The sequence below is a fragment of the Megascapheus bottae genome, chromosome 4 (assembly GCF_031878675.1).
Source record: "Megascapheus bottae isolate mThoBot1 chromosome 4, mThoBot2.hap1, whole genome shotgun sequence".
NCBI classification, from domain to species: Eukaryota; Metazoa; Chordata; class Mammalia; order Rodentia; family Geomyidae; genus Megascapheus; species Megascapheus bottae.
The window spans coordinates 85,361,569-85,492,749 of record NC_143512.1 but is presented as its reverse complement, the minus strand read 5'-3'; the positions used below and the strand labels follow the sequence as shown (position 1 = coordinate 85,492,749).

Genomic DNA, 131,181 nt, shown 5'->3' with positions numbered 1-131,181 from the left:
GGGGGGGTCGAGGGGAGACGGGACGGGCGCCCGAGAGGCTGGGCGGGCAGCGGCCCGGCGCCTCCCGGCAACCCTGCGGCCGGAGCCCCGGAGGACGCGGTGGGCGGGGCGGGGTCTGGAGGAGTCCAGGAGGACGCGGTGGGCGGGGTCTAGAGGAGTCCAGGAGGACGCGGTGGGGTGGGGGTCTGGAGGAGCCCAGGAGGACGCGGTGGGCGGGGGTCTGGAGGAGTCCAGGAGGACGCGGTGGGCGGGGGTCTGGAGGAGCCCAGGAGGACGCGGTGGGCGGGGGTCTGGAGGAGTCCAGGAGGACGCGGTGGGCGGGGGTCTGGAGGAGTCCAGGAGGACGCGGTGGGGTGGGGCGGGGGTCTGGAGGAGTCCAGGAGGACGCGGTGGGGTGGGGCGGGGGTCTGGAGGAGTCCAGGAGGACGCGGTGGGGTGGGGCGGGGGTCTGGAGGAGCCCAGGAGGACGCGGTGGGGTGGGGCGGGGGTCTGGAGGAGTCCAGGAGGACGCGGTGGGGTGGGGCGGGGGTCTGGAGGAGCCCAGGAGGACGCGGTGGGCGGGGTCTGGAGGAGTCCAGGAGGACGCGGTGGGGTGGGGGTCTGGAGGAGCCCAGGAGGACGCGGTGGGGTGGGGCGGGGGTCTGGAGGAGTCCAGGAGGACGCGGTGGGGTGGGGCGGGGGTCTGGAGGAGCCCAGGAGGACGCGGTGGGCGGGGGTCTGGAGGAGTCCAGGAGGACGCGGTGGGCGGGGGTCTGGAGGAGTCCAGGAGGACGCGGTGGGCGGGGCGGGGGTCTGGAGGAGTCCAGGAGGACGCGGTGGGCGGGGGTCTGGAGGAGTCCAGGAGGACGCGGTGGGCGGGGGTCTGGAGGAGTCCAGGAGGACGCGGTGGGCGGGGTCTGGAGGAGTCCAGGAGGACGCGGTGGGCGGGGCGGGGGTCTGGAGGAGTCCAGGAGGACGCGGTGGGCGGGGGTCTGGAGGAGTCCAGGAGGACGCGGTGGGCGGGGTCTGGAGGAGCCCAGGAGGACGCGGTGGGCGGGGCGGGGGTCTGGAGGAGTCCAGGAGGACGCGGTGTGTGGGGCGGGGTCTGGAGGAGCCCAGGAGGACGCGGTGGGCGGGGCGGGGGTGTGGAGGAGTCCAGGAGGACGCGGTGGGCGGGGGTCTGGAGGAGCCCAGGAGGACGCGGTGGGCGGGGCGGGGGTCTGGAGGAGTCCAGGAGGACGCGGTGGGCGGGGCGGGGGTCTGGAGGAGTCCAGGAGGACGCGGTGGGCGGGGGTCTGGAGGAGTCCAGGAGGACGCGGTGGGCGGGGGTCTGGAGGAGTCCAGGAGGACGCGGTGGGCGGGGTCTGGAGGAGTCCAGGAGGACGCGGTGGGCGGGGCGGGGGTCTGGAGGAGTCCAGGAGGACGCGGTGGGCGGGGGTCTGGAGGAGTCCAGGAGGACGCGGTGGGCGGGGTCTGGAGGAGCCCAGGAGGACGCGGTGGGCGGGGCGGGGGTCTGGAGGAGTCCAGGAGGACGCGGTGTGTGGGGCGGGGTCTGGAGGAGCCCAGGAGGACGCGGTGGGCGGGGCGGGGGTGTGGAGGAGTCCAGGAGGACGCGGTGGGCGGGGGTCTGGAGGAGCCCAGGAGGACGCGGTGGGCGGGGCGGGGGTCTGGAGGAGTCCAGGAGGACGCGGTGGGCGGGGGTCTGGAGGAGTCCAGGAGGACGCGGTGGGCGGGGGTCTGGAGGAGTCCAGGAGGACGCGGTGGGCGGGGTCTGGAGGAGCCCAGGAGGACGCGGTGGGCGGGGCGGGGGTCTGGAGGAGCCCAGGAGGACGCGGTGGGCGGGGCGGGGGTGTGGAGGAGTCCAGGAGGACGCGGTGGGCGGGGGTCTGGAGGAGCCCAGGAGGACGCGGTGGGGTGGGGCGGGGGTCTGGAGGAGTCCAGGAGGACGCGGTGGGCGGGGGTCTGGAGGAGTCCAGGAGGACGCGGTGGGCGGGGGTCTGGAGGAGTCCAGGAGGACGCGGTGGGCGGGGGTCTGGAGGAGTCCAGGAGGACGCGGTGGGCGGGGCGGGGGTCTGGAGGAGCCCAGGAGGACGCGGTGGGCGGGGGTCTGGAGGAGTCCAGGAGGACGCGGTGGGGCGGGGGTCTGGAGGAGTCCAGGAGGACGCGGTGGGCGGGGGTCTGGAGGAGTCCAGGAGGACGCGGTGGGCGGGGGTCTGGAGGAGTCCAGGAGGACGCGGTGGGCGGGGCGGGGGTCTGGAGGAGCCCAGGAGGACGCGGTGGGCGGGGGTCTGGAGGAGTCCAGGAGGACGCGGTGGGGCGGGGGTCTGGAGGAGTCCAGGAGGACGCGGTGGGCGGGGGTCTGGAGGAGTCCAGGAGGACGCGGTGGGCGGGGGTCTGGAGGAGCCCAGGAGGACGCGGTGGGCGGGGGTCTGGAGGAGTCCAGGAGGACGCGGTGGGCGGGGGTCTGGAGGAGTCCAGGAGGACGCGGTGGGTGGGGGTCTGGAGGAGTCCAGGAGGACGCGGTGGGGCGGGGCGGGGGTCTGGAGGAGTCCAGGAGGACGCGGTGGGCGGGGCGGGGGTCTGGAGGAGCCCAGGAGGACGCGGTGGGCGGGGGTCTGGAGGAGTCCAGGAGGACGCGGTGGGGCGGGGGTCTGGAGGAGTCCAGGAGGACGCGGTGGGCGGGGGTCTGGAGGAGTCCAGGAGGACGCGGTGGGCGGGGGTCTGGAGGAGTCCAGGAGGACGCGGTGGGCGGGGGTCTGGAGGAGTCCAGGAGGACGCGGTGGGTGGGGGTCTGGAGGAGTCCAGGAGGACGCGGTGGGGCGGGGCGGGGGTCTGGAGGAGTCCAGGAGGACGCGGTGGGTGGGGCGGGGCGGGGGTCTGGAGGAGTCCAGGAGGACGCGGTGGGTGGGGCGGGGGTCTGGAGGAGTCCAGGAGGACGCGGTGGGCGGGGGTCTGGAGGAGTCCAGGAGGACGCGGTGGGCGGGGCGGGGGTCTGGAGGAGTCCAGGAGGACGCGGTGGGTGGGGTAGGGGTCTGGAGGAGTCCAGGAGGACGCGGTGGATGGGGCGGGGGTCTGGAGGAGTCCAGGAGGACGCGGTGGGTGGGGCAGGGGTCTGGAGGAGTCCAGGAGGACGCGGTGGGTGGGGCGGGGGTCTGGAGGAGTCCAGGAGGACGCGGTGGGCGGGGGTCTGGAGGAGTCCAGGAGGACGCGGTGGGTGGGGTGGGGGTCTGGAGGAGTCCAGGAGGACGCGGTGGGCGGGGTGGGGGTCTGGAGGAGTCCAGGAGGACGCGGTGTGTGGGGCGGGGGTCTGGAGGAGTCCAGGAGGACGCGGTGGGTGGGGCGGGGGTCTGGAGCAGTCCAGGAGGACACGGTGGGTGGGGCGGGGGTCTGGAGGAGTCCAGGAGGACGCGGTGGGGCGGGGCGGGGGTCTGGAGGAGTCCAGGAGGACGCGGTGGGCGGGGGTCTGGAGGAGTCCAGGAGGACGCGGTGGGGTGGGGGTCTGGAGGAGTCCAGGAGGACGCGGTGGGGCGGGGGACTGGAGGAGCCCAGGAGGACGGTGGGGCGCGGGTCTGGAGGAGCACAGGAGGACGCGGTGGGCGGGGCGGGGGTCTGGAGGAGCCCAGGAGGACGCGGTGGGATGGGGCGGGGGTCTGGAGGAGCCCAGGAGGACGCGGTGGGATGGGGCGGGGGTCTGGAGGAGCCCAGGAGGCCGCGGTGGGCCGGGGCGGGGGTCCAGTGGGCCTCCTTCCTCCCCCCCCTCCGAGCCCAGGAGTGAGCCCAGAAGTTTGAAGAGGAGCCTGTGGACTCACATAGTCCTGGGGCGGATGTCCTGGGCCCTGGGGCTTCGCTAGAGTACTGGCGGCAGTGAGAATGGACCCCGGACACCTCCCCGTTGACATGTAGGCTACCACACCAGGTGCCCAAAGGGAGCCGTGTTCCCGAAGCTAAGAATACTGGGCAGGCTTGAGCAGTACCAGGGACCAAGACATCCGAATGGATTCGGAAACTGTTGAGCCACCATGGTTTGCGTGTGGCTCACCACCGAACTTAGTGTGGATTTCGCTGACTTTGTCCAAGAAGTTGTGGTTTCTGCCCAGAGCTGGGCTCTGTCTCGTGCTCCCTGTATTTGACCGCTCTGCACTCAGAAGTCCTGCCAGAACCCAGAGCCGCGGTGGCCAGGTCTGGGGAAGGGAAGGCTGTTGACACTTGAGGTCTTTCAGTGATAGGCACCAGCTAGCCCACTCCCTAAGGCTGCACCCTTGATTTGTTAGAGCTGCTGTGACTGCTTCACAACTTTCTCTGTTACAGGAACACACAAAAAGAGTCACGTGTAAGTGGTGCAAGTGCTATTAACTTGTAGCAGCTATTCCAAGATGGGGCAGCTGCTTCAACATGAGGGGTTTGGGGATAACAGAGCAGCTCTGGTGTTCTCTGAGCGGATGGGGGGTGGGGGCGGGTTGCTAGGGTAAGGGGCACAGGGCAGGTCTTGGATATGCACTTGCTTCTGGACCCTCTGAGCCTCCCCACTGTCTCTGTACTATCACCCAGTGACTGCTCACATGGTTTAGTCATGGCCCTGTTTGTGGTAGCTTTGTAGTGGTCTCTGGTTGGACCCAGGCCTTGACCCTCCCGTCTGTCTGTCTGGCAGACCCATGCTGCACCCAGCCCCCTAGGCCCCCGAGCTCCCCGCACGGTGCCCCGCTCATGCCTGCAGGCCTGGCTTTTGCCTGAATCATGTCTGTCCCTGCTCTCGTGGCAAGGTCGTATGTCTGTCCCCGCTCTCGTGGCAAGGTCGTATGTCGTCCGTCCCTCACAGCGGTCACCTCCTGCTCCCATTAGCCTGTGGACGATGCTGTGGCCTGTGGTATGCAAAAGACCAAGATGTGCTCCTGCTGCAGTGCCCACGGGGTTAGCGAGCCGTTGTGGGCAAGGTCTCCTGACACCTAATGGTCTGATGTGGCAGCACTGGAATGAAATCCCTTGAAACCCATCAGAAGCTGATGCTGGTATGGTCCCCGGAAGAACTCCTTGAATTCTGGTACCTTTAACACTCAGCATGGTAGTGTCTGTTCACTCATTCCCCAGAGGCCTGTGGTCTTAGCTGGACTGTGTTCTGTGCTGAACAGCTGGGTGCAGTTCAAGGTCAGATAACCTGTGACTTCTCAGGCAGCAAGAATTGTTTGTCCCTGTTCCCTGTATGGGCTTCACCGGCCTCACTCCAGCCACCCACAGGGAGCCACGGATTGCTGTTCTCTTAACATCACCGCTAATAGTCCCTCTAGGCTTGTCTAAAACAGAGATAATTAGATTTCCAAACGCCTATCCATTCCATCACGTGAGGGTCCTCAGGCCGAGGAGACCATTTGCCTGTGGAATACCCAGAACATTGTAGAAAGCAGGAGAAACAGCTAGGCCGTGCTGTCTTTGTGCACCGTGCATTCAGAATGGCAGCCGTAGGCATGGTTACTGGCATGGGAGGTCTGCCTGATGCATTGTCAGAGCATGACGAGGGTGAGAGGGGCTCCTCCAACCCCAACTTGCCCCTGCAGCCAGGGGATGGGACAGGAGATGAGGAGGTGGGCAGGAGAGGGCATCCACAGTGTCTGCAGCTCCATGTGAGGCCAGGCACCAACCTGCTGTGGCCTTAGCTGGCTGGGGCTGCACCACTGGCTTTCCAGGAGGAAAGGGTGGGCTCTGCCCTCACCCACTTAAACCCAGTTTTAAGTGGCTGGGGGTAGAGTCTCGAGACTCTGGTCTGTTGACATGGTAGCCACATTCCATTGTCTTTAGCTTTTTCCTGTTTGGGGCTCTGGGCCCATCCACTCCTCTGATGTCCCCTTGAAGGTGGCGCTTACCAGGCCAGGATAGAGGCTGCCATCTGCATCCTAACCAGAGAGTTGCTGTCAGATGGGGAAGGTAAGTGAGGTGGTAAGCACTGAAGTCCGCAAAGCTCTCCAGATACCCTGGTTTTGATTTCTGGGGTCCACTGGTGCAAGCAGTGCAGTGAGTGCCGTGATTCAGCAGGGCCAGAATCCCCCTCAGTGGCTAGCCCTCCAGCTCCGCAGAAAGAAGATGGATGAGATTGTGGGTTTCAGCAGTAGAACACAGCCTTGTTATTATCTTACAAAAGAGCCAGGCCAGCCCTCCACAGAGCTAGCAGTCTAACTGCTGGGGCCTTTATCATTACCTCAAGAAACCTTTAAAAAGAAATGATCGATGATCTCTAGGCCACATGGGTCACACCTGGAGCATCAGGGTCATTGCACGTGGGACACTCAGTGGTGTCCGTGGAGAACTGGAGATTTGCTTAGGTGGTAAACACACATAGAGGAACAGCTTTTTTTGTTTGTTTGTTGTTGTCCAGTCCTGAGACTTGAACTCAGGGCCTGCGCATTGCCCTTGAGCTTTCTCAAGGCTAGCACTCTAGCACTTGAGCCACTGCACCACTCCTGGTTTTTCTATGTATGTGGAACTGAGGAATCGAACCCAGAGCTTCACGCATGCTACGCGAGCACGCTACCACTAGGCCACAAAAGAGATGATCTCTCTTCGTGGTTCCCGGTGAGCTGCTCCAGTTTCCTTGGTAGCACAGGTCTTGCCGCTGTGTGAGACGGTGTGCTGCGGGACAGGCTCTTCCCTGCGGCCTCTCTGAGGCTCTGTGCTGGTTACAACAGCTACATCGTTCCTGCACCTCCGGATGCCATGGAAGTTGTGGCTGAGCCTGGCTCTGCAGGGTCAAATGAAAACAGAAACAGTGTGTCAGTCGACAGAATCTTGGGGACCACTGGGCTTCTTCCGCCACACCTCCACTGAGTTCCATGTCTCCGAGCCACTGCGTGAGGGGCTGCCTGGGAAATGACCGCTCATCCCATGACCAGGCCACCAGTGCTAGTAGATGCTGGGTGTCCTGAGCTATGTGTAGAGGATGCGTTTCTACACACGCCCGAGGCCTTACCAGACACAGCAAAAAAGAAGTTGGAACCTAACGCACATGCATATAATGTCCATATTTTTTGTATGATTTTACTACGTTCTAACCTTTCTAGGAATTTGAAAATAACATACATTGAGGATAACTGGTGTTTTGCGTTGTCCAGAATACCCGAGTAGTCACTGAGTTTTACTGGATTAACTGCTACCAACGCCCAGCGGCTTCCAAGGCAAGGGCAGGTGGTGTCATGTCATTCATCAAAAGCAGATTTCAACATAAGAGATATTAACATTCCCACCAACTCGCGTCGGAGTTCACATTAGCCAGGTGCCCATGACTATACAGGAAGCCAACCCAAACAAAAAAGTCCTGGACTCTTATCCCTAACTCATCAACAAAGAGCCAGAAGTGAAGATGTGGCTGAGTGGTAAGACACCAGCCTTGAAGGGAAAGAGAGGGCAGCACACGGGCTCTGAGTTTTGCGTTCTCATATTGACACGCGAGTGTATGCGCACACATGCACACACAATAGTGAAACTACCACAGTTTTATGACTGTTTACTTATTTTTTTTGGCCGATCGTGGGGCTTAAACTCTAGGACTGGCCACTGTCCCTGAGCTGTTCAGCTCAAGGCCACCTCCCCACCACACTGAGCCATAGCCCCACTTCCAGTGTGTAATTGGAGATAAGAGTCTTATGGGCTTTCAAGCCTGGGCTGTTTTTGAACCATGATCCTCAGATCTCAGCCTCCTGAGTAGCTAGGGTTATAGGCAAGAGCCACTGGTGCCCAGCTACATCTATTTTTTTAAACTGGTTTGTAGAAGGAGCTGATACTTCTGAATTTCATTTCTGCAGACTAGGATGGTGCTGTAATCATTTGTTGTGAAAAGCGGGGCATCAGAGTGAGGACCCCATGACCTGGGACCCAGTTTCTGGCTCAGCTCCGGGCTCCGTCCCTGTTATTACTGAGGGAGACTAGAGGAGGAGCAGCTGGGTTCCAGACTGGCAGTGAGGAGTGACGCTGGAATGCTCACCTCCAGACCAGGCCTGCAGCGTCCCCTGGGCTACTCACATCTGGAGAGCAGAGGCAGGAGGACCAAATTCTAAGGCCAGCTCTGGCAAAATGTCAGTGCAAGGCCCTCTCTGAAGAACAAAGTGAAAACCAAGAGGACTGGCGGGGGGGGAGGGGTAGCCCAAGGAATGGAACCCTTGCCCAGCAATCAGTCAAATCAGTCTGTCATCTGTCATCTATTTCACCTCAAGTAGCTAAGTGTGCTTTTCTCTTAGAATGAAGGCAGAATGGATTCTGGAGCAGCCTGAGCTTTGGCTAGAGAGCGAAAGAACCATGTGTCCTGAAGTCAGATGAGTTTCAAGGGTGGGGTTTGAGGAGACATGCTTTGGCCACCATCATCAGACACGACAAATCAAAAACAATTACTTCAGAGAGGACCCTGGCTCTGTTAATGTCAAGTCCACCTCAGATAAGTGCTCAGTCGATTTCATTGATGAGACTCGCCGGCTGTGCTGGAAGCCTTCACAAAAATGGACTCAAAATAGATCGGAGACCTAAACACACACACACAAAAGTACCCCACTCTGGGAAGATAACGTGAAAGGGAGATAGAAATGGCTTTTTATATACATCTGCAGTCAGGAGAGAAAGAATTTTAAAAGTTGGGCTTTATTGAAATGGAAATGTTCTTCAGAAAATCCTGTTAAAGGAAGCAGAAGACAAGCCAGAGAGCAGAAGAAATTAAAGGAAAATACACATCTGATATTGAACCCACACACATAAAGAAGTCTTACCAGGTAAGACATGGTAGCTCATGTCTGTAATCCTAGATACTTGGAGGCTGGAATCTAGGGGTTCCGTTACCGGAAAAGACTGTGAGACTTGTCTCAACCAAAAAGAAACTTGAAGTGGAGCTGTGGCTCAAGTGGTAGAGTGCTAGCCTCGAGTAATAAGCCAAGGGACAGTGCCCAGGCCTTGAGTTTACGCCCCAGGACTGGCACAAAACATAGAAAGGTAGCCATGCAATCTCATTAAATACTGGTTAAAAACATGAATCACTGAAGATGCACAGGTGACGACCAAGAAGCCCTCCTTGCTGTGTCATCAGAGAACTGCAGCTGAAGGGCCCGGAAGAGGCCGCACCTCCGTGGGCCTGTGCCCTCGAGACAGCGCCCTTCTTGATGAAGGAGTCATCCCAGCCCAGCTTATCTAGCACCTCTGCCAAGATCTCATGTCCAAGCAGTGTTCTCTGAGGTTCCAGCACAGTGGAATGAATCAAGTTACGTGTGTGTGTGTGTGTGTGTGTGTGTGTGTGCTGACACTTGAATTCAGGCTCTGGACACTGACCCTTAGCTTGTTGTTGAAGGCTAGCACTCCACCACTTGAACTGTCGTTCCACTTCAAGCTTCTTTAGTGGTTCAGTTGCGATAAGTCGCAGTCTTTTCCTGTTCATCTAAATCCTCAGATCTCAGCCTCCAGGGTAGCTTGGACTGCGGGCGTGACCCGGCAGTGCCCAGCTGCATGTGCCCACTGTGAGGACGAGGCGGGGGGGCGGTGTCCTGCTGGAACTGCTTCACTTGAATGGATACCAGGCTTACAGGAACACTGAGTGCTGTACAAAGAACGGCAGTTCATTGGCCAAAGCCAACAGCTGACACAACACAATGCAGGGCTCAGAGTCAGGATGGCGCTGCTGACCACCCTGAGGGCGGAATCCGAATCCCTGGGTCCCTCCTGCAGCCGGCTGCTGCCCGAGGGTGGACACTGAGGGTGACGCCTCCTCCAACGAGCGCGAGGATAGCAGAGCCACGCCGAAAACCCAGGGCACAGGTGGGGCCTGTGGCTGCTTCAAGTGACCAGATTCTGGGGACAGGGAGCCAGCACCATGTGATCCTCCCTGGGGACAGGGAGCCCAGCCCAGAAGGGCCTCTCTGGGGACAGGCGGGCTTATGCCCTATCACTGACTGGATGTCTGGCACGGGGAAGGCCTCTCAGCCTCTTCATGGCTGCCATCTTCCTCTCATTGTCTTCTGTCCCACTTCCTATTGTGTGCGCGCGTGTGTGTACTGGGCTTTGAACTCGGGGTCTCGATTCTGTCCCCAAATTGTTATTACTGTGTGATTTGTCAAATAGCCATGCTTGGTTATCATCATCCATTTTGCACTTGTAATGGGACCTCTGCATTCACACGCTGCCCACCTACCTTCCTATCTACTTGTCTGTCTGTCTGTCTGTCTTATCCTCATTGTCTCTACCATCTATCAGTCACTTATCTACCTACCTTCTATAACCTATCCGTTCATCGTCGACCTCCACTTACCTAGCTCAGCGGGGGCCTTGCAGCTGTCTAGCTTTAGGAGATGGGTGTGCTCCACTGCTGTGCCATGTTCTTTTCCCTGTGGGTTCAGACCTCCAGGTATTTCATCCTGAGGAGCCACGAGGGGCTCCAGGGCCGGCAGCTGGGTCCGTGCTCTGGCTCCGACCCGGAGCTGTGAGGCCTCTGGCTGGAGGGTCATGTTGGAAGCCACCTCCTGAAAGGCGCATTGTACTCGTGAATACGATGTGTTGAATTGAGACCCCTGGGTACAACGAGTTAAAGACAGTAATAATTGACATGACAGCCATGATAAGAGGAGAAGCTACCGTCTGTGCTGGAGGCTACTGAAGTGCCCCCATTAGGGCCGGAGCCCAGCAGCAGAGCTCGCCCTGGGGCCGGCCCCAGGTCCAGCCCCTCCAGGCGCCTCACCCCCAGCACCCCCGACTGACACTCAGAAGGGTTTGTGCTGTGCCGCAGCTCCTCCTGGCACTCTTGATGAGTTTGAGCAAGGGCCCTGAGTTTCATTTTGCACTAGGCCCCACAAATTATGTAGCTGCTTCTGATTACCCATAATGTGTGTGTTTGCTTGTTCAGTTCTGGAACACACACAAAGTGGTTTCAGAATTGCTAACTTACTAACGGGCAGAGTCCATACCGTTCCTTCTGCTCCTGCTCTACAGCCCCAAGTGTGGCATGGACCTTCCTCCCCAGCCCTCAGTCCCGTTCTAGGGACCCTCCATGGGTGTGATTCTGTTCATTTTGGGGATGTGACGCATTCCCACGGTCCTCTGAGAGGGGCACAAAGAACCCCACAGAAAGCCAGACTCCTGCTGCTCCAAGGACAAGGCAGAGAACCCCATGTTGTTACCTCCCTGGCCCTCCCACCCCTGTGCCCCCACTCCTCTGCAAGGGCATTGTCTTGGTAAGGGGGGGGCGCAGGCCCAGGCTGCAGAGGGGTGGGGGCCCCTACAGGCCCTGCCGCTGAATGCCCTGTGGCTGGACGCACACATGAGTGAGCCCTGCACCCTGATACGGGGCCAGACCCCCTGTCCTGCCTCACCTAGAAAGCAGTACCCACGCCTGGAAAGGGGGTCCTGCGTCCCCGCCCCTGGTATGGCCACCACCACGCAGGAAACGGCTGCCTCACACAGCCCTTAGCATTTCTGAAGCCTCCACTGCCTGAGTTCACGCGTCGTACCTTTTACAAACTCACGCTTCATTGTATCTTGACTCTGAGGCCCCAAAGGCGGCAGAGAGGTGAGGTGCTGGGTGTCTCAGGGCTCAGTACTTAGAGGCTAGAGCAGGAGGGCGACTGAGTCATAAGTTTAAGGCACCCTGAGAAACAGCCAGACTTTGCCTCAAGAAAAGAAGGGTGAGGAGACACAGCTCAGTGGCCCTGGGCTTAATTCACGCGTGGTGTGAAGCCCTGGGTTCCATCCCCAGCACCACCCAGGGCCACGGCAATCCTTCACCAGACTCAAGATCTGGCAGTGCCCGGCTTGCCCGCTCTGGCATGGTGAGGCACGAGCCCACTCGGGGCACCGGTCAGAAGCCTGTGCAGCCGCAGAGCTCACACACCCCTGCTCCTGGGCCTATGACATGGCTTCCATGGATGCTGGAGGGGAGGGAGCCAAGAGCGGAGCCCAGGCTGTCCTGAATTGACTCTCCAGTCTGGCAGCCGTGGAAGACAAAGGCCAGTCTGCCATGGAGCTAGTCTGAGGCTCATTTCTTTCCATGCCTTCCCTCCCTGCCCCGGCCTCCAGCTACCCCACCTCGAGTACTCACGGACTCGAGGGTCATGCAGGCCTGGCCTCCTGTGCCCAGCTGCTCTTCAGACTCTACGTGGGAGTGATGGCGGTGCCGGCTGCTCAGCTGCCATCCTGCCCGGTATGTCCTCACCGTCATGTGTGGGAATGATAATGGGTACAGGAGGGAATTCTACACAACATATGCCCGTGTGTACACCCCTCACCCATGTACTCTCACATGCATCCATAAACGTGCACACAACACATAAGCCTATGCTCCCCACGAGTGCACACACACACTCCCCCATGCACATGCATGTGCACAAGCATGGCCCTAAAATAATACCCATGCACATGTGTACCCGCAGATGGACACAGAAGCACACCACTGAAACACACACACACATTCACATATGTGAACACTGGACCACAGGCACACGCATGCAGCCCACATCTGTGTGCACATGTATGCGTATGTGCTTGCATGTGAGTGTAGGAAAGCACACACCCCCTTTGGAGATTCACACAGTTATGCATGCCTGCACATGTGTGTGCACGCTCATGTGTGTACACACTTCCGAGTGCCCCCAGAGGGCGTGGCCCACGGCAGCCACGTCCTGCTGACCCTGGCCTGGTTTTACCAGGCTCCATTCCTGCACCTGCCCCATCACACTCATCCAGGCCGGGCTCCAGGCCTTTGTGGTCAGTTGGAGGCACAGCAGCCTCCTTCCCCGCTCTGCTCGCTGCCTTTCTCCTCTCTGACACACGAACCCGGGCGGCTAGGGGAGGAGTGGAGCCCCCAGAGGGAAATCCGGGGCCAGGACACCAGAATGTTTAGTGGCCAAGGGTCTAAACCAGTGCAAACCTCTGTGAGGGGCGGGCTGTGGGGGGCCGTGGACGGCGCAGGGGCAAGGTCAGCGCGGAGAGCTCTGATGCAGCCTCCAAGGTAAAGGACGCCCTTCCAAGAGGGAGAGGTGTACGAACACCGCCAGTGTAACCCGATGGAATGTTCTCTCTGACAGACCCTCATCCATGCAGAAAATAACTTTAAGGAAAAAGAGTTTAGCTCCCAGAATAAGTGAAATGGTTTAAATTGTAGAAAAATACTTACCGTGCTTGATGCCGTCAACATTGGCTTTGCTTATGAAACTGTTGTTCACGTAGAAAAGCCATGCTTTCGAGCAAACTATGGATTTTTCTTGTGTGAGGTCTGTGGACATCTGCATCCAGTCCAGGCAGAATGGGGGGGGTCTTTCCGGGGTGTCCTCTACCCATCCCAGGGGTGGAGGGGGGATAGGGCTAGGACAGGCTCTTCTGGAGTTATGAAGAGTTTATTTCATTTTTTATGTCTGAGGCCAGGACTCAGACTTGGTACCTGACCCTTCCACTCATTGCCTACACTGCACCAGCACAGCCAAGCCTCCAGTCTCAAGAGTTTATCTTTTTTACCTTAATAACCATTTTGTTTTTAACTGGCAAAAGTAATGACTTATGTACTTAGGAGATACAATGTAATATCTTGACTTCATTTGTGACAATATGTAGGAACCTAGAAGACATACTGAGGAATATAACTTTTTTTTTGGTGCTGGCCCTAGGACTTGAACTCAGGGCCTAGCCTTTTCACTTCAGTATGGTTCTCCACCCCTTGAGTAGCTCCTTTTCTGGCTTTTTGGTGGCTAGAGATAAGTTTCATGGACTTTCCTGCCCAAGCTGGCTTCAAACCAGGATTCTCAGAACTCAGCCTCCTGTAGTTGCTAGAATTGCAGATGTGAGCCACTGGCACCTTGATGAGAAATAATTTCTTTAATGGACATTTATTGCACTGACATTCAGTATTTATGGTTTTCTAACATATGGGTAAAGTTTGTGGCTAATGCATAAGCCACGATGGGTTGTAGCTGTGCACTACGGAAGGCACAAAGCACGTGGGTCAACCGAAGTCAGCTGTGCCATATTTCCCATGGGGTCCAGGAGCACAGGACCTGCTAATTACCTTCCTTTCAGAAGAAACGACCTTTCCCTATAGTCAGTAATAAGGAAACTGGCAGAGGCCATAACCTTTGGCCAGCCAGATGAATCTACAGAGATTAAAGGAGGATTGGGAGTGAAAAACAAGTCAAACAGAGGAATCCGTTTACCCTTTGGGTTGGGTATCTCACTGTTGCAGACAGAGGCTTTATTAAAACACTTCTCTCAGAGGAATCACGTGGCTTGTCTGGGCTTTAACACCCAGACTTGTATCTAAAGGTCACTCAGCGAACACAGAAAATCCAATGGTAAAGAGCAGAGTGGGGTGGCTTCTGAGGCACCGAGGAGCAGCACAAAGCAGGAGGCTGCCCCTCCTCAGGCTCAGCTGCAGCTCCAAAACCATGAGAGCAGAGAATTCTGCTTGGATGTTTCCCAGTCCAACAGGAGAGCCACCCCATACCTCGTCCTACAGACGGGCTTGCAGCTGAAACCTATCCATTTTCCCACCTATCCACCCCCCCATTCATTCATTCATTCATTCACCCATCCATCCACCCATCCACCTGCCCACCCACCCATCCATCCATCCATCCATCCACCCACCCACCCATCCACCATGCACCTACCCACTCACCTATCCACCACCCGCCCACCCCTCCACCACCCATCCATGCATGCATCCATCCACCAACCACACATCCATCCATCTATCTATCCACCAACTACTCATGTATCTACCCACCCATCCATCCACCCATCCACATATCCACCCACTCACCCACCCACCTATCCACCACCATCCATCCACCAACCACACATCCATCCATCCATCCACCCACCTATCCATCCATCCTTCCATCCACCCATCCATCCACTCACCTATCATCCATCTACCTCCCTATCTATCTATCCACCTACCCATCGATAGACTCATTTATTATCTAACTATGCAGTCATCTATCCATCATTCATTCATCTACCCTAACACACGCCCTTTCACTCATTTATCCACCCATCCCCCTGCCCACTGACCCACTCTTTCATCCACCGTGAATATGTAAGCAGATGAAGTGACACTGTCTACTGTGTGCCAGGCCTGGTCAAGAAACTACCGGAGCGAATGAGATCAAGATGGTCTCTGTGAGCAGCTGAGGTTGCAGATCAGTGGTACGGTCACCTCTTGGGAAGGGGACCGAGGGCAGAGGGTGGGGAGCTGGGCTCCTCTGCCTTCCAGGGTGCTGTGCTACACCCTGCTTTGATTGGTCAATATGATCTTGCTTTTTGCCTGGGCTGGCTTTGAACCCTGATCTTTCTCATCTCTTCCCTCCACAGAGCTGGGATGGCAGGTATGCCTGCACACTGCTCATCGGCTGGGCACATGGAGATGGGGTGGCAGGGTTTGGGGTGAGCATGGCTGGGACTGGGCCCTGTTTCCTTTGTGGTGTGGGGGATAAGACCAGGACTTTGTCCACAGGAGCTCAATGATCCTCCACTGAGCCCAGCTCCAGCCCATGTGCTGGGTCTCAAAACGAGAAGGATGTGAAGAGGACAGGACGGGCAAGGGAACGTGGGAGTGGTTGGTCAGGTGGACTCAGCCACCCCCCCGGGGAGCTCTGGTCACTGGCACCCGGCAGCCGGCTAGGCCTGGGTGCCCAGAGCAGCCCCTCTGGATAGGCCTTTGCGTGGGAGGCATCACCCGCTGGCAGGGGCCGTGCAGGCTGATGGGCGGGTGCAGGAAATGCCGTGAGCAGGCCAGAGTCCAGCAGCACCTGCCCCGGTCAGTTCAATCCCCACAGACCACACTTCACACCTTTCCCAAGCTATGTCCACGGCCTGTGGTGCCTAGAGCTCTCGATCCTCCACCTGCAGGGTCAGGCTTTGCCAGGGTCAGCCGTGATGGCTACCATGAGGGCTATTGGCCCTTCCTTGGTGACCGGTGGTGCCGGCACTTTGGTCTAGGTGTATTTGTGTGCTCTTCACACTGACAGCTCTGTGACACAGGTGCTAGAGTTTGTCCCTGAAGCCCCAGTGTGGGGGCCTGGCCCAGCCCGGGTCCTGACCTGGCATCATGGGAGATGCTAGAACCTTCAGGAGGTTAGTGGGGGGGTGGGCAGTGGGGGGCTGAGGACATGGGGTGTGGCCTCCAAGGGAAAGTGGGACCCCAGTTCCTTTCGCTTCCCCTGTGTCTCAGACACGAAGGGAAGGGTGTGGCCCTCTCCTGGCTGTCACCATGGCCTCCACACTGTTGGTTTGTAGACAACCAGTCGTGGACTGAAACCTCAACGCTTATCAACGTGTGACTTCAGCCTTCCTTACAGTAGCGGCAGGCAGCTAACAGCGTCCACCCTGAGTTTTGGCTTTCTTGCTGGATTGCGGTTTTCCTCTACACTTGGGGTGACGCTCACTTCCTGAGCGTCTTCTGACCATGGCTCGGCGGGAGCTGCAGCTCTGTGATGCCGCGTACAGCTCCTCTGCCTCGGTTGCTGTGCGCTCGGGCTGGACAGCGCTCTGGGGAATGGCCGCCCTGACTGCACGGTTATCCCTGCATCCAGGCCTCCGGTGCTCACCCAAGCCCTTCTGTCTAGAGAGTCGGCTCTGAAAGCTCCTTCTGCCTTCCTCCCCTTGTAAGACCTAGCTAAAAGAAAAAGGGAGGGAACAGCAGGAGGGCTGGTTTAACTCGTGGTTCAGTTATTTCCCTTGGCTGACAACTCTACCTACGTTGGTGGGACCCCTACTTATTCTTTTCTTAGTTCTTCCTATAGGCCCTTGTGTAATAAATAGGCTTCTAGCTTTTGTAAAAGATAGAATAAATACAGTTAATGATATTAAGAACTACCTGCCAATCCATTCCCAATGAGAACACCATGCACCTTCTCGGGCCGTGATTGGCCACAGGGTGTGTGATTGAAGTGGGGAATGAAGAGGGGTAGCTAAACTGAATGTAGCTAGACTGAATCCATCTTGTTAAAGCAGCCTCCATTCTGTAAGAGTTAAGTTCTGAGAAATCCCCTCACTGCCTCTTCTCAGGAGAACTGATGCTCCATCAGATGTTTACCCAGAGAGCTAGCAAGGACATTCGAAGGTCATCTCCAGGACTGCAGCTGTGTCCCACAGCCGGCAAGGACACCTAAGACTAAACTTCTGTGGGAAACCATAATGTGAGAACTGATAAGAAATTGAGGAATGTCCCTATGTAAAAGTTAACGAAAGCACGAGGCTGTGAGAATGAAAACTAAAACTTGTTTATTCTGCACTATAAAAGCTGTGCTAATTCTGTATTGGGGCCTCCAAGCCTCACTGGTTTCTAAGGCGCGGAGGGCCAGGCTCGAGCTTGCTCATAAACGGCTCTTTGCTGCTTGCGTTGGTCATGGACTCTGGTGGTCTTTCGGGGGGATTGTGAACTTTGGGCACAACACCCCATCCAGTGCCAGCTACTGCGCCTCTGGTTTCTCAGGGGGCGGGGGATGGGCACCTCAGTGGCCCCAGGCCTGGTGTGGCCTTTGAGCCATGGTTGTGCTGCAGGAATGGGCAGACCCTACCTACTGAGCCAGTGCAGCCATCTGGGGGTTGGACATGCGACGCTCTGCCACACAGAATGGTGGACGGTGCACGCTGGGCAGCCCCCAACTCCTCCACCACCAGGCTGACCTGTCAGACGGGAGCCACAGCGAAACACCCTCAGCAGCTGCGCCGGGAGCCCTGGAGGCTGCAGGCCTGGGCCCAGTGAGGATCACGCCAGGCACAGGTCTGGGGTGGGGGGACCCTGGCACCAAGCTATGGGCTGAGGCCTGAGGAAGCAGGGCTGTCCCCTGGGGGTCTGAGCAGTGGTCATCTGTGCACGGGGGACAGCGTTCCTCACACAGGCTGGGGGGAACCACTGTGCTCTCATGGCAGGCGTCGGTGACAGGCAGATGTCACAGGTCTTGTTAGGGCTGTGTTTAACCAGGCATAGGGACCTGGTTTCCTTCAGGTGTGTCCAGGTCCACTGAGAGGCCCTGAAGGGTCCCTATGGCCATAGAGTAGATAAGGGAGACTCAACCAGGGCCAGGGGCCTCAGGGAATCCTGGGAGATGTCCAATCCTGGACCTCTTCCCTGGGGGGTCAAGTCTGGCTGCAAGCAGAGTTCCCAGCTGCTGATGGATGTGAGAGGCTACAGGAAGGTGGAAAAGCAGAATGGCCAGCTCATATCACTTGGGTGACCTGTGGGGACAGGGGGCCCTCGGGGAGCTGGACATATGCTGGTGCAGACTCTGTGTGGACAGGGAGGGGACCCACGGGGAGGTGGAAGGGTGTGCTGGTGTAGACTCTTGGGCCCAGATGTGCAGCTCTTCTTGAGGTCTCCCAGTACAGGCGCAGATGGACCACCCCCCCCCCCACCACATGAGAGCTGAGGGCTGGGAAAACAAGGCTCCCATGAAAACATGGCCATGTGGCTGAAGTCATTTTCCAACACAGAGCTCTTTTATTGTTCACAGGACCCACACGAAGACTGAGAAGGAGACACAAGCATGCTGACGATGCCCGGACGTGGAGAGCTGGCTCCCAGAAGCAGGTGGCGGCCCGATCTCCGCAGGCCCATGGAAGCAGGCCGGGGTGTGCGCCCCGCAGCCTGAGGGCAGATCTCCACGTGCACTTCCTGGAGGGCACACCTTGACCATGTTCTTCAATTACTCTTGTAAACAAACCCCAAGACACCGGCAAACAGATTTTCAGAAAGTGCCCTTGTGTTTTGATAATTAGCTTTGGTTCACAAGTAAATGTGCTGCTTCACAAGCCGCCCTCCAGCAAGGAGAGGCTCCTGGGGTACTTGGGTGGCTCTGAGGACCATGGTGAACAGTGCGCTGGACACGAGCTGCCCGATCCACGCACGGCCAGAGCAGTGGCACCTCAAATTCCTTCCATGAGTTTTACTTCTCTCCACTACAAGGAAACAGAATCTCCCAGTCCCTCCAGAAGCTGCCTGTGCGGGTCAAGTACAGGGCGCCGTGCCTCAGCGCCTGCTCCCAGCCAAGCACCAGGAAAGGGCTCTGTGCACATTAGCAGTTTTTTCCAGTTAATCTTCTGCGCAATTAAACAAAACAGGAGAGTTGGCTTTTTAGATTGGAGCAGAATAAGTGATCCGGGAAGCACAGTGTATTTACAATCAATCAGCAAGGTCCTCACGGAGGGGGCACGAGAGACAGCCAGGCCTGTGCTCCGGGATGGCCCTGGGTGGGGGTAGCTTCTGCAGGGCCCAGCGTCCCCCCACCTGGGAGGGGTGGGACTGGTTTGTATTGTTCTTGGTGACACACACACAGTGCACCCGAGTCCTGTGGTGTGGAATGGGGGGCAGGGTTCTGAGGGTACGGCCTTAGGCCCAGGGTATCTTTCAGGGAAGCAGAAGGGAAGGGGAGGGAGCAGCCTTCTCTCCCTGGACACACAGGCCTCCAGTCTCCCTTTGCACCTCTGCTGTGGTGGGTGACCTGCCTGGCTGTCCTTCTCTCGGTCTACACCAGGAGCCAGTGGCGAAGCTGGAAGGAAACAAGTGTGTGTTCAGAAGGAAGAAGAAGCTGTGTGGATCAGGGAAGCTGTTGGACCAATGGCTTCCTGCTGAGCTCAGAACCTCCACCCAGGAATCACTCACCCGCAGAGGAGCCTGAGGAGGGCAGAGGGCTCTGGTGCTCTTGAGGGCATGAGGCCCAGTGCTTTTACTCTTACATAGGAGCCGTTTCTTGGAGAAGAGTCTTTGGGTGCCTCTGGGCAGGGCACTGGCCAGCGGTGGCCACAGGGAGGGCACCTCCAGGCAGGGTTCACTAAACACCAGCATGTAGCCTGGAGATCTTCAGGACTATGTAGATTCCAGGCTGGCTTACATCGGTAAAACCCATGTGACGGCTGCTGACTCCTGAGTGGCCTAGAAATGTCCCCATCCCCTCTGGGCCCTGACACTTTCCTGGGGCTCCAGTCCCATCTGGAGGACAGTCTGCTGTCTCCATGTGACCCCTGTGGGTCAGGAGCACTGGTGTCAGCGCTCTCGGACACAGGGCCAGCAGTGTGGCTACCAAATGGCACACTGGCTCCTGGACTCCACAGGAGGCCAACAACTGTGTTCTGACCTTCCACAACAAGAGTGCAGTGATGTGAGAGCTCCCATCTGTCCCGCCAGCTGGCGTGAGAGCCCCCATCTGTCCCGCCAGCTGGCGTGAGAGCCCCCATCTGTCCCGCCAGCTGGCGTGAGAGCCCCCATCTGTCCCGCCTGCTGGCGTGAGAGCCCCCATCTGTCCCGCCAGCTGGCGTGAGAGCCCCCATCTGTCCCACCAGCTGGCGTGACAGCTCCCATCTGTCCACCTGCTGGCGTGAGAGCCCCCATCTGTCCCACCTGCTGGCGTGAGAGCCCCCATCTGTCCCACCAGCTGGCGTGAGAGCTCCCATCTGTCCACCTGCTGGCGTGACAGCTCCCATCTGTCCACCTGCTGGCGTGAGAGCCCCCATCTGTCCCACCAGCTGGCGTGAGAGCTCCCATCTGTCCCACCAGCTGGCGTGAGAGCTCCCATCTGTCCACCTGCTGGCGTGAGAGCCCCCATCTCTCCCACCTGCTGGCGTGAGAGCCCCCATCTGTCCCACCAGCTGGCGTGAGAGCCCCCATCTGTCCACCTGCTGGCGTGACAGCTCCCATCTGTCCACCTGCTGGCGTGAGAGCCCCCATCTGTCCCACCAGCTGGTGTGAGAGCTCCCATCTGTCCCACTAGCTGGCGTGAGAGCCCCCATCTGTCCTACCAACTGCCCAGAAGCCTGGTGCTGGGAGAACCCTGCCCAAGGGTAGCCCAAGGGAAAAGTTCCTGAAACCCCATTTCAACCAGCAAAGCTCTGGTGCCGTGGCATAGGCCTGTCTTCTCATCATCAGAGAAAGCATAAGTAGGGGATCATGGCCCAGGTTAGCCCTGACAAAAAGCAACACCCTAACTGATGAATACCTAAAGTAAGAGCTGGAGGCATTACTCAAGAGGCAGCACCCCTCCCTAGCAGGCACAAAGTCATGAATTCAAACTCCACTACTGCCAAACAAACCCAATCAGCATTTTCCATGGCTTGTTTCTGACACTATGCTACCAGGATAAAGAAAGGCCTAGAGTACTGCCTGTCACAAGATACTTATTTACTATCCAACCGCATGCCTATCTGTTCTCTCTTTTCCTAGCATCTGTTATCTAAACCTATTGTCCAGTGATATGTGTATCCTCTTATTCTACCCCCCTCTCTTCCCCCCCCCCGCCCCGCTCATCTACCTACTCAAGACAGGTTGGGGGCTTGTCCACTCGGAGAATAGGAGATGGATGGACAGGAGATGACCTGGTAACTGTCAACATTCAGCTCTCCCATGCGGCAGCATGAGGGTTTATGTTGTCACATGTGCACCAGTGACCAGAGGGTGCTAGGCTCCTGGATCCCTGACACCCAAGTGAGGCTCCAGAGCCCCCACAGGGGAAACACAGGACAGGCAAAGACAAGATCATAACATGTAGCCACAGAACTCTAGAACTGACAAAAATCACAAATACACACCTGCTGCAAACACAGTGCGTCCTGAGATGACGCAAGGAAGACTGCCACGCCAGCTCCTCCTAGCAAAACAGTAACTCTGGATAAGATTACCCAGGCAGCCAGGCTATGCTGTGCTGTGGAGCTGCAGGCCTGGGTGGCAAAGACAAAGGCTGGCATCTTCAAGATGCTGAAAGACCCCCAGGGCAAGCCTGAGGCTGAGATGGGAAAGGAAGGTCAAGAGGTTTGAGGGCACCCCAAGTGTGGGGCTGTCTCAACGGTGTTGGGAAAACCAGGCACGACCCTAGAAGGAAGGATATGCATGCAAAAGTGTGGCCCCAGAGGGTGGGTCACACAGAGTGATCAGCCGTGAAGCCAACCACGCAATGTCTAACCGAGGGTTAAGAAGGAAAAATTGGATGAGTGGCTAATGACAGCACGTCAGTGGCCAGAGGAAGATTGTAGTCTGTGATATTCCTCATGGGGATGAGTTAATCAATACTGGTTAACTTCAGGTGAAATTGTAGACAACTTCAAGGACAACTATCAAAAGAACTGAATAAAGCGTATAAGTTCCAAGTAAGCAGAGAGCAGAGATGAAGAAAAACGAACAAAACCCTACAGGAGAAAAGGAAATGTAAAAATGGGACAAATGTAACTGAGCTACAGTGGAATAAAACTGGTGAATCAACAGCCAACAACAAACGTAAGCAGATTCGTCAGGGGAAGCTTCAGGGCTGCACGAGGTGCGTGATGACCCAAGTTTTCAAATCACAGGACAGCTGGAGGCGTGGCCCAAGTCACAAGTGCAAGGCTACCAGTTCAAGTCCAAGTCACATGCACACGCACATACACACAAATGCAAAATACGCCTGGTGCAGTAGAAGTCACCAGACAAATGGGTCTTAGGGGGATCACACAGAGAAGGTTCTGGAACACGAACAGACCTCACTTCCTCGATCTCCCCACCAGCCTGATGGACATCTGACAGGTTTGACTCTTCCCTTCCCTCCCTTCCCGTCTCCCCTCCCCTCCTGGTCTCCAGGGTCCCAGAGGTGCCCTGGTCAGCGTGTGGGGCCTGAAGGCATGACTGACAGCTGGTCTGGGTCTGCATCCTCCTGGCTTCTTGTGCTGAGGGAGGGGCGGCGGGTGAGGACGTGGCCCTTTAGAGTGCTCCTAGCTCCTCTGAGGGCTGCCTGCTTGGTACTCACTGTGAACTGGCGCACCTCCCCTCTGTCCACAAGCTGGCGGTCCTTCTCAGGCGTGATGGCGTAGGCCAGTTTCTAAGAGAGAGCGAGGCTGTTGGCTTTCATTCAGTGGGTATGCAGAAGGTGCTGCATCCATGAGGAGCAGGCAGCCAACCGGTGACCCACTGACCAACGGCAGACCTGGAGCTGAGGAGCCGTGTGTGGTCTAGAACAGACCTGGAGCTGAGGAGCCGTGTGTGGTCTAGAGCAGGCCTGGAGCTGAGGAGCCGTGTGTGCTCTAGAACAGACCTGGAGCTGAGGAGCCGTGTGTGGTCTAGAGCAGGCCTGGAGCTGAGGAGCCGTGTGTGGTCTAGAGCAGACCTGGAGCTGAGGAGCCGTGTGTGGTCTAGAACAGGCCTGGAGCTGAGGAGCCGTGTGTGGTCTAGAGCAGACCTGGAGCTGAGGAGCCGTGTGTGGTCCAGAGCAGACCTGGAGCTGAGGAGCCGTGTGTGGTCTAGAACAGACCTGGAGCTGAGGAGCCGTGTGTGGTCTAGAGCAGACCTGGAGCTGAGGAGCCGTGTGTGGTCTAGAACAGACCTGGAGCTGAGGAGCCGTGTGTGGTCTAGAGCAGACCTGGAGCTGAGGAGCCGTGTGTGGTCTGGAGCAGACCTGGAGCTGAGGAGCCGTGTGTGGTCTGGAACAGACCTGGAGCTGAGGAGCCGTGTGTGGTCTAGAACAGACCTGGAGCTGAGGAGCCCTGTGTGGTCTAGAACAGACCTGGAGCTGAGGAGCCGTGTGTGGTCTAGAACAGACCTGGAGCTGAGGAGCCCTGTGTGGTCTAGAACAGACCTGGAGCTGAGGAGCCGTGTGTGGTCTAGAGCAGACCTGGAGCTGAGGAGCTGTGTGTGCCCTCGGTGGATGTGGTCAGTGTGAGCAGGACCCTCATCCATGGGGTTGGGGAGCTGGCTTCTGTCCACACTGTACCATACCTGGTGACCTGTCAAGGTCACCTCTGGGACCTAGGGCTGCTCTGATTCTCAGAGGCCAGCTTCTGCCAGGGCCCTGGGCCCCTCCCATGGGTGTGAGGTTTAGCTCCAGAGGCAGAGCTGGCAGGGCTGGAGAGGGGCTCTTCTGAGAGCACGGCACTGAGCTGCCTGCCCTCCATCGACCCTGCAGGTGCCACCTCTCCAAGAGGGTCTGCCACCATCTGAGCTTGCTGGCAAGCCTGGCTGTGCCCTCCCCCTCACTGGACCCTGGGCATGTGGAGGAGATAGCTCAACTCTGTGCTGTGCTCTGAACCTTGTCTGAGGCCAGCAGCCCATGATCCTGCTCCCCTCCCCTCCATCCTGGTCCCCTCCATCCTGGTCCCCCCCTCCATACTGCTCCCCTCCATCCTGCTCCCCTCCCTTCCATCCTGCTCCCCTCCATCCTGGTCCCTTCCATCCTGGTCCTGTCCCCTCTATCTTGCTCCCCTCCTCTCCATCCTGCTCCCTTCCCCTCCATCCTGCTCCCCTCCCCTCCATCCTGGTCCTGTCCCCTCTATCCTGCTCCCCTCCTCTCCATCCTGCTCCCTTCCCCTCCATCCTGCTCCCCTCCCCTCCATCCTGGTCCTGTCCCCTCTATCCTGCTCCCCTCCCATCCATCCTGCTCCCCTCCCCTCCATCCTGCTCCCCTCCCCTCCATCCTGCTTCCCTCCCCTCCATCCTGCTCCCCTCCCCTCCATCCTGCTCCCCTCCCCTCCATCCTGGTCCTGTCCCCTCTATCCTGCTCCCCTCCCCTCCATCCTGCTCCCCTCCCCTCCATCCTGGTCCTGTCCCCTCCATCCTGCTCCCCTCCCCTCCATCCTGCTCCCCTCTCCTCCATCCTGGTCCTGTCCCCTCTATCCTGCTCCCCTCCCATCCATCCTGCTCCCCTCCCCTCCATGCTGCTCCCTTCCATCCTGGTCCTCTCCCTGCTCCTCCCACTCTGTCCTGCTGCCCTCCCTATCCATCCTGGTCACTCCCTCAGTCCCCAGCCTCCTCAGAGCTGTGCCACATCTGGTGGGGGCCGTGTGTGAGGGGGCCATGCAGACACCCACCTCTCGAAAGGAGCCTGGCAGGCTGCAGAGCTTGTAGGTGGCATAGAGGGGCACCGTGATCATGGAGGATGTGGCGATGGCCCACCCCAGCACGTTGGCCCAGTCTGGAAAGATGTAGGATCCATAGTGGGGTGGCCTGAAAGTCACAACGCTGACCACGACCACGAACTGAAACCAACAGCACAGGGTGAGAGGCGCTCGCAGCCAGGGCCCAGGACCAGAGGCAGGCGTCAAATTCCAGGCCGGGCCTCTGAGCCACACAGCACCCCAGGAGCTGGCCCTGGCCCTGGCCCTGAGAGAGGCAGCAGCCCACTGTTCGCTGGGTGCTATGTCCTGACCCACCCGAGCCTAGCCTTTCCTGGAACTCAGATCAAAGCACAACTGGCCCCCGCCCCAAGCCACTGGGAGAAGACCCAAAGAGCATGGCAGCCAGGGCTGTGGCCGAGAGAGGTTTGAGGAGCAGGGCGGCTGCCGGGCAACCCCAGACTCCACTCCTGACCCTGGGCTTCCAGCACTGGCCTCCCCCGTTCTGGCCTGGAAGGCAGCAGACCCTCCCAAGCCCTGCCAGTAAGAGTAGCTGGGATTACAGGCATGGGCAATGGGCCTGGCCTAGGGCCTGAATTCTAGCTCCATCATGGCAGCACAGGTGCACGGACGGCCTCTCGGGCCTCTCCAGCAACAGAAACGCCACATGGAGGCAGGACTCCCTTTGACCTCAGTGGGTCTAAAGCCACTGGGATCACATGTGAATTTCCCTCTGAGGCTGCAGGAGGACGGGGGAGCTGCCCTCAGGAGACCAGAGAGGGCAGGGGCAGTCAGCTCCTGAGACCTGCAGATGCCAGCTGGGACGGTCCTGGCCACAGGTGTTGGGATGGGCAGAGAGAGGATCAGGAACCAGGAGGGGGTGGGGGCAGGGACGGGGGCAGGAGCAGGGCAGAGGCAGAGGCCAGGCGCAGGGGCAGGGGCAGGGGTGTCCGGGACCCTTACCAGGAGGAAGCAGGGACTGACCAGCTTCCAGCACAGCCTCCAGTACAGGTTGGGCCTCTGCCCTGTCATCTGCCTGATGTCCTCACTGAACTGCTGCACACCTGTGGGCAGTGGGGGTCACGGGCCTGGCTCAACACATGTCCCGTTCCTCTCGGGCCCACAGAGGGGCCAGGCCCCAGCCCACACCCGCGGTGGGCTTGCTGGCTTCAGCTCCAGGGGTTCACAGTCCGAGCCGCGCTGGGGGCCAGTGACGCTGCCTGCCCAGCCTGGCTTCCCCTCTGCAACTGGTATTTCTAACCCACTGGAAAACAAGATCACGGGCATGCCAACGTAAGATTTACCAGGTCAGTGGCATTAAGTACATTGTCACTGCTGAGTGGCCACCACGACCACCCCCGGAACATTCTCCTGGTTCCAAGTGGAAACCATCTCAATTCGACTCCAACTCCCAAGCCTGGCCCTGAGCTTCTCACCCACAGTCCATGCCTGAGGATCTGGCTCTTCCTGGGACCCGTGTGGCTGTGTGGACGGACTTCATGTCCTTGGGCTCTATCCATGGTCTTTCTCTTCTTAAGACTTAAGAAACTCCAGCACTGCACACAGTCTTTGTGTGTGTGTGTGGATCTTGGGTCTTGAACCTGGCCTGGGTGCTGTCCCTGAGCTCTTCAGCTCAAGGCTATCGCCCCCTTCACACCCCAGCTCGTCAGAACCCAGGTGTAGGGAAATGGCCTAGGGGACAGGGGAGGGGCCCATGCCCCTCCACCACCAGCTGCAAAGCTCCGGGGCTGTTGGGGGGCGATGGGCTGGCAGGGGCAGCCTGGCGGTCCCACAGCTCTGATGCATGGCCTGGGGCCAGGACACGGGTGGTCTGGCACCTGGAAAGCAGGGTATCTGAAGGACTGACAGCCTGACCTCATTCACGAAGCTCCTCTCCAGGGGATGAGTAGAGAACGGAGCGGAGCTGCCCGAGGCCCTCATCTGCAGCAGCTGCTGGAGACCTGGATGGGGCATCTCCCTTGGCCAGCCTTTCCACCCCTAGAAGATTACTCTTCAGTCCAACCACAATGGCTACCTGGCCCAGCCAGGCTGAGCACGGAACACTGCCATCCAACTTCCTGGGCAGCTGGCCTGGAAGGACAGGCTTGAAAAGCACCCCTGAAACTAGGAGAGCCCCTCACAAGCCTCAGTGCCTAGAATCCCTCTTCCTAGGGCAGCTTTGTAAGAAGGGAAGCAAGAGACACCGACTTGACTGGCCACAGAGACAGCTCGCAGGTTCCCCACCTGCCTTACCATAGAACCAGGCCACCCCGACGGCCTCAATGAGGACACCGAAGAGAATGGACGTCCCAGCTGCAAAGTGGTCCAACAATGTGAAGACGTAGATGCCCCCCTGGAAGAGAGGAGGCAGCTGAGCCCGGGTGTCACTGTGGAGGGGAGGCCAAGTCCTGGACCCAGCTGTGGAGAGGAGGACGGCTGAGCCTGGGACCCAGCTGTGGAGACTCCCCTCTCACGTGCCTTACTCCCTGTGAAGCCAACTGGAGTGACTCAGATGGTTTTGTGGGACAAGGTCTATCGAAAGTGATAGAATCATTTCCTCTCCTCTCCTCTTCTGGCTCCAATGCACGAAGGCAGAAGCCCCAGAGCCGGTGTGGGGAAACCCACCCCAGCAAGCCAGGTCCACATCCCCAGTACAATGGCCACACTGCCCAGAACCAAAGGCAACGAGACATGCGCAGGAAACCGCACGTACATTGGTGACACAGAGGAGGGACAGCAGGAAGGTGGCCAGGACAATGCCCAGGGTGAAGATCTCCCGATGCCGGTGTAGCAGCGGGAACTCATCAATGAGCCCAGTGATTACCGACTCCATGCCGCCCATCTGAGGAGAGAGCACAGGGTTCCCTGAGCGACCTGGCCCACAGGGAGCAGGCCCGGGGGACCAGCTCGGTCACCGTGACCAGGAGCGGACCCGGGGGACCAGCTCGGTCACCGTGACCAGGAGCGGACCCGGGGGACCAGCTCGGTCACCGTGACCAGGAGCGGACATGGGGGACCAGCTCGGTCACCGTGACCAGGAGCGGACATGGGGGACCAGCTCGGTCACCGTGACCAGGAGCGGACCCGGGGGACCAGCTCGGTCACCGTGACCAGGAGCGGACATGGGGGACCAGCTCGGTCACCGTGACCAGGAGCGGACATGGGGGACCAGCTCGGTCACCGTGACCAGGAGCGGACCCGGGGGACCAGCTCGGTCACCGTGACCAGGAGCGGACCCGGGGGACCAGCTCGGTCACCGTGACCAGGAGCGGACCCGGGGGACCAGCTCGGTCACCGTGACCAGGAGCGGACATGGGGGACCAGCTCGGTCACCGTGACCAGGAGCGGACCCGGGGGACCAGCTCAGTCACCGTGACCAGGAGTGGACCCGGGGGACCAGCACGGTCATGGTGAAATCATGGGGGTGAAATGGTGCATGGCTAAAATGGAACCAAAGCACCGCTCTGTCAGGCTTCCCCAGCCGCCGAGGGGTGGACACAGCCAGTTGCTGGAATGTGCCCTGATTCCACACCCTTGAAGCTCCCAGGCAGCTTTGAGGCTGGTGTGCGCCCTGTGTCTGGCAATCACTGCCTGGGGCTGTTCCTCTAGCCGGAAGAACCAGGGGCTGTGACCACATGTGTGACAGACTCTCAGCTTGGGCTGGGCCCATGCGTGTGATGTTGTCTGTGGAGACAGACTCTCAGCTTGGGTTGGGATCACGCATGTGATGATGTCTGGAGACAGACTTGCAGCTCGAGATTTCTGGAAAGCACGCCTTGACCCCCAGCGGGGTCGGCCATGGCATGTGTCCACCCAAGTGCCCCAGCCTGTCCTATGCCCCAGGGCTCAGTGGGTGGGGAAGGAGCCCAATGACACGGGGACTGCACTTCTGCAGACTACACGTCTGGAGGCAGACCCAGGCAGCTCCAGGCAGAATGTCCAGGGTCACGAGTGGGCCGTGCTCGGCCTCCCTCCCTCCCACCGGCAGATAGGGAGGCCCTGCTGTTCCCTGAGGTCTGCCTCTGCCATCCTGAGCCAAGCCTCGAGCTTGAGCTCGAGCCTGAGCTGCTGGGTGTTGCTGCCTGCCTGTCTAGGCTCCGGGGAACCAGGGCAGGCCTGCTGGTGCCCTAAGTGGGCAGAAGGTGGGGGCGTAAGCTTGTCACTGCCCACCCCCAGCACATGAGGTTGGGGATCATCTGAGGGTCTTGCCAGGCCCTGGCAGGAGCAGACAGGCTGCCTGCTGGGCTCAGGGGAAGCACAAGGCCAGACTCACAGCACTGTCGATGCCCAGCGTGAGCAGCATGATGAAGAAGACCACAGCCCAGGCGGAGGACAGCGGGAGCGTGGCGATGGCCTCGGGGTAGATGATGAAGATCAGGCCAGGCCCTGCAATCACAACCCATCGGTGGCCATGGGGCCAGTGCCCGGGCCTGCTCAGCTGACCAATGCCATCCGTGGCCAGGCTGACCAGGAATCTCCACCCCACTCACTTTCCTGTGAGTGCTCCTTGCTGTGGGGTTAGCAGACACCTGGCCCAGGACTCTAGAAACTCATCGGTCACCGTGGTCAGGAACGGACATGGGGGGCCAGCTCGGTCACCGTGACCAGGAGCGGACCCGGGGGACCAGCTCAGTCACTGTGATCAGGAGCGGACCCAGGGGACCAGCTCGGTCACCGTGACTAGGGACGACCTGGGGGACCAGCTCGGTCACCGTGATCAGGAGCGGACATGGGGGACCAGCTCAGTCACCGTGACCAGGAGCAGACCCAGGGGACCAGCTCGGTCACCGTGACTAGGGACAACCTGGGGGACCAGCTCGGTCACCATGATCAGGAGTGGACATGGGGGACCAGCTCGGTCACTGTGATCAGGAGTGGACCCAGGGGACCAGCTCGGTCACCGTGACTAGGGACAACCTGGGGGACCAGCTCGGTCACCATGATCAGGAGCGGACATGGGGGACCAGCTCAGTCACCGTGACCAGGAGCGGACCCAGGGGACCAGCTCGGTCACCGTGACTAGGGACGACCTGGGGGACCAGCTCGGTCACCGTGACCAGGAGTGGACATGGGGGACCAGCTCGGTCACCGTGACCAGGAGTGGACATGGGGGACCATCTCGGTCACCGTGGTCAGGAGCGGACATGGGGGACCAGCTCGGTCACCGTGGTCAGGAGCGGACATGGGGGACCAGCTCGGTCACCGTGACCAGGTCTCCAATCACTCCCAGCCTGGCAACCTGTTTCCCAGCTCGCTGGGTCCCCATCAGGCTGAGAGGTCGGGCAGAGCAGACCTCAAAGCCAGAAACAGACAGGAACACACTAGCTTTATGAGGAGACCAGGCCCGATACTCTTCTGTCTTGGAGGCTCAGCCTGAGCTTCCAGCAGCCCATGGTACCTGGGGCACCGGGCAGTTTCCAATATGGGCTGGGCATGCAGGCTTGTCTGAGAATTTTTTTTCTGTCCAAGAGTGGGACAGTAAAGTCCCTTACCGACTGGCACTCTGCCACCTGAGCCACGCCTCCAAAGCCGGTCTAAGATTCAGTTCAGGTACACAGGCAGGAATGAGGTTACGACAGCCATGGCAGCCCAGGCTTTTGGTTCTCCCCAAAGCTGACATTCCATACTTCACTTTGCTTGTCTGAGGATGCATAGAACATTGAACTCTACACTCAGAGGTTCTCACAAACTACTGCTAGTTATCAAAATAAAGGGCAGGAAGTCGAGGGAAGATGCAAACCTGTATCAGTGAGTGAACTCCACAGCTCTGTGTTTATTTGCATTGCATTTCCTTCTCCCACGTTCACGCTCTCCCCCACCCTGGGCTCGGGGAGCTGCCCCACCGTCCCCAGCACCATCCTGCAGGTGTGGGGCGGTACTTGCAGCTCTCCAGCCCTTGGGCAGTGAACATCTGAATGCTCAGGAACCCAGAGACGCAAGGGTGTCCAAAATGGCCCTTTGCTCAGGATGTGGGTGTCCCCATGGCATCTCCTTCCTTGAACTTCAAGACCCAGGAAGAGATTGGGCAGTGCTGACATAGCCAGGACAGGGCACTCCTGGTCTTGGGGCAGCAGCTCTGCTCGGCAAGGCAGCCAACAGCGCTCAGGGCAGATGTGAGGGGGTGGGGGATGTGGCCCAGGGCCCAGGCTGGAGGAGCTGGGACTCCTCCTCTCCCAGCTGTGGAACTAGCCCGAAGCAGGGAAGTGTCCTGCTCTCAGAAGACCTGGGGTCCTGGCTGAGTCCATGACAAGCTGCCAGGCCCAGTGCTCCAGCACAGGCTCTGGGGCCTGCTTCAGGTGGGTCCCCACCCCTCTAGCAGAGATCCTCTGCTCTCTCTGGCCAGCACACTTCCCATTGAGTGGCCCGTCCTCCACGCGGGCCCAGAGTTTGGTGTGGTTTCACCCGCCACGCTTGTGAAGGTCGTGAGCGGCTGTGGGTTGCGAGGTGCACCCAGGCCAGCCATTCGTTCCTTCTCCAGCCCCTCGGGAGTGAGTTGGCTCTATGATGGCGCTGGCTTGTGGTTTGCACCTGGAATGCCCCAAGGGCTCTGGGGCTTCAGGCGTGGTCCCAAGGGGACTGAGAGGGCACTGGCCCCTGAGGGTGCCGACGCCCTCAGCGGACTGGGCCAGGGTCTGCTCACACACGAGTGGCCCGCTGCAGGAAGGACCTCCAGGGCCTGCGAAGGCGAAGGCGTGTCCGCCCCCAGGCTCCCTTGGCGGCCCTGCCATCCCGCCACAGGCCAGAGAGCTATGGAACCCTTCATGCTGGGAGCCAGAACTGGCCTTTCTTCCTTTACATTTACTCCACTGCTTTGTGACAGCAAGAGAAAGCTGCGTGGCACAGCCAGTTACCAAGCAGGCCCCGCCACATGGGAGGCCCAGCTGGGCTCAGCTTGGCACATTCTTTGCCAGTGGTGCTGAGGTTGAAGGAGGGGCTACAGCAAGGGGCAGGGAGGGGACAGGGAAGGAGGGAGGGAAGGAGGGAGGGAAGGGGGAGGGAAAGAGGGAGGGAAGGGGGAGGGAAAGAGGGAGGGAAGGGGGAGGGAAGGAGGGAGGGAAGGGGGAGGGAAGGAGGGAGGGAAGGGGGAGGGAAAGAGGGAGGGAAGGGGGAGGGAAGGAGGGAGGGAAGGGGGAGGGAAGGAGGGAGGGAAGGGGGAGGGAAGGAGGGAGGGAAGGGGGAGGGAAGGAGGGAGGGAAGGGGGAGGGAAAGAGGGAGGGAAGGAGGAGGGAAGGAGGGAGGGAAGGGGGAGGGAAGGAGGGAGGGAAGGGGGAGGGAAAGAGGGAGGGAAGGAGGAGGGAAGGAGGGAGGGAAGGGGGAGGGAAGGAGGGAGGGAAGGGGGAGGGAAGGAGGGAGGGAAGGGGGAGGGAAGGAGGGAGGGAAGGGGGAGGGAAAGAGGGAGGGAAGGGGGAGGGAAGGAGGGAGGGAAGGGGGAGGGAAGGAGGGAGGGAAGGGGGAGGGAAGGAGGGAGGGAAGGGGGAGGGAAGGAGGGAGGGAAGGGGGAGGGAAGGAGGGAGGGAAGGGGGAGGGAAGGAGGGAGGGAAGGGGGAGGGAAGGAGGGAGGGAAGGGGGAGGGAAGGAGGGAGGGAAGGGGGAGGGAAGGAGGGAGGGAAGGGGGAGGGAAGGAGGGAGGGAAGGGGGAGGGAAGGAGGGAGGGAAGGGGGAGGGAAGGAGGGAGGGAAGGGGGAGGGAAGGAGGGAGGGAAGGGGGAGGGAAGGAGGGAGGGAAGGGGGAGGGAAAGAGGGAGGGAAGGGGGAGGGAAAGAGGGAGGGAAGGAGGGAGGGAAGAGGGAGGGAAGGGGGAGGGAAAGAGGGAGGGAAGGGGGAGGGAAAGAGGGAGGGAAGGGGGAGGGAAGGAGGGAGGGAAGGGGGAGGGAAGGAGGGAGGGAAGGATGGAGGGAAGAGGGAGGGAAGGAGGGAGGGAAAGAGGGAGGGAGGGAGGGAAGGGGAGGGGAAGGGGAGGGAAGAGGGAGGGAAGGGGGAGGGAAAGAGGGAAGGAAGTAGGGAGGGAAGAGGGAGGGAAGGAGGGAGGGAAAGAGGGAGGGAAGGGGAGGGAAGGGGGAGGGAAGGAAGAAGGGAGGGAAGGAGGGAGGGGAGGGGGAGGGGAGGGAAGGAGGGGGCAGGGCTGGCCCGCACAGCAGATGGTTGGGCAGATGCCTTTTGACACACACCAGCCACACACTGCCCTCATCAAGTCCCCAGCTCTCCTGGATCCACGTGGCTCAGGCTCTGTCCACCTGAGTGGGGTGGGGCGGGGCTTACCATCTGTGGCCACGTCCCTGATGGGCACACTGTGCTTCTGTGCCATGTACCCCAGGAAGGAGAAGACAACGAAGCCAGAGGAGAAGCTCGTCAGAGAGTTGATGGAGGTGGTGATGATGGCGTCCCTGCAGCGACAGATGGGCTGTCCTGGCGCCAGCTGAGCCAGGGTCCTGGCAGGATGTGACTGCAGGGGCGGGGCTGTGACCTGGTGTGGGTGGAGCCGTGGCCCTATCCCAGCGTCACTCTACCTGAGTGTCTGGGAAGGAGGCTGCGCACGGGCTCTGAGGAGCAGCGTCTCCCAGGTGAGCACCTTGGCTCTGCAGCAGGAGAGTCTCTCTGGGCCTCCTGGAACCCTCAGGGCTCGGGGGGGGGGGGGGGGGAAGGGGTGGACCGAGTGGTGGAAGAGCACTCCTGTCCAATGGCACTTCAGGCAGGAGCCAAAAGGGGCTCCCTGTGGCCGTCTGCAATGAGGGGCCCCGCCCTCCCTTGCAGAGAGCCTGGCCCTACTGGACGGGGAGGCTCAGGAGGCCTCCCAGGAGGCCAGGCGGGCCTTTGGGCTGCACTCTGGATATTCCGTATGTTTTTATCCTCATGCTAGAAAAGCCAACCCGAGCCATGAGGTCAAGGAAAGCTGGTTCAGATTCAGTCCTGCCCATTTCCAGGAGGATGTGGAGTCATAAAGATGACTGCCAGTGAGACGGGTCTTCCTGGGCTGGGGCTACTGGCTGAGCTGCTCAGGACTGGAGGCTGTGCTGGGTTGGGGAGGGTCTTGAAGGGGCTGCGGGAAAGGTTAGCCAGGCCCTGGGCAAGGTGGACAGAGCTGCTGGGGCGGGCCAGGAAGGAGGGCAGGCGTCCGAGCTGCGGCCTGTGTGTCACTGCATTTCTGACCGGGAGCCTCAAGACCCTGCTGCAGCCCTCTGATCCCAGTTCAGGTAAAAAGCTGCGTGGCCCAGAGGCCTCAGAGCACTTTTCCCTCTAGGGACGCAATATTGCAAAACTTCATCTCCACACCCCAGCAGCAGGGCCTCCAGACTGAGGGGCCTCCAGGGCAGTGGGGGGTGAGGACCGAGGGTCTCCAGGGCAGTGGGGGGTGACAGACCGAGGGCCTCCAGGGCAGTGGGGGGTGACAGACCGAGGGCCTCCACGACAGTGGGGGGTGAGGACCAAGGGTCTCCAGGGCAGTGGGGGGTGACAGACCGAGGGCCTCCAGGGCAGTGGGGGCGACAGACCGAGGGCCTCCACGGCAGTGGGGGGGTGACAGACCGAGGGCCTCCAGGGCAGTGGGGGTGACAGACCGAGGGCCTCCACGACAGTGGGGGTGACAGACCGAGGGCCTCCACGGCAGTGGGGGGTGACAGACCGAGGGGCTCCAGGGCAGTGGGGGGTGAGGACCGAGGGCCTCCACGGCAGTGGGGGGTGAGGACCGAGGGCCTCCACGACAGTGGGGGGTGAGCACCGAGGGCCTCCACGACAGTGGGGGGTGAGGACCGAGGGCCTCCACGACAGTGGGGGGTGAGGACCAAGGGTCTCCAGGGCAGTGGGGGGTGACAGACCGAGGGCCTCCAGGGCAGTGGGGGCGACAGACCGAGGGCCTCCACGGCAGTGGGGGGTGACAGACCGAGGGCCTCCAGGGCAGTGGGGGTGACAGACCGAGGGCCTCCACGACAGTGGGGGTGACAGACCGAGGGCCTCCACGGCAGTGGGGGTGACAGACCGAGGGCCTCCACGGCAGTGGGGGGTGACAGACCGAGGGGCTCCAGGGCAGTGGGGGGTGAGGACCGAGGGCCTCCACGGCAGTGGGGGGTGAGGACCGAGGGCCTCCACGACAGTGGGGGGTGAGCACCGAGGGCCTCCACGACAGTGGGGGGTGAGGACCGAGGGCCTCCACGACAGTGGGGGGTGAGGACCGAGGGCCTCCACGACAGTGGGGGGTGAGGACCGAGGTCTCCACGACAGTGGGGTTACCTGTAGCAGTTGTTGGTGAACTTATTGTAACTGGAGAAGGCAATCAGGACCCCAAACCCGACGCCCAGGGAGAAGCAGACCTGGGTGGCAGCATCTATCCACACCTGCACAGCAGAGGGGGGTCAGAGACAGGGCGCCACCACGGACACGGCCTCTAGAGGACAGCGGCAGGCTGCCACCAGCTGGCCCAGCTGTCCAGGTGGCTGTAGGCACGACAGCACCAGGAGACTTTGGCCTCGGATTCAGCCCTCAGCCCTCGCGAAGTTGGTTTCAACCCGAGAGCTCGGTGAGTGGGCGCACTGGCCTGCAGGCACTGGGCCCAGGCCGCTGTCAGAACTCTGCCCAGCGCCTCCCTGACGCCCGACGTGGCAGGCTGGCATGGTCACTGCGTGCACATCTCCTTAGCCTGGCAAACGCTCCCTCTCCTGATGTCTTCTCCCTTGGACCTATTGTGCTATCTATATTATCTGTCTCCCTCTGACTGTTTGACTCTACTCTAAACCTTTAATCTGCCATCTGCCAACCATCTATCTGTCTAGCTTAGTTATCTATCATTTCTACCTTTTCATCATCTATCAGTCAATCATCCATCTGTCATCTGTCACCTGTTTGCCTAGCTCCTATCCATCTCCATCCTGACTGTTACAGCTACAGCTGTGAACTTGTCTCCCTGAGGACTCCATATTGGGCCCTCCATGTGCCCTGCTTCCAAAGCAAAACACCTTCCACAAGTTCAGCTCAGGCTCATCCACTGCAGTGGCCACAAATCCTGATCATACAGAGTGAGGCAGACCGCACCACCCCCTCCTGATCACGCACAGCGACACAGAGCCCACCACCCAATCCTGATCACACACAGTGACACAGACCCCGCCACCCACTCCTGATCACACACAGAGACACAGAGCCCACCACCCACTCCTGATCACACAGCAACACAGAGCCCACCACCCAATCCTGATCACACACAGTGACACAGACCCCACCACCCACTCCTGATCACCCACAGTGACACAGACCCCCTCACCCACTCCTGATAACACAGAGCGACAGAGAGCCCACCACCCACTCCTGATCACACACAGTGACGCACCCTGCCACCCACTCCCGATCACACACAGCGACACAGAGCCCACCACCCACTCCCGATCACACACAGAGACGCAGAGCCCACCACCCACTCCCAATCACACACAGTGACTCACCCCAACACCCACTCCCGATCACACACAGCAACAGAGCCCACCACCCACTCCCGATCACAGCGACGCAGAGCCCACCACCCACTCCCGATCACACACAGTGACGCGGACCCCACCAGACACTCCCGATCACACACAGCAACAGAGCCCACCACCCACTCCTGATCACACACAGTGACACAGACCCCCCCACCCACTCCTGATCACACACAGTGACACAGACCCCATCACCCACTCCTGATCACACACAGTGACACAGAACTCCCCACCCACTCCTGATCACACACAGTGACGCGGACCCCACCACCCACTCCTGAGCACACACAGTGATGCACGCCCCACCAGACACTGCTGATCACACACAGTGACACAGACCCCACCACCCACTCCTGATCACACACAGCGACACAGAACCCAACATCCACTCCTGATCACACACAGCAACACAGACTCCACCACCCACTCCTGACCACACACAGCGACACAGACCCCACCACCCACTCCTGATCACACACAGCGACACAGACCCCATCACCCACTCCTGATCACACACAGTGACACAGAACTCCCCACCCACTCCTGATCACACACAGTGACGCGGACCCCACCACCCACTCCTGATCACACACAGTGATGCACGCCCCACCAGACACTGCTGATCACACACAGTGACACAGACCCCACCGCCCACTCCTGATCACACAGTGACACGGACCCCACCACCCACTCTTGATCACAAACAGTGACACAGACCGTGCCAGAAACTCCTGATCACACACAGTGACACAGACCACATCACCCACTCCTGATCACACACAGTGAGGCAGACCCCACCACCCACTCCTGATCACACACAGCGACACGGACCCCATCACCCACTCCTGATCACAGACAGTGACACAGACCCCACCACCCACTCCTGATCACACACAGTGACACAGAGCCCACCACCCACACCTGATCACACACAGCGACACAGAGCCCACCACCCACACCTGATCACACACAGCGACACAGAGCCCACCAGACACTCCTGATCACACACAGTGACACGGACCCCACCACCCACTCCTGATCACACACAGTGACACGGACCCCACCACCCACTCCTGATCACACACAGTGACGCGGACCCCACCACCCACTCCTGATCACACACAGTGACCCGGACCCCACCAGACACTCCTGATCACACACAGTGACACGGACCCCACCAGACACTCCTGATCACACACAGTGACACGGACCCCACCACCCACTCCTGATCACACACAGTGACACGGACCCCACCAGACACTCCTGATCACACACAGTGACACGGACCCCACCACCCACTCCTGATCACACACAGTGACAGAGACCCCACCACCCACGCCTGATCACACACAGTGACACAGACCTAACACCCACTCCTGATCACACACAGCGACACGGACCCCATCACCCACTCCTGATCACACACAGTGACACAGACCACACCAGACACTCCTGATCACCCGCAGCGACACAGACCCCACCGCCCACTCCTGATCACACACACTGACACGGACCCCACCACCCACTCCTGATCACAAACAGTGACACAGACCCTGCCAGAAACTCCTGATCACACACAGTGACACAGACCACATCACCCACTCCTGATCACACACAGTGAGGCAGACCCCATCACCCACTCCGGATCACACACAGTGACGCAGACCCCACCACCCACTCCTGATCACACACAGTGACACGGACCCCACCACCCACACCTGATCACACACAGTGACGCAGAGCCCACCACCCACTCCTGACCATCCACAGTAACACGGACCCCACCAGACACTCCTGATCACACAGTGACACAGACCCCACCACCCACTCCTGATCACACACAGTGACACAGACCCCACGTGACACTCCTGATCACACACTGTGACACAGACCCCACGAGACACTCCTGATCACACACAGTGACACAGACTCCACGAGACACTCCTGATCACACACAGTGACACAGACCCCACCAGACACTCCTTATCACACACAGTGACACGGACCCCACCACCCACTCCTGATCACACACAGCGACACAGACCACACCACCCATTCCTGATCACACACAGTGACAGAGACCCCGCCACCCACTCCTGATCACACACAGTGACACATAACTCACCACCCACTCCTGATCACACACAGTGACGTGGACCCCACCATCCACTCCTGATCACACACAGTGACACGGACCCCACCATCCACTCCTGATCACACACAGTGACACGGACCCCACCACCCACTCCTGATCACCCACAGCGACACGGAGCCCACCACCCACTCCTGATCACCCACAGTGACGCAGAACCCACCACCCACTCCTGATCACACACAGCGACGCAGACCCTACCACCCACTCCTGATCACACACAGCGACACAGAGCCCACCACCCACTCCTGATCACACACAGCGACAGAGCCCACCACCCACTCCTGATCACCCACAGTGACGCAGACACCACCACCCACTCCTGATCACACACAGTGACACAGACCCCACCACCCACTCCTGATCACACACAGCGACAGAGCCCACCACCCACTCCTGATCACACACAGCGACAGAGCCCACCACCCACTCCTGATCACACACAGCGACACAGAGCCCACCACTCACTCTTGATCATCCACAGTGACGCAGACACCACCACCCACTTCTGATCACACACAGTGACACAGAGCCCACCACCCACTCCTGATCACACACAGTGACACAGACCACACCACCCACTCCTGATCATCCACAGTGATGCAGACACCACCACCCACTCCTGATCACACACAGTGACACAGAGCCCACCACCCACTCCTGATCACACACAGTGAGACAGACCCCACCACCCACTCTTGATCACCCGCAGCGACGCAGACCCCACCACCCACTCCTGATCACACACAACGACACAGAGCCCACCACCTACTCCTGATCACACACAGTGACACAGAGCCCACCACCCACTCCTGATCACACACAGTGACGCAGAGCCTACCAGACACTCCTGATCACACACAGTGACACAGACCCCACCACCCACTCCCGATCACACACAGTGACACAGAGCCCACCACCCACTCCTGATCACACACAGTGACGCACACCCCACAACCCACTCCATCACACACAGTGACACAGACCCCACCAGACACTCCTGATCACACACAGTGGCACAGACCCCCACTCCTGATCACACACAGTGACACAGACCCCCACTCCTTATCACACACAGTGAGACAGACCCCACCAGAAACTCCTGATCACACACAACAACACAGAGCCCACCACCCACTCCTGATCACCCAAAGGGACGCAGACCCCACCACGCACCCATGATCACCCACAGTGACGCAGACCCCACCACCCACACCTGATCACACACAGCGACACAGAGCCCACCACCCACTCCTGATCACACACAGCGACACAGAGCCCACCACCCACTCCTGATCACACACAGTGATGCAGACCCCACCACCCACTCCTGATCACCCACAGTGACACAGACCCCGCCACCCACTCCTGATCACACACAGTGACACAGAGGCTACCAGACACACCTGATCACACACAGTGACACAGAGCAAACCACCCACTCCCGATCACACACAGTGACGTGGACCCCAACACCCACTCCCGATCACACGAAGTGACACGGACCCCACCACCCACTCCTGATCCCACACAGTGACACGGACCCCACCACCCACTCCCGATCACACACAGTGACGCAGACCCCACCACCCACTCCCAATCACACACAGTGACGCAGAACCCACCAGACACTCCCGATCACACACAGTGACACAGATCCCACCAGACACTCCTGATCACACACAGCGACACAGACCCCACCAGACACTCCTGATCACACACAGCGACACAGAGCCCACCACCCACTCCCGATCACACACAGTGACGCGGACCCCACATGGACCCCACCACCCACTCCCAATCACACACAGTGACGTGGACCCCACCACCCACTCCCGATCACACACAGTGACGTGGACCCCACCACCCACTCCTGATCACACACAGTGACACGGACCCCACCACCCACTCCCGATCACACACAAAGACACGGACCCCATCACCCACTCCCGATCACACACAGTGACAAGGACCCCACCACCCACTCCCGATCACACACAGTGACAGGGACCCCACCACCCACTCCCGATCACACACAGTGACAAGGACCCCACCACTCACTCCTGATCACACACAGTGACAGGGACCCCACCACCCACTCCCGATCACACACAGTGACAGGGACCCCACCACCCACTCCCAGTGACAGGGACCCCACCACCCACTCCCGATCACACACAGTGACAGGGACCCCACCACCCACTCCCAGTGACAGGGACCCCACCACCCACTCCCGATCACACACAGTGACAGGGACCCCACCAGCCACTCCCGATCACACACAAAGACACGGACCCCACCACCCACTCCCGATCACACACAGTGACAAGGACCCCACCACCCACTCCTGATCACACACAGTGATGCAGAACCCACCAGACACTCCTGATCACACACAGTGACACGGACCCCAACAGACACTCCTGACCACACACAGTGTCGCAGACCCCACCAGACACTCCTGCAGGAGCCCAGCACAGGTGGAGTCATCAGGCCAATAGCATAGATGGCTATACTCACAGAGGCCTCACAGAGACGGTAGAAGTCCACGCTCAGGTATGCTCGGATGCCATCCATGGCTCCAGGCAGGGTGACGCCACGCAGGAGCAGGGCAGTGAGGACCACGTAGGGCATGGTGGCTGTGATCCACACGACCTAGAGGGTCACAATGCCCACAGGTTACAGCTGGCTCTACTGAGCTCCAACTGGCCAGAATGGTGTCCACCTTGCCAGCCATGTGCACAGGTCCACCCCTGACCACGAACACTCAGTCCATTCCTCACCACCTCCACTAAGTCCACTCCCGACCACCTCCACTCAGTCCACTCCTCTCCACGTCCACTCAGTCCACTCCTCACCACCTCCACTCAGTCCACTCCCGACCACCTCCACTCAGTCCACTCCCGACCACCTCCACTCAGTCCATTTCTCACCACCTCCACTCAGTCCACTCCTCTCCACCTCCACTCAGTTCACTCCTCACCACCTCCACTCAGTCCACTCCTCTCCACCTCCACTCAGTGCACTCCTCACCACCTCCAGTCAGTGCACTCCTCACCTCCTCCACTCAGTCCACTCCTCTCCACCTCCACTCAGTCCACTCCTCTCCACCTCCACGCAGTCCACTCCTCACCACCTCCACTCAGTCCACTCCTCACTACGTCCACTCAGTCCACTCCTCTCCACCTCCACTCAGTCCATTCCTCACCACCTCCACTCAATCCACTCCTCACCACCTAACTCAGTCCACTCCACACCACCTCCACTCAGTCCACTCCTCTCCAGCTCCACTCAGTCCACTCCTCACCACCTCCACTCAGTCCACTCCTCACCACCTCCACTCACTCCACTCCTCACCTCCTCCACTCAGTCCACTCCTCACCACCTCCACTCAGTCCACTCCTCACCACCTCCACTCAGTCCACTCCCGACCACCTCCACTCAGTCCACTCCTCATCACCTCCACTCAGTCCACTCCTCTCTACCTCCACTCAGTCCACTCCTCACCACCTCCACTCAATCCACTCCCGACCACCTCCACTCAGTCCACTCCCGACCACCTCCACTCAGTCCATTCCTCACCACCTCCACTCAGTCCACTCCTCTCCACCTCCACTCAGTCCACTCCTCACCACCTCCACTCAGTCCACTCCTCTCCACCTCCACTCAGTCCACTCCTCTCCACCTCCACTCAGTCCACTCCTCACCACCTCCACGCAGTCCACTCCTCACCTCCTCCACTCATTCCACTCCTCACCACCTCCACTCAGTCCACTCCTCTCTACCTCCACTCAGTCCACTCCTCACCACCTCCACTCAATCCACTCCCGACCACCTCCACTCAGTCCACTCCCGACCACCTCCACTCAGTCCATTCCTCACCACCTCCACTCAGTCCACTCCTCTCCACCTCCACTCAGTCCACTCCTCACCACCTCCACTCAGTCCACTCCTCTCCACCTCCACTCAGTCCACTCCTCTCCACCTCCACTAACTCCACTCCTCACCTCCTCCACTCAGTCCACTCCTGTCCACCTCCACTCAGTCCACTCCTCACCACCTCCACTCAGTCCACTCCTCTGCACCTCCACTCAGTCCACTCCTCTCCACCTCCACTCAGTCCACTCCTCTCCACCTCCACTCAGTCCACTCCTCTCCACCTCCACTCAGTCCACTCCTCTGCACCTCCACTCATTCCACTCCTCTCCACCTCCACTCAGTCCACTCCTCACCACCTCCACTCAGTCCACTCTTCTCCACCTCCACTCAGTCCACTCCTCTCCACCTCCACTCAGTCCACTCCTCACCACCTCCACTCAGTCCACTCCTCTGCACCTCCACTCAGTCCACTCCTCTCCACCTCCACTCAGTCCACTCCTCTCCACCTCCACTCAGTCCACTCCTCTCCACCTCCATTCAGTCCACTCCTCTCCACCTCCACTCAGTCCACTCCTCTCCACGTCCACTCAGTCCACTGCTCCACCTCCACTCAGTCCACTCCTCTACACCTCCACTCAGTCCACTCCGCTCCACCTCCACTCAGTCCACTCCTCACCACCTCCACTCAGTCCACTCCTCTCCACCTCCACTCAGTCCACTCCTCACCACCTCCACTCACTCCACTCCTCACCTCCTCCACTCAGTCCACTCCCGACCACCTCCACTCAGTCCACTCCTCACCACCTCCACTCAGTCCACTTCTCTCCACCTCCACTCAGTCCACTCCTCACCACCTCCACTCAGTCCACTCCTCACCACCTCCACTCACTCCACTCCTCACCTCCTCCACTCAGTCCACTCCTCACCACCTCCACTCACTCCACTCCTCACCACCTCCACTCAGTCCACTCCTCTCCACCTCCACTCAGTCCACTCCTCTCCACCTCCACTCAGTCCACTCCTCTCTTCCTCCACTCAGTCCACTCCTCTCCACCTCCACTCAGTCCACTCCTCTCTTCCTCCACTCAGTCCACTCCTCTCCACCTCCACTCAGTCCACTCCTCACCACCTCCACTCAGTCCACTCCTCACCACCTCCACTCACTCCACTCCTCACCACCTCCACTCAGTCCACTCCTCTCCACCTCCACTCAGTCCACTCCTCTCCACCTCCACTCAGTCCACTCCTCTCTTCCTCCACTCAGTCCACTCCTCTCCACCTCCACTCAGTCCACTCCTCTCCACCTCCACTCAGTCCACTCCTCTCCACCTCCACTCAGTCCAGTCCTCACCACCTCCACTCAGTCCACTCCTCTCCACCTCCACTCAGTCCACTCCTCACCACCTCCACTCAGTCCACTCCTCACCACCTCCACTCAGTCCAGTCCTCACCACCTCCACTCAGTCCATTCCTCTCCACCTCCACTCAGTCCACTCCTCTGCACCTCCACTCAGTCCACTCCTCTCCACCTCCACTCAGTCCACTCCTCTCCACCTCCACTCAGTCCACTCCTCTCCACCTCCACTCACTCCACTCCTCTCCACCTCCACTCAGTCCACTCCTCACCACCTCCACTCAGTCCAATCCTCTCCACCTCCACTCAGTCCACTCCTCCCCACCTCCACTCAGTCCACTCCTCTCCACCTCCACTCAGTCCACTCCTCTCCACCTCCACTCAGTCCACTCCTCACCACCTCCACTCAGTCCACTCCTCTCCACCTCCACTCAGTCCACTCCTCTGCACCTCCACTCAGTCCACTCCTCTCCACCTCCACTCAGTCCACTCCTCCCCACCTCCACTCAGTCCACTCCTCTCCACCTCCACTCAGTCCACTCCTCTCCACCTCCACTCAGTCCACTCCTCACCACCTCCACTCAGTCCACTCCTCATCACCTCCACTCAGTCCACTCCTCTCCTCCTCCACTCAGTCCACTCCTCTCCACCTCCACTCAGTCCACTCCTCACCTCCTCCACTCAGTCCACTCCTCACCACCTCCACTCAGTCCACTCCCGACCACCTCCACTCAGTCCACTCCTCACCACCTCCACTCAGTCCACTCCTCACCACCTCCACTCAGTCCACTTCTCTCCACCTCCACTCAGTCCACTCCTCACCACCTCCACTCACTCCACTCCTCACCTCCTCCACTCAGTCCACTCCTCACCACCTCCACTCAGTCCACTCCCGACCACCTCCACTCAGTCCACTCCTCACCACCTCCACTCAGTCCACTCCTCTGCACCTCCACTCAGTCCACTCCTCACCACCTCCACTCAGTCCACTCCTCTGCACCTCCACTCAGTCCACTCCTCTCTTCCTCCACTCAGTCCACTCCTCTCCACCTCCACTCAGTCCACTCCTCTCCACCTCCACTCAGTCACTCCTCTCCACCTCCACTCAGTCCACTCCTCACCACCTCCATTCAGTCCACTCCTCACCACCTCCACTCAGTCCACTCCTCTCCACCTCCACTCAGTCCACTCCTCACCACCTCCACTCAGTCCACTCCTCACCACCTCCACTCAGTCCACTCCTCACCACCTCCACTCAGTCCACTACTCTGCACCTGCACTCAGTCCACTCCTCTCCTCCTCCACTCAGTCCACTCCTCACCACCTCCACTCAGTCCAGTCCTCACCACCTCCACTCAGTCCACTCCTCTCCACCTCCACTCAGTCCACTCCTCACCACCTCCACTCAATCCACTCCTCACCACCTAACTCAGTCCACTCCACACCACCTCCACTCAGTCCACTCCTCTCCAGCTCCACTCAGTCCACTCCTCACCACCTCCACTCAGTCCACTCCTCACCACCTCCACTCACTCCACTCCTCACCTCCTCCACTCAGTCCACTCCTCACCACCTCCACTCAGTCCACTCCCGACCACCTCCACTCAGTCCACTCCTCATCACCTCCACTCAGTCCACTCCTCTCTACCTCCACTCAGTCCACTCCTCACCACCTCCACTCAATCCACTCCCGACCACCTCCACTCAGTCCACTCCAACCACCTCCACTCAGTCCATTCCTCACCACCTCCACTCAGTCCACTCCTCTCCACCTCCACTCAGTCCACTCCTCACCACCTCCACTCAGTCCACTCCTCTCCACCTCCACTCAGTCCACTCCTCTCCACCTCCACTCAGTCCACTCCTCACCACCTCCACGCAGTCCACTCCTCACCTCCTCCACTCATTCCACTCCTCACCACCTCCACTCAGTCCACTCCCGACCACCTCCACTCAGTCCACTCCTCACCACCTCCACTCAGTCCACTCCTCTCCACCTCCACTCAGTCCACTCCTCACCACCTCCACTCAGTCCACTCCTCTCCACCTCCACTCAGTCCACTCCTCTCCACCTCCACTAACTCCACTCCTCACCTCCTCCACTCAGTCCACTCCTGTCCACCTCCACTCAGTCCACTCCTCACCACCTCCACTCAGTCCACTCCTCTGCACCTCCACTCAGTCCACTCCTCTCTTTCTCCACTCAGTCCACTCCTCTCCACCTCCACTCAGTCCACTCCTCTCCACCTCCACTCAGTCCACTCCTCTCCACCTCCACTCAGTCCACTCCTCACCACCTCCACTCAGTCCACTACTCTCCACCTCCACTCAGTCCACTCCTCTCCACCTCCACTCAGTCCACTCCTCACCACCTTCACTCAGTCCACTCCTCACCACCTCCACTCAGTCCACTCCTCTCCACGTCCACTCAGTCCACTCCTCTCCACCTCCACTCAGTCCACTCCTCTGCACCTCCACTCAGTCCACTCCTCTCCACCTCCACTCAGTCCACTCCTCTGCACCTCCACTCAGTCCACTCCTCTCCACCTCCACTCAGTCCACTCCTCTGCACCTCCACTCAGTCCACTCCTCTCCACCTCCACTCAGTCCACTCCTCACCACCTCCACTCAGTCAACTCCACACCACCTCCACTCAATCCACTCCTCTCCACCTCCACTCAGTTCTCTCCTCACCACGTCTACTCAGTCCACTCCTCACGACCTCCACTCAGTCCACTCTTCTCCACCTCCACTCAGTCCACTCCTCTCCACCTCCACTCAGTCCACTCCTCACCACCTCCACTCAGTCCACTCCTCACCACCTCCACTCAGTCCACTCCTCACCACCTCCACTCAGTCCACTCCTCACCACCTCCACTCAGTCCACTCCTCTCCACCTCCACTCAGTCCACTCCTCTCCACCTCCATTCAGTCCACTCCTCTCCACCTCCACTCAGTCCACTCCTCTCCACGTCCACTCAGTCCACTGCCCCACCTCCACTCAGTCCACTCCTCTACACCTCCACTCAGTCCACTCCGCTCCACCTCCACTCAGTCCACTCCTCACCACCTCCACTCAGTCCACTCCTCTCCACCTCCACTCAGTCCACTCCTCACCACCTCCACTCACTCCACTCCTCACCTCCTCCACTCAGTCCACTCCTCACCACCTCCACTCAGTCCACTCCCGACCACCTCCACTCAGTCCACTCCTCACCACCTCCACTCAGTCCACTTCTCTCCACCTCCACTCAGTCCACTCCTCACCACCTCCACTCAGTCCACTCCTCACCACCTCCACTCACTCCACTCCTCACCTCCTCCACTCAGTCCACTCCTCACCACCTCCACTCACTCCACTCCTCACCACCTCCACTCAGTCCACTCCTCTCCACCTCCACTCAGTCCACTCCTCTCCACCTCCACTCAGTCCACTCCTCTCTTCCTCCACTCAGTCCACTCCTCTCCACCTCCACTCAGTCCACTCCTCTCTTCCTCCACTCAGTCCACTCCTCTCCACCTCCACTCAGTCCACTCCTCACCACCTCCACTCAGTCCACTCCTCACCACCTCCACTCACTCCACTCCTCACCACCTCCACTCAGTCCACTCCTCTCCACCTCCACTCAGTCCACTCCTCTCCACCTCCACTCAGTCCACTCCTCTCTTCCTCCACTCAGTCCACTCCTCTCCACCTCCACTCAGTCCACTCCTCTCCACCTCCACTCAGTCCACTCCTCTCCACCTCCACTCAGTCCAGTCCTCACCACCTCCACTCAGTCCACTCCTCTCCACCTCCACTCAGTCCACTCCTCACCACCTCCACTCAGTCCACTCCTCACCACCTCCACTCAGTCCAGTCCTCACCACCTCCACTCAGTCCATTCCTCTCCACCTCCACTCAGTCCACTCCTCTGCACCTCCACTCAGTCCACTCCTCTCCACCTCCACTCAGTCCACTCCTCTCCACCTCCACTCAGTCCACTCCTCTCCACCTCCACTCACTCCACTCCTCTCCACCTCCACTCAGTCCACTCCTCACCACCTCCACTCAGTCCAATCCTCTCCACCTCCACTCAGTCCACTCCTCCCCACCTCCACTCAGTCCACTCCTCTCCACCTCCACTCAGTCCACTCCTCTCCACCTCCACTCAGTCCACTCCTCACCACCTCCACTCAGTCCACTCCTCTCCACCTCCACTCAGTCCACTCCTCTGCACCTCCACTCAGTCCACTCCTCTCCACCTCCACTCAGTCCACTCCTCCCCACCTCCACTCAGTCCACTCCTCTCCACCTCCACTCAGTCCACTCCTCTCCACCTCCACTCAGTCCACTCCTCACCACCTCCACTCAGTCCACTCCTCATCACCTCCACTCAGTCCACTCCTCTCCTCCTCCACTCAGTCCACTCCTCTCCACCTCCACTCAGTCCACTCCTCACCTCCTCCACTCAGTCCACTCCTCACCACCTCCACTCAGTCCACTCCCGACCACCTCCACTCAGTCCACTCCTCACCACCTCCACTCAGTCCACTCCTCACCACCTCCACTCAGTCCACTTCTCTCCACCTCCACTCAGTCCACTCCTCACCACCTCCACTCACTCCACTCCTCACCTCCTCCACTCAGTCCACTCCTCACCACCTCCACTCAGTCCACTCCCGACCACCTCCACTCAGTCCACTCCTCACCACCTCCACTCAGTCCACTCCTCTGCACCTCCACTCAGTCCACTCCTCACCACCTCCACTCAGTCCACTCCTCTGCACCTCCACTCAGTCCACTCCTCTCTTCCTCCACTCAGTCCACTCCTCTCCACCTCCACTCAGTCCACTCCTCTCCACCTCCACTCAGTCACTCCTCTCCACCTCCACTCAGTCCACTCCTCACCACCTCCATTCAGTCCACTCCTCACCACCTCCACTCAGTCCACTCCTCTCCACCTCCACTCAGTCCACTCCTCACCACCTCCACTCAGTCCACTCCTCACCACCTCCACTCAGTCCACTCCTCACCACCTCCACTCAGTCCACTACTCTGCACCTGCACTCAGTCCACTCCTCTCCTCCTCCACTCAGTCCACTCCTCACCACCTCCACTCAGTCCAGTCCTCACCACCTCCACTCAGTCCACTCCTCTCCACCTCCACTCAGTCCACTCCTCACCACCTCCACTCAATCCACTCCTCACCACCTAACTCAGTCCACTCCACACCACCTCCACTCAGTCCACTCCTCTCCAGCTCCACTCAGTCCACTCCTCACCACCTCCACTCAGTCCACTCCTCACCACCTCCACTCACTCCACTCCTCACCTCCTCCACTCAGTCCACTCCTCACCACCTCCACTCAGTCCACTCCCGACCACCTCCACTCAGTCCACTCCTCATCACCTCCACTCAGTCCACTCCTCTCTACCTCCACTCAGTCCACTCCTCACCACCTCCACTCAATCCACTCCCGACCACCTCCACTCAGTCCACTCCAACCACCTCCACTCAGTCCATTCCTCACCACCTCCACTCAGTCCACTCCTCTCCACCTCCACTCAGTCCACTCCTCACCACCTCCACTCAGTCCACTCCTCTCCACCTCCACTCAGTCCACTCCTCTCCACCTCCACTCAGTCCACTCCTCACCACCTCCACGCAGTCCACTCCTCACCTCCTCCACTCATTCCACTCCTCACCACCTCCACTCAGTCCACTCCCGACCACCTCCACTCAGTCCACTCCTCACCACCTCCACTCAGTCCACTCCTCTCCACCTCCACTCAGTCCACTCCTCACCACCTCCACTCAGTCCACTCCTCTCCACCTCCACTCAGTCCACTCCTCTCCACCTCCACTAACTCCACTCCTCACCTCCTCCACTCAGTCCACTCCTGTCCACCTCCACTCAGTCCACTCCTCACCACCTCCACTCAGTCCACTCCTCTGCACCTCCACTCAGTCCACTCCTCTCTTTCTCCACTCAGTCCACTCCTCTCCACCTCCACTCAGTCCACTCCTCTCCACCTCCACTCAGTCCACTCCTCTCCACCTCCACTCAGTCCACTCCTCACCACCTCCACTCAGTCCACTACTCTCCACCTCCACTCAGTCCACTCCTCTCCACCTCCACTCAGTCCACTCCTCACCACCTTCACTCAGTCCACTCCTCACCACCTCCACTCAGTCCACTCCTCTCCACGTCCACTCAGTCCACTCCTCTCCACCTCCACTCAGTCCACTCCTCTGCACCTCCACTCAGTCCACTCCTCTCCACCTCCACTCAGTCCACTCCTCTGCACCTCCACTCAGTCCACTCCTCTCCACCTCCACTCAGTCCACTCCTCTGCACCTCCACTCAGTCCACTCCTCTCCACCTCCACTCAGTCCACTCCTCACCACCTCCACTCAGTCAACTCCACACCACCTCCACTCAATCCACTCCTCTCCACCTCCACTCAGTTCTCTCCTCACCACGTCTACTCAGTCCACTCCTCACGACCTCCACTCAGTCCACTCTTCTCCACCTCCACTCAGTCCACTCCTCTCCACCTCCACTCAGTCCACTCCTCACCACCTCCACTCAGTCCACTCCTCACCACCTCCACTCAGTCCACTCCTCACCACCTCCACTCAGTCCACTCCTCACCACCTCCACTCAGTCCACTCCTCTCCACCTCCACTCAGTCCACTCCTCTCCACCTCCATTCAGTCCACTCCTCTCCACCTCCACTCAGTCCACTCCTCTCCACGTCCACTCAGTCCACTGCCCCACCTCCACTCAGTCCACTCCTCTACACCTCCACTCAGTCCACTCCGCTCCACCTCCACTCAGTCCACTCCTCACCACCTCCACTCAGTCCACTCCTCTCCACCTCCACTCAGTCCACTCCTCACCACCTCCACTCACTCCACTCCTCACCTCCTCCACTCAGTCCACTCCTCACCACCTCCACTCAGTCCACTCCCGACCACCTCCACTCAGTCCACTCCTCACCACCTCCACTCAGTCCACTTCTCTCCACCTCCACTCAGTCCACTCCTCACCACCTCCACTCAGTCCACTCCTCACCACCTCCACTCACTCCACTCCTCACCTCCTCCACTCAGTCCACTCCTCACCACCTCCACTCAGTCCACTCCTCTGCACCTCCACTCAGTCCACTCCTCTCTTCCTCCACTCAGTCCACTCCTCTCCACCTCCACTCAGTCCACTCCTCTCCACCTCCACTCAGTCCACTCCTCTCCACCTCCACTCAGTCCAGTCCTCACCACCTCCACTCAGTCCACTCCTCTCCACCTCCACTCAGTCCACTCCTCTCCACCTCCACTCAGTCCACTCCTCACCACCTCCACTCAGTCCACTCCTCACCACCTCCACTCAGTCCAGTCCTCACCACCTCCACTCAGTCCATTCCTCTCCACCTCCACTCAGTCCACTCCTCTGCACCTCCACTCAGTCCACTCCTCTCCACCTCCACTCAGTCTACTCCTCTCCACCTCCACTCAGTCCACTCCTCTCCACCTCCACTCACTCCACTCCTCTCCACCTCCACTCAGTCCACTCCTCACCACCTCCACTCAGTCCAATCCTCTCTACCTCCACTCAGTCCACTCCTCCCCACCTCCACTCAGTCCACTCCTCTCCACCTCCACTCAGTCCACTCCTCTCCACCTCCACTCAGTCCACTCCTCACCACCTCCACTCAGTCCACTCCTCTCCACCTCCACTCAGTCCACTCCTCTGCACCTCCACTCAGTCCAGTCCTCACCACCTCCACTCACTCCACTCCTCTCCACCTCCACTCAGTCCACTCCTCTGCACCTCCACTCAGTCCACTCCTCTTCACCTCCACTCAGTCCACTCCTCTCCTCCTCCACTCAGTCCACTCCTCACCACCTCCACTCAGTCCAGTCCTCACCACCTCCACTCAGTCCACTCCTCTCCACCTCCACTCAGTCCACTCCTCACCACCTCCACTCAGTCCACTCCTCTCCGCCTCCACTCATTCCACTGCACACCACCTCCACTCAGTCCACTCCTCTCCACCTCCACTCACTCCACTCCTCTCCACCTCTACTCAGTCCACTCCTCTCCACCTCCACTCAGTCCACTCCTCTCCACCTCCACTCAGTCCACTCCTCACCACCTCCACTCAGTCCAGTCCTCACCACCTCCACTCAGTCCACTCCTCTCCACGTCCACTCAATCCACTCCTCACCACCTCCTCTCAGTCCACTCCACTCCACCTCCGCTGAGTCCACTCCTCTCCACCTCCACTCAGTCCACTCCTCACCACCTCCACTCAGTCCACTCCTCTCCACCTCCACTCACTCCACTCCTCTCCACCTCTACTCAGTCCACTCCTCTCCACCTCCACTCAGTCCACTCCTCTCCACCTCCACTCAGTCCACTCCTCACCACCTCCACTCAGTCCAGTCCTCACCACCTCCACTCAGTCCACTCCTCTCCACCTCCACTCAATCCACTCCTCACCACCTCCTCTCAGTCCACTCCACTCCACCTCCGCTGAGTCCACTCCTCTCCACCTCCACTCAGTCCACTCTCACCACCTCCACTCAGTCCACTCCTCTCCACCTCCACTCAGTCCACTCCTCACGACCTCCACTCAGTCCACTCCTCACCACGTCCACTCAGTCCACTCCTCTCCACCTCCACTCAGTCCACTGCTCTCCACCTCCACTCAGTCCACTCCTCTCCTCCTCCACTCAGTCCACTCCTCACCACCTCCACTCAGTCCACTCCTCTCCTCCTACACTCAGTCCACTCCTCTCCTCCTCCACTCAGTCCACTCCTCACCACCTCCACTCAGTCCACTCCTCTCCACCTCCACTCAGTCCACTCCTCACCACCTCCACTCAGTCCACTCCTCTCCACCTCCACTCAGTCCACTCCTCTCCACGTCCACTCAATCCACTCTTCACCACCTCCACTCAGTCCACTCCACTCCACCTCCGCTCATTCCACTCCTCTCCACCTCCACTCAGTGCACTCCCAACCACCTCCACTCAGTCCACTCCTCTCCACGTCCACTCCTCACCACCTCCACTCAGTCCACTCCCGACCACCTCCTCTCAGTCCACTCCTCACCACCTCCACTCAGTCCACTCCTCACCAGCTCCACTCAGTCCACTCCTCACCACCTCCACTCAGTCCACTCCTCACCACCTCCACTCAGTCCACTCCTCTCCACCTCCACTCAGTCCCCTCTCACCACCTCCAGTCAGTCCACTCCTCTCCACCTCCACTCAGTCCACTCTCACCACCTCCACTCAGTCCACTCCTCTCCACCTCCACTCAGTCCACTCCTCACGACCTCCACTCAGTCCACTCCTCACCACGTCCACTCAGTCCACTCCTCTCCACCTCCACTCAGTCCACTGCTCTCCACCTCCACTCAGTCCACTCCTCTCCTCCTCCACTCAGTCCACTCCTCACCACCTCCACTCAGTCCACTCCTCTCCTCCTCCACTCAGTCCACTCCTCTCCTCCTCCACTCAGTCCACTCCTCACCACCTCCACTCAGTCCACTCCTCTCCACCTCCACTCAGTCCACTCCTCACGACCTCCACTCAGTCCACTCCTCACCACGTCCACTCAGTCCACTCCTCTCCACCTCCACTCAGTCCACTCCTCACGACCTCCACTCAGTCCACTCTCACCACCTCCACTCAGTCCACTCCTCTCCACCTCCACTCAGTCCACTCCTCACGACCTCCACTCAGTCCACTCCTCACCACGTCCACTCAGTCCACTCTTCTCCACCTCCACTCAGTCCACTCCTCTCCTCCTCCACTCAGTCCACTCCTCTCCTCCTCCACTCAGTCCACTCCTCTCCTCCTCCACTCAGTCCACTCCTCACCACGTCCAGTCAGTCCACTCCTCTCCACCTCCACTCAGTCCACTGCTCTCCACCTCCACTCAGTCCACTCCTCTCCACCTCCACTCAGTCCACTCCTCACCACCTCCACTCAGTCCACTCCTCTCCACCTTTACTCAGTCCACTCCTCACCACCTCCACTCAGTCCACTCCTCACCACCTCCACTCAGTCCACTCCTCTCCACCTCCACTCACTCCACTCCTCACCTCCTCCACTCAGTCCACTCCTCTCCACCTCCACTCAGTCCACTCCTCACCACCTCCACTCAGTCCACTCCTCCACCTCCACTCAGTCCACTCCTCACCACCTCCACTCACTCCACTCCACTCCACCTCCACTCAGTCCACTCCTCTCCACCTCCACTCAGTCCACTCCTCACCACCTCCACTCAGTCCACTCCACTCCACCTCCACTCAGTCCACTCCTCTCCACCTCCACTCAGTCCACTCCTCTCCACGTCCACTCAGTCCACTCCTCACCACCTCCACTCAGTCCACTCCACTCCACCTCCACTCAGTGCACTCCTCTCCACCTCCACTCAGTCCACTCCTCTCCACCTCCACTCTGTCCACTCCTCTCCACGTCCACTCAGTCCACTCCTCTCCACCTCCACTCAGTCCACTCCTCTCCACGTCCATTCAGTCCACTCCTCACCACCTCCACTCACTCCACTCCTCACCTCCTCCACTCAGTCCACTCCTCACCACCTCCACTTAGTCCACTCCTCTCCACGTCCACTCAGTCCACTCCTCTACACCTCCACTCACTCCACTCCTCACCTCCTCCACTCAGTCCACTCCTCTCCACCTCCACTCAGTCCACTCCTCCACCTGCACTCAGTCCACTCCTCCACCTCCACTCAGTCCACTCCTCACCACCTCCCCTCAGTCCACTCCTCACCACCTCCACTCAGTCCACTCCTCTGCACCTCCACTCAGTCCACTCCTCTCCACCTCCACTCAGTCCACTCCTCTCCACCTCCACTCAGTCCACTCCTCACGACCTCCACTCAGTCCACTCCTCACCACCTCCACTCAGTCCACTCCTCACCACCTCCACTCAGTCCACTCCTCACCACCTCCAGTCCGTCCACTCCTCACTACGTCCACTCAGTCCACTCTTCACCACGGCCATGTCCACAAGTCCAGTCTTGACCTCACCACCGTGTGCTCATGGCAGCATCTCATGCCTCACCTTTCCCGATGTCTTCACGCCCTTCCAGAGACTGAAGTATAGCAGAACAATGACCAGCACCAAGCAGGCCGTGAGTTGCCACCGTGGGGGACCCAGGTCGTCGATGCCTCGGCTCTGATGGAGGTGCAGCACCCCGCGCCTGGAGGGGGAAATGGGGGCTGGACAAGAGAGGCTCTCCACCAAGCCCGAGCTTGGCATCCCAGTCAGTCCAGCGCCCTGCCCTCAGCTTCACGTGGCAGAGGCACCGACCCGATGGGACCAGAGACCCTGCTCTGAAAGTTGCAGGTTCAGTGCACCTGAGATGGACAGAGACGCTGGGCCTGGCTTGCTTGGGGACACCACCGTATGGTCACTGCTGTCCGAGGCCCTGGCAGGGCTGTGTGGGGCTGTACCTGGGGCTTGTGGATACACTGAAGCCAAGCTGAGATGGTGAGTGATTCCCCTGCTGCCTCCCACAGGGTGTCCCCAGGCCCCCTGTGTAGCAGGTAGAGGTGGCCTCAGAGCAACAGTGCTGGGCATTCAGAGGTGAGCTGTCTGCGGTAACGACTCATAGTACTCTGCCTATTCCCCGCCCCACAAACTCTGGATGCTTGAGGCTGGAGAGGACCACTGTCTGCCTTCGAGGGAATCTGTCCCCAGATGCTGAGGATAAGGGCAAAGGGACAGGGATAATGCCAAAGCCAGCAAGCATTCCCTCCCAGCGGGCCCAGGCCCTCAGCACTTTCTCCAGAGCACTCTGTCCATCCTGTGACCACAGATATACACTGCAGCTTCTAGCCAGAATGCGCATTCTCCGGAAACAATCACTGATGGAGACTTTCAAGTAGGACATAAACAAGTCTCAGTATATTCTGAACTAGACGGCTTTTATAATAGTTCGCCAAAACAGAAATAAATTAGAAATGGATAATAAAATACATCTGAGAAAACTCAAACTATTTCAAAATTAATTTGAAAAAAAAAACTTCTAGTAAGTCCCATTGTCCACGTAGAAATTAGAAAAGAGATTAAGGAATACTTCAAACTATATGAAAAATAAAAACTATACTTCCAACTTTGTGAGATGCATCTAAAGCTGACCATTCCAGGAAAATACATGGCTGTAAACTGCTAACTTTGTAATTTATACTCGCTATTTATGAAAGAGAAATGAAATTTAAGGTACTTGGATTTGTAGGGTCCTGTTCTAGAGTTGCTGTAGCCTGGGTGTACTTTTTTTTCTTTTTGGCTCAGGCATCGTATTTGTCACGTTATATCCTCAGTGTCCTGTCACGCTCTGTGATTTCTGTTCAGAGCCTGTAATAGTGCTTGGCACGCTGCCATCATTGTATGTGAGGGCATAACTAAGGAAAGAAGCATTGTAGAAAGGGCCTTGTGCCTTCCAAGACTGAGGAAAGGACTGCTGGGCTACACAGCAAGGCTGTCTCTAAATAAACATATAAACGAAAAGGTCTAAACGGGGACCGGGAGTGTGGCCTGGTGGTAGAGTGCTTGCCTACCATGCACAAAGACCACATACATAAAAGAAGCTGGAAGTGGTGCTGTGGCTCAAGTGGTAAGTGCTACACTTGAGTACAGAGAGGCCAAGCACAGTGCTCAGGCCCTGAGTTCAAGCCCCAGGACTGACAAAAAAAAAAAAGGTCTAGATGGTTCAGTTCTTTTCAGATGAGAAATCCCTTAAAATAATAGCAGCCGTGGCTAAGCCAATATCTGTTCCCGCTGTAAAAACCTTTTCAGTTTTCTATAAAAGCAGCAGTTTCTTTTCTATTTTATGGAGGGAAGGCGGGAAGGAGGAGGGAAAGGAGGAGGGAGGGAAGGGGAAGGGGGGGAAGGAGGGAGGGAATCCACTCTAGGGCCTCATGCTTGCTATGTAAATGCTTAAACATTTTTCAAAATGTCCCTTTGTGAGCCGGGAGTTTGGCCTAGTGGTAGAGTGCTTGCCTAGCATGCACAAAGACCCAGGTTCGATTCCTCGGTACCACATACATAGAAAAAAGCTGGAAGTGGTGCTGTGGCTCAAGTGGTAGAGCTCTAGCCTTGAGAAAGCTCAAGGACAGTGCTCAGGCCCTGAGCTAAGACCCAGGACTGGCAAAACACGAAAGTCATTTCACTTATCTCAACATCCTTCATTTCCAGGAAACAAACAGAGGGGTGTCTACCTGCCCACCGGCCACACAGGCCTCTGCCCACGGGACCTCAGCAGGCCTCTGCCCACCAGTCACATAGGCCTTTGCTCCAGGACCTCAGCAGGCCTCTGCCCACGGGACCTCAGCAGGCCTCTGCCCACCAGTCACATAGGCCTTTGCTCCAGGACCTCAGCAGGCCTCTGCCCACGGGACCTCAGCAGGCCTCTGCCCACCAGTCACACAGGCCTTTGCTCCAGGACCTCAGCAGGCCTCTGCCCACGGGACCTCAGCAGGCCTCTGCCCACCAGTCACACAGGCCTTTGCTCCAGGACCTCAGCAGGCCTCTGCCCACCAGTCACACAGGCCTTTGCTCCAGGACCTCAGCAGGCCTCTGCCCACCAGTCACACAGGCCTTTGCTCCAGGACCTCAGTAGGCCTCTGCCCACCAGTCACACAGGCCTCTGCCCATGGGACCTCAGCAGGCCTCTGCCCATGGGACCTCAGCAGGCCTCTGCCCACCAGTCACACAGGCCTTTGCTCCAGGACCTCAGGAGGCCTCTGCCCACGGGACCTCAGCAGGCCTCTGCTCACAGGACCTCAGCATCCTGCCTCCATGTGCCTCCAGTTCCTCGCCTGTGCACCTGCAGGACCCTGGGCCAGCCACGGCGCAAGCACACAGGCCCAGCTCATTCCCCTGGACCACCGTGTCCAGTCTGGGGACAGGATGGCCAGGGGCCAGCCACAAGCTCTGTTGATCTCTGCTGAGCTCTGCGGGGACGGGAGGTCCAGCGATGTTTCAGGGGCAGCCTTCTCCCCACACTGGGGACGGACCTGCCCACGCGGGGCCTGCTCTTCCTCCAGACCAGGGCTCCACATCCCTAACGCCCAGGCTGGCAAATCCTCCGCCTTCCTGCTACACCAGAGGACTTCCAACACGATTGGACCAAGACCCTGTGACGAGGCTGCCCGTGAACCCACACACGGCAGCGTGGACAGGACGGATCACAGGGGAGGAGTGAGGACAGGAAGGATCACAGGGGAGGAGTGAGGACAGAAGGATCACAGGGGAGGAGTGGACACTGGTGACAGTGAGGACAGAAGGATCACAGGGGAGGAGTGAACACTCGTGTGACAGTGAGGACAGGACGGATCACAGGGGAGGAGTGAGGACAGGATGGATCACAGGGGAGGAGTGAGGACAGAAGGATCACAGGGGAGGAGTGAGGACAGGAAGGATCACAGGGGAGGAGTGAGGACAGAAGGATCACAGGGGAGGAGTGGACACTGGTGACAGGACAGAAGGATCACAGGGGAGGAGTGGACACTGGTGACAGTGAGGACAGAAGGATCACAGGGGAGGAGTGGACACTCGTGTGACAGTGAGGACAGAAGGATCACAGGGGAGGAGTGAGGACAGGACGGATCACAGGGGAGGAGTGAGGACAGAAGGATCACAGGGGAGGAGTGGACACTGGTGACAGTGAGGACAGAGGATCACAGGGGAGGAGTGGACACTGGTGACAGTGAGGACAGAAGGATCACAGGGGAGGAGTGGACACTCGTGACAGTGAGGACAGAAGGATCACAGGGGAGGAGTGAGGACAGGACGGATCACAGGGGAGGAGTGGACACTCGTGACAGTGAGGACAGAAGGATCACAGGGGAGGAGTGAGGACAGGATGGATCACAGGGGAGGAGTGAGGACAGAAGGATCACAGGGGAGGAGTGAGGACAGGAAGGATCACAGGGGAGGAGTGAGGACAGAAGGATCACAGGGGAGGAGTGGACACTCCTGACAGTGAGGACAGGACGGATCACAGGGGAGGAGTGAGGACAGAAGGATCACAGGGGAGGAGTAGACACTGGTGACAGTGAGGACAGAAGGATCACAGGGGAGGAGTGAGGACAGAAGGATCACAGGGGAGGAGTGGACACTCGTGTGACAGTGAGGACAGGACGGATCACAGGGGAGGAGTGAGGACAGAAGGATCACAGGGGAGGAGTGGACACTGGTGACAGTGAGGACAGAAGGATCACAGGGGAGGAGTGAGGACAGGACGGATCACAGGGGAGGAGTGGACACTGGTGACAGTGAGGACAGAAGGATCACAGTGGACAAATGCCCCAGGAAGGAAACCCGCACCCTGGGACTCTGCGTGTGACAGCGGTTGGGGAAGTGTTGTTTCCTGGCGCTGGAGCAGCGGCTCTCTAGGGCAGGCTTCCTCCGTGAGCAGGCCAGCCGGGCCCCGCGAGTCTGGGGAGGGCCTGCCGCACGGGCCCGTCACACCCTTACACACCACGTTCTCATTACTGCCTGCGGGAAGACCCGTGCTGGAAGTGAGGTGGGAGAAGAGCTGCTACGACAGTGCCTCCTCATCTCAAGCCTTTCTCACACACCTGGCTCCCAGGAGGGTCAGGAAATGGTGGGTCTGTGGGGGTCAGGGCCCCCCAGGCCAGTCCATCTGAGGGGGGACACAGACCTCAGAGAAGCAGGTTCCAGGCAAGAGTGTATTTCAGACGCTTGGGCCTGGAAAAGGCTAAGGAGGAAAAGACAACCCTGGGAAGGTGGGTAGAGCGGGACTTCATGGGGAGAACATGAGAAGGAGCTGAGGCTCGTGGAGAGCAGCCGAACTGCGCTCTGTGGACAGCGGTCTGTGTGGCTGAGGTGCCTGGACAGCCTGGTGAGACAGGGCAGAGACCTGAGGCCAAACGCCACCCCAGCCTGTGCGCAGGGAAGCACAGGACAGTGCCAGCGGGGCGGTGGAGAGCCCAGGGTCCTTCCCCTGCTCAGCACGCGGGTCTCAGGCCCTCTGCCTCCCCACCGTGGGCACAGGAGACAGCGGCCTGGGCCTGCTCTGCCCCTGTCTGCTCAGTGCTCATCTCCACAGCCACGCCAAGCTACCCGAAGCCTGTCCACATGCCTGTCCACAGGCACACCTCACAGAGGAGGAGCCAAGTCTCGGGGGGACTCGGACGGGGTATGCCATGCCCTCGAGGGCAGCAAGGGAGAGTGGCCGTCCTCGGGGTCAGGAGGGGAGAGTGGCCATCCTCGGGGGGTCAGCAGGGGAGAGTGGCCGTCCTCGGGGTCAGGAGGGGAGAGTGGCCGTCCTCGGGGTCAGGAGGGGAGAGTGGCCATCCTCGGGGGGTCAGCAGGGGAGAGTGGCCGTCCTCGAGGGCAGCAGGGGAGAGTGGCCGTCCTTGGGGATCAGCAGGGGAGAGTGGCCGTCCTCGGGGGTCAGGAGGGGAGAGTGGCCGTCCTCGGGGGGTCAGCAGGGGAGAGTGGCCGTCCTCGGGGGGTCAGCAGGGGAGAGTGGCTGTCCTCGGGAGGTCAGCAGGGGAGAGTGGCCGTCCTCAGGGTCAGCAGGGGAGAGTGGCCGTCCTCGGGAGGTCAGCAGGGGAGAGTGGCCGTCCTCAGGGTCAGCAGGGGAGAGTGGCCGTCCTCGGGCTGCCTGTGAAACCTGCCGCCCCTCCTTCTCAAGCAGACCCCCACTTACTCAAAGTACTCTGCGGCGGGCGTGGTCCTGAAGGAGTCGTTGGCCCCGGGGCCGTCGCTGGCGTTGCTGGTGTGCGCGTCGGAGCAGCTGGGGCTGTTCCAGGTGTTGTTGCAGTGCATCCAGGGCAGCTCCATCGTGAAGGAGGAGAAGAAGTAGTGCAGGGCCCAGGCGATGATGACGTTGTAGAAGAAGCCCACGTAGAAGGAGATGAGGATGACCGTGAAGCCCACGCCTGCGACCACAGCAGAGCCTCTGTCGGCCAGGCAGCCCTTCCCGTGCCTTCTGGACGACCTGAGCCCTGAGCTGAGGCTCCACAGTGAAACAGTGGGCTCAGAAAGTCACGGCCACCTCCAGACATCCTGGGAGCACAGGGGAGGGCGCCGCCTCCACAGCCACCCACCTGGGGGTGCCAGAATGTCTCTGGATGATGTCCGCACCCTCACTGCACACTCAGGGACCCTCTAGGGTTATCTATGAAGAGCCTGCATGCCTGGGTACCACTTCAGATAACTATCATCTAAGTACACTGCGGCTGCCCACAGACGCAGAGGGCCAGTGAGGCCCACTTGTCACCACAGCAGTGTCACAAGCGGCCCGGGTCAATCAGGCCAATCTAGGGCCACCCAAGCATTCATCATGTAAACCTTGAAAATCACCGAGAGCCACCCGTGACAAAAGGAGCGTTCAGATGGCCTCTGAGACCCCAGGAGCCATCAGGGTCCCTGAGAGACCACCGGGAACTCCCCCACTCATCCCTAGCAACCCAGGTGCATCTGGGGCTATCAGAGAAACAAGACTGTCTGTTAACACCAATCCAGACCCAGGCCCCAGAGTCCTCCACACAGGCCATCCACGGCGGTCACGGCCATTATGCTCATGAGGCTAGAGTGTCACTGAAGGGCGTTCCGGGCCACTGATGGTGACTGACGCCCTGAAGACCACCAGGGAGAGACATGACACTTAGAAATCCAGACCACAGGCAAGTGTCCAGGTCTCCGAGGCCACGAGTGACCCAGCTCTCTGCCCTGCAGGGCCTTTCAGAGCCATTCGGTGTTAGACATCTTGAACGTCGGGTAGTGGTTGCCACCCTCTGGTGACCTGGCGTGGAACGCAGTGGTAGGCAGTCCACCGAGCGGGGTGGCCCTGGCCAGCGCACAGACGGAGTCTGGAGACCCTTCCTTCCTCCTTCCATGGTGCTCTGCCCTCCACATGACTGCTTTCCAACCTGAATCCTCTTCATTGCGTTATTTCTTTTCAGCTTTGTGCATACAGGTGCTTTGGCTACAGCCTCACGGAGGTCTGGCTGGGCTTTGTGCCTTGTCTGGGAAGCCGAGGTCCTGAGGGCCTCTGTGGGGACGGGCTTGTCACACTCTCAATCCACGGCACAAGCTGTTGTCATCTCCAAGACCCCTTGTTTAGCTTCCTTTCCTCGAAGGTCACAAAGATGGTGCTGAAGCTTATTTACACTAAACCTAGGGATTCTGTATAGAGTCCCTGTTTGAGGTGCTCAGAAGCACTGGTAGTAAAAACAAGTCATTTCCTTTGGAAAGTCTCTCGTGTGAACATGGTCAACCATACATAATTCCTCGTTGCAATTCTCTTCACTGAGCACCTTAGGAGACTGTGGTTGCCGGGTCTGAACACTTCCAAGGTTAAAACTTTGTACACAAAACCTCTAACTTGAGATGCTGGGAACTCAAAAGAGCCTTGGTCAAACGGTGGTTTAGACTTGGGGTCTGTACTAAGGCAGGGCTTGTCAGCCCTTTCCGTCCAGAGCCACTAACCTGACTGGCTCCCAGGGCAGAGGCCTGCATGGTCAGTTGCGTCGCAGTCTCCCAGCGCGCACCCCTCAGCGGACAGCGCTGCCCTCCAGTACTGCTGTCCAGCGGTGACAGGGCTGAGTGCGGAGGACAGCTCTGTAGGAGGGTGGACACGTGTGTGAGCCACTCCTTTGGACATTTGAGCTCTGTCCTTGAAGAAGACACAGCCTCAGCAAGCCACCAGGCCTGGCCATTGAAGTGCAGCCCCCGCCTCAGTGTCTCACCAACAGAACCAAGGGAACGCTGCACTCCCATTTGCTCGGAGGAAGTCCTTGTGAATGTGCGCCGCTCCCCACCACACCACCACATGCTCCAGACAAAGCCCAAGAGTCCCTGTGACTGGGCCACGGGGAGGGGCCTCCCCCAGGTCAGGCAAGCTCACCCCCATTCCGCGGGTGAGAGCTCTGAGTTCCATGAGTAAGCTTCGTGCTCACCTCTTCTGTGTCCCAGCGAGAACACGAGAGAGAACTCTGCTTTCCCCAAGTGGTGGACTTGAGTCCTGGCAACCCAAGCCAAGTTCATTCGAATGAAGCTCTCCTTGGAAATCACACAATGCGGTTTGGTAAATTGCAAACTGAAGCTTTGCTTTGGAGTTTTTCACTGTGGAGGGAGCTCCAGGTGACGCTAGCTTCTCTCTCTGCTGCCGCTGGAGGGTGGCTGGGCAGGTTGTCAGGTCAGTTCTCAGCTGACACCTGAATGTCAACTTTGGCGAAGCTCGTTCCTGCACTGCTCAGCTTCCGAAGCCTGGCCCCAGATCGGGGTTCTGAGCACAGGGCGGGAGAATACGACTCATTCCTTTGCTTCTAGAGATGACAGTTGGGGACCGACCCTGCCCAAGTCTAGTCCTGCAGAACCCCTCTCTAACGATGGCCTCAATTTCCACCCCACTCCTCTCTCAGGAGCCGATGAGGGTGACGGACTGTTTGAGCAGGTCTTCTGGAGGTAGACGCCTGTGTGCAGCCTGTCAGGGGACAGCAGCGCCTGGACCAGGGAGGGTCCTTTCCGTCCCAAGAGGCCCATGGGGGCAGCGGGGAGCCAAGTCTCCAGACACTCGTTTAGCCTGGGCAAAACTGCGAAGGCCACAGGACTCAGCAGCAGGAGACTAGAAGGAAGCCACCAAGGCGTGAGGAGCCAGCTGCTCCCCGAGTTTCCATTGCAGGAGGCCAGGGGACCGCCCAGGGCCTGACCTCGGCAGCAGCTGCGAGCCCATGGCCGCCGGTCTTGAGTGTCTGCCCACTGACAGTGAGCCCTGAAGGCGGGCGCTTCCCTTCTCTACAGGCACTAACGGCAGCTCCGGAAGTGCTCAGAGAGCCCAGAGGCTGACCTCTAAGAGCTGTGGTACCGAGTGCCTGAGGGAGTTTCTCCACGTCTCTCGGCCAGGAGGCTCCTCAGAACCTCCTGGACCCCTGCTCCTGCCAGCCGTGCTGACGCTCGAGTAGCACTTCCCAGAGTCTGGCAAGGTGACTGGATGTGTCCAAGCTGGGCCCTGGCCAATTATCCCATTCCCTAACATCTGCGTCTCCCATGCGGGTCCCATGCGGGGACAGGTCACCTGGGCTCAGCCCCTCCGGGTGCTACAGCTGTGCTCCAGAAGCCTGGAAGGCTCGGGAAATAACTAGACAGATCATGGTTGGTGAATAGAAAAATGACAGATAAAGTAGCCGTAAGGAGGTAGAGGATAGGGAGCTGGCGAGAGATGGGCAGATAGAGAGATGATAGATGGAAGAAGTACGGTGGATGAGTGGTTGAAGGGTATTTGACGGATGACACATGGATGGTTTATCTCATCAAAATGTCCTTGCTGATGAACTGTCATATTATCACATGTGCCGTGAGGGGCACTGCTCTGGAGCCCACCTCGGGGCTCTCGAGCTCCGTGGAGGAGGCCCCGCTGGACGGAGCCTCTGATCTCAGCACTCACTGGGTCGGAGGCCCGGGAGCCCCGTCCAGGCCCCGCCCAGCCAGGGACCCTGGTTACCTTTCAGGACTGGGCAGATCTTCCAGACGCCGGCGGCCCCTTCCCTGTTGAACTGCCCGAGGGCCAGCTCCATGTAGAAGAGCGGCGTCCCCGCAATGACCATGAACAGCAGGTAGGGCACCAGGAAGGCACCTGTGGACGGAAGGCGCCTGAGCCCGGAGCCACGGCCAGGAGCGTGGCCGCCTCTGGTCGCCTTTCCACCCAGTCCCCGGCCTCTGTGTGGCCTTGTCCCACACAGCCACTGTCCAAGGGGCTCCAAGCTGGGGCAGTGCCACCTCCATGCGTGCTGCCAACACTGCTCCCCCCCATTGAGTCCCCCGTCAGTGCTCCCCACCCCCCAAGTCCCCGTCAGTGTTCCCCCTTTAGTCCCCCGTCAGTGCTCCCCACCCCCCGAGTCCCCGTCAGTGCTCCCCCTTGAGTCCCCCGTCAGTGCTCCCCACCCCCGAGTCCCCGTCAGTGCTCCCCCTTGAGTCCCCCATCAGTGCTCCCCACCCCCCGAGTCCCCATCAGTGTTCCCCCGAGTCCCCATCAGTGCTCCCCACTGAGTCCCTGTCAATGCTCCCCACCCCCGCAGCCCCCCAGGTCCTGGTTGCCTCCTGCAATAACAGGCGTCACCAGAGCCCAGCCGAGGCCCCCCCTGGCCCCGGTGCTCTCCTGGGACACGCCTTGGCAGTCCTGCGTGGCTCGCATGGACGGGGTTGGGGGAAATGCGTCCACTGGACTTTCCACCAGGAATTTTCAGGGGCGCCTGTCCATCACTGCTGGGCAAGTGCCTGCCATGCTTCCATGGGGGTCTAGAAAGGGGGTACAGTTTGGCCACCGCCCCATCAGGTTCAAGGGCCCCCATGTGATGTCACCAGCGCTGTTTAAAGAGACCAAAGGCCGTTGGGCCTTGGAGAATTTTCTTTGCAAAGCAAAAACACTGCTGGAAAAAGAAGGCAGGGCCTAGTGGTCTTCTGACTTCCCCACGTTCCTGCTCTGCTCTCCTGCTCGGGGCTCACCGCAGGGCACAGCGGCACTGCGGGCTCCCAGCTCCCTTCCGCAGACGCCTGAGCTCAAGACGCATCCCTGGCCCTGCCTCTGCCTGCCTTCCAGGGGCCGGACACCATGGGCCAGCCGAACGTGTGGGCACGGCCTCTCCCGAGGGCCCAGCCTCCCCAGAGCCTGGCCGCTGCTTCCCTTTGGCCATGGGCTTTGATCGCACAGAGGCATGGCCCCCGTCATTTATGGCCCCGGACCCCCATGCCCTGCCCCCTGTGCCCCTCACCTCCACCATTTTTGTAGCACAGGTAGGGAAATCGCCAGACGTTGGCCAGGTCCACGGCAAAGCCGATGACGGAGAGCAGAAAGTCGATCTTCTTGCTCCAGGTCTCCCGCTCCTGGGCTTCTCCGGGGGTGCAGGGTGGGTTGATGAGGGTGGAGCTGGTGAGCTGCACCCCATTCTGTTCCTTGACCAGGACGAGCTCCACCTCTCTGGGGCCCGTGGAGTTGGGCTCCTTCGCGGGGGCCGTCCCAGGGGACATGGGTGCTACAGAGCACTTGCTCTTACTCATGGGTGGACTGACTCTGGCCGCTCTGCTCCCTCCTTCCTGGCCTACAGCCAACAAGAAGACAAATGGTAACACGCAGACCCACTCGGCAGGACGGAAGATACACCTAGACCAGGTGCACAGGCACACCTAGACCAGGTGCACAGGCCAGACACAGGCCACGCACCAGAGGCCTCACTGGAAGGCAGGGGCTGCCAGGGCCCCTGGGGGCCGGGGGTGACCGGCACAGCCACGCTGAGATGGACGCTGTGGCCTGGCCCTCTCCCGAGCCCACGTGGCCACCCAGGGCAGGCTTGAGTGATCTCTGGCTTCACAATAGCCATGCACAGATGTCACCCCTGCCCCTGGCCTCCAGGAAGCTCCCCCTCCCCAGGCTAGCACACATTCTTTACACACGTCGGCACACTTGATACTTCATAGTGAAACCAAGAGCAAAACGGGGGGCCGGTAGGGTCACCTGCGGAAGAGCCCCCAGGACTCACGCGGCGGAGGCTGGCGGACCTGAGGTCTGAAGCCAGTTTGAGGTAACGTGGGGAGACTGTCTCAAAAAAAGAAGGGACAGCGCGTATGCAACAGAACGGGCATGGTCACCCAAGTACACACAGGGCCACCGGGCCAGCAGCGAGAGTGTGCAGAGCACGGCTGGAGGGTCTCTGAGGCCAGGTGTGGACACCCCTCCCCACGGCCTCCTCCCGCCCCACCCCAGCCAGCCAGGGAGCAGGTGAGCCCCAGCTCCACGGCCTGTCCACGCCCTTCCACACAGTCACCTGTGACTGCTTCCCGGACCCGGGCCGGGGTGTCGAGGAGGGCAGGAGCATCCACGCATGGCGACAGCCTGCGTGTAATGCTTGCACACGGGCACGCGTGTGACACGCCCACTCGCGCACACGCACACACAGTGCACACAAGGGCCATCTTCTGCACGGCCTCTTGGTGGCCCCGCACCCCAGCGATGGTGACGAGCGCGACCTCACGGACAACCCGCCCTCCCGAGCTGGGGGCGGCGGCGAGCGCAGAAGCCTCGGCCGGGCAAGAGGCCCCCGCCCCTCCCCAGGGCTTCCTGGACACGGCCACGCGGACCCACGCGGACCCGCGCGGACCCTGCACGGCCAGGGCACCCCAGGGCTCCCCAGGGCTCCCCGGGCGCGGACCTGCTCGCACCCTGCCCGCGGGCGCCGCGCTGGACCCGAGGGTCGGGGTTGGGGTCCGGTTGGGGTCGAGGTCGGGGTCGGGTTCTGGGGTCCGGATCGGGTCCGGGGTCCGGGCTCCGGGTCGGGTTCTGGGGTCCAGGTCGGGGTCGGGGTCGGGATCCGGGGTCGGGTTCTGGGGTCCGGGTCCGGGGTCGGGTCCGGGGTCGGGTTCTGGGGTCCGGGTCGGGTTCTGGGGTCCGGGTCGGGGTCGGGGTCGGGATCCGGGGTCGGGTTTTGGGGTCCGGGTCCGGGGTCGGGTCCGGGGTCGGGTTCTGGGGTCCGGGTCGGGGTCGGGGTCCGGGGTCGGGATCGGGTCGGGTTCTGGGGTCTGGGGTCGGGTTCTGGGGTCGGGGTCGGGGTCTGGGGTCCGGGTCGGGGTCGGGGTCCGGGGTCCGGGTCGGGGTCGGGGTCCGGGGTCGGGATCGGGTCGGGTTCTGGGGTCCGGGTCTGGGGTCGGGTTCTGGGGTCCGGGTCGGGTTCTGGGGTCCGGGGTTGGGGTCGGGGTCGGGGTCCGGGGTCGGGATCGGGTCGGAGTCTGGGGTCCGGGTCGGGGTCGGGTTCTGGGGTCTGGGTCCGGGGTCGGGTTCTGGGGTCCGGGTCGGGTTCTGGGGTCCGGGGTTGGGGTCGGGTTCTGGGGTCCGGGGTTGGGGTCGGAGTCTGGAGTCCGGGTCGGGGTCGGGTTCTGGGGTCCGGGCCCGGGGTCGGGTTCTGGGGTCCAGGGTCGGGGTCGGGGTCGGGGTCAGGTTCTGGGGTCTGGGTCGGGGTCGGGGTCGGGATCCGGGGTCGGGGTCGGGTTCTGGGGTCCGGGTCGGGGTCAGGTTCTGGGGTCCAGGTCGGGGTCGGGATCCGGGGTCGGGTTCTGGGGTCCGGGTCGGGGTCGGGTTCTGGGGTCCAGGTCGGGGTCGGGATCCGGGGTCGGGTTCTGGGGTCCGGGGTCGTGTTCGGGTTCGGGTTCTGGGGTCCGGGGTCGTGTTCGGGTTCGGGTTCTGGGGTCCGGGGTCGTGTTCGGGTTCTGGTTCTGGGGTCCGGGTCGGGTCGGGTCGGCTCGGGTGGGGGTCCGGGTCGAGTCGGGCGCCTCCCGAGGGCCGGGTCGGGTGTCCGCTCTCCCCGCCGGCCTCCGCCCGCCCTCTCCTACCTCTCGCCCGGCTCGGTGCTCCGGGCGGGCTCCGCCGAGTCCCGGCCGTCTGCGCGGGGCTGCGCGGCCTCCCTTCTTATCCTGCGGCCGCCCCGCCCCGCCCCGCCCCGGGGAGGCGCATCCCGGCCGGACCCCTCCCCGCCCGGGCGCCCGGGTCTGCAGCGCCCGGCACCGCGGGGAGGGCGGCGGGGCGGAGGGAGGGGGCGGCGGAGGGAGGGGGCGGCCGGCCGGCCCGGGTCCCGCGTCTCCCCCGCCCCGGCCCCGACCGAGGGCGCCGGCCCGGCTCCCCTGACTTCCCCGTGTGGCCGGCCAGCGTGGCCCAGCCGGGCCCTCCCCTCCCTCCTCCCCTCCCTTCCTCCCTTCCCTCCTCCCCTCCCTCCTCCCCTCCCTCCCCTCCCCTCCCCTCCGCGCCCTCGCCACACTGCGCCCCAGGCAGAGCCGGGGATGGAAGCGGGGACCGGCGGCGGGAAGCAGGGCGGGCCGGGGAAGTCGAGCCCCTTCTCAGAGCCCATCCTGGGGGGCGGAGGTGAGGGCGAGCCGGGACACGGGCTGGGGACACAGGACAGGGACGTCAGGGGCCGCACTGGGGACGGAGCCAGAGGGACCCGGGGTGCAGTGACACTGTGACACGAGGACGGAGTGGGGGGACCCCACCGGGGACCGCGGGTGAACCCGGGGTGCAGTGACTCTGTGACACGAGGACGGAGTGGGGGGACCCCGCCGGGGACTGCGGGTGAACCGGGGTGCAGTGACTCTGTGACACGGGGACGGAGCCGGAGGGACCCCGCCGGGGACCGCGGGTAAACCCGGGGTGCAGTGACTCTGTGACACAGGGACGGAGTGGGGGGACCCCACCAGGGACCACGGGTGAACCCGGGGTGCAGTGACTCTGTGACACGGGGACGGATGAACCCGGGGTGCAGTGACTCTGTGACACGGGATGGAGCCGGAGGGACCCTGCAGGGGACCGCGGGTGAACCCGGGGTGCAGTGACTCTATGACATGGGGACAGAGCAGGAGGGAAGGCCTGGCTGACACCCGGGGTGTCACACACCCTGTCACACTGTTGCCAGGCTCTCGGGGTGTCCTGAGTGACACAGGCGTCACCCTCACCTCCTCTGCTGTTCCACACTGGGGCTCCGCACTGACTTCCATCACGAGATGGAGGAACGCAGCTTTGCCTCCTCTGGAGGACAGCGGGCCAGAGTCCCCAGACCTGGCGGGAAGTGGAGGTCTCTCTCCAGCCAGGCCAGCGGGAGCAGTGAGCTTGGCGTGTCTGAAACTGTGCTCTAAACGCCAGACTGGTTTTCTTCTGTCGTCCCTGTGGCCCCTGCTCAGGTGGAGCTGCAGAGCTATCTGGTCTGCGTCCGCCACCCTGGCCTGAGCTCCCCATGGACAGGGCCCAGCTGCAGAGCCCACAGCTGCCGGGCGCTCCCTCCGCAGTGTCCCCCTGTGAGCCCAGCTCTGGCCCCCGTGCACCGCCCTGTGTCTCCCTGACTCACCAGGCCTCACGCGTGTGCACGGGAGAGGACCGGGCACGGGAGAGGACCGGGCTGTGTGCTGGCACAGGGCTGCAACCCCAGTCCCTGAGGGCTGGGTCTGTGCTGGATAAAACAGATGCGATCAGGAGCAATGCTTAATCTTTCATTTTCTTTCTCTTTTTTTTTGTGATGGGGCTTGGACTCTGGCCAGGCGCTGTCCCTGAGCTCTTCAGCGCAAGGCTACCCCCACCCCATGAGCCACAGCGTCACTTCTTGTTTTCTAGTGGTTAATTAGAGATGAGTCTCTCGTTCCCGCTGCCTTTGAACCACCATCTCAGGTCTCAGCCTCGTAGTAGCTAGGATGACAGGATGAGCCACTAAGCCTGGCTGGGTAACACTTAATCTTGATCCTCAGCTTGAACAACCGAGAAGGCCTGGAGAGCTCTACTTTGCAGGTGGGTGGCCTCATTCCCTGGACTTAGGGGCCTGGGTGGAATAAAAGGGGAGAAAGGAGGAAGCCCAGCAAGGTGGGCTTCCTCTCCTGCCCCTTCCTGGGTGCGGAGAGGTGAGCAGCCTCCCTTCACATTTGCCACCCTGTGGTTCTGTCTTGTCGTAGGCATAGAAGCAGTGGAGCCAGGCACCAGGGACTGAGAAAATGTGACCATGAGAAAACTGGCACAGAAGAGTCATAACCAAGACTCGGAAATTGTGAGCCAAAACAATTCTTCCTCCCTTGCTTCTGTTAGGAATTTGGTCACAATGACAAGAAAGGGGAGTGTGGACCGGGTGTGGTGGCTCATCCTAGCTACTCAGGAGGCTGAGTTCGGAGGATCAAGGTTCAAAGCCAGCCAGGGCACTAAAGAACCAAAAACCCAGGCACTCTTACCTCCTATTAATCACTAGAAAATGAGAAGTGGCCCTGTGGTTCAAGGGGTAGGGTGGTAGCCTTGAGCTGAGCTCAGGGACAGTGCCCAGGCCCAGAGTTCAAGACCCATACACACACACACACACACACACACACACACACACACACACACACACACACACACAGGGGAAAAAAAAGGAAAAAGAAAAAGAAAGGTCAGCATGGGAAATTGGAAACTGGCATGGGAGAAGTGGGGTCATTGCTGTGACCAGACACGATGGCATGCGTCTCGGGACTTTCGAACTGCTTGTGGGAAGAGGTAGCTGGATAAGCTGGGGTGGGCTCAGGAAGGCAGACAGGAATGTGGAAAGAAGGCTCGGCCACGTGGCGTGGTGGACGTGGGGTTCTCCACGCGTTTGGAGAGCTTGAGGACAGAGACCTCAGTAATGACACACTTTGGACGAGGTCCTCACTGAGGTTGTGGCGGGATGGCTGTCCCCATCTGGGAGTCGGATGAAAAGGCCAAAGCAAAAACAGACTTGAAAAGTCTGAAAAGAAATGTGCAGTCTGGCAAGAAAAGCTGCAACCCCAGGTGACGGTCCTCAGGGCGAGGTCCGGGTGTGTTTCCCTGGTCCTTTCTTCCCGTGGGTCTGTAAAGTGTGCACCGTAATTTAGATCCGCTTGGATGGTTTCTTTTTAAATGGGCGTTCAGACCATGGACACTGACTGTGGGGTGATGTTCCCATCTGCTATCGGTTTCTACTTTTTTCTCACATGTTCCCTGTTCATTTTCCCCTGTTTTGGACTGCATGGTTTTTATTTCATCTTCTTCGTTGCATTCATTAGCTGTGTCTCTTGGCTGTGCTGTCTCTCTTGGGTGGCTAGTTCAGTGGTTATAACAGGCGATAGCTTAGCACAGTCCGCATTCAGAGACATTATAGCATCTGAGCAGGGCTGCCTATGTCTGTAACCACTGCATTGTGGAAGCTGAGGCAGGTGGATTGTGAGTTTGAGGTTGTCCTGGGTTATACAATGAGACCTTGTCTCAAAAGAAGAAAGAAAAGAAAACCAGAAGGAAGATCACGGGTGTAAGGGTTGAGAAGCTCGCCGCGCAAAGGAAGACTCCAAGAGACGTTCTCTCATGCAAAAAGCAAGGGGATTTATTCACCACACGTGCATGGGGCTCACTGAACACACAGGAACAGGGAGTCCCGAGCACAAAGCAGGCAAGGTTTTTATAGCATTTTGCAAACAAAAAAGTTCATACAGAGTTGAAGGGGGCTGGAGCATTATCTGCACATATGCCATCTGCACAAACCGTCTCCAGAACCTTGAGTCCTTATCTATGTTTTCCTGCAGCTGCAAGTTTTACAATCGATAATCAATCACTTCTCAAGGCTCTGCCTGTTTTTCAGTGTGGGAAACTTTAACCTAAGCTTCCTGCTTTTCAGTCTTGTAGGTTTTTCTGAAATAGGCTGATATTTTGAACTAATTCTCAAAACTTAATTACACAGGGTTAATGAGTATAGGGTGTGGCCGGCAGTTTTACCTTTGGTCAGCCCATACATTTTAACTCTTAAAACTTTTGAAACTTTTTAACCCTTCAACGGGGAGCGGGGAGAGGAAGAGGAGACGCGTCAGGTTTCCCCACAGGAGTCTGTGGGGTCCATGTGTGGTCCTCACACACCAGTGTTACCTCCTAGAAATATGTTACACCTCTGGAATGCATGGTCAGCTTTGCTTTACAGAGACAGTCATTTTTCAGGGATATTGAAGTGAGGAATAAATGTTGGCATTTACTCATACAGCTCCCATATTGGGTTCCTTTCTCTGTGGTGTGGACCAGGGAACGAAAGGGAACCATTTTCTTCCTGTTTTAAGGATTACTTCAGCAAGTCCAGTGCCTCAAAGTCTTTTGTATACATGAAAACCTTTGGGTGATAACCTTCCTGGGAAAAGAATTATTATTTCTATAGCTTTCAGATGTTAACGTGTTTTTTTTTCTTTTTGGCCAGTCCTGGAGCTTAAACTCAGGGCACTGTCTTGAGCTTCTTTTGCCCAAGGCTAGGGCTCTACTACTTGAGCCACAGTGCCACTTCCAGCCTTTTCTGTGTATGTGGTACTGAGGAATCAAACCCAGGGCTTCATGAATGCTAGGGACTCTAACACTAGGCCATCTAATTTACATTGCTTCTAACTATATCTGCAAGCACTCATGTCTCGGGCTGTGTAGGAAATATGTTCTGTTCCTTTCTGGGTTAATTTTTAAAAATATTTAATTGCTTTTGCCTTTTTTTCTCTCTCAATTTCCTTCTCCCTGTCTTTAGCTTTCTCTGCTCAAGGTTGGCACTCTCATTTCCAGATTTGGGGTGGTTAGTGGGAGATGAGTCTCTTGTACTTTTCTGATTGGGCTCTGAGCCGTGGTCCCCGAATCTCAGCCTCCAGAGTCGCTGGGGTCACAGGCGTGGTCCTGAGCCGTGGTCCCCGAATCTCAGCCTCCAGAGTCGCTGGGGTCACAGGCGTGGGCCACTGCACCTGGCTCTTTGCGTTGCTAATCATACCACCGTTTCCGACGATCGTTTACCTTTTCTTTGGTCATATTCATTCTCAACAGAGCTTTCACATCTCAGATGTTGCAGCTTTCCTCTCTAGAGTTTGGATTTGTGCCATTTCAAATGTTTCTTCTAAGTATGTCTAGTTTTGTCTCTAGCTTGCACGTGTGTGTGTGTGTGTGTGTGTGTGTGTGTGTGTGTGTGTGTGTGTGTGTGTGTGATGGGGCCTGAACTCTGGGCCTGGGTGTTGTCCCTGAGCCCTTCAGCTCAAGGCTACCGCCCCATTTCCTGTTTTCTAGAGGTTAACTGAAGAGTCTCTTGAACTTTAGTGCCTGGGCTGGCTTTGAACCTTGATCTTCAGACTTAGCCTCTTGAGTAGCTAGGATGAGGGGTGTGAGCCACCACGCCCGGTTTCTAGCTTGCTCTTTGAATGTAATACAGTTACAGCTACTGTAACTGTTGGTTGGAGGCCAAGGATGGTGGACTTTCCCTGCCCTGCTGGTGACAGTGCTGTGACCCTGCACACATCTGAGCCTTGCTGCTGGCTGCAGGTAAGAGACTTACGGTCTGGCCAATCTTTCAAGGCTTGCTTTGAGTTTTGAGACCCGAGTGATGTTTGTTCTGGTGTTAACCTTTCCTCACTATGGAAATGTTAATATAAGCTGCACTTTGTGTTTAATAGAATTACTGATATTGTTGGATTTAAGTTTACCATTTTGCTATTTTATATTTGTAATATTTATTCTTCCTCCTTTCCTGCCTGGCTTGGACACGATTACCATTTATATTAATTATCTCCTGGCTGCTGTTACCCCTGGAGGGTTTATCTTATGCATCTCAAGGTTTTCAGTCTATCTTCAAAGAATATCAATCACCTGCAGGGAACCGAGTTACTGCATGTTATTCTTTTCATCGTGCCTGGTGAGAGGGGTGGCTGGTCACGGAGCCTGGGGACCGGCCGCTGTCACAGTCTACGGCTTTCTGCACGCACCTCGGCCCTTCTGTGTCTAACATGGCAGAGAGGAGGCAGGACCACAAAGGTGTGACACTGGAGATGGGACCCGAACCTTCTCCTTGGAGGAGCCTCACCATCCTGGGAGCTGACAGGGGTCAAGAAGCCAGAGGACCACGGACAGCGGACAGGACAGCGGACAGATGGAGGGAGGGCAGAGTGGGGAGGGAACTTCCAGTTGCTGCCTCCCCAGCAGGGGTGGGAGGTCACTGTCACCGGCTCTTCCACCAGGCCCCTGCCATGAGCGTGCACACCAGTGAACATGAGAGCCTCTAGTGTGTGACTGAGTCCACACCACGGGGCAGAGGCAAAAAACTGCCTGCGGGCATGCACACGGAGCTGTAACTTGCCAGGAAAAGGGCGGGGTGTGCCAGGCAGCACTGCTCCATCGTCCCCCCAGGCCACAGTGACCCACCCTGCTCCATCTCCTCCATCTCGCGCCCCCCTCCCGCTCCACCCCCTCCCTCTGTCCGACCCCCCCTCCCCCGCCAGGCCACAGTGACCCACCCTGCTCCATCGTCCCCATCCCCCCCCTCGGCCAGGCCACAGTGAGCCCTGTTCCCACGAGTGGAGGTTCTGGAGCAGGGTGAGGATTGGGAAGAAGCGGGGGCTGAGCAGGTGGGCTGGAGGGGAGACAGCGCTGGCTCCCCCAGCCCTGGTTTTACTTTGGCTCAGCAGTCAGCCTGCACCCTGCTGGGAGGACGTGTGGCGCCAGGGCTGGCTGGGCCTGGGAGCTCAGGGCGGAGGCCGGGCTATGCCAGACCTGCCTGCTACTCGTCACAGTGGTTCAGGGCTGCCCTTGCCAGGGCCGCAGCTCTCCTGAGCTCTAGCCATCGCCCTGGGCCTGCTCCACGAGTGAAGTATGTGGTTTGTGTCTTCACTCACCCAGTCCAACCCCCAAAACTTAAACATTTCCTCAGTTTCAAAGGAAATACTCAATATCAATCCAGTCACCAGGGACAGGTCTGGACCTGTAAGATGTGTTATGGTCTGTAATTTCTTTTTGGGGGGTGGGGTGTTGGTACTGAGGCTGAACTCAGGGTCTTGGCACTGGCAGTTTGCTCAAGGATAGCGCTCTACCACTCGATCCACACCTCTGCCTCAGGTTTGTTGTTTTTTTGTGGTTAATTGTGGATGTGTCTCAGAGCCTTTCCTGCCTGGCTTCCAACTGAAACCCTCCTATTTCAGCCTCCTGAGTAGCTCGAGTGCCCACCTGCCCACCTGTGAGTGCAATTCTGAAGCCCTCCATGCCTCTCAAGCTTCAAGCTACCATGAAAAACTTTAACAGGGCTCAACCGCATGTTCTAGTTTTTTTTTTTTTCTTTCTGCCTGTCTTGGGGCTTGAACTCAGGGCCTGAGCACTGTCCTTTGGCTTTTTCCTCAGGGCTAGAGCTCTACCACTTGAGCCTCAGCACCACTTCTGGCTTTTTCTATGTATGTGTCTTCATGCATGCTAGCAAGCACTCTACCACTTGGCTACCCTCCCGCCCATGTTCTAGTTCTAGAAATCTCACATCTGTCAGTTCTCCTGTCATTTTGTCTGTAAATCAAGCGTTGTGACAAAACACACCTTCAGTACACAAGACTTTACGTTGTGTTTATTCCACTGAGAATCTAGTTTACAAGGACCTCCGCCCCGCCCGCTACACCCACTGGCCGTCCTGAGGCCGACGACAGGAGGTCTCGTGACAGTGAAAGGGGGTCAGGAGGCACCAACATCCACTCAGCGCCTGCGTCTCAGGTGGCTCTTCGTAGAGACGCCTTCATCTGCAGGCCGTGGGAAGGGGATTTGCCCTCCCCACCAGTATCTTAGCTGTCACCTCCGTCATTGCTCCTTTGTCAGATTTCTTTTAAAAAACGAATTTGTATGCATTCTCGAAGTATAAAATCACCCACTATAGCTACCAAGGCTGCATTGGAGTGTCTGCAGCTGCAGGCGCAGAGTGCAGGCCTGCAACGGTGGCCAAGGGCGAGGCCCAGGGTCTCTCTGCCGGCCCCTGCCCAGGAGGCTGGCATGCGGCCCTGTGCTCACTGTGCTGCGGCTGCTTCCTATAGAAATGCCCCAACAGAAACTCAATCCATTCTAGGAATAAAACACTGGGTTCCAAACCTAGGCCTTATGAGGAAAACAAACCAAGCCCACGCCACCTTTGTGCTGCAAGGTGGGTTTCAAACTGTGATCAACAATGACAAAGCCAGGTGACTTGAAAGGAAATAGAAAGATGTTCCCAGGGGCCGGGCACCCTGTGTCCAGGGCTGGACCCGGCTCCTCCTCCTGCTCTCAGGGGAGGCGGGGTGGCCCGTGTCCAGCTTGGGCCTTGCTCTTTCTCCTGAGCCTAGGGGGGCCTGGATGCCTCATGTGGGCAGACCTGTGGCTCTTCCCCTGGCCCGGCTACCACCCTCCCCGGGGAGGGAGGAAGTGTGGCTATTTCTTCCTGCTCAGAGGCTGGCTGCCTTGTCCTAAGTCACAGAAATAAGCAAAGAGAAAGAGGCCGTGGCTTCTAGGGCCTTGCAGGGCAAGGTGCTGGGCTCAGAGTCGACGCCCGAGCTTCGCCCGCTCAGGAGGGGAGGTAACGGGTAGACACGGCCGCCGGCTGCAGTGGTGGCTGCGGCCTAATTCACCTGCGTGGTGCTCCATATGCTTTCATCCAAGCGAAGCAGATCGCAAGGTATGGAAACAAATACCAAACGGGTCATATTTATAAAAAAGAGAGGGAGTTAAAAAGGCTTAGGGCAGCACAAAAGGTGTCTGGGGGCTAGTCTTTGCGCCCAATGGTTGGGGGGGTCCAAACGGGAAGAGGGGCCCCTGCAGACGCCAGCCAGCCAGGCCACCCTGCTCTGTAAATAAATATCCTCTGGTGCTCACAGGAAAAGTGAAGTAGAAAAACAATGTTCTTTTTAAAAAAAAAAAAAAAAAGGTTGAATGCTTTCCAAAGTATCTAAATGAGTTTATAAAATACTCATGAGCTCCCACACAAATATAGAAATGCTTAAAAAACCAGGTGACGGCCCCACAGAGGTGTGAGATGGTTCCGGGGGCCGACGCAGGCCGGCGGTCAGGAGCCAAGGCACCGTCGTGCTGGCTGCCGCAAACAGACACGAAAAGGAATGCTGGGAAAGCCTGATGGAAACTCAGACCCGGAAGCTGCAGGCGAGGAAACGGCGAGCCGGCTGCCTGCCCCCCTGCGTGGTGCTGGCCCAGGAGCCCCGCACACACAGCACACGGCCTTTGCACATGCTGGGCTCTGAAACATTTCGCAAGGAGACGGTCCTGAAACGTGGACACAGGCGGCACGAGGGGGGCCTCGGGTGCCGGGCGGGCAGCAGCCTGGGAGCCCTCTGGCCAGCTCCTGGCCTAGTCCAGCTTCTTACAGGAAGGCCTGCTCCCCACACCAAGGCCGTCGGGGCTGAAGTCGGCACAGAAGCCGTTGGGGACAGGCGCTGCTGGGGTCTGTGTGTGGCTGTCCAGCTGTGTCTGACTGGGGTACAGGTACTCGTCGGCAAAGTTGGGGGCCATCTCTGCAAACCTGCTGAAGTCAGCTGCAAGGACAAGAGCATCTGTGGTGACTGAGGGCCAGGGCGGGGCCCCGGGCAGGGTGGGCACCCCCTCCCGACGTCAGGGGCATGGAGAATCTAGACGGGGCTGTTTCCCTCCACTGCAGACCAAGCTGTTGTAAAAATGAAGTCCTCAAGGGCAGTGTGTGCTGAGATAGGAAGGCCCGGCCCTGGACGCCTGGGCCAAAGCCTGACCTGGGACCGAGCCTGCAGCCTGGAGCAGGTGCAGCTCACAGCAATCGCCTAAGTGGGGCACAGGACAGTGGGCACCCCTGCAGAGCCCCGGGGCTGCACTGGGCTCCAACGAGGGAGAGAACCCCCTCTGCTGTTCAAACTCACGGCTCACAAGACCTGCTGGGACACACAGGCCATGCAGCCAGCACAGGCGCCGCCTGCCCTGTACTGACGGGAGCACGCATGTCCCCAGCGGCCCCGCACGCCGGGAGCCACTGACATAGCCTGTGCGTGTGGGCCCCAGACCCAGGGACTCTGCTGTCACAGCAGCTCTGGGGTGGGTGGCTGGGCCTGTGTGGGTCTGGGCAAGCCTCTGGGAGAGCCAAGGGTCCCAGACCAGCAGTCTGCTAGTGCCGTGGGGCGGGTGGGGTTGTTACAGCCCTGCAGCGACATGCTCTACTTGTACGGGGTGCTGGGCTTTAGAGTGGGGCCTGAACTTGGGTTCTCTAAGTTGCCTCAACTCAGCACCCAGGTTTCCAGAACTTTCTTCGGCAGACTTAGTGTGGACAGCGGGGTGGGTGGCTGCAGGGGCCCTGGGGCCGCCTCTCCCATGCACAACTGGGCCTCGGCTCCAGCTGCACCTGGCCGCTGCCCTGTCTCACTTACCGAATGTGATTTTCCCCTTCTCTTCCTGGTCAATGGCCTGAAACAGGTCAGTCACAGCGAGCTCGGCCACCCCCAGGGCCGTCCTGAGAATGCAAGACAGGTCGTCCTCTGTGATGCTGCCGTCCTCGGGCGACCCGTACATCTGGAAGGGACATCAGAGCGTGGAAGGGGACTGCCTCCACTCCAGATGGGTCTGGCCCCTTGACCCCATGTCCAGCCTGGCTCTGAGGAGGCCCTTCTAGAAGTCTCTGTGTCTGATCGGGGGGCACTCGGCCACCGTTCCCAAGGTGCACGCTCAACCCTGGGGCAGGGCATGTCTGCCCCAGACCCTGCCTTGTGAGCTTTCGACACCAAGAGTCCTCCACTTCTGACTTGTAACAAAGCAATGGGCTGTGAGAGGAAGCACAGGGGCTGCCGAACCAGGGTGGCATAGGGGCCAGGCTGGACACGGCACGAGGAGGCTTCCAGAGCCCCCTTGCCAGAGCCAGGCCTGTTCCCCGTGTTTGCGGGTGGGTCTGACAGAGCAGGCCCGGGGTAAGCCTGGGGTAAGCCAGGACCAGCGCCAGCCTGGGTGCAGAGCTGTGCGCCTCCTACCCCACCTAGTGGCCACAGGCAGAACTGCAGCTTCACACAGGGACCAGAGCCTGGAGCCGGAGCTGCAAATTTGAAGAATCTGATAAAGGTATGTAGTTCTACGTGCAAAAGAAAATTACTTTTTACCAGGCTCTGGTGGCTCACACCTGTAATCCCAGCCACTCTGGAGGCTGAGCTCCGAGGACTGGGGTTCAAAGCCAGCTTGGGAAGATAAATCCAAGACAGCTAACAACCTTGCGATACGATGCCCACAGCCCTGTGAACCACTGTGCTCACACTCCACACTCACGTGCACCCCGTGGTCCTGGCCCCCACTTGCCTTGAATGCCAACTGGATGGTGTCCAGCGTCCGAGATGGCCTGCAGACCACAGACAAGGCGACCACGTACTCTCGCAGGTCCATCTTGCCACCTCCACTCTGTGAAAGAGACGCTCTCAGGTGCCGACTCAGTCCCCTCTGTCAGCACGCTGGAAACCCAGGGTCCCTGGCGTTAGCTAAAGGTCCCCGTGCACTGGAGAATGTGAGAGGGGCCCCTAACCAACTCCCTGTCCACAGACTTCTTTTTTAGGCGTCAAAGCATTACGGTGACGTCTGTCTATGACACCACCTCATAACAATGATTGTCACGTACCAAGACTTGCATGCTGGGCATGGTGCCTATGCCTCTGACCCTAAATGCCTGGGAGACCGGAGGATCCTCGACCAAGGCCAGCCAGGACAGGAAAGCTGTTGAGACCCCTCTCAAATGTGACCTGGCACAGTGGCTCACGCTTGCTGCTGGGGCTACAATAGGGCCTATTTCTATGTCCTGGGGCCCGGTCATGCGGTCGGGCAGGAAGCAAGGCTTGCTTAAGAATAACCAGTAAGCCGGGCATGGTGGCTCACACCTGTCGTCCTAGCTACTCAGGAGGCCGAAATCTGAGGATCAAGGTTCTAAACCAGCCCAGGCACAAAAGGACCTGAGACTCTCATCTCCAGTGAACCTCTAGAAAATGGCAAGTGGGGCTTGGCTCAAGGGTATGGCGGTAGCCTTGAGCTGAAGAGCTCAGGGACAGCGCCTAGGTAGAGTTCAAGCCCCAAGACCACCCCCCCCCAAAACAGCCAGTAAGAGAAGGGCTGCAGCAGCATGGAGCCTGCCCAGCGAGTGGAAGCCTCACCTCAAACCCTAATACCCGCCGGAGAAGGCCAGAGCCATTTGGGGGTGTGTTCAAAGCACTGTGAGAACCACTTATACTCTGTATTTGGGTGCCGCCAAGACCCCTCGACTGCACCTACCTCGTCAAACAGAGAGAACATGTCCGCCAGGCCGTCAGAGACAGGGACCTCCAGGTATGCAGCGAACTCTGAGAGACCCACGCCCTCCCCGCTTCTCGCCCTGGCGCTTTCTGCGTATTTGTCCAGATCGTTTTCCAGTTTTTCTGGTTTTAGCCTACACAAAAAAGAAGGAAAGACTTCTTTTGCAGCAAAATCCCAGAATGCCCAATCTTGCCAAGCCTGTAGGGTTCCGAGGTTTTCCTGAGCTGGAAGGCGCTGGACGTCCCCTGTGCTGCCGTGCGTCCTGCGTGCAGGGTGAGTCTGCAGAGGACCCTGGCTCCCTAGAAGCCCCCAGCCCATCAGCCGCAGCGCTGCATCCGTGCCGGCAGCTGGCACCCGCCACAGTGGGTTGTTAAGGCCTCTTTCTATGAACAGTAACGTTGATACTTGAGAAAAACAAAGCACAAGAATGGGCCTTCTAAGGACTCTTTCCTCAGCTGCGTCCTGCCACCTCGGCTGGACCAGTCTGACCCAACCCTCACAGACGACTGCAGCCTCGTACCCGAGCCCCCTTGCGAGCCTGGCGAACTCCAGCAGACAGGTGTCAGCAGGAAGCCGGAGCTGTCCTTCGGCCAGGGCCAGCTGGCAGTCTTCAAACGTGTAGTCTGTCACCGCGATGCCCAAGGCCCTGGAAGAGAGGGGGACATCAGCCACCCCTGCCAGCAGTGCCAGAGCAGAGGGGCCGCGGGGAGCTGGGCAGAGCAAGGTCCACAGGAAATGAGCAGGCTGGGAAATGCTCCGAGCTGCGTGGGCCGGCACACCTCACGTCACGAGCCCCACAGCCTCCCGGGATGACCAGCCGACTCTCCTGGTGGATGGGGCCCTCAGAGGCTCCGCCCTCTACACTGTGACCTCAGCCAGGTGCCGAGGAAGAGGTGCCAGCCGAACCTGACGGAGCCACAGCAGAGCCAGCGGATGCCACACACCGTGGACAAATGCTCCATGCTGACGGACACGTGGACACCACACCCCGATGGACAGAAACCACACAGCCCAGCGGTGGCGTCAGCCAGCTTCTAGACTGGTCAGGAGTGGTGTGGAAGTCGGACGCCCCTGTGCAGGGGAGCCACGGCACCCTGGGGAGAATCAGTGTCTGTGGACGGGGTGGATGGAGGAGGGAAGGGGGTAGAGGGCGAGACGCTGCGGGTGCTGTCTGTACCTGAGAAATGTCCCTGTTTCTAACCCATGCACAGGGCGGGGCCAGCACCCGCCATCGGAGGGGACCCAACACCCAGCTCTACGTTCCCCGCCACGGGGAGGCCGGAGAACAGGCAGACACGACACAGCTGGACGCTACAGAGGAGCACAGGCGGCGCTCCCGCTGGACATCGGGGGACACAGTGACCAGTCCCCGACTCCACAGGGGGCGCTCCCGCTGGACATCGGGGGACACAGTGACCAGGCCCCGACTCCACAGAGGGCGCTCCCGCTGGACATCGGGGGACACAGTGACCAGGCCCCGACTCCACAGGGGGTGCAGGACTGAACAGGGCCTGGGATGTGGAGAACTGAACCGAGGTTGATACTTGCAAAGGGAAGCAGTAACAAGCCATCTTCTGAGGCCTGACAAGTGGAAACATCTTCAGATCAACCTAGGGGTGCGAGCCTGGGCCGGACACGCCTCACCCCGGCACACAGCATGCTCACACCGCTTCCCCGCTCACCCACTGGGCCAGCGTGCTCACGCGGGGTGGCACACACCCGCTTCCCCGCTCACTCACCGGGCCATGACGCGCCGCACGTTGCTGGCGTACAGGGTGGGGCTCCTCCTCTCCTCCTCGGAAGGGCAGTACACGGGAAGGAACTGCACACAGGGAAGCTGTGTCACCCCCAACGCCACGGGAAGAGGCTGCGCAAAGCGCTGTGCACCTCCCCACACGTGCGCGCACTGACCACGATACAGGCACTGCACGCGCAGGTCCGGGCTGCACACACACTGCGTGCGGCACCCTTGCTTGGCCAAGATCCCCAGGCCTGGCTCTTCAGATGTCTGTCCCTCTCTTACTTGGGGATCATTCTTTTTTCTTTTTCCTGCTGGTTCTGGGGCTGGAGCTCGGGGCCTGGGCATTAGCCTTTCCACTCAAAGCTAGTGCTCTACAACTTGAGCCACAGCTCCCCTTCTGGCCTTTTGTGGGCTAACTGGAGGCAAGAGTCTCACGAACTTCCCTGTCCAGGCTGGCTTTCAACCCTAACCCTCAGATCTCGGCCTCCTGAGCCGCTGGGACGAGAGGCGTGAATCACAGGTGCCATTCTCTGGGTCTCTTGCACAAACCCTCACTCTACATACTTTCTGCATCGGAAACTCTGCAGAGTTGGTGCGTGATTTCATCTTGAGATTAAACTGAATCACCCGTGGACACATCTGGGCCCAGTGACTAAGGCCCACCACGCAGGGACACAAACAGCCTGACCCCTTTTCTTAAGTAACAGTTTTGTTTAAGGACAGGAGAAAATAGGGAAATTCTACCAATTCTCACTATATAACTTTTTGGGGTCAGTCCTAGGATTAGGTGGTCTGCACGTGAGCCATACTTCTAGCCCTTTGGCTCTGACTACATTTGAGATACAATTTCATTTTCTGCCCATACCAGATGGGACTGTGAGCCTCCTCTTTAAATTACACCACTTCTGGCTTTTTTTTTCTATGTATGAGGTACCAAGGAATTGAACCTGGGTCTTTGTGGACGCTAGGCAAACACTCTACCACTAGGCCAACCTCCCGGCCCCCTTACACCCTTTCTTACCCAGGCTGGCCTTGATCTTTGATCTCAGATCTCAGCCTCCTGAGTTGTAGGGATTATAGGTATAAACCTCTAGTACCTGGCTTACTCTACCCTGCCACAGCCAGGATGGCGGATGCACGTCACTCTACTCAGCTTCTTTAGCTGAAATGATGCCTCGCGAGCCTGGCTGGCCTCATTCAATGCCATTTCTTCCTCTAGAGGAGCTAGCATAACAAGAACCTCACCGTGTAAAATCTAAGTGTTCACTCTGCGCTCTATTAAAAAAGCTTTCCTGTTACTTGTTGCTTGGGCAGCGGATCATGCTGTGATCCTAGATATTCAGCAAGCTGAGATTGGGGGACGGTGGTGCAAGGGCAAAAAACCAAAACGTTCACGAGAATTCATCTCTCACAAGACTCCAGTTCACAAACTGAAGGACCACAGTCCAGGCCAGCAGGCACAGAGCACAATCCACTGGTGTCCAAACGCCAGACTGTGCACCACCCAAGGTTCCACAGATTGCCCTGCTGCTTCTCATTAACATTCGCGTCGAGCGGGACAGGTAGAGGCATTCTGTGACGCCATTTAATCTCTTCTCGTCAAGTGAGAAATCAAGCCGGCCTCCAGGGGCTCCTGTAATCCTAGCTACTGCGACTGAGATCTGAAGCTGGTAATTCAAGGCTGGCCTGGGCAGGAGAGTCCTGAGACTATCCAATGAACTACTCCAAAAAAAAACAAAACCCAAAAACGTGGCGCTGTGGTTCAAACGACAGAGTGCCAGCCTTGAGGACGAAGAGGTTTGGGGACAGTGTCTAAGCCTCAAGTTCAAGTCACAAGCTGAGAGAGAGAGAGAGAGAGAGAGAGAGAGAGAGAGAGAGAGAGAGAGAGAGAGAGAGAGAGAGACATACCCAGTCTGAAATGGAGCTATCTAAAATCAAGGAGGCCGTAGGCAGACCGCGGGCCTCTCCACCACAGAGCTGGGGGAGCTGCCTCCTGCTGGCCAACACAAGGAACCACGGACACACCAAAGTGGCAGCAAGGTCACCCAAGGACTCTGCCCAGGCGCTCAGCTCAGCTCTGCCCTTCAGAACCCTCCCGGATAAGAGGTCAGGCTGGCAGATGGCTTCCTCCACCGCTCCTCCAACGGTAACCGGAAGGGAGAAAACGGCTTCTAGTGCCTAAGCCGGGGAGGGCTTCTCTTCAGTTTTGCATGCAGATGCATCCGAGAGGGAGGGCGGGTGATGCCAAGGTGTGCATGCATGCAGATGGCATGCAGATGCATCGAGAGGGAGGGTGGGTGATGTCAGGGTGTGCATGCATGCAGACAGCACAGGAATCGCACAGATGGCTATGGAGGCCTGGGAAGAGGAGAGGGAGCCTAGAGGGAGCTAATCTGGTTAACGTAGGACGTCTACACACATGAAAGGCATGGTCCACCAAAAAATAATACACCTGTGGGTGTGAGCACCTGGGAGGGCAAACGGAGAAGGGGGACAGGTCCACCCACTTTACATGCAGCGGGAGGGAGGAACGATGCCAGCTGAGGGTTTTAGGGTGGGAAGATGGGTGAGGAGCGTGGTTCAGTGTGTGACTGGACCCCGCACAGGAGTGAGGGTACCACGGGGACACAGCTCTGCACAACTCTGCTGCCAGTGAGGAAACACGTCCCTCAGGCTGCACTCTAGCCAACAGAATGGCGTCGGGACCCCTGAGAACCCGGGGAGAAACATGAGCCGGCCCTGCCGTTGGCAGGAGGCCACGGGGTAAACTCAGCAGCATTGGAATTAGGTGAAAGTGCCAGTTTCACATGTGCTTAAGCTCCAAAACCCATAATGAAAGAATGATAAGCTTAGCTCCTTATGAATTTTAAAATCTGGTTTAAATGGTCCAAAACCATGGAAGAGAAAAGTGAGCTGAGACACCCCACTAAGGGCTCAGAGAAACGCAGACACCCAGGGGAGATGGCAGGAAACGTTTTGCCGACATCGGCACGTCACACCCTTTAGCAAGGTATCAACGGCGCTCTCAAGAGAGTGAGTGCAGTTGAACATTGTGTCTGTATACAATACTGTACCTGTACAACATAGGAGACCCCTGGACCTGGAGATACCCCAACACTGGTAATACGGTGTTCACACATCTTGATTTACACACACACCTCAGTTTATAGTACTGCATTTACCCATACCTCTATTTCCACTTGGTTGTGAAACTGGCACAGCGTGAGCCACAGGATTTCCAACCTTAAAAACAGCATTGAATAGTTTCAACTTTGGTTAAAATGTAAGGACCTTATTTTATTTTTTTTTTTGCCAGTCCTGGGGCTTGAACTCAGGGACTGTCCTTGGGCTTTTTCAAGGCTAGTGCTTTACCATTTGAGCCGCAGCACCACTTCTGGCATTTTCTATATGTGTGTGTGGTACCGAGGAATTGAACCCAGGGCTTCATGCATCTAGCACTCTACTGCTAGGCCACGCTCCCGGCCCAGGATCATAATTCTTACAAGGAAATGACTCCCAATTCTGGAGTAGGTCTGAGTCCGGCTCCTCCTCTAGGGACAGAAAAGGCTCCATCTGTCACACTGGAGCGGTGACTTCTATTATTAGTTAGGGGCCTCTGTTTTCCAGATTGACCATTTGTGTTTGTCTTCAGTCTTCTCCCTGTCTTCTCCTGTGTCTGCATTCCAGCTCAGGGACTCCTGTTTGTAACACCACTGCCCCCAGGCCTGGATCCTGAACCGAATACAGCCAGCTACCCTTGCCCACAGGAACAGAAGCGGGCAGTTCTCTGAGGGCCGTGTCTTTGGTCTACCCTTGGCTCTCCTGACCAGGCACACTGTCAGTGGACGGTGTGGACTCATTGCAAAGACCTGTTTCTGTTTCATCCTGTCAGCCCCAAGCTCAGGCCAGAAGGCCCCACAAGAGCCCCTCGCAGCCCTCTCACCCCTTTCCAGCCTTGGAAGCACTGGAAGATGGGGCACTGTGGGAATCTGTCACTGTCATGGCCAAACATCTTGGCAAGACCCCACCCCAAGCCCCTCAGCTGACCTCCCATGGTCCCCACTCCACCTCCAACCCTCCACCCCCCCAAATGTCAGCTCAAACGCCACCTCTGGGGGCCGAAGGGCCTGGGGCCTCTTCTTTCCTGAGGTTGCCATCCTTCTTGTCTGTACGGAGTATGTGGGGGGGGGGCAGGGGGGGAGAGGGGGGACGTGAGGACTCTAACCCCAGAGGCCTCCCCGGCCCACTGCCATGGAGCTCTATGCCACTGTGGAAGTCCTGGACACCAGAGCCACCCAGTGGACATGAGCAGTCATGAGTGCAGACCCAGGGCTGGAGGCTGAGTGACCCCCGGGCCTGGGGCCCAGAAGAGCCACACGAGGCCACGTGGTGACACTCGGCTCTCACGATGGGCTCCACCTAACTGGTCAAACAGTAGTTTTCCCGTCTGCACAAGCAGCGAGGGGAGAGCCAGGACCCTGTCCACGCCGCCGTGCAGGGAGAGGACAAACAAGAGGAAACTCACGCTCCAGGTCCTTGCCACGTCCACGTGATGGTGTCCTGTGGGAGAAAGTGGCTGAAGTGACGGCCTCGCCAGGCCTGCGGGGTTCACTCTGCTGGCCCGGGCAGGGGGGAAGGGGCTGCTCCCCCAGACCCTCAGACACCACCCGCTCTCCACCTGGCACCTCGCACCACTGCAGAGAAGGGAACAGCATGGACCAGGAGCCCGGGACACCCTGCCCCGACACACTGCTGAGAGTGTGTGCGCGTGAGCGTGAGATCGCAGGAGAATCAGGTGCAAGGGAGGGGGGCTGTGAGGCCGCACCCCTCTGCCATTCCACAGGGCCGGGGATCCTGACGGGCTGCCTAAGCCCAGGCTTGCACCCCAAGTCTACATGAAGCTGGCCAAGGCCCCTGACGGCCACTTCAGTCTTCTGTCTGCTGCTGGGAACTGGCAGTCTGAGCCCTGCGGACCTGCGGGCCTCACCGACCTCTCCCCATGTCCCGGAAAACGTGACATACCAGTTTGTTTGGATACCGCAACACCACAGGCTGGACGGGGACTCCAGGAATGAAGGCGCCTGCGGAAGGAAGCGGGGTCAACCGGCAGCAGGGGGTGAGCCTCGCCTGGCTGACCTGGCCTGCTGGCCTGGACACACTGGGCTCTTCTGCAGACCTTCCTAAGTCAACACAAGCACTTGAGCACCTTCACGCAGAGCACACGAGCGTCTCCACACCCGTACTACCTACACCCCCATGCGGCCCCACTCCTGGCCGGGGCCTGTGTCTCCCCAGGGAGGGCGGTGGTCAGTCTCCAGGGAGGGCCGGGGCCTGCGTCTCCCCAGGGCTCCACTGCACTCTGCACTGAACGGCACGTAGTAGGCTCTGCCACACAGCTCTCTTGCACCGTGTGGGGCCCAGGCCAGCCTCACACAGTCTCCCACCCACCCCCTTCACTCCTTTAGCTGTGCTGGGAAGGGGCCAGGGGCCGCTCCCCGGGGGCAGATATTTTCACAGTAGAGGCGGCCTGGCCCTCCTGGGTGGAGACATGAGACTCACTGTCTCCCTCTGCCCTGGCCTCATGTAAGCTATCACTAGGGTGTCCCACAAAACAGTCCTGGAGCCACAGCCAGCTCCTGTCCTCCTCCTGTCCCTATGCCTGCCATGGCACTGTGTGCTTCAGCTCGGGGAAACTGAGGACATGCTGTGGTGATGGCCAGACGCGCTGCCCACAGCGGCTGCTCCTGTCCTCCTTCCAGGCAGGACTGTAGACCTGCCACTGACCTGCCACCCAGCTCTCCAAGAACCCTGAGGGAGCCTGTAGTGGGGTGCCCCAAATGCCAGGCAGTACAACAGCATCTCGAGCAATTTCCCAGGGGCACTGTGGGGCTGGGGAACAGAGCCGCCGTCTCGGGGAGGCCAAGACCTCTACACCCTGAGCGGAGGCCGTCGTCTCCACACCCCAGAGCCGCTGTCTCGGGGAGGCCAAGACCTCTACACCCTGAGCGGAGGCCTCCATCTCTACACCCCAGAGCAGAGGCTGCCACCACTGCTTTCCTACAATTGTACCTTCATCTACCACCTGTACCACAGTCCTGGGCTCTCATGCTATGATCTATTTTGTGACTTTTCTTACCACTACTTCTAAGAATCCCAACATAAAGAATAATAGGATTGGGACCGGGAGTTTGGCCTAGTGGTTAAAGTGCTTGCCTAGCATGCATGAATACCCGGGTTCGATTCCTCGGGACCACATACATAGAAAAAAGCCGGAAGTGGTGCTGAGGCTCAAGTGGTAGAGCTCTAGCCTTGAGAAAGTCCAAGGACAGTGCACAGGCCCTGAGCTCAAGCCCAGGACTGGCAAAAAAAAAAAAAACAATAATAGGATTTAAAAAATTACTGACATATGACATCATTTAAATACACTGCTTTAGTATTTTCCCCTTTCTGGAAGAGAAACATGATGAAGAAAGATAAGAAAGCTACCTACCAGGTTTGAAGGTGATTAGGCAGGTCCTATTGGTACAGGTTCCTTCTGGAAAAATCATTATCTTGAAGTGAGAAAAAGAAAATCAGCACTAAATCATCATAATTATAATCTAAACATCATTTTCCCACGCTGTTTTCTGTTGCTGTTGTTCTGTGCTGCTTGAAAAGCTCAGCTGTTGCCTGATGCCTTTATCACGCCCCGAGGTGCGTCCTGTTGAACTACGGCTCCTCAAAAGTGGGACGACTGCAGCGCCCACCTCGCAGGGTCACAGAACATGCACAGAGGAGAACCATCATCCTCACTAAGCAGGGCTGAGCACAGCGGCTCACCTCTGTATCCTTGGCTACTAGGGAGGTGGGGACAGAGAGACATCAGTAGACTTTATCTGGAGAATCTGGAGAGTGAAGCAAAAAAGGCTGAAAGTGGATGCTGAAGTGGTAGAATGCTGCATACAAGTCTAAGTGAGAGGCCCTCAGTTCAAACTCTAGTACCCAAGAGGAGTGGAGGGGGGGAGGGCGTGCGGGGAGAGACAGACAGACCAAGAAACACACTGAAGCATCAGGGGTCCAGGAAAAGTAGAAGGACGGGGTCCAGGGAAGACAAGAGGACTGGGGTCCGGGGAAGACAGGAGGACTGGGGTCCAGGGAAGACAGGAGGTCTGGGGTCAGGGGAGGACAGGAGGACTGGGGTCCAGGAAGACAGCAGGACTGGGGGGCAGGGCTGGGTTTGGTTTTGCCTCGGTTCTGGTGAGTGTAAGTCTGAGCATGTGCCCAGGGCCAGGGCCTCTGAGATTTGAGATGAGAGCAGTAACGACACAGAGTCAGCCATGCATCGGCTCCTCAGCGTGGTTTGCAGTGGGTTCTCAGGGGAGGCTGGCTGGTCTGGCTTCCCCCCCCCCCCCCGGTCCACATTCATCCATTCATCTCTGAGTGATCTGAGCACTCTCAAGGTGGCAACACTTCGTAACGGCCTGGCCGTGTGTCCTGCATCTGTAGGCAGCCACACTCCTGCCCCTGCCACTGCTTGCCAGAGGCGGCGCCCTGTGTGCCTGCCCATGTGCTGACATCTCCTTCATCTGGTGCCCAGCCCAGATACTGGAGCATGCGCAGGGCTCTCCAGCCAGGGCAGCCCCTGGAGGCTGGGGCTTCCAGCAAGCCCAGCTCCGTCCCCTCCCCTGTACCCCATGGCTGTCAGCCCACACTGCCTGACCCGAGAGTGCCTACCAGGTCCAGAAAGGAAGCAGCATGTGAGTTGAGTGTCTAGTGCACAGAGGTGTTGGTGCAGAGCAGCGGAGACTGGGTGCCAGTGTGTGTCCTCACTGACCATTCCCTGTGCTTTCCCTGGACCCCAGCCCTCCCTGCCTTCCCTGGACCCCAGCCCTCCCTGCCTTCCCTGGACCCCAGCCCTGCTCTCCCTGGACCCCAGTCCTCCTGTTCTCCCTGGACCCCAGTCCTCCTGTCTTCTTGGACCCCAGTCCTCCTGTCTTCCCTGGACCCCAGCCCTCCCTGCCTTCCCTGGACCCCAGTCCTCCCTGCCTTCCCTGGACCCCAGCCCTCCTGCCTTCTTTGACCCCAGTCCTCCTGTTCTCCCTGGACCCCAGTCCTCCTGTCTTCTTGGACCCCAGCCCTCCCTGCCTTCCCTGGACCCCAGCCCTCCCTGCCTTCCCTGGACCCCAGCCCTCCTGCCTTCCCTGGACCCCAGCCCTCCTGTCGTCCCCGGACCCCAGTCCTGTCTTCCTGGACCCCAGTCCTCCTGTCTTCCTGGACCCCAGTCCTCCTGTCTTCCTGGACCCCAGTCCTCCTGTCTTCCTGGACCCCAATCCTCCTATCTTCCCTGGACCCCAGTCCTCCTATCTTCCTGGACCCCAGTCCTCCTGTCCTCCCTGGACCCCAGTCCTCCTTGGACTCCAGTCCTCCTGTCTTCCTGGACCCTAGTCCTCCTGTCTTCCTGGACCCTAGTCCTCCTGTCTTCCCTGACCCCAGTCCTCCTGTCTCTTCCGGTCCCCCAGTCCTCCTATCTTCCCTGACCCCAGTCCTCCTGTCTTCCCTGACCCCAGTCCTCCTGTCTTCCCTGGACCCCAGTCCTGCTGTCTTCCCTGGACCCCAGTCCTCCTGTCTTCCTGGACCCCAGTCCTCCTGTCTTCCTGGACCCCAATCCTCCTGTTTTCCCTGGACCCCAGTCCTCCCTTTCTCAAAGCTCACATCTTTTGAAATAAACCACGGAGAGGCAGGTGGACAGCTTACCTGAGGCCATGTGCCACCAGACTGTGCCCGCCTCTTGATCTCCTCCACAGTCTTCCTTCGCGAGTCCTGGTCTGACCGGGACACGAACACTGGCCGTATATAGCGTATGAGAGCTGCGGGAGGATAAGAGAGACGGTGCTGGCACGGGAGCAGGTGAGGGGTCTAGGGGCTGGAGCAGGCGTGTCCTCAGAGACGCCCCTCAGGCCGCCTGTCTGCAGCCAGGGATTGAGAAAATCAGCTAATAAACTTTCCAAGTCTGAAAGTCACAAAGTGAGGGTTCACGAGACCCCACGCTCAGTCTGGATGCCCGACCCCACCAAAAAGCAGACGGCTACAGACACCTCATCCTGGATACGGGCGCGGACAGCAGCCCCCACCGAGGGTTGAACTGCGTCTCTAAGCAGACCCGCATCTGTCTCCTGGTCCTACGCGCACGCGAGGAGCCTCAAGTGTGTGTGTGGCCCCCTGACCTGGCCCGTGGTGTTCTAAGAAACGAAGGGAGATGGCGGGAGGGGCCGTGGAGGCTGTGCGGGCCCGCAGAGGAGGGTGAGGCACCAGGAGAGTACCAGACACGGCCGGGGACCAGCACAGCCGAGGAGAACACCTAGACCTCTGGCTTCCAGCACAGTGAGAAGAGAAGGGGGTGGTGGTGCAGAGTGGGGAGCCCAGGGACTCCAGCAACTCAGGTATGGGCACCGCAGAGCCATGACAGCGGCCTCGCGCTGTCCTCAGAACCGAGGTGGAACTTACACGGGGGGCCAGCGGGCCAGGTCCAAACGCCTGTGCCACGGGGCTCACCTGAACACAGAGTCCTCAGAGGCAAACTCTCACTGGGGCTCTTATGGGTGCTGTTTGCAGAGAGTATTTCGTGATTATTTTTTTTTGGGGGGGGGAATGCCTCTAAGAGCTCCGGCTGCGCTGGGCACGGCGGTGCACTCCTGTAACCCTACCTACCCAAGAGGCTGAGGGCTGAGGTTCAAAGCCGTCTCAGGCGGGACGGTCCGTGAGACCTCTCCGAGTAACCACCAAAAGTAGACGCAGAGGAGTGGCTGCAGCCAGGCCTGAGTAAGAAGGCTCAGGGACAGTGTCCAGGCCCTGCGACTTCAGGTCCCAGGACTGGGACACTCACACAAAAGCTCGGCTCTTAAACAAACACGCATCTCTGTTTTTGCTGACTGTCAGGACCCTGGAACGCCCGTGCAAGTTTGTGATATACGTGAACCTGGAGTCTAGTGCTCTTGTTTTTCTTACATCTTGAATCATGGCTATTTTCTTATTCCGGAAACCACTTCATCCTTACACAACCTCCTGTGCTGCTACCTTGGCTACTGAGAATGGAGAGGTGGATGGAGGGATACGCCAGGTTGAAGTCTAGACCCAACACCGGGCACAGAAGCCCAAAGCTGCCCCAGAGGCGCGTGATGTCTCCGAGGACAGAGAGCTCCTGGGTCCCTGGGCTTCACCGAAAAGAGTGAGGTTTCTAAGCGTTCTCCTGCCTAGCAAATGAGCAGGGAAGGTCCCTCTTCCTCTTAGATGCCCCCAGCCCCAGGCCGTGTCTTTGGAGCACTGCTGGGTGAACTGTGTCACCCCTTTAACACCTGAAGACTGGTCCCGGGGGTGGGAAGGATGTGGTCCTCGCCTGTCCACACCACCCATGCACCACACGTGCGAGGGTGGCAAGGTGCTAGCCTGCTGCCTGGGGCTGTCGCTGTGCATAAATGTGGCTCCAGGGAGACTACCCATGGTCTCCAGGTCACCCACCACTCATACGGACGGGTCTAAGAGTGAAACTACTTAAAACACTTTCAACAAAGTTGCGAGAGCCCCTGCTCAGGAAGGGAATGGTCTCTGGCTCAAGGAGGGGGGCCAGCCCCTGGGTTCTCAAGAGCCCCTGCTCAAGAAGGGGGTCACCCCTGGGCTCCTGGAACTTTTGCACTGTTTTAGAACATCCTGTCACCTGCACTCTAAGGATGGTGGGTTGGTCACAGGCTCAGGCTTCCAGGGGGTGAGTCTGGCTTCATCTTGGGGTGAACCAGAGACCTGTGGCCCCTACACAGCTTGCTTCATCTCTACAGAAGCAGAGGTGCGGGTGATTAAAACTGACTTCAGTCCTGGCTCCCATGCATCCTGTGTGGCCCCAAAGTGTCTTCGATGGTCTGAGGTCCCGTGGAGCCTGGGTGCAGAGAACTGGGGTGTGGAGATGACCCGTTCTTAGGGCACACTACCAGCACAGGGCGTTTCTATAGGACACGCACGTCCTCGGAGGCCAGAAGACTTAACACCTGTTGCCAGGAGTGTGACACTGGGACCAACACAGCACACAGCGCCAAGGACACTGAGGGGTGGCAGGCACCAATTCCAGCCTCCGTAGTCATTCAAGTATTGCTGCACCTTCTGTGGGAGGGAGCCACCAAGTCTAGCCAGGGCATGAGAGGCGCGGCCCGCCTCCTATAGGGCTCCCTGCTCCCAGAACCCCGAGGCCTTCTCCTCAGGCCTAGAAATCTCCACGGTACTTTCTCTGCGCTGCCTGGGAACCCCGAGGGAGGCTGCTGGAGTGTGGAGAGCAGCTCAGAATGGCAGTGCTGTGGGCTCAGCGGTCCTCAAAAACGTGTCTGTCCTAGCCTCAGAACCTGTACCTGTGGCTGAGGGGACAGAGATCGCTGAAGGCCCAGAGCACCCACCAACATGAGAGACATGCAGACAGATGAGGGACAGCAGGGGTGGCTGCAGAGGGGCCACAGAGGCTGGAAGAGGCTGGGCAGATCTTGCACAGCAGGCTCAGCGGGATTCTGGACTTCTGGTTTGGGAAGGAGAGGCTGTCTGCTGTATAGAGCTCCAGGCCTGACCTGAGGCCACCAGGCCACTGGCCTTTGCGGTCCCCATTGGCCGCTGTGTGGGGGCAGCATCCGGGTAAGCTGCTCCAGAGACCCCGCGCGATGAGTGACTAGAGAGACCCAGGCTTCCGAGGCAGACCCCAGCCCCCAGGGGAAGGGGCAGAGCAAGATCTGTGACGAGGTGACCCACAAAGACCTGGGGGGGGGGCAAAGGGGTGGGGTCCTGTGCTGCCCTGCCCAACTTCCAGGGTGTCCCAGTGATTCCTGGGGGTTTCCTATGCTGGGACACTCCTAGAAATCACCCTCCCCAGATCACCCACGCCTGGCTCTCTCACCTCCCCAGATCACCTCCAGATCTCCTCCCCAGATCCCCACCCCAGGCTCACTCACCTCCCCAGATCACCCACGCCTGGCTCTCTCACCTCCCCAGATCACCTCCAGATCTCCTCCCCAGATCCCCGCCCCAGGCTCACTCACCTCCCCAGATCACCCACGCCTGGCTCTCTCACCTCCCCAGATCACCTCCAGATCTCCTCCCCAGATCCCCGTCCCAGGCTCACTCACTTCCCCAGATGGGGATGTCCCGGCTCTCAGCCTTCATCACCACGGAGGACATGGTCATGGTGACAGGGATAGCATCGAAGTAGGAGGAGTGTGGTGCCAGCGTCAGGATGGTGGCTTCGGTGGGCAGGGCCTGCCGTCCCTTCACGGAGACATGGTGGAAGCCTCCAGCAAACCACATGGTACGCATGACGGCCCTCAGCAGGAAGTCCACAACCCTGCAGAAAAGGCGGCCCGCTGTCAGGTCCATCCCAGTCCTGGAAGACGAGGGCCAGCACGGGAGGGCACCAGGGACACACGCAGGCTGCTGCAGAGGGCACGGTGTCTCACGCTCGCTCCCTGGGCACATGCCAGAAAATCCCTGGCACTCTGGGGCGTGCTGGGTCCTCCCTGCCCACTGAAAGCAAGTCTTAGGCAGTGTTCAGCCTCTTGGTCCCTGCAGAACAAGCCACAGGCCGGAATCAAGCCATCTTCCAACAGTATTCTATCATGTTTAAACGAAAATCATGGAAACATAGAATGAAGGTTGTCTGTCTGGACTTCACCAGCCCTGCATCTATATCTGCCAGATGCCGCTGTCCTGTAGCTGGGACATGGATGTGGAAACAGTCAGATGCCTTGCAGTGGTTGAAGGAGAAAATGTGATATGTCTGTGAGGGTACACACACACCCTGCAGACCACCATACTAATGGAAGCAAGCCAGGTTCAGAATGAGCAAGCCTGCAGGTCTCCTCTCACTTCTAAATGATAAGCATGGGCGTACACAGCATACACACACACACACACACACACACACACACACACACAATCATCTGCACACGTGTGCACGTGTGCGCAGACTGGAGTACAGGAATCTAGGCATGTGTGAAAAACGACGGTGAAGCCCTTTGAGAAAGTAACAAACACTTCAACAAAAATGAGTGACTGGAAGGTGCACTGTATCCTGCATGGATGAGCAGGGGAGGGGAACATGGCCGCACACGTGGACATGGGAGAGTGACACTTGCTGAGACTGGTTGGGGACGGGGGTGGGGGGAGAGGACAGTGGGGGAGGGGTGTGCCACCAGGGCACACTGCATGGACACTCACAAAGGAACCCCCTTGAAAAAACCAATTGGTGTAAAGTAAAAAAACACTCCAGAGAGGAAATCAGTCTAGACCAACTACCGTGCTTCCTTTGCAGCCTTTGAAATCATCCAAATCTGCACCTTCTCAATCCTGCCAACCTCTGACGAGTGACACCCTGGCCACTGCTCAGCACACCAGTGAGGTAACACAGTTGAGCAGGCACGCTGCAGACCCGGGCTGAGGCAGGCTTCCAGAGAAGCCACGTTTCTTGGGCCGAGGGCTGGAGGCTGAGACTAGACCAGGAGGGGGCCTCATGGAGTCAGATCATTCATTCACAGTCAGGAAGTCTAGGGTTAGAACTGTGGGGAGAGCTTGGACTGAACGGCCAGCTGAGATGCCCAGGAAAGAGACCACGAGGACCTCCAAAGCCAGAGGAGGAGGAATACGAGCCCCGGGCGTATGGAAGGTGTGGACCCGGACAGGGAGGAAGCTGACCTTGGGCGAGGAATTACCTATGTCCCCAGGAGGTGGGGCAGCCGAGCCTGAACCCGAAGGCCCTCTTCCCCCAAACACGACTGGAGAGGGGGCGACAGGCACCCCACTCAACTGGGCTTTGAAGACAGAGCAGACACCACAGTGCTATGCCCTTAAACCGCTTCTCCTACGGAGGGGCAGTAGACAGAGCCCTCCAGGGAGGCCAGGAGGAGGGCTGGCCTGTGCCTGGGTGGTGACCAGCTTAGCCGGGCTGATGGTTCCTGGGCAGTGGGCATGCCGGCCACGGGTGGAAACGCAGAAGGCTGGGTGGCTCCCCATTTCTCATGGGTAGCCCCAGGCCGAGCAAGCACTGACAGGAAAAGCTAGCCCTTGAGGAAGTGGAGAATGGTGTGCAGCTCAAGTTCAAGCTCAGCCTCCAGCAGAGCAGCCCTGTGCGGCGGGCACAGTGCCTGGAGCCTAGCTCCGTGACAGACTGGGGTGCTGCCCTCAGGACCTGATCCGATGGTGGCTGGCTCACACACCACGGTGAACTCACAAGAAGCATGTCCTTTCCACACGTCGGCTCCGGAAGGCTTGTGTTTGGGGAAGCTGTGAAGGTGGCGCGCTTTGTTTACCTTCAAGACTACATTTCTGAGCGTGGTGGGCAAGTCCCACCGGCATGGACACCACTTCCTTCAACATGCTTCAAAACGCGGCCCTGCCCTCAATCCTCCTTTTGTTCTGTTTCGTTTTCCCAGTCCTGGGGCTTGAACTCAGGCTCTGGCACTGGCCCCGGGCTTCTTTCGCTCAAGGCCAGCACTCTACCATTTGAGCCACGGCCCCACTTCTGGTCCTTTTTATGTGGTACTGAGAAATGGAACCCAGGCTTCTTACACGCTAGGTGAGGCCTGTTATTTTATAAAGCTCAGTCTTATTCCACAGCCCAGGCTGGCCTTGGACTGTCACTCTTCTTGCCCACTGAGTGCAGAGATTTCAGGGGTGCAGAATCACACCTAGAGTTGAGTCCTGTGATTTTAATTCTTCATCCTTCCCCACTCACATCCCCAGCATGACCCACTGAATGGAAACCCCTGTGCTGTGGGTGTCTGCCCAGCATGTCATGGGACATATATACATGCATGACACACACAAGCAGCACAGCCCAGCACATCTTCACATGCTCAGATAGGTACACACGGTGAACACAGGTTCACACATACCGAGGGTGATACACAGTCTGCAAACACGGACACACAAAAACTCTGAGGAAACTGTAAGAAACTTCATGGTGTCATTGCTGGGACACTCTGGACATACCTGGTGCCTCTTGGAAGTGGGACTAACAACACTACAATCTGCTGTGAACATCCCTGTCTCCCTAAGCCAAGTCAGCTGCTCGTGGTTACCAGGAGGAGCCAGAACACAGCCAAGTCTCCCGCTTTGAAGAGACTGCACCCTGCTACATGAAGAGGTAGGAGGGAGGACAGAAGGGAACACGGCATCCTGGTAAAGAGAGCCTTAGGCCCTGCTGCGGGGAGCCCAGGCCCTCCACGGAGCTCTCGTACCTGTGACACACACACACACACACACACACACACACACACACACACACACACACACACAGCCCTGCTGCTTGCCAGCAGCATCTGCATAGGACCACTCTGGTTTGGATGGAGTCTGGTTTCCTGCTCGACAAGAGTATACAGAATCTCACAGAAAGGCAAAACTTAGAAAGGCAAAAGCCAGAAATGATGTTGCTCAGAGAGCCGACAGCAGCATGCGTGTGTCAGGTGTGTGTGACCACTCAGAGGTGACACCAGCACACATGCATCAGGCGTGTGATGGCACAGAACAGACGCGAGCATGTGTGCCAGGCACGTGATCACTCAGGCATGACTGTAGCACACGTGTCTCAGGTGTGTGAGCTGTGCCCGTGGGGGCACCTTAGCAGCACAGCGCTGCATCTCCGCTGGTCTCATCCTGTCCACTGCATCTCCGCTGGTCTCATCCTGTCCACGCTACCAGATCTGTGGTCCAGAGAAGCAATCGTTCCCCAGGCGCCTCTCTCCACCCACTTCCTAAGCTCAAGGTCCTTGAGAAGAGAAGGGCTGGGCAAGCGCTCTAAGCCTGCGACCAACTGAAGAGGGGAGGAAAACTCCTCACACACACCTCTGTGTGTGAAAAAGTCCTGAACAGTGCCACAGGGAACGACCTGGCTAAGGACCAGCGCTTTACTTACAAAACCAGGCAGCCTGTGGATTTGGCTGCGGGCCTTTCTGTCAACTTCTCCAATGAACGGCTACTGCTTCTATTTCTGCGCTGCTCAAGGACCCCTGTGATTTTTCAGAGCTGTTCACAGCACCAAAGAGTTCTCAGAGTCCAGTTTGGGGTGTGTGACAGCTGCCAGGGCACTTAGAATACTCATCAACACACACAGCATCCCAATCGCTCCCACGGCTTTCACATCCAGTTCAAACACGGCTGAAGGGGCCGCCATGAACCACCCGTGAGTTTGGATGTGTGGCTCCACATCCACATCCAGACAGCTGTGGTTTATTCTTATCCCACGCTTAAGGCAAGGACCAGCTTGGGGCTAACGCTTGCAGACAGGGCTTGTTAAGAAAGCTGCCTCGGGGTCCAGACTGGGGCAGCACTGTGCCTACGACCTGCGGAATGCTGGCCGAGGCCTCTGCCTTCCCAATTCCAATACAGGCCCCTGATATCCTTTTAAGATGCAGCGAGATGCTTGTGCTCTGCCCACATTTAGTTAACCAACAACACCGCCCACCACCGAGAGGCGTTCCTGCTGGAACTGCCGCACTGAACACCTGGGGACAGGCTACTTTGGCCCCCTGCACTCATGAGGGCCAGGTGCCTCTGTTGGGGGACACTGTGGCAATAGTCTGCCTGAAATCCAGGCCGGGGAGGTCTGGCTTCAGTTCACAACAGTGGCCTGGAGGGAGAGAGGCCCACCACGCTCGGGGGTCACAAAGATCCAGCAGGAGGAGGGCACTGAGCCTGGACTGACGGGGGCAGGGGGCGGGGGACACCCCCTGGACCACCGTCCCTCCGTACGAAGCGCACAGCTGCCTGCGCTGCTGCCGCCCCGGGCCAGGGCACTGCCGAGGCTGACTTACTTCCGCCACAAGGCCAGGGGCTGCTCGGGCTCCTTGTCGGCAGGCCCCAGCGAGGACACAAGCGCCAGGGGCCAGGCCAGCAGCATCATGAGGGCCGCGACCACAAGCCGGAGGGGAAACAGCGTCAGCGTCATGATGGCCACCTGTGGAGACAGGACAGCGGCGTCACTGCGGGACTGCAGAGCTGGGCACAGCGGGCGGGCGGGGCCTCCCCAGGCGGGACTGCAGAGCTGGGCACAGCGGACGGGGCCTCCCCAGGCCAGCTCTGAGGGCCGGGTGGAGAGCACGGCTGAGCTTCCTCTGTGTGTGCTGCAGGCGCTCTGACCTGGCACCCAAGATGGAGCCCGGGTCCTACGCCTTGCCGCTGTTTCCCGTCAGTCTCACTCATGGGGATGTGAGATGGTAGGTGACTCCAGGCCACCATGTGATAGGCAGCAAGGGAGCAGGGGTGGAGCTTGCAGGACCGGGCATGAGCCAGAGGGGCAGAGTCAGGGTGGCTTTCTAGCCCGGGCAGGCCTGGGGAGGGGGCAGTGGCCAGGACACAGCACAGGGGCTGCTCTGGCCTCAGGTCAGTCCTGGAGGAGGGGGTGGGGCAGGATGGCCACACTGATGGGAGATTTTACACGTGTGCACCACAGCGGCTTCCGGACTCGACCCACACGCTCTGCACGAGGGCTCGGCAGTCAGTCACTCGAGACCTCGAAGACTGAAGCAGTCGCCGGCCGTGTGGAATGCGCCAGCCCCGACTTATCTGCGGCACCCAGGTCTCACCTCTGCAGGTGAGAACTCACCGGTGTGCCTTACCAGTTGTGCTTTCTCTTGGCTTTAGTGGCGAGCAGGGCTGGAATTCATCAAGTACCTCTCCTGCATCTGCTGGGTTCATTACGTACTTGTGCTCACGTCATCTGCTAATGTGGTGGCGCACGTGGACTCTGCCTCACTAACGTGCACTGACTGGTCACAGAGCCTCGGAGCTGCCTGCTGAGCCTGGTGCCAGGGTCAGCCAGGCCTGTGGTCAACCCCCCTGCGGGCCCTGCCATCCCCTCACACCCCCACTGGGGGGTTTGTGGCTATGGTCTCGTGTTTCTACAGTTACCATTACAGAGACCACACTTTACCCGGGGTTCACTCGGGCATTATTTATTCCACGAGATGCAGCCCACCAGAATTGCCCTCCATTCCGCGTTCAGACACATGACATTCTCCTTTTTCCCCTGCTGTCCATCATGATGCAAAAAGACTAAGTGGAAGAGTCTAGAGACAAATCATTCCTAGGATTTAAACGGCACCTGTCTGCCCCAAGTATTACACAGAAATGTCATGGCGTTAGCTCTGTCCCAACAGGATGTACAAGCCTGGAAGACAACTTGGTGCTTGGCTCCGAGGCCTTGCACATCCCCGGGGGACATGATGTGGGGAACAGGACCCCACAGTCCTAGAACACCAGGCCAGCCCTGCCCCGTGGCGGAGGCAGCATGAGTCCCAGATGCCAGGGCCTGCTCAGGTAGGAGCAGTGTGTCCACGGCTGCCCTGGCCTCTACCACGCTGGCGCTGGGAGGTGGAAGCCGTTCACAGCCGGGGGGACTGGAGGGCCTGCAGCTGCTCTCTGCCCATCTGACTTGCCCAGACTCAGGTCTGCCCAGCTGGAGGCCTGGCCCCTGGGCTAGGCACCCTGCCCTGCAAAATTCTCTGCTGAAGGTCAACTAGACAAACCACCTCATTAAACAGCATCTGCTAATGCGCCCGAGAGATCATCTGGATTAGATCTGGAGGTGGACTTTCTGTCCTAATCAGGTAGCGCCCTCTTGGGGAGGGTCTGAACCTGAGGCTCTCCAGTGAGGCAGAGGACAGGTCAGGGCAGAGAGTGGGGAAATGCTCAACATCTGCTACACTGGAAAACAGGACGTGCCAGGACCAGCTTCCAAAAACAGGGAAGTGGCCTGTACTTAGGAAATGCCAGCCCTTCCTGGAAACAGCAGCATGGAAGAGCCCTCAAGTCAGGACAGGGGGTCTGGGCATCAATGGGCCGGCGCATCCGATACAACTCACATCTACGAGCAGGTGTACACACTCACACATACTCCAACCTCTCCATGGTTCCTAGAGGGTGAAAAACCCGTTGCTGAAGGTGAGGCTTGGCCTGGCACTGGTGTCAGGCCACCTCTCCTTTGAGGGCTGTACTGCTGGCACTGGCCCAGACAACAGGCTTCTTGGCTTTGGAGACCAGCACGAGTGACCAAAACTTCACGTGGCCTTGATAAAATGGGTCCAGGAGAGACCCTCCATCTCCCGCCACTGGAGCAGATGGTCTGGAGACAAGCTCCCGAGGTAGGCCTGCAGGGGCCAGAGACCTATAGACCCCAGCTTTCAGTGATATGAGACCTGCACTGGGGCTGGGAGCGTAGCCCAGCGGTACAGTGCTCGCCTAGCACGCGTGAAGCCCCGGTTCCATTCCTCAGCACCACATGCACAGAAAAAGCCGGAAGTGGCGCTGTGGCTCATGTGGTAGAATGTTGGCCTTCAGAAAAAAAGCTCAGGGACAGTGCTCAGACCCTGAGTTCACGGCCCAGGACTGGCCAAAGACAAACAAAACAACCTGTACTGTGATGGTTGAGGAACCACCTATCTGAGGCTAAAATTTGTCACAGCTGTCAGCCAGGCAGGGTGGAAGAGAATGCGGTTGAAACGAACCCCATCAGCCACGCACTGGCAACTGCTAAGTCCCCAGAGGTCCTGAACCCGCGGGGACACATCCACGGGGCAGCGTCTGGGGAGGAGGCAGCCCTGCTGCGGTGGCATCGATCTTCTGGCCCTGGGACAGTGAGGACAGATGCTGCTGGGCCTGGAGCAGTGAGTGAAGGCACCGAAGGCAGCCAACGCGTCAGTCACCCCGTCACTGTGGAGCCATCAGCCACTGCAAGGCTGTCGGCACCCGTCACAGACACGTCCTAAGGGAGGCCAGATTCCTGGAGTGCAGTGGAGTCTCGTCTCTACCCACTGCTGGAGCGCGGGCAGGGATGCAGTCTCTGGTAGACAAGCACATCAAGCAGGCCCAGGCTAGGCAGGTGTTCAGAGCTGCCGTCTCTCCAGCCACACGCTGGAAAGGAGCGTGCGGGCAGCCTGGCAAGAGGCCAAAACGTTAGAGATGTTTGCAGTGAGAATGGATGCCTGGTACCCGCCATTAAAGCAGCCAGACTCAACGTCAGTGGCCCCAAAGCTGCCAGTGCAGACGTGAGTGCCAGCGGCCACGGAAGCAAATCTCAGCTCAGTGAGCCCCAGGGGCCCCTGCAGAAACAGGCGCTGATGGGTGAGAGGGCGGGGGAGGCCACCCGGCCAGCACAAGCGGCTTGCTGGGACCATGGGAGGCCCTGCCTCTGAGCACTGCCATGTCAGGGGACCTGGCACCCTGAACTAATAATGAGCAATCTCTGGATTCGAACTGTGGGCTTCTCTTTTCAGTGACCTGAGTGCCAACGCCAAGGGGCCATGCCAGGGCCGGAGGCTCCCAATGGTTTCCCAGTCCAGACACCAAGGGTGGGGGTGGGGGCTGGGAACCCATTGGGGGACAGGATTACGGGACAGCAGGGTGGAAAGACGCATGCAGCACAGCACAGCACAGCAAGCTTGAAACCACCCCTAAGTGAGCCGAAGCTGGCGCCTGGTAAACTGGTCTCCTCCTTCCATTGTGGAGCCTGCCTGCCTGAGGAAGGGAGGCAACAGGACCCCCTTGGGAAGGCGAAAGTGCACCCCAAACCAGAGGGAATGCAGCCACCACAATGGGCCTGCGTGGCTCCGGGCCAGTGGGGAGGGGGGCTGCCTAGCACGGGGTCTTCTTGGCATACCAATTCCTGGACACACGTCCACCTGATACGGCTCCCACAGACACCATGGCCGGGCTACCCAACAGCACAGCCAGCCAGCACCTCGACTGGCACTGTCCCCCACCACAGCCCCGTCCCCGCAGGGCCCCACAACAGCACCCAGTTTTCTTGGCACCCATCTCTGTTGCCCCATCCCCACAGAGGCTGCCCAGTCACTCTTCTTTTTTCCTTTTATTTGCAAGTCTGAGAACTTGAACTCAGGGCCTGGGTACTGTTTTTGAGCTTCCTCAAGGCTAACTCCTCTACCACTTGAGCCATAGCACCAGCTCCAGTGTTTTCTACGTACATGGTACCAAGGAATCGAACCCAGAGCTTCACACATGCTGGGCCAGCACTCTAGCACTAGGTTACACGCCCAGCCCCCAGTCACTCTTCTTCCCCAGAAAACCTGCCACCTCTACAGCCTATGCCGGGCTAGAAACTGACAACCAAGCCCTAAGTGGATCTCTTCTGCAGCCCCCTCTGGGGCCCGGCCCCTCCGCAGGCGTGGCCCCCTCATCCCCTCATGTAATGTGCCCTCAGATGCCATCTCAAGATGCCAATGCCTGCTCCTCTTTACCTCTTCTATCTTTCTCACCAACTCCTGCTGGCCTCATCTCCAAAACAAATCCAGAACCAGGCCTGAGTCCGGCCTCTGGCTCTTGGATCTGAGGTTGTTACAAATGGCTGGGGGGGGGGGGGAGGCAGGTACTTCACAGACCCTCCAAGGGGTAGCAGTGCAACACATAGGCACCAAATGAGAGCCAGGTGCAGGGTGGCCTGGACAGAGGTCCTGTTAGAGGCCTCATTTCTGAGAGGAAGAGACCTGAGGTTGACACAGTTGGAGGGGCTGGACAGAGGCCCCGCTAGAGGCCTCATTTCTGAGAGGAAGAGACCCGAGGTTGACACAGCTGGAGGCCGGCAGCTTCTGGAACCTTGCTGTCCTCAGCAGCCACACGAGGGGCTGCTCAGCGGCAGATCCCCAACCCCGGAGGCCAGGGGTGTGGGCTTCCCCAAGGGGATTAGACGGACAAAACCCTGCAGCGACCCCCCAGGGATAGGGAGGCAGGAAAACTAGCCCAGGGTCCCACACACCCCATTACTGATCAACACAGAGTGAGGTTTGCATGACTCCTGACTTAGAATGAACACAATACCTTCACACTGGGAACTAATGACCGATGTCCTCCCAGCAGGGCTGGGGTAGAAGCTGGGCAGGGCCCGAAGGCAGGACACGAGGACACTAGTTTCCGTTCCCTGTAAAGCAAACAGGTTCAGGAAACATCATAATTCTCACAGGCATCCTTGGCTAGAGCTCTGAGGTTCATTCTTTAAAAAGCAGCCAGCCCAGGCCTTTGGACCCACCAGCTGCCCAGAGCCTGGCCAGCCCTGCAGAAGCAGATGGACAAGCCAGCCAGGTGCCAGTCCAGGCCCTGGGCCTGTCCCCATTCGGTTACACACACAGCACCTCGGGGCCCACTGCAGGCAGCTTCTAGTCGGAGCAAACCGGCACCCTCGGCATTAGCTCTGCTGGCTACCGTGCCAGGAGCCAAGGGGCGGTGCCGGCCTCTGGCATCTGAGGCTGCTGTGGAAGCCTCCCCTGGTCACACACAACAGCTCTAACACCCACTGGACCCTGTGAAGATGAACCTGGGCGCTCGGCCCACCTCCTGGTGCCCAACCTGCAGCAGGGGCTGATGGTAGGCTGGGCGTCACATCTGACGGGGCTCTGCCAGGTATTTTATGGGATACTTGTAGCTTTCATGTGACTGTTTACATAAATCCTCTGTCTAAATTTCCCTGGGGTCTGTTATTTTCTGGTTCACAGGTGAACATCAAGTGTCTGGCCTCACATCTCCCCTGTGGACGGGAGAGCTCTGGAGCCCGTGGACACCCACGAGGGAGAACGGTGCCCACCAGAGAACATTCCCCGGGCCTATGCTATCTATAAGTGCTCCTTGGCTCTCCCACTCACATCTAAAATTAAATATAGCTTTTCTAACGTGAAGCTATTTTTTTCTCCCAAACCTTCAGCCAGCCCCAACTTAGCCCCTGCCTTGGCACGGGTCCACAGCAGTCTCAGCCCAATCGGAGATGTCACCTGTAGGATGCCATCTCTGCTGGGCCAAGTGTGCAGTCTGCCCTGGAGGCAGGGGAGGGATCCTAACCGCAAGGAGATGTCCACAAAGACTGCTGGGTTTCTGCACAGTCTGAAGCCAACGAGTGGACTGTGGAAAGCGAATGGCCAGGGTGCTGTGCGCTGTCCGTAGCCAGCCGCTGCTTTGGGACCTAAAGGCCCATGCCAGGACTGCCCACCCCTGACTCTGGTCAGGCTGCCTCCTGCTTCGAGTTCAGTCACTACTTTGGGACCTAAAGGCCCATGCCAGGACTGCCCACCCCTGACTCTGGTCAGGCTGCCTCCTGCTTCGAGTTCAGCTGTAGTAATCTCTTCTGGTTCCAGGACTCCTGCCCAAGGACCAGAGAGCTCCGATGTGAAGTCCAAAAACACACCACACTACAGCTGAGATGAGGGCAAGACCGCCACTCTATGTGCCACCCAACAACTCATAAGACACAGGAAAGGGGAGTGTGAGTTTGGGACTGGGCATGCTCCACTCTGGGAATAAGACTCAGATCCCCCCAAAAATGGCGCAAATCCCTCCCTAGGGCATCAGGGTCTGGGTTGCAGCTGACCTGCGTCCTGGGGCACCTAGGCCTGGGGCAGCCCTCCTGGAGTTACATCCCATGCACCTGCCCCCTGTGCAGACCAGCCCAGGATGCTGCTGCGTGCAGGCAGAGCTCAGACAGAAGCCTTTCTGCCAGGTGCCACCTGGCTACCTGAGTCACAGGGCTGGCACCATCCCCAGGTACCCCCGCCCTCGACATCACAGGAGACCCTGGCTTTGTCTGGAAGTACAGCCCAGTCCAAGGGGATGAGATGGGAGTGCAGGGGTGAGGCCTGCTTCTGCCTGGAAGTCACAAGCCAGGCAGGAAGGCTCCGTCCTCTCTCACCAGGATCAGAATGTCCCAAGTGCCACCCTAACAGCAGTCATCCCAGGGCCGGTGCTCTCCCTGAAGGAAAGGAGCTAGTGCAAACACCAACTGGCAGAAAAAGGCCTGCTCCTCCGGGCCCCACAGCCAGGTCAGTGGGGCTCCTGGTCCTGAGGGGACAGTGGATTCCACTGTCACCCGCAGAGATGTGGCTTCAGATTCCTGCTCAGAAGTGGCACCATGCCCTTTACCACTGGTGACAGGTCCAGGCAGCAGCGGGGTCCCTGTGAGGCCCAGCTCAGCAGAGATCTACCCCCCGGGGAGTCCCTGGTGGCTTCTCCAAGACCTGGTCTGTTCAGAAAGAATCCTGAAGAATCCTGGGCCAGAGGGCATTTTCCCCTGCTTTCATTTTGTAAGAGCCAGCAGACCTAGGGTTAAGAACACTGCCCGAGACTGGATCAGCTCAATTCCATGGCTCCCCAAGGGCTTAAAGTATTTAAAATTGTTTAGCTGTTGTTGTTTTAAGCCTGTATGTCAAATACTTCCTAGGGAAAATAAACTACTACTCAAGGGCTAAATTGCTAGGATTTGAACTCAGGGCCTTGTGCTTGCTGGGCTGGTGTGATCCCCATTTCCAGCACTGCTAGCTGCTAGTTATTTCAGACATGAAGTCTAGTGAACTTTTCTGCCTGAGCTGACCTTGAATCTCCAGATCTCAGCCTCAAGAGCAGCTAGACTGACTGGCGTGGTGTCACACCTATCTTATGACTTGAAGAGTAAAATACAAACCCAGGAAAGGCACTGTCCCAGGCTCCCGCAGGCCCAACCCCTGCAGCACACCTGAGGCTGAGCTACAGCTAGTTCCTTAGCCTTCCCTCATGGCCCTGGGTGTACCTCCGATGCCACCAGAGGCCCAGGGGGCCAAGGTGGTGTGGAGAAGTGTATCAGTAGTTTAACACAGCACACATGGGGTTACCCAGGCCCACATGAGTGCCACCCTGAGACACAGATGGCGCAGGAGTGAGCTGGCTGGCTTTGTCATGGCAGAGGGAAGCAGCAAGGGCAGACTCATTCAGGTGGTCCTGGCAGGACCTGCTCTTGACACACACCATGTCGCACAGTCTCCCCAGTCCACAGCTATCCCACAGGGTTGGGGGCATGAAGACAGCAGAACTCTAGCCCTCAGCACAGATGAGTGTGCAGTGGAGGGGCTGCAGGAAGAGGCCCCTGGGTCACAGGGTCAGGCAGGCAGGAAAATACAGTTTGGTGGAAGTCTGGCCTGACAAAGCCAGGCAGGGAGGCCCAGGCCAGAGTCTCAAATGCCAGCTGTGAGTACATGCCCTACACTGGACTCTGGGGTCCAGATAACTCCACTGTTAGGCCCAAGGTTCGTGATGTTTAAAAATGGGAAAGATCTTTCAACTGCAAAGAAACCACAGCCCACAGGCAGAAACTATTTAGGTGGAAGGCAGGCAGGCAGTGATACCATTTCCTCAAGACCACAGTCCACTCAGAGCTGATACTATGTGCCCTATGTAGGAGAGGGGGCGAGAGGAGAGCCCTGAGCGCCCCGTGGGGGACAGCGGGCACAAGCAGAGCCCTGAGTGTCCCATGGAGGAACAGAGGGCACAAGCAGAGCCCTGAGTGCCCCGTGGAGGAACAGAAGGCACAAGGAGAGCCCTGAGTGCCCCGTGGAGGAACAGAAGGCAAAAGCAGAATCCTGAGTGCCCCATGGGGGACAGCAGGCACAAGGAGAGCCCTGAGCGCCCCGTGGGGGACAGCGGGCACAAGGAGAGCCCTGAGCGCCCCGTGGAGGAACAGAAGGCACAAGGAGAGCCCTGAGTACCCCATGGGGGACAGCAGGCACAAGGAGAGCCCTGAGTGCCCCATGGGAGACAGCAGGCACAAGCAGAGCCCTGAGTGTCCCATGGAGGAACAGAGGGCACAAGCAGAATCCTGAGTGCTCCATGGGGGACAGCGATCACAAGCAGAGCCCTGAGCGCCCCGTGGAGGAGTAGAGGGCACAAGCAGAGCCCTGAGTGCCCCATGGAGGAACAGAGGGCACAAGCAGAGCCCTGAGTGCCCCATGGGGGACAGCAGACACAAGGAGAGCCCTGAGTGCCCCATGGGGGACAGCAGGCACAAGCAAAGCCCTGAGTACCCTGTGGGGACAGCAGGCACAAGGAGAGCCCTGAGTACCCTGTGGGGGACAGTGGGTACAAGCAAAGCCCTGAGCGCCCCGTGGGGGACAGTGGGTACAAGCAGAGCCCTGAGTACCCTGTGGGGACAGCAGGCACAAGCAGAGCCCTGAGTGCCCCGTGGAGGAACAGAAGGCAAAAGCAGAATCCTGAGTGCCCCATGGGGGACAGCGGGCACAAGGAGAGCCCTGAGTACCCCGAGGGGGAACAGAAGGCACAAGCAGAGCCCTGAGCGCCCCAAGGGGGACAGCGGGCACAAGCAGAGCCCTGAGCGCCCCAAGGGGGACAGCGGGCACAAGCAGAGCCCTGAGTACCCCGAGGGGGAACAGAGGGCACAAGCAGAGCCCTGAGCGCCCCAAGGGGGACAGCGAGCACAAGGAGAGCCCTGAGTACCCTGAGGGGGACAGCGATCACAAGGAGAGCCCTGAGTGCCCCGTGGAGGAATAGAGGGCACAAGGAGAGCCCTGAGTGCCCCGTGGGGAACAGCGGGTACAAGCAAAGCCCTGAGCACCCTGTGGGGACAGCACGTACAAGCAGAGCCCTGAGTGTCCTATGGAGGAGTAGAGGGCACAAGCAGAGCCCTGAGCGCCCCGTGGAGGAAGAGGGCACAAGCAGAGCCCTGAGTGCCCCAAGGGGGACAGCGGGCACAAGGAGAGCCCTGAGTGCCCCGTGGAGGAACAGAGGGCACAAGTAGAGCCCTGAGTGCCCCAAGGGGGACAGCGGGCACAAGCAGAGCCCTGAGCGCCCAGTGGAGGAACAGAGGGCACAAGCAGAACCCTGAGTGCCCCATGGGGGACAGCGATCACAAGGAGAGCCCTGAGCGCCCGTGTAGGGAGAAGAGGCATAAGGAGAGCCCTGAGTGCCCCATGGAGGAACAGCGGGCACAAGCAGATCTCTGAGTGCCCCGAGGAGGACAGCGGGCACAAGCAGATCCCTAAGTGCCCCGTGGGGACTGTAGGCACAAGGAGAGCCCTGAGTGCTCTATGGGATAGCAGGCACAAGGAGAGCCCTGAGAGCCCTGTGGGAGGACAGGCACAAGGAGAGCCCTGAGAGCCCTGTGTGGGGAGAGTGGGAGAGAGAAGGGGCCTGAAAGCACTTACAGGCCACACGCCATCCAGACTGCCCTGATGGGAAAGGCCACAGGTGGGGCCACCAGACTGGCTGGATACCCGACAGAGAGAAAAGGCAGAGTCTGGTTTGACCCAAAGGGCTTGACCTGGGGAAAGACTGTAAAAATCACAGCTAAGAATGGAAAAAAGTACAAGACACCAGTCAATAGCCCTTTTCCAGGGTTTCTTAACACTTAGGCAAGAGCAGAGAAAACCTAGCATGCTTGTGCAGAGTCCAGGACCGGGGCCCTGGTTACTGGACATAGCCCACGGTCCCTCTGAAGACAGTGGAGTCCAAAACAGACGCAAACTGGAGACCAGCTCCAGGCGAAAGCCGGAATCCCAGCTGAGTGTGCAGTGAACTGCTATCCTGAGCCTGGCCAGGAGGGGAGGCACATGGACACTTCAATGTCAATGTCTCCTGTCAGCATTCTGGAAGGGGCCGCCCTAGTCAGTCTGGTGCTAAGAATGGGACAAAAGCTGGGGCCGAGGACCGCAGAGGAGGGGCTCAGGGCTCACGATACAGAGCTATCCTAAATTTGTTTTTAAAACCAGCACAAATGCAGTTCCGGCAATATTGAAGTGAGCTCGTCTTGCTCACAACACATAACCACAAGCTCACTTCTATTAGGACCAGTTTGGGCCAGGCATGGTGGAATATACCTATAATCACAGCTAACTCTAATGCAAGAGTGGAGAGGGAAGAGGAAGATGTTTGGGGACTGGCCCACGAAAAAGTTATCGAGAGACTCATCTCTACAAACAAGCGAGGTATGGTGGAATGGCCCTGGGGAGGCACAGGTGGACCAGCTTTGAGCAAAAGAATGAAGTAATGAGTAACAAAATAATAAAAGCAAAAAAAGGGCTTGAAGGTGTGGCTCAAGTGGTAGAATACCTGGCAGGTACTCAGAACTAAGCTGAAATCCTCGTCCTACAGCTTTGGACTTGTTTGGTCCAGTACCACCCAGGAGATGACACTGGGACCCCATGTCTACTGCGTCCTCCCCTGCCCCACCCCCAGGCACAGGGACCAGAGGCTGGGCCACACATATACCAACAGAGGTAGGCTATCAGATGCCAGGTTGTCGGGAGGTCTCCAGAGAGGCTGCGCTGCTGGCTGTGTCCTCCAGCCCCCTCTGCTCTCTTACAAATCTTCCACTGGGGCCCAGCTTTCCCATCTCCCCCGGGCCTGCTGCCTACCCACGGCCCCTCCAGAACTTCAGCCCTGAGCAGGACGTGGACTGCTTCTCCCTGCCCACTTCTGTAGCACACAGGAAACTGGGGGGATGAACAAATGGCTGGTCTATCTCACCGACAGCAGGCACAGGCCAGTCAGGAGGACATTAACTGCCAGGGGTGTGAGAGTCTGAGGCTATGTGCAAACACCAGCAAGGATGACTAGGAAACACGGGGCTTCCGAGTCACCAGGTCCGACTGGAGGCCTGGAGGCCTCCTTTGAGCCCCCGACTCTGATGGAGAACGGGCCTCCAGGGTGAGGAAGTGAACTTGGTGGTGAGACTTCAAAGCTGGGAAACCCCAGAGAAGGAGGGAAGTACTCCACACCAGGGCCCACAGAAGTCCCCCAAAGCCCAGGGGACAGCCGAGGACATGACCCGGAGTGACACGGGAGTGTGACTAAAGAACTTTAGCTGCAAGCACCAAGACTCAGCCCCACACTTCCCGGGCTTCACTGCAGCCTAGCAGGTTCTGCAGCCCACAGTGGGTTCTTCCTTTCGGATCTCAATGTGTTTGTGGCCTATAATCCACAGAGATGCTTAAGCGCCTCACTAAAGCCGTCGTGAAGGGCAGATGGGCCGCCAGGAGCCAAGGTGGCCTGCAGGGCCTTAATCCCAAACAGAGCAGCAGCCCCTCCCGGCAGGGGACATATGCTTGGCTGGTCTGGGCCCGCTGGGAACCTGGGCAGCTGAGTTTCTGAGCAGCCTTCCTGCTTCAGGCTTCACAACTCCTTTTCCTCTCGTCTGGGGCTTTCTTTTCGGAAAGCCAGCAGGTCCACCCTGGAGCACCTTCACAACACCTTCCAGAGGAGAGAGGCTGCCCAGGGCACAGGTGCCGGACAGTGAGGAGCCCTGGGTGTGCTCACAAGCAACCTCCCTCCTCACAGGTGACACAGACGCCTCAGCAGAGACAGCTCTGACACAAATACCCCAAGGGAGACAGAGGGGACCCTGCACAGACAGAGCAGCTCAGTGTCCAGCCCCCCTGAACCAGGATGCTGGCTAGGAGGGGATCTAGAAGAGCAGCCTCAGGGACACCCTAACCTGCCAAGCCACAGACCTGAGCCATGGCAGAGTGGGGTGGGGGCCCTGCTGACTCACCCCTGCCTGACCACCCCCCATGCACTTCAGGGGCAGAGTGGCCAGGCGGGAGGGGGGGGCAGTGTAACCAGGAAGGAAGGGGGCTAGGGTGACCAGGAGGGGAGGGTGACAGGATGACTACGAGGAGAACAGGGTTGAGTAGGAGGAAGGGAGGGGCCAGGGTGACCAGGAGGAGAGGGTGACCAGGAGGAGAACAGGGTTGAGTAGGAGGAGGGGAGGGGGGACAGTGTAACCAGGAAGGGAAGGGGACAGGGTGACCAGGAGGGGAGGGGGATGGAGTAAGAGGAGGGGAGGGGAGCAGGGTAGTCAGGGTGGGGGGGACAGGGTAATGGAGGCAGAGATGCAGGGGTGGGGGCTCCATCTTCCTGAAGGAGGTGATGCTGGGCCCCACTGGGAGGGAGAAGCAGAGGTGCAAAGAGGGAGGTGCCAGGAGGAGCGGGTGGCATGGCCAGGGAAGGTGGGCACAGGGCCTGGGCGGGAGCGACCTCCACACTCGGGGAGGGAGTTGGGGCTGGCTCCGGGGAGGGCAGGAGGGTGGCGGGGTGGCTGCGGGCCTGGGAGAGCGCGGGGGACGGGGTGCAGAGGACAGGGACCCCGGTGAGAGGCCGGCTGGGGGGCCCGTGACTTCCACAACTCCCCGGGCCAAGTTGTGGGCGGGATCTCACGTGGAGGACGCGCGGCCCGCGCCCGGGCGGCGGGCGGTGCGCGAGGCCAGCCGGCGGGAGGCGAGCGGGGTCCCGGGGCCGCCCCTCCGGACGGACGCGCGCCGGGAGGGGGCGCGGGGCCGGGGCGGGGGCTCGACCGGCCGGCCGGCCCCGGCGCCCCGCCCGCCGCGCGGAGCACCCACCTGGGCCTTCTGCAGGGCGCTCAGCCGCAGCTCGTGCACGAAGGGGTTCCGCCCCGGGGGCGCCGCGCCGGCCCGAGCGCCGGGGGCGGGCGCGGCCCGCAGCGCGCGGCCCCGCAGCCTCATGGCCGCCCGCCCGCCCGCCCGAGGGCGCCGGGCGCCGAGCGCGGTGGAGCGGGGAGCGGAGGAGCGGCGCGGCGCGGGCCGAGCGCGGCGCGAGCGGGCTGAGGATGCGCGGCGGCCGGGGATGCGCGGCGGGCGGGCGGCGCAGGCGCGGGAGGGGCGCCGTGACGTGGGCGGGGGGCGGGCCGGGGGCGGGGCCCGCCAGGGAGTGGGCGGGGCCTCGCGCTGGCCACGCCCCGGAGGCCGCTCCGCGCCGGCCCGCGCCTGCGCGCCCGGAGGATCCCCGCGGTCCTCGCCGCTCCGTCCCCGGGGCCGCCGGCCGGGGTCGCGCGGCCGTCGCGCCACCCGTCTTCCCGCCCTCAGTCCTCAGGCGCCCCGCCGCGGCACCGGGGGCTGCTCTGTCCTGACCCGGACGGCAGAGGCGGCGGGCGCGCTCCGGGACCCCGGTCCCCCGAGGGCGCGGCGGGAGCGGGGCGGGGGGCGTGGGCTCGGGCTTCCGCGGACTCGAGCTCGTGCGACCGCAGGGCGGCTCTGCCGAGGGCGGACCCCGGGTTCCCGTCCGCCTCCCCCCGCAGCACCCCCGACCCCGTCCTCCCCCCCGCAGCACCCCCGACCCCATCCTTCCCCCCCCGCAGCACCCCCGACCCCGTCCTCCCCCCCGCAGCACCCCCGGACCCCGTCCTCCCCCCCCCCGCAACACCCCCGACCCCGTCCTCCCCCCCGCAGCACCCCCGGACCCCGTCCTCCCCCCCCCGCAGCACCCCCGGACCCCGTCCTCCCTCCCCCGCAGCACCCCCGGACCCCGTCCTCCCCCGCCCCGCAGCACCCCGGACCCCGTCCTCCCCCCCCCGCAGCACCCCCGACCCCGTCCTCCCCCCCCGCAGCACCCCCGGACCCCGTCCTCCCCCCCCCGCAGCACCCCGGACCCCGTCCTCCCCCCCCGCAGCACCCCCGGACCCCGTCCTCCCCCCCCCGCAGCACCCCCGGACCCCGTCCTTCCCCCCCCCGCAGCACCCCCGGACCCCGTCCTTCCCCCCCCCCGCAGCACCCCCGGACCCCGTCCTCCCCCCCCGCAGCACCCCCGGACCCCGTCCTCCCCCGCCCCGCAGCACCCCCGGACCCCGTCCTCCTCCCCCCCCGCAGCACCCCGGACCCCGTCCTCCCCCCCCCCGCAGCACCCCCGACCCCGTTCTCCCCCCCCGCAGCACCCCCGGACCCCGTCCTCCCCCCCCCGCAGCACCCCCGACCCCGTCCTCCCCCCCCGCAGCACCCCCGGACCCCATCCTCCCTCCCCCGCAGCACCCCGGACCCCGTCCTCCCCCGCCCCGCAGCACCCCGGACCCCGTCCTCTCCCCCCCCGCAGCACCCCCGGACCCCGTCCTCCCCCCCCGCAGCACCCCCGGACCCCGTCCTCCCTCCCCCGCAGCACCCCCGGACCCCGTCCTCCCCCGCCCCGCAGCACCCCGGACCCCGTCCTCCCCCCCCCGCAGCACCCCCGGACCCCGTCCTCCCCCCCCCGCAGCACCCCCGGACCCTGTCCTCCACCCCGCAGCACCCCCGGACCCCATCCTGCCCCCCCCCCCGCAGTCCCCCACCCTCTCCCCGGGCCCTGGCAGGCAGCCTGGCAGGGCGGTTGGGGAAGGGTGGGCCTGGAGAAGGGCCCGCAGGGTTCCTGGGCTCTGGGCCTCCAGGGCCCCTCGGTGTGTCACTCATGGACCGGACAGAAGGTATACACGGTAGAGGTTCGCCCTGCGCTCTGGACCCTAGCGGCCGAGGGCAGCGGAGGCCAGGGCAGCCCCAGGAGCTGGCCCTGGACCCCGCCCCGGAGGACGCAGGGGCCCGCTCCCGGGGAGAATGGCCAGGCCTGGTCACCGGCAGATGTCCTTTCTAGATGACCCGACAGGCCTAGCTCAGGAGTGCTCTGGAGTTTACATCCTTGTTGAAGAGAAACCCAGAGGCTCAGCAGTGAGGGCCAGGGGGACGGCGGGGCTTCCCGAGTGGACCGAGAAAGAGCACCTCAGAGCCACCCCTGCGAGCTGGCCACTGCCCTCCATGGCCCTCGTCCCTCCGTGCGAGGGACCTGGCGGCGGTACCTACCTCCTCTCTGTGCCAGGAGCCCCTGGGAACTGGAGGTGCCTTACTAAGCCATGTTCCTGCTTCCCGGTGGCCCATCAACATTCCGCTGACCTAGCTTTTCCTTGCTCCTCACTCCCGTCTGACACAGGGGCGACTCATCCAAATCTTAGAATCAAGAAGCTCTAGGAGGACCGGAAGTCCTGGGTTAGATTCCTCAGTACCATATACACAGAAAAAGCTGGGTGTGGTGCTGTGGCCCAAGTGGTAGAGAATGCTAGCCTTGAACAAAGGAAAGCTAAGGGACTGAGTGCCAGGCCCTGAGTTCTTCAAGCTCTAGAACGGGCAATATATACATATATTATATATATATATATAAATACTTGTGTGTTGTAGAACATGCCTGTTGTAGAGACAGCGCAGTCAGCCTGCTTGTGGGCTGTGTATGTCACCCCAAGAAATGTTGAAACCCTAAACCCTGGTACTTGCTCTCAACTCCATCCGTTACTGTGTGACCTCACTTAGAAGTGGTGTCTTTGTGAGTGACCTGGTGAAGACCTCTATCCAGATCTCTGGAATACACCCAGGGGGTGGAGGCTCGCTGGAGGGAAAGCCTGGGGAGGTGGCCTGCCGGGGGGCACCCTGTGGAGAGGCAGAGGTAGACCCCCTGGGATCCTCCACTTTGGGTGGGGTGCTTGGGGCCTGGGCTTGTGAATCACCACCATGGTGGGTGCCCTTACCCAGCCCATGGAATCATGGACAGCGGAGGCGGAGCCGTCCCCAGCCTATGGAATCATGGACAGCGGAGGCGGGGCGGCCCCCAGCCCGTGAAATCATGGACAGCGGAGGCGGGGCGGCCCCCAGCTCCTGGAATCATGGACAGCAGAGGCGGGGCGGCCCCCAGCCCGAGGAATCATGGACAGCGGAGGCGGAGTGGGGAGTGGCCGTGTGCTGCACTTCCCAGGAGAACCCCACCCCACTTGCGTCACAGGCAGGGTCTGGCCCCAGGTGCTCCCCTCAGGCTGGTTCTCTTCTGCAGCAGGGTCTTTGCACATAAATGGTCCTGAGGGAAGCAGTGAAGGGACCTGTGCATTCCATCACATACTACATAAGTGTCTACTCTACTCATTCATCCATCTTCATCCTCAGGGCCCCTCTGCTCTCTTCCTGACTTTTTTTTCCTTTTTTTTTTTTTTTTGGCTATGCTATTCATTGTCTCCAAGTGTGGAAACAGATGCAACATTGTCTCTGCTTGGCTCAGCCATGACCCTCTCTCCAGAGTCTGACACCATACACAGTACACTATACACCACCAATGGCTGTGTGGATCTCACCGGTGATCTTCTGGGGTTCAGGCTTCACATCCTCACACCTGGGATGTAGATATGTGCAGGAAGCAGCTTGCATGAAGGTTTCAGGGTCCAACAGCCCCTGCCCCACAAGGAAGCAGACCCTGAAGCTGTCTTGAGCCCTCTGCTGGTTTTGAATGTGGAGCTCCATTTAACACGGAGATGCTCGATGGCTTAAGATCCTCCACGGGAAATCTGAACCCAGTTTTGCCTCTGGGTGTGTTCTGGCAACATCCATCAACTCAAGTCTGCTGTCAGAAGTCATCAGCAGGATGCCCTCTGACAGCAGTGCTACTTGGTTTTGCATAGGTAAGCACCTTGGAGACAGGCAGCCTGTAGCTTGGTCTTGCCAGCACAGCCCAAGCCACTTTGAAGGCAGCCAGGGCCTTGCACAATGGAAGGAATGGCTCTGGGAAGAGCCTTTCACCCTCGGAGGGGTTTCTTTAGACGGTCTCTGAGGTTTTGTCGTGAAAGTCATCCTTACCACAGGAAAGAAGAATCTGCATTGATTTGGGGACCAGAATGTTCTGGGCTTTTGTTGAGAACCTGGAAGGTGATTTTTCCTTCTGTAAGTTGCTGGTGGCTTCTGCCTGTGCCTCTGAGATGCAGCAGCTCAAGTAGGATGAAGAAATTCACTGAAACCTTAGCAGTGTGATTCTGACGATAAACCTCAGAGTGGCTGGGGCCCACGGGCCACGCCCAGGGAATGCTCGGTGACACCTGCCAGGCCTAGGAACTTTGGCTGGAGGACATGTGATAGGTTGGGCCATTATTTTATTTTTATCTAATTCAACATACATCTTGGAATCACTCTTCCCACTTGGTTGTCCAGAAGAGTGGTTTTAGCTTATGAATATTTGGTAATTTTCCAGTATTTGCAATTGACTGCTAGTTTAATTTCATACCCAGAGCATATGCTGTATGTTCCCAGCTCTCCAACTTGTGGCCGTTTGTCTTTCAGCCTGGTAAGTATTCTTTATGAACTTGAGCGGAACACCTGTGCCTGGCCTTGTGGACGAGGCCGTCGGTAATGTTTATGCGCTCCAGCTCGGGCTGCCCTTGTTGGCTTCCCCAGACACCACACGACCCAGGCTCCCTCTCCTCCCCAGAGCCTTCTTTCTGCCTCCAGCTGCCCCACCCTTTTGCTTAAGAAGTCACCTGTCATGAATGAGACTCCCACATGGTCTCACTTCCCCCTCCATGCCCTAATCACATCTGCAAAGACCCGTCTGTCCAGGTCGGGGCCATGCTCGGGTTCACGTCAGAGCGGGACACATCTCTGGAGGGTGCAGCCCAGCCCATTATAGCCACTGCCACCATCTAAACTTGGATGTTTAGGCAAAGTCGTGGGTAGATAGGAAAGACAAAATGGGCTCCTGTGGGGTCCTTGTGGCCCTCTTGCTGTCCACTCTTGCACGCTGGCAATGAGAAAGTCTGCAGGAACTCCCACAGAGCTGGGCCGGCAGAACCCCACAGAAACAGGCCTCCCTTCACTCTGCATCTCCAGTGGAGGTGGGCCTGGTCGCCCCCTGGGAGGGCCGCTTGGCTGGACTCCAGCACTTTCCTAAGGCTGCGTTCTCCTCCTCTGCCACCAGGTCTGTGTCTCCCGGGGAGTGTTCTACTGTACTGCTCCCCGGGCCTCTAATCCTACGAAAATATTCTGTCTGCATTTGGTCCCTAAACAACCAGTTTGCTGCAGACTTCGGGTTCTTGGTTGATTGGTGCTCTGAGGCCTGAGGAGTTTGGAGTAACCATGCCTCCTCCCCCCACCCCGGCCCGCTGCATTCAGTACTGCAGGCATGCACAGCCAGGAGGCTCCAGCAGCTTACCAGAAGGAGGGCCTGGGAGTGAACACACCTGGGAAGAGAGAGGTTCCAGAAAGAACCCGAGCTGAGGGAGGTTTGGAGCCGGAACCTGGGTTCTTCTTGAAACCCTCTGGACCCTGGCACAGTTTAGGGAAGCCACAGCCCCAGTGTGAGGGGAGCGCATTTTGTTCATGGAAGAATGAGAATGAAGGACATGGAATAAAAACACTCCCTTCTGCTTACTTTCTCCACCTAAGATATGCATGGTTAGAGCACAACGTTAATAAACATTAAGAAGTTGAAAAATGCAAAAAAAAAAGTTAAAAATTATTCACGAATGGCCTTCAAAGTGGGTACCAGTGGTGAACAAAATCTGAAGTGGAAATCTGAGGCTCTTGGTTCAAAGCCACTCAGGCAGGGGAGTCTGTGGGACCGCTACCTCCATCAGCCAGCAAAATGCCAGAGTGGAGATGTAGCTGGAGAGGCATCATCCTGAAGCCAGAAAGCTGAGGGCCTGTGCTAGCCCCTCCCTGAGTTTGAACCTGGGTCTGGCCGGGGCAGCTGCACACCTGCACACAGAAGTGGACCCTCGTGTGTGTGTCGAGGGACAGGACAGCACTCTTAGGTCAGCCTTGCTGCAGATGTCTGCTGTGTCTGCTAGTCCTCCCAGACCGCGCCACGCCATGCGTGCGCTCAGCCGTGGGGCAGGGCCTTCCCAGGACAGATGCTGAGCCTGCAGAGTGGCAGGCTGCAGAGTGGCAGGGCTGCAGAGCACTCCCACATGCTCTGGGTGTGGTGCCGGTGGCAGCAGGGCATTCTGGGCAGAGTCACCTCAGCACAGCTCCCAGCTCCGCCCCGCCTCCCGGCTCTGGGCTCTTGTCCACCAGGGCCTTTCAAGGCCTCACAGCCAACCCTGCCTGGGCCCAGAGTGGAGATGGCCACGCAGTGGAGGGGCACCGCTTCGTCCTGCGTGTGGAGGGAGTTCCATTCCCCACTAGCCTGCCCGGGATCTGACCAGACTCGAGTCTCACATGCTGTGTCCCCGTCTGTGGCATGTGACGCTTGCCTGAGCCTGCTCCAAGTTCAAATTCAGTGTCTGCAGGGGCTCCAGTGTCACAGAACACCCCAGATGGCGTCGTGACTTCAACCTCACTGGGGAAGACAAGCGTGGGCGTTGTGGTGAAGGCCTGACCTGTGGGTCAGAGGTGGCACCTTCTCACAGTGTAGGGGTGAGGCAACCCTCCAGGCCTGTTTGTGAGGACCCAGGTCTCACCCTTGAGGGAGTTCGTGGCCTGAGCACCTTCCAGTGGTCCAGCTCCTCTACTGTCACCGTGTCTGCAGCCCAGGGCAGTCTGCAGCAGGCGAGGACTGGCAGGAATCTCACGTGTTCCAGGCTAGCCATGCTCACCCAGCATCTTCCTCCTCCCCGTCCCTCCTCTACTCCCACCTGGATGCAGGAGGGGACACCACTATTCCTGGTGAGTGGGACGGTGTCACACCCTGCCCTTCAGGAAGCCCTTGCGTCCACACCACCCCGCCCATCACACCCAGAGGGCATTTCCTAGTGATTGACCTTGTTATGTCCTGGAAAGTCCTGCCACCCAGGGACCGTGCACCAGGAACAGGATGAGGGATCGGGGCCTCTCCACCGTGGGCTCCTCCGTGAGTGAGAGCCCGGCCACCGCCAGGAGCCCATGGCTCCAGAGACCTAGGACCCCAGACCCTGAAGGCCCCACACCCAGTGGCTTTGCCACACACTCCTTCTCGGCCCCCTCCCCTGCCTGGCCCCGTCCACCCCCACCTGCAGGAGGCTTTCCTGTCCTGGGGCTCTCACTGCTGTGGCCACAAAAGTGAAAACATGGACTCTTCAGAAAGCTGCTCAGCGCCACCTCCCCAGCAGGGTCCCTGGCTTCCATTCTCAGGGCCCAGCTCTGCTCCCACCTGCTGCTTCCTTTGAATCTTGGCCCCAGTGTTGGCCAAGTGCCTGCCACACTGTGGGAGGCAGATGCTGTGTCTGCTCTGGGCGTGTCCTGTCTTGCACACAGGTGGTACGTGGCACTCTGGCTGTGTGGTGTGCTCTGGTTTCCAGTACCTTGAGTGAGCCAGTGGGGACATCATGTGGGTGGGACACTGAGGTACTGGGTGAGGAGGGGGTGGGGGAGGCTGACACTGAGGTACGGAGGGGCCTGTTGGTGGTGGGGGGCTGACCTTTCCTGTCCCTGGGTCACCTTCCCTGCAGGTGAGCTGCGGAAGGGGTTGCACTCTGCAGACTTGGTTTCCAGCTGTGCAGCCTGTCTTCACGTAAGCTTCATCCGAAGTTCTGACTTGTAGTAAGTGCAGGAAAGTGGGCACAAAGCCTGAGGCACCACGGGCCTGGTGTGACGTGGACTTACACTTCCCCGCATGCCCGCGGTCCCCTGCCCTGGCCCTATCTCCCGGCCCTCATGTCTGTCTCCTTGTTTTTGTCATGAAATAAATGATCCTCAGCATAAAGCATGAGGGAAGTGGTGATGATACAAACCCAGAAAGGTTTGGAATGGTAGCACATGAGTACTTTTCAGTGTGTGAACACATCTCTCTTCACACTTGGGGTGTGCAGAACAAACGTTCGCATGTATTTTTGCTTCTTAAACATCAGAAAAAGCACAAATAGGAGAATGCGTGCTCTCCAGCAAGTGATGGTTTAGGAAGACGCTGCTGACAAGAGCTTCCCTCTGGCTTTGAGTCTGCTGTGTCCAGTGGGCGCTCGAGAGTGGGGTGCAGCTGCGGCCCTGGGGTCCTTTGATGTGGGGCACTTCTGACTCCCGTGCTAGCATAGTTGATCTTATACAAGCTCAGAAGCAAACACAATCATTACAGCATCCCTGTTGCTTACAGGGAATTCATTGTGAGGAATATTTGGGGAAGCTTAGAGCCAACTCACCTTGTTGGGAGCAGGACGGGCTCCCAAGGCAGGAAGCAGGGGTGAAGAGGGGCCTGTGGCTCGGCCCTGCAGACTCTGCTGGCCTGGGCCACACCCAGATTCTTCTGTACACACGCCAGGGAGATTTCCCAGCCTACCTGCCCTGCCAGTGCCCAGGCCAGTGAATTCTGGTAGTATATGAGATACAAGCCCGAAGTGTGTGGATCTTCTAGAAAGTGCCTTTCAAGGAAATCTGTGTTCCTCCTGGTAGACGTAACAGCTGGTGCTACAGCATCCACATTAGGTCGTGAAACAACATTGAGGATGGAACGCTTGCAGGCCCCAGAGGAGTTCGGTCTGAGGCAGGAGGGAGGGTCTTCTCAGTCCTACCCCAGGCCTTCGTGGACGGTGAGGGAAAAGCAAAGGTCTATCTTGTGGAATGGTTGCTTTAGATTTTTCTATCACCTGCTCCCTAGTCTTATCTTCTGGGATATCTTAAGAAAATTCCTTCAGGTCCTTTGAATGCTCTCTCTCAGGGCTCCACCCTGGGTCTCCCTGGTGAATCTTGCCCCACTTCCTGCAGACTTTGACCTGACCTTCACCCACCCCCTTGCTGCTGAGCCCTGGTCTCTCTTTAGAGTTTGGGGACTCCAGCTCTCAGCCCCCAGGCCCTGTCCTCCGCTTAGCCCGACACTATCTCCAGACTCCTCACTCAGAGCGAGGCTGCCGGCCCCAGGGCTCTGGTGACCGTGGAAAATAGACTTGCCTGGAAAGTTTCTAAAGATGCATCTGAGAAGGATTTAGTTACACAAATCATCATTTTCATAAACTTATTTGTGCCAGTACCAGAGCTTGAACTCAGGGCTCGTGTGGTTTCCTTCCTAACTCTAAAGCTCTACCTCTTAAGCTACACATCTAGCCTGGCATTTGGCTGGTTAACTGGAATTGGAGTCTTTCCGGCTTTTCTGCCTAGGCTGGCTTTGAACCTCAGTCCTCTAGGTTTCAGCTTGCTGAGTAACAAGAATTACAAACATGAGCCACCAGTGCCTAGCTGCTATTGTGTTTTAACCCTTCTTGTGTCCAGTGCTCTGACTGGGGCAGGGTCTTGGGGTGCAGGCTGGGGTTTCTCCAGCCACTGTCTAAGGCCTTTATTGTCCAAGGGAGAGCCAGCCTCAGGGGGAGGAGGAGGGGAGAGGGGGGAAGGAGGCTGGTGGGGGAGGGGAGGCACTACCCAGAGTCCACAGTATGTATGTATGTATGTCGGGGAGAAGGTGTGGAGGAAGACGGGGCCTGGGGGACAGCAGAGCAGCTGTGCTGACAGAGGCCGTCCTGTGTCATCTCCAGGGGAGGCCCGCTGGATTGTTGCACGTGTCTACCACGAAGCACCCAGGGTGCTCCCAGCCTGCGCCTCTCCACACCTGCACACACCTGTCCTGTTGGTGCCACCCCACAGATCCCTGATGTCGTGTTGGGTGTGTGTTGGGGGGTAGGGGTATGGGTCATTTGCACAGGGTGTTCTTGTTCTAGCAAGGAGAAGTGCTACGCGGAAGCCCTTGGCTTCATGACAGTCAACAAGCGTCACCTGCTCGGGCTCTTGAGCTTGTGAGTATTTCTCTAACCAAACCTTCGTGCATATTTCTGGGGGGAGTGGCTGAGGCCGGACTCTTGACTCAAAGCCGCCCGTGGGACACACAGGCCTGGAGTCTGAAACGCCGTGCCGTCGCCAGGTCCCCAGAGCCCCTTGCCAGTCAGAGCGGAGGGCAATATGGCCCCTCCGTGGCAGGCACTGCGCTGTGCCACGGCGCTCTTCAGGCCTGAGGCTGGGCGCTGACGGGGCTCAGGGCTCTCTGGACAGACGCTGGCCTGGGCAGGATTGTTCCCCAGCAATGCTTGCCGCCTTCCTTCCTTCTCTGCCTGTGTTCACAAAGAAAGCATGGGGCCAGATGCCATTTGTAGCTAACTACAGTTCCAAAGCCAGGGCCTTGGCAGTCACCAGCCCTCTCTGCTTCATGCCCTCCTGCTGCAGGGGGCGGCCACCTCTGAAGGGATCTCCCATGGTCAGATGTGAACTCGTGCCCAGCACCAAGCTGGCGTGTCAGAAGCTCGTGCGGTGCTGTGCTCTACCTCCTGCTCCTGTCTGCATTCCCCTAGGGAGAGGTTTGGGGTGGCCAGGGCGCCCCCAGAAACCCCGTGGCTGAGAGCTGCCCTGGCTGGCTGGCCACGCAGGGCTTGCTGAGGAGATGACTCCAGTGGCCCTCCCTTCTCCTTACAGCTGGGTGCCATGGGGTCAGTCCACACCTGGATTCCTGGAAAAGAAACCAATGCCAGCTTTTCCCAGACAAGTGGGCTTTTCTCCTCCCTTCTGTTGAGGGAAGAGCAGGGGTGTGTGTGTGTGTGTATGTGTGTATGTGTGTGGTGTGTGCGTGCTTGTGTATATGTGTGTATGTGCATGTGTGCCTGTGTGTATGTGTATATGTGTGTGTGCATGCATGTGTATGTGTGTGCATGTGTGTATATGTGTGCATGTGTGTATGTGTGTGTATGTGTGTATGTGTGTGCATGTGTGTGGTGTGTGCGTGCATGTGTGTATGTGTATGTGGTGTGTGCGTGCTTGTGTGTATGTGTGTGTGTGCATGTGTGTATGTGTATATGTGTGTGCATGCATGTGTGTATTTGTGTATGTGTGTATGTGTGTGGTGTGTGCGTGCATGTGTGTGCGTGTGTGCATGTGCGTGTGTGCGTGTGTGCATGTGTGTGTGCATGGGTATATGTGTGTGCATGCATGTGTATGTGTGTATATGTGTGTATGTGTGTGTGTGGTGTATCTGTGTGTTTGTGTGTGTATGCATGTGTGTGTATGTGTGCATGCGTGTGTATTTGTGTGCATGTGTGTATATGTGTGTATGTGTGTGTGTATGTGTGTGTATGTGTGTATATGTGTATGGTGTGGTGTGTATGTGTGTGTATGTGTGTGTGTGGTGTGTGTATGTGTGTGTGGTGTATGTATGTGTGTGTATGTGTGTGTATGCGTGTGTATGTGTGTATATGTGTGTGTGGTGTGGTGTGTATGTGTGTGTATGTGTGTGTGTGGTGTATGTATCTGTGTGCTTGTGTGTGTATGTATGTGTGTATGTGTGCATGCGTGTGTGTGCATGTGTGTATATGTGTGTATGCGTGTGTATGTGTGTGTATGTGTGTATATGTGTGTGGTGTGGTGTGTGGTGTGGTGTGTATGTGTGTGTATGTGTGTGTGTGGTGTGTGTATGTGTGTGTGGTGTGTGTATGTGTGTGTGGTGTGTGTATGTGTGTATGCGTGTGTATGTGTGTGTATATGTGTATATGTGTGTGTGGTGTGGTGTGGTGTGTATGTGTGTGTATGTGTGTGTGTGGTGGGTGTGTGTATGTGTATGTGTGTGTATGTTTGTGTGTGTACATGTGTGTATGTGTGTGGTGTGTATGTGTGTGTGTGTGTGTGTGTGTATATATGTGTGTCCTTCCTATGGTCCAGATGAGCTGTAGCTTTCAGGTGGCCGACAGGCCATACTTCCTCTCTTACCATTATTTCTGTTTTAGGCGGAGTGGCTCATCCGTGGGTCTCATTTCTGTGAGCGCGACAGCTCTCCTTGCTGGCCTGAGGTGGCTGAATGCCACTAGAGGCCGTGCTTTTGAGGAAGGGAAGAGTCAGGGTCGGCCCATGTCTGTCCTCTCCTCACGCTCACTCTGTCCTTCCATGATCCTGCTCCTGGCAGGCCTGCATGCCGCCTTGGGACGTGTCTCCTCTAGTGACACAGCCATCCCCTATGACTAGTTGGCTCTCCAGGCAGGGCCTGGAGGGTGGGGCCGTGTGTGTCTCCAGGGCAGTCTTTGGTTTTCTTCCTCGTGCTGGGGCTCCTGTGGAGGGCTAGTGGAAGCCCTTGTCAGAGCCCCTGCCAGCAACTCCTTAGAACAGTGCCATAGTTTGGCTGGAAGCTCCCCAGAGCCCCGCCTGTCAAAGGCTTGGTCCCCAGGGCGGAGTTGTTAGATGCTGGCGGAGCTGTCAAGATGTGGGCATGGGGGAAGATTTTAGGTCACTGGAGATGTGCCTCTGAGGGGGATGTTGTGACTCCTGCTCCTTCTTACTCTTGTTTGCTTTCTAGGCTGTGAAATCCATGTTGTCTCTTGGCCATGGCTACTACTGTGATGCCTCCGTACAAGCCCAGAGCAACAGGACCAGGCAGGCCTGGACTGCGAAAGCCGCGAGACAAAGTCAGCCTTTTCCTGGTGATCTCAGGAATGTGTTAGAGAGCTGACTCAAACAGGCCAACTGTATGTGGAACAAAGCGTCATCTAATTTGTTTGTATGTGTGTGATTCTTTTTTTTGAACTCAGGGCCTGGACCCTTTCTCAAGGCTAGGACTCTACCACTTGAGCCACAGCACCACTTACAGCTTTTTCTATGTCGGTGGTACTGAGGAATCGAACCTGGGTTTTCCTGCATGCTAGGCACGCACTCTACCACAAGGCCCTCTAATTTGTTTGTAAAGACACACTGTAACAGCTGGTCAGGAGAGCCAGCGCGCCTTGCTAGAGATGCCTCCTCTCTTCCGTGCGTTCTGCCTCTGAGTATTCTACGAAACTCCCAGTAAAAGCTGTGGGCAGAGTGGAGTTATATATTTACATTTGCAGCATGTGTGCAAATCTCCCTTTTGTCAGTCATTCAAGCTGTTTCTTATGCTCCAACTTAATAACTTTCTACAAATTCTCTTCACTTATTTACTTTTTTCTTTTTTGAGTAACAAAGGTTCTAAGTGTAGGCGGCTCAGTAGAAAATAAAACCTAGAGGTGTGTTATCATTTGACTGGTGTTTCACATGACTGACTACTGGATTCGCAAATGTGCCTATTGGAATTCACTCTTTTCTCATATAGTTGAATCTCAGAACCGCCAGGGAAGATTAGGGGTTTGTTTCTGCAGTCTCCTCTCCCAGCTAACTTTTCTGTGGAGTGGACATGTAAAAGATGCCCTGAGGTGGTAGCCCAGCCTGGACAGGTGGCCTGACTCTCCCAAGAGAACCTCCTGCCCCCGTGGATGTGTCTTTTCCCCTGGTGGATGTGAGGTGCCCTCTCTGTTGACTATAAAATCTACAGCTGCGCCGGGAGGTGGCTCCATGGCAAAGCGCTTACCTAGCAGGTGCCCCATCCTGGGTTTGATCTCCAGTACCAAAAAAGAAAAAAAGACCCACCCCCAAAACAGTTAAAATCTACAAGTTCATTCAGCGTGGAGGAGGGGCTCACTTTGGCCTCGAGGGGTTTTCCTGTTTGATCCTGGGAGCCTAGAAGCACCTTGCTGTTTTGAGGAGACCAGAGTATCTCACCAAAGGACAGTGTCCAGGACCCGAGGATCCCGGCCTTTCCCAGAAAGTGGTCGGACAGCACTCCCCGAGCAAGCTGGCTGCACAGCCCCAGGGGACTTCTTAAACGCTGGCCAGCCTGTGGAGAGGAGGGGGAGGTGAGCCCCAGCCCCTTTCACCCGGCCTGGCTGGCGTCGTTGGAGGGGAGGCCACCGTGCTGTCTGCTCTGCAGAGCCGCCCAGGGTGACGGCCCCACGAGAGACTTGGCAGTGCTTCTTGTCTTGCTGTGACTCTGCTCAGTTCTGACAGCGTCACAATGGCTCTGGACCCACGTGCTGCCCTCAGCTGGGGCCTGTGCAGTCGTTCCATCTACAATGACCTCGGAGCCTCTGGGTCTGCCCAGGTCCAGGGGTTCTGCTCTTGGCTCCCCAGTAGAACTGCAGCTCCTGGGAGCTCTGTGAGAGCTCTCAGAAGTGGGTGTGGTGGCTGATCTGGGGCCGGTGGAGGGGCAGGGCAGTGGGCACAAGCCTGGGGGTCCTGTGTGGTCAGGGACAAGGCTGTCTCTCAATATACCTGCTGTACCTGTGCCTGGACAGAGTTGGGGAGACACCGGATGTCCCCCCGGGGAGAAGCAGGTGTGGGCCACTCCCCCATCCCACACCGGGCAGGTGGAGAAATGAGGTTCTACCCCAAGCTTGGTCCAGGTGTCCGAAAGGGAGGCAGAGCCTCCAGGCCTTGCTGCCAGCACCGAGCCCTCCAGGCTGCCTTGGCTCACTGTTGTCTGCACGCTTGGCCCCCATTTTTCCAGTGGAATCCTGTACCCCAGCTTTGTGCATACACTCTCCCTGCCCTATAAAGAGTGGACCTGGTGACCCTAGAAAGAGGAGGCCCTGGGAAGTGGGCCCTGGGCCGGCAGAGTTACAGCAAGACAAGAAGCACTGCCTGCACCTAGTGCCCCTGGCAGGGGTCGTTCTTCCTCTGCCAGCCTCACTTGTGATGTGGCGCTTGTGACAGGTAGTCATGACCCAGCCTCGCCCCTCTGCGTCCTCGCCCCTCTGCTGGGGTCTCAGGCCCTCCTGGCTCGACCCGCTAGGACTTGCCTGTGGCCCTGCTTTCCCTGTGCAGACCTGGCTGGCTTCTGCCGACTCCAGGACACTGAGGACTTGAAGTGGCCCGGCTGGGGGAAGGTGGAGAGTGTTTGCTGCTGTCATTAGTAACTGATTTAAGTTTTATTTGCTGTGGTCTGTATTTTATTTTAATGTCAGTGTTTGGACTTCCTGTTATAGTGAGCGGTAAACCTGATAAATCCCTTTGCCTGCAGGCCCTCCACTCCCACAGCCAAGCCCCCTGACTGGAGTGTGGCTGCATCTGCAGTGTCGGGGCGGCTCTGGGACAGCGGTCCGTGCCCAGCTTACAGTGTCAGCAAAGGGCTACCTCAGACTGACACTTGGCACAGACAGTTCTTAGCTAGAACCATCGTTAGAGAATAGGATTTGATCTCAACTATTCTATTCAGCTTTGTAAAAGAGGGGAGGGGGGCGGTTGAGCTGAACCTGCTTCTTATATTTTCATTCACATTTGGAATGTGACCACTGTCACCAGCACACGCAGAGCAGGGACTTTGGGAAAGCCAGCCTCATTCATCCACTCAGGGCTTTATGAACGGCCGCTCCACTTTCCCGCTGCCTCCCTGTGCCATGATGTAGTCCCAGCACCACACAGCTCCTTCTGTCCCCAGCTGGACGCTGGCCAGCCATGCTGGCCCACAGAGGGAGATTGCTTAGTGCATGAGCCAGCTCAGCCCTGGAAATCACTGCACAACAAAAGCCTTCTGTCCCAGGTCTGACGGTGCCGGACAGCGAGGCTCCCGGCCCACCCTGGTCTGGGCCATGGACTCCCAGAGAAGGCCCCTTAACTGGGTCAGCCTGTTGGGGCCGTGTGCACCCTGCTTCTAGCTCAGTGGGCCAGCAAGCCCCTGGGCCCAGGAGAGGCTTCCCCCAGGTGGCCTGTGGAGGTCCCTGGCCCTCAGAGCCTCAGGGCTCACTTCCTGCAGGGCACAGAGTGGTTTCTCACTTTCAGGCCATGAGTGCTGGCCTCTCCTCCCCGCCCCCCCCCCCCATGACATGAGCCTGCTGCCAGGAAGGCCTGAGGCTCCCCATACATCTGAGCCCATGTGTATGTAGTCTGTGGAATTGTCTCACTTGGTGCCCAGGCATGTTTGGCTTGGCTTTGGACCTGAGCTCTCTGGAGAGGCCACCACAGGGACTTGGTGGGAAGGGAAGTTCTCCCGAGCCTGTGAAGGGCCCCGGCAGGCCAGGCTCTCTGAGGGCGGGATGCGGGACCACCAAAGTTCTTGAGACTCAGCCGCATGGTGCAGGCACAGGAGAGGGATCCTGGGCTCTGCCCCTCGGCCTCCTCCTCTGGAAGGACAGAGCTTGGCCTCCCAGCCCATGTGATGATGAATTTTAACTATTAGTCACAGGGCTCTGAGTCGGGCAGCACGCCAAAGCAAGCTGTGCTCAAAGCAAGCTGAGTGAATGAGCCAGAGGAGGAGCTGGGAGCTGGAGCTGCCGCCAGCCCCCTCTGCCCTGCTCGTTCGCTGGCTTGGTGGGAGGGAGAGTCACTACTCAGGGTCTTTCTGTATATGAAGATTTCCCACTGGAAGTCACAAGGGAGAAACTGCTCTTTTATTAAAGCAAGGGCATTCTTCCTGCAGAAACCACCCCTTCAAGGGTCTTCTCAGGTAGCCAGGCCTTCTCCCATGCTTCAGGAAGCAGGTGGCACATGGCTGCCTCCCGCCAAACTGTCCTGCTGGGCCCTGCGGGGGAGGGGAGGGGGGAGCTGAGGTCGTGGAAGCAGAGAGGGCTCGTCCCTGGAGGCCGGGGGCCCTGCAATGGCCAGGTGTCTCTCCTTCCCCTCCACACGGAGAAGGGCCACGTGAGCACAAGGTGTGTGGCTGCTGCCTGCACTCGGGAGGGCTTGGTGCTGTTTACAAAGCCATCAAGTCTCAGATTCTTTCCGGGAAAATCTGAGGTGTTCTGGACAGGGTGTGGCCAGGGGCTTTTCTCCTCCTCCACTCCTCTCCCTCGGTAAACACTGTTAAACTTCCAGTGTCGGCTTTGACCTTCTGAAACTCTAGCCCACCCCCAGCACGTGCCCAGCTCTTCTTTCTTTACTGATTGCCCAACTGAGGGTTTGTTCGTTGAAAAGGTCTGGCCAGGCCCTTCCGCTGTGAAGCGCTGTGTTTATGGAACGTGTCAGGTCTGTAGTACAGCAAAGACTCTTGCTATTGTGGTTGCTGTTGCTGATTATGAATGAAGTAAAATGCTAGGGTCATATCACAGGCAGACCTGGTGGACCTGGCACAGGTAGACCGGACACAGGCAGAATTGGTACAGGCAGACCTGGTGCAGGCGGCCCTGACCCAGGTGGACCTGGTACAAGAGGACCTGGTACTGACAGATCTGACCCAGGAGGACCAGGTACAGGCGACTTGGTAGAGACCCCCATGATTTTGAGCCACGGGGAATTTCTAGGGTACAAAGGGCAGTTTTCTCCCTTTTTACAGGTGAGATGTGAGAGGCAGGAAGAGGAGAAGGTGGAGGAGAAGGTGGAGGAGAAGGTGGAGGAGAGTGGTCCTGACCTCACTGGCTCCCCTTCTCTCAACATCTCAGCCCTCACAGAAACCCCAGAACCCCCAAGACCCCCGTGAGGCTTCCTGTTCCAGGAAGAGGCCAGTGCCAGCCCAGAGCCTGGGCATGGAACTGGGCTGGAGTCCACCGCAGCTGAGAGATCTTGTCTGTGAGGCTGGGGGCCTCCCTGAGCCTCTGGGGCCCCTCTGCACCGTGTGTGCCTCTGCCTGGGGCGGGGCAGGCCAGCCAGCTCTGCGGGGTGGGGCTCCTGCCTGCGTGGAAGGCTTGTGAGAGGAACCACCGACCCCTGCCCTGGCCTGCACCCACTGTGGGCACAATGGGCCCAGCTTCACGCTAAGGACCAGCGGTGTGGGCTGACTCCTGCTCAGCAGGATACACTTCAGGGGCAGGGCGCTCCCCAGAGCCCCGAGGGACAAACTGGGCCTGCCTCCCCCCATGCCTTGTTAGCTCCTCCTCTGCCCCGCCCCAGCCCCCCTCTCCTCTTGGGTCTTTCCTTAGTCTTCTCCTAATTGCCTGGGTCAGGGACTGCTGACCTCAGCCCAGCCGGGAGACCCCGACCACCCCAGCCCGCCCACTGCTAGGCACTCCTAGCCTCCCCCTGGCCTGGCCAGCAGAGACTCCATGCTGAGGCCAGGGCATGGTGAGGGCTCCACGGCCCAGTGCTGAAGGTGGACTGAAGAGACTGGGAAGGGTGGACCTGGACCCAAAGCGGCGAACGGTGTAGCTTGAGCCACAACCCCGACCCTTTTGTGCTTTAGTAACTTTTCGGGTGTGGTCTTGCGTTTCTGTCCTAGAGCAGGCTGGACTGTGAGCTCCCACGCGGGAGACTGCGGGGTTGCCCCCCGTGACTGATGTGAGAATCCTGCTAACTCTCCCGAGTTGGCCTCTGACGATGATCCTTTAACTTCCCACCCCTAAGAGGCTGTGATTACAGCCAGGAGCTTCCAGGCATGGACCTAATATTGTGTAATCTCTTGAAACTGTGCTTCTTAGAACTTTTATGACACTGGAAAATTCTTAAGCAAATACCATATAAAAATGGCAGAACATAAACATGGCCTTAGGCCTGGTTATATGGAAGCAAGAGGAGAAAGTCCTCCCCTAGCCTGGCTGCTGGCTCCTCCTCCTCCTCCTCCTCCTCCTCCTCCTCCTCCTCCTCCTCCTCCTCCTGGGTTAGTATCTCCTTCATTCACAAACCAAGTGATCTCTGTGGAAAGCATGGTTCAGGTATCCAAACCATGAACCCTAGATGCCCGCTTGGCTCTGAGGGCATTATGCAATTCTTCCTGGCATTTCTTCAGAACTTGCCCTGGGGCGATGCTCACTCAGCGCTTACCTGGTGCTCCCCAGAGCTCACTAGTGAGTGCTCTCCGAGTGCTCCCCAGCCATAGAGATCCTGGTTATTCAGCTCCTAGGGCTCTCTATGAAACTATCACGTGACTGTTTCTGGACACACACCTCCACACCGCGGAAACAGGGCTCTCAGGAAAGTGGACCTTCTGAGTGAGTCTGTGTGGCTCCAGGGACCAAAGTGGGTTCTTTTCCTATGGTTTAATCTGGACTGAGTCGGCCTGCTATGTCTGCCCCTGTTTCCTCCCCTGGCCGGGTCTCTGGGCTCCTGCAGGCTGGGGAAGGGGCAGTCCCTAACGCACTGTGCCTCAGGGCAGCTCTGCTCCAGGGCCTGAATTTTCCAGGATAAAGCCCTTCAACTCTTCCCAGGCCAAGGGTGCTTCAGAGCCCCTGTGTCCCCAGGGATGCTTCAGAACTCTCTTCCTTCTGAGATGGAGGGTGGCTGATGTGCACGCATAAAGTGGCAAACATGTATGCACATGGGAATGTAGAAGCACACACATACAAGCCACCAGCATGTACG

General features: G+C 58.9%; 2 protein-coding genes across 2 annotated transcripts; both read right to left on the bottom strand.

Annotated features, from left to right (window-relative positions):
* Nucleotides 1–18,579: 18,579 nt before the first annotated feature.
* Nucleotides 18,580–65,699, bottom strand: Slc6a3 (solute carrier family 6 member 3). The gene is made up of 14 exons (XM_090331193.1): nt 65,384–65,699; nt 64,117–64,248; nt 60,319–60,550; nt 54,699–54,837; nt 40,899–41,033; nt 34,989–35,092; nt 33,024–33,148; nt 29,039–29,151; nt 27,479–27,607; nt 27,019–27,118; nt 25,729–25,829; nt 24,742–24,909; nt 22,689–22,760; nt 18,580–19,469 (listed from the first exon to the last, which is right to left on the bottom strand). The coding sequence occupies exons 1-14, from the start codon at nt 65,667–65,669 to the stop codon at nt 19,446–19,448; spliced, it is 1,860 nt and encodes a 619-aa protein (XP_090187319.1). The 5' UTR covers nt 65,670–65,699; the 3' UTR covers nt 18,580–19,445.
* Nucleotides 65,700–75,492: 9,793 nt separating this feature from the next.
* On the bottom strand, nt 75,493–112,214 carry Lpcat1 (lysophosphatidylcholine acyltransferase 1). The gene is made up of 14 exons (XM_090332154.1): nt 112,078–112,214; nt 98,737–98,879; nt 94,060–94,274; nt 90,662–90,774; nt 88,419–88,479; nt 86,951–87,009; nt 86,454–86,488; nt 85,117–85,171; nt 81,927–82,009; nt 80,708–80,833; nt 80,167–80,320; nt 79,210–79,308; nt 78,297–78,438; nt 75,493–77,441 (listed from the first exon to the last, which is right to left on the bottom strand). Exons 1-14 carry the CDS (start codon nt 112,198–112,200, stop codon nt 77,257–77,259), a joined length of 1,593 nt encoding a protein of 530 aa, XP_090188280.1. The 5' UTR covers nt 112,201–112,214; the 3' UTR covers nt 75,493–77,256.
* Nucleotides 112,215–131,181: the final 18,967 nt, after the last annotated feature.

Bases quoted from the DNA above. Each gene is read 5' to 3' on its own strand.
- Slc6a3 (XM_090331193.1), bottom strand. From the start codon at position 65,669: ATGAGTAAGAGCAAGTGCTCTGTAGCACCCATGTCCCCTGGGACGGCC. The intron at 25,830-27,018 runs GTAAGGCAGGTG...CACTGCCCACAG, and splicing joins CGGGGTGGCCTGGTTCTATG to GTGTGCAGCAGTTCAGTGAG. The intron at 19,470-22,688 runs GTGAGTACCAAG...GTTTCCTTCCAG, and splicing joins GGGAGGTGCGCCAGTTCACA to CTTCGCCACTGGCTCCTGGT.
- Lpcat1 (XM_090332154.1), bottom strand. From the start codon at position 112,200: ATGAGGCTGCGGGGCCGCGCGCTGCGGGCCGCGCCCGCCCCCGGCGCT. The intron at 94,275-98,736 runs GTAAGTCAGCCT...CCTTTTCTGCAG, and splicing joins CCCCTGGCCTTGTGGCGGAA to GGTTGTGGACTTCCTGCTGA. The intron at 80,321-80,707 runs GTACGAGGCTGC...TTTTTTGTGTAG, and splicing joins AGGCTCGCAAGGGGGCTCGG to GCTAAAACCAGAAAAACTGG.